This window comes from Oncorhynchus clarkii, chromosome 15 (genome assembly GCF_045791955.1).
Source record: "Oncorhynchus clarkii lewisi isolate Uvic-CL-2024 chromosome 15, UVic_Ocla_1.0, whole genome shotgun sequence".
In the NCBI taxonomy this organism is placed as follows: domain Eukaryota; kingdom Metazoa; phylum Chordata; class Actinopteri; order Salmoniformes; family Salmonidae; genus Oncorhynchus; species Oncorhynchus clarkii.
In genome coordinates this window covers 30,001,775-30,128,851 of record NC_092161.1, presented here as the reverse complement: position 1 = coordinate 30,128,851, position 127,077 = coordinate 30,001,775, and the positions used below count along the sequence as shown (strand labels likewise).

Here is a 127,077-nt window from a genome sequence, read left to right as displayed (position 1 = left end):
CATTGTAGTACTCGGGACCGGGGTGATCGCGGAACATAAGGTCTGTTAGTGGGTCCCCCGCCGGGGTTCTCGGGTCTGTGCTTGTCAGACCATGGTCTCAATACTCCATATCACAGGGGCCACAATGCATGAGCTGGGGATGATGGGCTAGGTGTTGGTGGGACAGGGCGTCTGCTTTCTTATGTTCTCATGGTCCGTCCAGATCACGAAAGGATGAGGTGCCACCTCCAACCAGTGTCTCCACCCATCACGGGCCCACTCAACTGCCAAGTGTTCCTGGATGCCTACATCATGGTTGCGTTCCGCTTGAGAGAACTGCTTGGAGAGAAAGACGCATGGGTGCAGTTTTTTGTCCTCCTCATTCCACTGTGAAAGGACCGCCCCTGCTCTGGTGTCTGAGGAGTCCACCTCCACCACAAAGGGACGAGTTGGATCAGGATGAACGAGGATGGGTCCAGAGGTGAAACGTCCCTTGATTTCCATGAATGTCCTGCCAGCCTCGCGGGTCCAGCCAAAACGGGTCTGGGACTTGCGGGTTAGGACCCTGAGAGGTGCTGCCACCACACCAAAGTTACATATAAAACGCCTGTAAAAATTGCCAAACCCGAGGAACCGCTGGACCTGCTTGAGTGAGGTGAGACTGCGCCACTCAATTTTAACGGGGTCCATTTGAATGCCTGTGGTAGAGATAATGTGACCCAAGAAGGAAACTTGGGATATGTGGAACTCACACTTCTCTATCTTGACATATAGTTGACTCTGCGGGAGGCATTTCAGGACTTGGCATATAGTTGTGTGCAGTATGTGTTCCGGAAGGATCTTGGAGAAGATCAGGAAATCATCAAGGTAAACAAAGATGAACCGATTCAACATATCCTTCAGGGTGTTATTGACCAATGCTTGAAAGACCTCCGGTGATAATCCAAAGGGTATTACTAAATATTCATAGTGGCAACCAGGGGTGTTAAAGGCAGTCTTCCGCTCATCTCCCTTCCTAATTCTCACCAGATTGTTAGCGTTGCGGAGGTCTTGTTTGCTGTATTATTGGGCCCCTTGGACCAACTGTTAGAAGTTCTATGGCACTGCCGTAAGGACGATGAGGGGGAAGGGTGGTGGCTTGCCTCTTACTGAAAGACTCCCGGAGGTTCAAGTATTCGGGAGGGAGAGAGGAAAAGTCTTGGGATGCAGGAGGACACGGCGAGGCTCTTGGTGGGGGTCTTAGATATTTCGTCTGGCAGTCTTTACTGCAGTCTAGTAGGTGTACCTTGGACCAGGAAACTAGTTTGTTGTGTACCGCTATCCAGGGGTACCCTAGGATAAGAGGGTTCTCGGATGCATCGATCAACAGAAAAGAGTCTCAGAGTGGTTAACCCCAATCTGCAGTAGAATGGGCTTGGTCTGATATTCCACCTGACCGGAGCCAATGGGACGTCCATCGAGGGCTTGAATCTCCAGAAGGATGAGACATTTTACTCAGTGGATTTGTCTTGATCAATTCAATTCTCTGTGGCCCCGGAGTCCACAAAGGCTTGAATCTGGTGCTGACAGTTGCTGACAGTCCCAGTGGAGGGTTACGGGTAGAGACAGATGGTGACTGAGTAGCCGGGGAGTAACTGCACAGCTCGTCAGGGTTAGCTCGTCCTGGCGTTTCCCGTCAGCTCTGGGCAAGTAGCAAGGAGATGGCTGAGACCTCCGCAGTAGAGGCAGCAGCCTTCACGCATGCGAAGTTTGCAGCCCTGTGGAAGTCCTTCATCCAAAGCTTGTTGAATGCATGTATTGAAACAATCAGAAAACACAAAACAAAAACATCATTAGGATATTGAAAACAATTGAATCCTACAGACGAAGAACCATATGTGACATTTAAAATAAAAAAAAGAGAGATATATAAAAAAATATTGGACACCCTATAGTGTCCAATATTTAGTGACCGGTTTCACAAGCTTTCCACGCGCTAATTAACAATCGTTTTAAATTTAAAGATAGGCTCTGGTGGAATAACCATTTATGTGCAGCACTCAGAATGGACGGACAAGCGCACAACTTTTCTGTTGCTGATGAAAATCGCCGAAATATGGAAAAGAAACTAAAAGAATGGAAAGACAGGCAAAGGAAGATCTTACGGGATGTGGGAAAACCCTATACAAATCGTAAGGGTCAAGAAAAAACTGGGAAAAGCTGTCCAAAAGAGGTATGTGGAAGAACCGTATATCAAACTAGCTAGCTATAGAGTACAGTAACTAACATGTATGTTCTGGGTTGTCTCATTTGTAACTATAGAGAAAACATATTTGCTAAAGTTCGTTGGCTACTAATTTATACATTATCGTTACAAATATTATTGCTAGATTATAGAAGAAATATAGATAGCTACTTTTTCTCCATCCACCGGATGATTCGACATGGCTACAGTAGCTAGCTAGTTATATGTAACGTTACACTGTATCCTGCAGGGATTGCACACCGAAGGTCCATTGAGGTGACAAGCTGCATGTTGAAGTGGGTGAAGACAAAATTCACACCACTCACCAAACCAGAGGTGCGCAAGTTGATCATCTTCAGGGACAGATGCTGTGGGCAGAATAACAACTGGCGGATGCTCAATCTGATCTCGATGCTCGTCTCTATGGGTTACTTTACCCAAGTTGAGCAGAAGTTCATGGTCTCTGGTCATTCTTTTCTTCCTTGTGATCGATCTTTTGCCACCATCGAGAAGAGGCGCAAGGTGCTAGTCCTTCATACACCTGATGATGTTTCAAAGTTGATACTTGAAGCACAACCAGCAAAACCATTCAAGGTGATGAGCATGCAATGTGAACACTTCAGGCACCTCCCAGACTCTGTCCTCAAGCGACCAGCTCAACTACAGATCACATCAGTGAGGTGGTTAAAAGTCCCAGGTATTGCACAGAGAATAGTTTACTAACATCCCATCAACATGCACATGTTGTTCTGTCACGATCGTCGTATTGAGGAGACCAAGGCGCAGCGTGATATGAATACATCTTCTATTTATTAATGAAGACCAACACTAAACAAACTATACAAAATAACAAGACGACCGTGACCGCTATAGAAACTGAGTGCTAACATGCAACATCACATAGACAATAACCCTCGAACCACAATACAAAACAGGCTACCTAAATGTGGTTCCCAATCAGAGACAATGACAAACACCTGCCTCTGATTGAGAACCATATCAGGCCAAAACACATAGAAACAGACTAACTAGACATGCAACATAGAATGCCCACTCATATCACACCCTGACCAAACAAAACATAGAAACAAACAACTCAAATAATGGTCAGAGTGTGACATGTTCTAACAATAAAATATCCTAATGCTTGACTGTGGAAGTTGTTTATTGATGTCAGGAACTTAAAATGTGTCTGTTCTAATTTCAGTTGAGGATCCTTGGAATCTGTACGCCAGACAGAGCCACAGTCTATTTGAGGGATGGAAATCGTGGCTGATCTCCAAACCAAAACAAGGAGCTACACCTCAACCTCCCTATTTTGCAAGCCACTACCCTAGAGCATTTGAGAGTCCTCTGCCCATCAAAAAAACAAGTACCAAGATCTGATGACCTGCTCAACTACTTGCCAGCTGATGCACGCTCTTTTTATAAATCACTGCAGAGTGAATAATTTGTTGTTAAACCAAGCTACATAATTAACCGTTTTTTCTGTGAGTTTATGATCCCCTGAACCTGTATAGTATGTTAAATCTGAATACATTTCAGAAGACATGTCACCCCTATTGTAGGAAATTAAATGTATAGTAGGTGTTTTCTATGTGAATCAATTTGTGTATGATTTGAACCAGCACAATATATTGAATGAATGTAATTTTAAGATGTTGTTCCTAGTGTAGAAAATGTATGTACAATGTGTTCTGTTGAGAATTATTTTGTGTGTGATCATTTGGACCTTTTTTAATCTGAATGAATTAAAAACAAATAAGTCATCACATACAGTATGTGAGTGTTCATTTGATCTTAATTCCCTTTTTTTATTCATTACAATATACACTGTCTCTCTGTCACCACATTTAGCATTAACTCTAAGCAGTTAATACTTATTTACTGCTGTCAGCTCAGTGCAGAAGGACATTTCTTGCCTTTAGCATGGATTTAACGCAATTCAAAACTGAATTGCTTATCATAGTGTTAAACGCAAAGAGAATGGTTTTCTGAACGTTTTGTAATGTTGACCTTAGGGACCTGCATAATGGACATGCATATTGACACATCACATTGATCCATATTTAATATGTACAAGTTGTGCTTGTTTTGATTTAATTAATTTAATTGTATTCTATTTTTGTAGTTATTCTATGGTATGTTCACATTGAGGGCTTCATTTTAAATGAGACTAAAATTTCATGACTCAACTTTTAAGAAAAGTCATCAGTGCTAAAGTTGATAGACCACCTTTAACTGAACCTCCATACAAATGAGTTAACGACATATTGCGTTTAAGTTATTTACATGAAGGGCATCTGTACTTGCAAGTACTTAAAACATCATATCAGGTGTTAAAAAAAGGACATCTTACAAGAGTCATGCAAAACGTCACATATACTGTTCTTCCACAAACTGAAACCATCACTGGAGATATACTGTCCTTCCACATTCTAAAAATTAAAACGGCAATATATATATATATTTTTTTAAATAACAAAAAAATATAAATTGTTGTTGGAAGATATGGGTATGGTGAATTATTTGTCAACCATGAAACACCTAATGTGATACACACAATTAATAATATAAAAATAACTGAATAACTGATGGAAAAATTGTCACGTATATGGTTCTTCGTCTGTAGGATTCAATTACTGAAAAGATTTTCTATTTTGACGTCTTGAAAGGTAGACTCGGGGTTGGTTTGGCTTTGGAAAAACAAGGTCTGCTGTTACAAAGTTGCCTTGATGTTGCTCTGCTTCTCACTTAAACAGGCATTCTATATATATTTTTTCAGAATTCTATATCATTTTTAGCATATAAAAACAATGCTGCTAGCATAAACTTGGTCTTAGACCTACTAAATCCACCTTTAAATGTGTGGGCAACTGTTCCTAGAGAGCCACAGTATACAATATTTTTCTCCAGCCAAGCCTCAACACAATTGATTCAAAGCAATCAACAAACAAAAACACCAGACACCTGGAGACCGTGTCAGCGTGCATTGCGCCCTGCCCGCCACAGGAGTCGCTTGTGCACGATTGGACAAAAACATCCCTGTTGGCCAAACCCTCCCCTAACCCGGACGACGCTGGGCCAATTGTGCACCGACCCATGGGTCTCCCGGTCACGGCTGGCTGCAACAGAGCCTGGACTCGAATCAGAATCTCTAGTGACACAGCTAGCACGGCAATGCAGTGTCTTTAGACCACTGCACCACTCTGGAGTCCTGAAACAAATAATTAGTAACAAAGATGTTTTTTCTACTAACAATAGAAAATGAACAGCTGTACAGAAAGACTCATGTGAAGGCCAAATTACAGAGAAACGTATTGATTCATTTAAAGCCTTTAAGTCTGGGAAAACTCCAGAGCTGGAATCCCAGTTGAGGTATACCAAACCTTTTTTGATGTACTTAGAAGACCATGTTTTAACCACTCTAAACCAAATCTATAATATTAGTAAGAATGTCTCACCCCATGGTCAAAATATATTATGGTTAGACTCAAATATACTAATTGATAAAAATAAAAATAAACATTTATATATAAAAAAATATAAAAAAACATTTAATTTTTTTAATTTTTTTTTTTTTTTTTTAAAGAATCATAAATAGGACTGGTGCAGTTATGTCACACTTGCAGCTAACCCACACTAATTGCAGCATTACCTCAGAAATTGAAGAGGAAAGTGGAAGGGGGAGAAAGTAAGGAACTTGTCTGCCGGCCCTGCATTAAAGACCATAATTGGTTGAAGAAAGTTGTGATAAATAAAAAAGTATACCAGTTTCATTTAAGGAATGTGTCAGCTGTGCCATATAGATTTTTGATGTTCCGATTCCATGGCACATGGTTAATGAACTGATGCACAAAACTACGCTGGATTCAAAACATCACAGCACTAAAATATATGGCATCTAGAAATCCAAACTGGATGATGTTCAGAGATCGATGGCAGGGGTTGAGTGGAGCTGAAGGGAGGGACCAAAAAAAACAACATAACTAATGTAAAATATACTGTGTCGGTAAAATGTATATAGTATGTATAAGCTGGGAGTAGAAGCCTAAGTGTTGTTGCCCATTAGTTTACTCCAATTAGGGGAGGGGTGTTAGGGTTAGGGGACAATAATAAAGGAAAATAGATTTATAAATATATATATATTTACAAAAAAATATATATGGGGGATTTGAAATGATGCAGACAATTACAGGACATTGATAGAAGCCACAATCTATCTGCAATATTAAAGTTGATCTACCCTCTGTGTATCATAAAGCTGAATTCATCTACCCTCTGTATCATAAACACTGTGTATCATAAAGCTGAATTCATCTACCCTCTGTATCATAAACACTGTGTATCATAAAGCTGAATTCATCTACCCTCTGTATCATAAACACTGTGTATCATAAAGCTGAATTCATCTACCCCCTGTATCATAAACACTGTGTATCATAAAGCTGAATTCATCTACCCTCTGTATCATAAACACTGTGTATCATAAAGCTGAATTCATCTACCCTCTGTATCATAAACACTGTGTATCATAAAGCTGAATTCATCTACCCTCTGTATCATAAACACTGTGTATCATAAAGCTGAATTAATCTACCCCCTGTATCATAAACACTGTGTATCATAAAGCTGAATTAATCTACCCTCTGTATCATAAACACTGTGTATCATAAAGCTGAATTAATCTACCCCCTGTATCATAAACACTGTGTATCATAAAGCTGAATTCATCTACCCTCTGTATCATAAACACTGTGTATCATAAAGCTGAATTAATCTACCCTCTGTATCATAAACACTGTGTATCATAAAGCTGAATTAATCTACCCTCTGTATCATAAACACTGTGTATCATAAAGCTGAATTAATCTACCCTCTGTATCATAAGCACTGTGTATCATAAAGCTGAATTAATCTACCCCCTGTATCATAAACACTGTGTATCATAAAGCTGAATTAATCTACCCTCTGTATCATAAACACTGTGTATCATAAAGCTGAATGAATCTACCCTCTGTATCATAAACACTGTGTATCATAAAGCTTACTTTTTGTTTCACACATGAAGTGTTCCAAAAACAAATATGATATTTGCTCAAAAACCACATTTTCAAAATTTGCAATATTATATGTGAAGTATCATGTGATTATCTACATGTGAAACTATGTAGCCTGTCTGTAAGAGCTCATTTGTAGAGCATTTGCACTCACGGGTGCAACAATTGTTGCTGCTTACAAATCAAGCCTCAAAATATGTTCATGAGCCAGAAACAACAATAGCATGAGACTAGTGGTCAAAAGGATTTTGGCGCTCCAAAGAGTACTGTATTCTGTGGGGTGGAATTCGAAATACTGCAATTCTTTCCCCGACCACAACATTTTCCCACAATGTACTATAATTGACAGCATGCTGCCCTAAAACAAGTATTTTATTGTTGATAATACCCCAAAAATTAATTTTTAAATGACAGTTTCCATTTAAGTGTACATCTCAAAACCATGTATGCAAGAAACCTTGACCTGGTGCACACATATTTCTCTTTCCTCAGTTTGATTGAAGGCCTCAATCTGTCTTTTTGCCTTGTGACTGATTCCTTCTAGAAAGAAAGAAAGAAGCCACGACACAGCTAGCTACTAGTTTAAATAAATGAAAGATCTAATTATTACAAAGGTTGAATGTATAGGCTACATTTATGAGAATAATACATGCAGCTTATCAAGCTCGAAGACGATACACTCATTTACCACTCAATAAATTGTTATGAGTGAGTGCACCACAAGTATCTTTTCAGGGTGCACCCTCTTCCCAACGCAGCCTCTTCCAACACAACGGTCAGAGATGGGCAGTATTTCTGTTACATGTATTTGAAATATATACAGTGGGGCAAAAAAGTATTTAGTCAGCCACCAATTGTGCAAGTTCTCCCACTTAAAAAGATGAGAGAGGTACACTTCAACTATGACAGACAAAATGATAAGAAAAAAAATCCAGAAAATCACATTGTAGGATTTTTAATGAATTTATTTGCAAATTATGGTGGAAAATAAGTATTTGGTCACCTACAAACAAGCAAGATTTCTGGCTCTCACAGACCTGTAACTTCTTCTTTGAGAGGCTACTCTGTCCTCCACTCGTTACCTGTATTAATGGCACCTGTTTGAACTTGTTATCAGTATAAAAGACACCTGTCCACAACCTCAAACAGTCACACTCCAAACTCCACTATGGCCAAGACCAAAGAGCTGTCAAAGGACACCAGAAACAAAATTGTAGACCTACACCAGGCTGGGAAGACTGAATCTGCAATAGGTAAGCAGCTTGGTTTGGTGAAGAAATCAACTGTGGGAGCAATTATTAGGAAATGGAAGACATACAAGACCACTGATAATCTCCCTCGATCTGGGGCTCCACGCAAGATCTCACCCCGTGGGGTCAAAATGATCACAAGAACGGTGAGCAAAAATCCCAGAACCACACGGGGGTAACTAGTGAATGACCTGCAGAGAGCTGGGACCAAAGTAACAAAGCCTACCATCAGTAACACACTATGCCGCCATGGACTCAAATCCTGCAGTGCCAGACGTGTCCCCCTGCTTAAGCCAGTACATGTCCAGGCCCGTCTGAAGTTTGCTAGAGAGCATTTGGATGATCCAGAAGAAGTTTGGGAGAATTTCATATGGTCAGATGAAACCAAAATATAACTTTTTGGTAAAAACTCAACTCGTCGTGTTTGGAGGACAAAGAATGCTGAGTTGCATCCAAAGAACACCATACCTACTGTGAAGCATGGGGGTAGAAACATCATGCTTTCGGGCTGTTTTTCTGCAAAGGGACCAGGACGACTGATCCGTGTAAAGGAAAGAATGAATGGGGCCATGTATCGTGAGATTTTGAGTGAAAACCTCCTTCCATCAGCAAGGGCATTGAAGATGAAATGTGTCTGGATCTTTCAGCATGACAATGATCCTGTAACGGTTCTCTTCTTGTGAAGTAGAGGCGGACCAAAGCGCAGCGTGGTGGTTGTTCATTGTATTTATTTACGACACTATACATGAACAAACTAACGAAAAAACAAGAAACGTGAGAACTCAAAACCTAATCCAGCCTATCTGGTGAACACTACACAAAGACAGGAACAATCACCCACAAACAAACAGTGAAACCCAGGCTACCTAAGTATGATTCTCAATCAGAGACAACTAATGACACCTGCCTCTGATTGAGAACCATACTAGGCCGAAAACATAGAACTGCCCCAAAACATAGAAAAACAAACATAGACTGCCCACCCAACTCACGCCCTGACCATACTAAATAAATACAAAAACAAAGGAAATAGAGGTCAGAACGTGACAGTACCCCCCCCCAAAGGTGCGGACTCCGGCCGCAAAACCTTGACCTATAGGGGAGGGTCTGGGTGGGCGTCTGTCCGCGGTGGCGGCTCTGGCGCGGGACGCGGACCCCACTTCACCATTGTCTCAGTCCGCCTTATTGTCCGCCTCCGTGGCTTACTCACCATGCCCACCCCTCTCAATGACCCCACTGGACAGAGGGGCTGCTTGGGACAGAGGGGCAGCTCGGGACAGAGGTGAAGCAGCTGCTCGGGACAGAGGGACAGCTGCTCGGGACAGAGGGACAGCTGCTCGGGACAGAGGGACAGCTGCTCGGGACAGAGGGGCAGCTGCTCCGGGCGGAGGGGCTCTAGCGGCCCCTGGCTGACTGGCGGCACTGGCGGACCCTGGCTGACTGGCGGCCCCTGGCTGACTGGCGGCACTGGCGGCCCCTGGCTGACGGGCGGCACTGGCGGCCCCTGGCTGACGGGCGGCACTGGCGGCCCCTGGCTGACTGGCGGCACTGGCGGCCCCTGGCTGACGGGCGGCACTGGCGGCCCCTGGCTAACGGGCGGCACTGGCGGCCCCTGGCTGACGGGCGGCACTGGCGGCTCCTGGCAGACGGGCGGCATTGGCGGCGCTGGGCAGACGGGCGGCGCTGGCGGCGCTGGGCAGACGGGCGGCGCTGGCGGCGCTGGGCAGACGGGCGGCGCTGGCGGCGTTGGGCAAACGGGCGGCGCTGGCGGCGCTGGGCAGACGGGCGGCGCTGGCGGCGCTGGGCAGACGGGCGGCGCTGGCGGCGCTGGGCAGACGGGCGGCGCTGGCGCTGGGCAGACGGGAGGCTCCGGCAGAGGCGCCGGACAGGCGGGAGGCTCCGGCAGAGGCGCCGGACAGGCGGGAGGCTCCGGCAGAGGCGCCGGACAGGCGGGAGGCTCCGGCAGAGGCGCCGGACAGGCGGGAGGCTCCGGCAGAGGCGCCGGACAGGCGGGAGGCTCCGGCAGAGGCGCCGGACAGGCGGGAGGCTCCGGCAGAGGCGCCGGACAGGCGGGAGGCTCCGGCAGAGGCGCCGGACAGGCGGGAGGCTCCGGCAGAGGCGCCGGACAGGCGGGAGGCTCCGGCAGAGGCGCCGGACAGGCGGGAGGCTCCGGCAGCGGCGCCGGACAGGCGGGAGACTCCGGCAGCGGCGCCGGACAGGCGGGAGACTCCGGCAGCGGCGCCGGACAGGCGGGAGACTCCGGCAGCGGCGCCGGACAGGCGGGAGACTCCGGCAGCGGCGCCGGACAGGCGGGAGACTCCGGCAGCGCTGGAGAGGAGGAAGGCTCTGGTAGCGCCGGAGAGGCGGGAGACTCCGGCAGCGCTGGAGAGGAGGAAGGCTCTGGACGGATGGGCCGGAGAGACAGCCTGGTACGGGGAGCTGCCACCGGAGGGCTGGGGTGTGGAGGTGGTGACGGATAGACCGGGCCGTGCAGGCGCACTGGAGCTCTTGAGCACCGAGCCTGCCCAACCTTACCCGGTTGAATGGTCCCGGTCGCCCTGCCAGTGCGGCGAGGTGGAATAGCCCGCACTGGGCTATGCAGGCGAACCGGGGACACCGTGCGCAAGGCTGGTGCCATGTAAGCCGGCCCAAGGAGACGCACTGGAGACCAGATGCGTAGAGCCGGCTTCATGGCACTTGGCTCGATGCCCACTCTAGCCCGGCCGATACGCGGAGCTGGAATGTACCGCACCGGGCTGTGCACCCGCACTGGGGACACCGTGCGCTCCACAGCATAACACGGTGCCTGCCCGGTCTCTCTAGCCCCCCGGTAACCACAGGAAGTTGGCTCAGGTCTCCTACCTGGCGTAGCCATACTCCCTGTTAGCCCCCCCCCAAGAAATTTTTGGGGCTGACTCCCGGGCTTCCATCCACGACGCCGCGCTGCCTCCTCATACCAGCGCCTCTCCGCTTTCGCCGCCTCCCGTTCTTCCTTGGGGCGGCGATATTCTCCTGGCTGAGCCCAAGGTCCTTTACCGTCTAATTCGTCCTCCCATGTCCATACCTCCTCGCGCTGCTCCTGCTGCTGCTTTCTCCTTTGCCCATTACCACACCGCTTGGTCCTGTTGTGGTGGGTGATTCTGTAACGGTTCTCTTCTTGTGAAGTAGAGGCGGACCAAAGCGCAGCGTGGTGGTTGTTCATTGTATTTATTTACGACACTATACATGAACAAACTAACGAAAAAACAAGAAACGTGAGAACTCAAAACCTAATCCAGCCTATCTGGTGAACACTACACAAAGACAGGAACAATCACCCACAAACAAACAGTGAAACCCAGGCTACCTAAGTATGATTCTCAATCAGAGACAACTAATGACACCTGCCTCTGATTGAGAACCATACTAGGCCGAAAACATAGAACTGCCCCAAAACATAGAAAAACAAACATAGACTGCCCACCCAACTCACGCCCTGACCATACTAAATAAATACAAAAACAAAGGAAATAGAGGTCAGAACGTGACAGATCCCAAACACACCGCCCGGGCAACGAAGGAGTGGCTTCGTAAGAAGCATTTCAAGGTCCTGGAGTGGCCTAGCCAGTCTCCAGAGTTGAAAGTCCGTGTTGCCCAGCAACAGCCCCAAAACATCACTGCTCTAGAGTAGCTCTGGATGGAGGAATCGGCCAAAATACCAGCAAAAGTGTGTGAAAACCTTGTGAAGACTTACAGAAAACGTTTGACCTCTGTCATTGCCAACAAAGGGTATATAACAAAGTATTGAGCAACTTTTGTTATTGACCAAATACTTATTTTCCACCATAATGTGCAAATAAATTCATTACAAATCCTACAATGTGATTTTCTGGATTTTATTTTCTCATTGTGTCTGTCATAGTTGAAATGTACCTATGATGAAAATTACAGGCCTCTCTCATCTTTTTAAGTGGGAGAACTTGCACAATTGGTGGCTGACTAAATACTTTTTTGCACCACTGTATATTGTATTACACTGGGCTGAACTACACTCAATGTTTTTTGTAACAAGGTACTTTTGAGAGCTGTAATTTGCATTTTCACAATTTTGTGGCCCCCTTTCACCCTGCATTGGTATCAGAAGTCTGATGGCACTATGGTGTGATATGGGAGTCTGCTTAATGAACTAAATATAAATGTATATGTAAAAATTGGCAATTGCAAAACATGCTGAGTATTATTCTAATGAGCTCTGTCACAAAACAAGGTTTTGTCTAGAAGGGTAACACGTTTTTCTAAATTAGCAGGTTTAGGGAATATGGTGTAATTGCAGACTGATGTGGGTGTTCCTTGATATTAGGAAATGCCCATTGATACCTGCCATTGGTCAGTTCCGGTGTGATGAGACTGATGGTTTTTTGAGACAGAAAATTAGTTTTCCTAGCAGGTTAGGTAAATTCAAGTCAAATCAAATTGTATTTGTCACATGCGCCGAACACAACACCTTACAGTGAAATGCTTCCTTACAAGCCCTTAACCTACAATGCAGTTTTAAGAAAAGAAGTGTTAAGTAAAAAATGGATAAATAAAAAATTAAAGAAACACTAAATGACTAAAATAACAGTAGCGAGGCTATATACGAGGGTACCGGTACAGAGTCAATGTGCGGGAGCACAGGTTAGTCAAGGTAATTGAGATAATATGTAGATGTAGGTAGAGTTAAAGTGACTATGCATAGATAATAAACAGAGTTGCAGCAGCGTAAAAGAGAGGGGGACAAAGCAAATAGTCTGGCCGGCCATTTGATTAGCTGTTCAGGAGTCTTATGGCTTGGGGGTAGTAGCTGTTAAGAAGCCTGTTGGACCTAGACTTGACGTTCCGGTAGCACTTGCCGTGCGGTAGCAGAGGGAACAGTCTATGACTAGTGTGGCTGGAGTCTGACACCGCCTGGTATAGAGGTCATGGATAGCAGGAAGCTTGGCCCCGGTGATGTACTGGGCCGTACTCACTACCCTCTGTAGTGCCTGGCGGTCGGAGGCCGAGCAGTTTCCATACCCGGCAGTGATGCAACCAGTCAGCTCTCGATGGTGCATCTGTAAAACATTTTGAGGATCTGAGGACCCATGCCAAAGATTTTTAGTCTTCTGAGGCGGAATAGGTTTTGTCTTGCCCGCTTCACTACTGTCTTGGTGTGCTTGGACCATGTTAGTTTGTTGGTGATGTGGACACCAAGGAACTTGAAACTCTCAACCTGCTCCACAACAGCCCCATCAATGAGAATGGGGGCGTGCTCAGTCCTCCTTTTCCTGTAGTCCACAATCATGTCCTTTGTCTTGATCACGTTGAGGGAGAGGTTGTTGTCCTTGCACCACACGGTCAGGTCTCTGACCTCCTCCCTATAGGCTGTCTCATCGTTGTTGATGATCAGGCCTACCACTGTTGTGTCATCGGCAAATTTAATGATGGTGTTGGAGTCGTGCCTGGCCATGCAGTCATGAGTGAACAGGGAGTACAGGAGGGGACTGTGCCTAATAACCTTAGTGTTCTTGGGCACAGGGACTATGGTGGTCTCCTTGAAACATGTTGGTATTCCAGACTCAGTCTGGGACAGGTTGAAAATGTCAGTGAAGACACTTTCCAGTTGGTCAGCGCATGCTCTGGGTATATGTCCTGGTAATATGTCTGGCCCTGCGGCCTTGTGAATGTTGACCTGTTTAAAGGTCTTACTCACATCGGCTACGGAGAGTGTGATCACACAGTCGTCCAGAACCGCTGATGCTCTCATACATTCTTCAGTGTTGCTTGCCTTGAAGCGAGCATAGAAGTAATTTAGTTTGTCTGGCAGGCTTGTGTCACTGGGCAGCTCGCAGCTGTGCTTCCCTTTGTAGTCTGTAATATTTTTCAAGCCCTGCCACATTCGACGAGCGTCGAATGTGGCAGGTTTTTGTAACCGTTACTGAGAATGTTGTTGCTGTTCAGGCCGGCTACTTGCAAATGTATTTTAGTATTTTAAAATACAAGCATTGTGTAGTTTATATTGATAGAATGATATTTATTGTATTTTGTAATTCAATTTTGTAATTGTGTTTGGTCATTTTTGCCCATCCCATCCCTGTAAGGGAAGGGTAAAAGTGATGTTTTACTTTGATGTCAAGTCAGTTCATATTGTTGCTACCTTAGCTGTTGTGCTAGCTAACATGCTACTGAACAGTGACACTAGCATAATGACATATTAGCACTAGCCTATTATTGATATTAGCTAAAATACAGAAATGTATTCACCAAAAAATATGTGCTTAGGCAAATCATTATCAATTGTGCAAAATATGATATCTAATGTTAGCTAGCTAAGTGCTAGCCACTAACTAACTGGCTCGCTAGCCAGTCAGTGCTGCTGACAGATTGAAACTAATCCATCAACAAAACATTTTCCGCTCTATTCCATAACACATGATATTGCTAAGCAGGCATCAATTATTTAACAAAATGTTTATTAGGATGTTAGACACTCACCGAACAACTTCAGTAGGTAGCTACATTGGTTGGTTTACAGTTTCTAACCGATTTTTCTTCACCCCCTGACTAGTCGTCAATGTTTACTGGTCTTGAAACTCATGTGTTCACCAGAAACGGTAAACTGGTAAACTGTTTGCCACTAGTGGCAATACATGTTGTCGCCACAGATTCAAATAGAATCTTGAGAGAATTGTTTGCCAGAAAAAGTTCACTAGTGGCAATACATATTATTGTCGTAGATTCACCACTAGAGGCAAAAATTTGCAAACTTCTGGAAACATTTTGTGGCACACTATTTAGTTTACAGCAAATTTGCCATAGATTTGCGGGAAGTTTATGGCACAGGAGGTGACAGCTGGTCATGAAGGTGTGTGTGTTTTCAGAGGACAATAATGCGCTGTGTGTCATATAAGGGAACATTTTCATCAGACAGGACATTTGAAAGATACTGTAGGAGGCAGTTTGCACCAAAAGTGTTTGGTGTGTGTTTTATCACACTGCCCACATCATACATCATATGTATGCCGAAAAAAGGCCCTTGAGGTAGATGATACGTGACGAGAGCAGACAAGAGAAATGTGTAAACAATGCCCAGAAGCTTGTATTTTTGGAATTGAAGTGATTTAGTGGCCAACTGTTTTGGGAAATTACACTGTAAAGATGTCAGATCAGCCAAGTGAATAAGGCCACGGTAGCCCCAAATGAAATAACTTTTGCTGACTTAGTGGCAGGGAAGGGAGAAGGATGGGAGAAGGATGGGGGAGGGATGGGGGGAGAAATGGGCAGGCTCTTCTCCTCTACCACACAGACTGCTGATGTTGTGGATTGGTGGGACAATAACCACTCAGGAGGAATTGTGAGGGCACCGCGGGGATGGATGGTTCTCCAGAAAAGAGGGGACAGAAGAAGGGAGGATATCCTGCTTCCTGCCAGGGGAAGTGAGGGGAGGCCAGAGCGTGCAGACCCATTGTGGAAAGCCCAACGTGGAGCCCTGTCACCCTGCACCATCATAGGCTGAACGAGGCTGGGGAGGGCCTGAAAAAAAAACACAATCATGCACCATCATGTACTAACATACAGAGAAATACATGAACAGAATGTAAACACACATGTAAATGTAGTCATACACAGTCCATGCTCATGTGAAATCATGTCCTGAAACAGATTTCTTTCTCTTTTTCTTTATTATTTTTTACCTCCCCAAAAATATGTTTCATTTGTACAAACTCACGCTTTATTTTTGTGGATAATATCATAACCTAGCAAAGAAAATACATCTGGGATGTATAACAACATTGATGTATATTCTTACACATTCACTGCACTTAGTAATAGAATATAAAAATCATATATTCTCTGTTATAAAATCTGTAAGAAGTGACATGACAGGTTTTTTACATTCTCAAAGTGCCATAGTTCAGGTTGGGGGCAAGGGGAATTGGAGGGTAAAAAAATCCCACTTGGAACAAGGAGGAAATAAGATAACACTGAGACATCACATAGTCCTCTGACAGTTAATGTCCTCCCTCCCCTTTACGGGAACACATTACCGAAGAGTTCCCTTTTAACTTGAAAAAAGCACCACAATGTCATCCTGTCCCTCCTTTCATCAAAATCATCATTATGAAATGGATCCATCTGTCTTGGCTGTGGTGCACACAGTAATGCTCTCCAATTCTTCTCATGTTCTCCATAACATCCTATTGTCATCGCTGTGTGAGCCTGTTCTTGTTTTTGTCTTCCTTTGGTTTGGTGACTCCTTTGTCTCGGTCATAAAGTCTATCACAGTCCATAGTTTTTTCTCATACGTGGCCGGCAGCTCACATCAGAACATCCTCTCGGTGTTGAAGACCCTCAGCTTGGTCATGAAGTTGAAGTAGATGAAGGCCAGACAAACAAGCAAGTTCTTCATCAGGTAGAGGAGTGGCGTTACAAAGCCGAAGAAGGCAATGAGGCCGATACGCACAAACAGGAAAGGCAGATCCTGCAGGGCCACGCCTAGCAACGACAGAAGGGGACTGTGGGGCATGACTACCAGCCGCAGGCACGACAGGTAGCTGAAGATGTAGATAGGGAACACCCAGCCCGAGTAGTAGACCGCCGGGTGCCCTGCCACCCTCACCATCTCCACCGTGTCCATCCAGAACAGAAAGCTGTCCACAAACACTTCGGCTCGGGCATCGCTGGCACACAAGAAGCGCAACGCGCCTGTGTAGGCATATGGTGAGACGCCGTGGTCTGCGGACATGCTGGCCGAGCGTGCAGAGCATGCCGAGCGCGAGCTCAGGCCTGACATGCTGAACTGTCGGCCTTGTATCTGGTTACCTGGCATCCCCTGGAGTGTCCAATTGGCCTCTGTTTGAGACCCCGCCCCGTTCTGGTCCTGCCCATTTGGACTACCAGGTTGCCCTGGTTGTGTAGGGTTCCTGGGCACACCTGGCATTACGGGTGCCGCAGGGTTTTCTGGGTTTACCGGTGTCACTGGGGTTACGTTCGTGAGGAGAGTGGAAGGGATCTCAGCATCTCGGGCCAATTCGTTAGCTGGATGGAAAGACAACAGCACATGGGTATGTTAGCCATGTCATAACAACCCAGATCAGAACATCTCATTATGGCACAGAACCATGGAGCACACCACGTCATTTCAACGTGGACAATTGGGTAATATTTGGTTGAGACGTTGATAGATAAGTTTACAATCTACATTCACTCCCCAAGAAAACAGCCAAAAGTTTGTTGAATACCAAATGTGTTAACACTATGCTTTCAACCGTCTAAAAGCACAGGCAAATTTTTATGGAAAAACCGTGTCTGATTTTTGGTTAAGTTGTCACTGAAATGTTTTATCACTGCACTTTCAACCATTTTTTAAACAATGTTCAAATGGGAATACGTCAGATATTTTGTTTATTTATAAAAATAAAAAAACATGAATGTGTTACCACTGCGCTTTATCTTATCGCACAACCAAATGACCTGGATTGCAGTACTTTAAAAGTACATACACTGTGCATAGTGCAAGTGATCAATGCTCTTTGAAATTCTTTATTGTAGCAATTGTGAAGATCTCCACAGAACTGCGAGCTTTGCATGCTATCTTGATTATGCACCCTTTCTATGATTACATAGGAGTACATTATAGTTACAGTAACTTCAAAATGTGGCCGTGGATGTGTTACTCTTTAGGCCATTTACTGTATTAGAAAAGTAATTGTGTTTGGTTGACAATGCAACCAAATATCAACATTTAAAAGGAGATGTATCTACTTCTTGGATAGTTTCATCTGAGCCACTGGCTTAATCCTCTTCTTTAACTTTCATTTTTTGGTAGAGTTGCAGACGTGAATCCAACATATCATTTGTTAACACGTAAACAGGCTATCGACTCTATTGCAAAAGTGATATTGAATTGTGTTTTGTTTGTCAACACAACCAAATGTCAACATTTGAAGGAGATGTGTCTTCTGCTTGGGTAGTTCTTTGCCACTGACTTAATAAATTATATGTTGGATTCGGTCTCCATCTCAACCAAAAATCTAAGTTAAAGAATAGGATAAAAATCCAATCACAACTTTGCTGAGAGAGATGGGTTTATTTGCAGAGCAATTTAGTTGAGAGATTCCTGTTGACATATCAGTGCAACGTAATGTAAAGTGTGACCTAGGTTATTCTGACTTTTTTTCATGAAGACCACATATTCTTAACCATTTGAGAGCTTTTCACACAGCCTCATCATTATTAGACTCACAATCTAACACTTGATTTTCTACAGTAGCCAACTATGGAAGGTTTGTTTGAATTTGGTAATGTTTATATATATATATATATATATATATATATATATATATATATATATATTAAACTAATCTCACTTCTGATGAAGTCTCAGTCTCACTGTGATTAGTAGATTCCCAAATGACCTCACGATTGGCCAATTCCTTATTTCTTTCCTCTGAATTGGCATGATTGTGAAACAGGGACATCCTTTTTTTCTAGTAATTATCTTTTGAGTAAGCAAAATTAGTCAGAAATGTTGTTGTAGCTTAGCTATGAATGTGTGCTTGAGAGAAATGCCTCCCTTCAGAGAGTTGTTCTGATACTCTCACTCTGAAAGTTTTTTATATATTTATACACTTTATATTAATAGTGCAAATATGAAAATATATTTTGACTCATAAACTTGTTTATACATAGAAAATTGTCTGCTATTTACTCTATTGCAAAAGTGATATAGTATTGTGTTTGATTGTCTATGCAACAACAGCTCAACATTAGAAGGTTATGTACACTACATTACCAAAAGTATGTGGACACCTGCTCGTCGAACATCTCATTCCGAAATCATGAGCATTAATATGGAGTTGTTCCCCCTTTTGCTGCCTAACAGCCTCCACTATTCTGGGAAGGCTTTCCACTAGATGTTGCAACACTGCTGGGACTTGCTTCCATTCAGCCATGAAAGCATTAGTGAGGTCGGGCACTGATGTTGGGCAATCAAGTCTGGCTTGCAGTCGGTGTTCCAATTAATCTCAAAGGTGTTTGATGGGGTTGAGGTCAGGGCCCTGTGCAGGTCAGTCAAGTTCATCCACACTGATCTCAACAAACCATTTCTGTATGGACCTCGCTTTTTGCACAAATTTGTCATTATATGTTGTACTGTTAAGATTTCCCTTTACTAGAACTAAGGGACCTAAACCAAAACATTAAAACATTGAATTGGCACTATGCATTGGGGCATCCGCCAAACCCATCCGCCTGGGAGATTCATCACTCCAGAGAACGCATTTCCACTGCTCCAGAGTCCAGTGGCGGTGAGCTTTACACCACTCCAGCCAACTCTTGGAATTGTGCATGGTGATCTTAGGCTTGTGTGTGGCTGCTTGTTCATGGAAACCCATTTCATGAAACTCCCAACGAACAGTTATTGTTCTGACATTGCTTCCAGAGGCAGTTTGGAACTTGGTAGTGAATGTTGCAACCAAGGACAGGCGATTTTTACGTGCTACGCGCTTCAGCACTCGGAGGTCTCCGAGCCGTTGTTGCGCCTAAACATTTCCACTTTACACCTTTCAGCAATGGGTGTGGGTGAAATAGCCAAATCCACTCATTTGAAGGGGTGTTCACATACTTTTGTATATACTGTATAGTGTATGTTCTGTTTGGATAGATCCATCTGTGCCACTGACTTAGACTGGCTTTAATTCCAATTTGTCTATAAATTAATCAGTTATATGTTGGATCTCAACCAAAAATCTGAAAGAATGTCACGCCCTGATCTGTTTCACCTGTCCTTGTGATTGTCTCAACCCCCTCCAGGTGTCGCTTATTTTCCCCAGTGTATTTATACCTGTGTTTCCTGTCTCTCTGTGCCAGTTCGCCTTGTCTGTTTCAAGTCAACCAGTGTGTTTTTCCCCGTGCGTTTGATATTCCCTCTTTTGCTAGTCCTCCCGGTTTTGACCCTTGCCTGTTTTCTGGACTCTGTTCCCGCCTGCCTGACCAGTCTGCCTGCCGTGACCTCGAGCCTGCCTGCCACTCTGTACCTCCTGGACTCTGATCTGGTTTTGACCTTTTGCCTGTCCATGACTATTCTCTTGCCTACCCCTTTTGAAACTAATAAATATCAATCACTCAAACCATCTGGGTCTGGCCCTGAGCCCTTATAAAGAAAGAATACGACTAAACAGCACTTAATCAAATCAAACTTTAAATGCACTTACAATCATTTTTGTTTGATTTAGTCCTATTCCTCACTTAAATTTGTTTGAGATGGAGATGTGAATCCAACATATTAATAACTCACGTGTAGATTACATTTGAAATCAACCAAAGCATGAAACTCTATATTTAGTTGAATCCTGGGTTGAATTGAAACGATACCTGTTCTATATAGGCCTGAACAGTATAATTCATGACATACAGTATGATTAATAAAGTATGGTTGCATTTAATTTCATGTCATCAAACTTACTCTTTGAAATTACTTCAATAGCAACAGTGAATCTATAAACATTTTAAGTGGAGAATTCTCAATAATCATTCTCACGATAGCACATTTGTCGTAGCCAGTGTCAAATAGCTACGCTGGGCTTGGTTGAAACCCTGGATCGAAGATCAAAGGGTAGCTATAGATCAATTCTCCAGTAGGAGGTGCTGCCCAGCCTATTGCTTTTTTTTCTGATAGTGGATATAAATAACATTGAAGATCTGACGTTGTTTCAAAAGGTACAAATTCAACGTTATTTTATTATACAAGATGTGTCTATGTTGAAAATTGGTTAGCATTACATAATCCTGGGGTTGAAATTTTTTGCAAATCCAATGTACTTTAAAAACATAGATTCCACATCAGAATACATTGACAAATGACATTGGAACAACGTTGATTTAACCAGAGTCCAACAAAGCAGAACACAGCACAAACACAGGGATTTTCTCTCTGGGCTATATAGGCACTATATTTGACCAATAGCTTTTCTGATCAGTGGAAAAGGACAAACGTTTTGGATCTGGCCATTTCTTCAAATAAAGGGATTCCAAGAAAATGACAGCCACCCTTAGAACAACGTCATGGTTTTTGCCAATTCGGCACTGTTACCAATAATCAGTTGGTGGGTCATACATAGCATTTCCTGTTCATTTCCTGAGATAGAGAACATATCCCCTGATAGTGTGAGTATTGTTGTCGTCATGAAATTACACTACTGTTGGTCCCGCTGTATGTGACAAGAGGTTGTGCTCAGTGAATCATGTATTGTTTGGTTGAGTAGATGCAACAGCTGCTCAGCCTGGCCTCAGATCCATACAAAGCATACTACACGTATTTGTGTACATCTACAAGACGTATGATATGTACTAATGGTCTAGTAACTTTAGACAGAAACAAAAGTAGGGAGGTTGGTCGGGAGGATGGACGAGCGTCTAGCAATCCAAAGGTTGCATGTTCCACTCACGTCAGGGACAACTGTAGCTTTTAGCTAATCCTTCTCCTAACCCTTTTCCTAAACTTAACCTAGTTCTCCTAAACTTTTACATAGATTATCCTAACCTTTGTCATTAGTTCTCCTAACCACCAATGTAAATTCTCCCAGTAATTCTAATTTGTTGTTACAACGCAACAAGCAACATGGTCTCAGCGAAAGACGCATAATACTATGTCATCCAATTCATATGCTACTGTACAACCGAGCAAGAAGTATTATACTATACATCCTCTAATTTGTATGATATTGTAAGACTGCTATTCTATTCACAAAGTAAAGTAATATACACTATATATACAAAAGTATGTGGACGCCCCTTCAAATTAGTGGATTGGGCTATTTCAGCCACACACGGTTCTGATAGGTGTATAAAATTGAGCAAACAGCCATGCAATCTCCATAGACAATCATTTACAGTAGAATGGCCTTACTGAAGAGCTCAGTGACTTTCAACATCGCACCGTCATGCGACAAGTCAGTTCGTCAAATTTCTGCCATGCAAGAGATGCCTCGGTCAACTTCAAGTGCTGTTATTGTGAAGTGAAAATGTCTAGGAGCAACAACAACTCAGCCGTGAAGTGGTAGGCCACACAAGCTCACAAAACGGGACCGCAGAGTGCTGAAGCACTTAACTCGTAAAAAGGCATCTTTCCTCAGTTGCAACACTCACTAGCAAGTTTAAAACTGCCTCTGGGCCTCCCGAATGGCTCAGCAGTCTAAAGCACTGCATCGCAGTGCTAGCTGTGCCACTAGAGATTCTGGGTTCGAGTCCAGGCTCTGTCCTAGCTTGCTGCGACTGGGAGACCAGGAGGCGGCGCACAATTGGCCCAATGTCATCTGGGTTAGGGAAGGGTTTGGCCGGCAGGGATGTCCTTGTCCCATCGTGCACTAGCGACTCCTGTGACGGGCCGGGCACAGTGCACGCTGACACAATGTTTCCTCCTTGGTGCAGCTGGCTTCCGGGTTAAGTGGGCATTGCGGCTGGGTTGGGTTGTGTTTTGGAGGACGCACGACTCTCGACCTTCGCCTCTCCCGAGTCCGTACGGGAGTTGTAGCGATGGGACAAGACTGTAACTACCGATTGGATACCACAAAATTGGGGCGAAAAAGGGGTAAAAAAAAACTAGCACAAGTACTGGAAATGTGTTCTCTGAAGTGATGAATCACGCTTCACCATCTGGCAGTCCAACAGACAAATCTGAGTTTGGCAGATGCCAGGTGAACCCTACCTTCCCCAATGCATAGTACCAACTGTAAAGTTTGGTGGAGGAGGAATAATGTTCTGCGGCTGTTTTTAGGCCCCTTAGTTCCGGTGAAGGGAAATCTCAATGCTATAGCATACAATTACATTCTAGACAATTATGTGCTTCAAATTTTGTGGCAACAGTTTGGGGAAGGCCCTTTCCTGTTTCAGCATGACAATGTCCCTGTGCACAAAGCGAGGTCCATTCAGAAAAGGTTTCTCGAGATCGGTGTGGAAGAACTTGACTGGCCTGCACAGAGCCCTGATCTCAAATCCATCAAACATATTTGAAATGAATTGGAATGCAGAGACATGCCTAATCGCCCAACATCAGTGCCGGATGTTCACTAATGCACTTGTGGCTGAATGGAAGCAAGTTCCCGCAGCAGTTTTCCAACATCTAGTGGAAAGCCTTCCCAGAAGAGTGGAGGCTGTTATAGCAGCAAAAGGAGGACTAACTTCATATTAATGCAGATGATTTTGGAATGAGATGTTCAAACAAGCAGGTGTCCATATACTTTTGGTCATGTAGTGTATCTTTCTAAATGGAGGGAACTCATTTACATACCAAATCCAACAAATTGCCCTTAGACCAGGTTGAGTAGCTAGCCAATGTTCAATTAAAGTGTGTGTTTAACACAGAGCTTTGTATTCTCACCGTGTCCAGTGAGTCGACTGTGGCGGATCCTCTCCACAATATCGATGCAGATGAGAGAGAAGAGCACCAACGACACGGGGAGCTCTGCAAACGTATCCTGTCTTATACTGTTATTGATCTGCACCTGAGAGAAAACAATGATCAAAACCAATCAGTGATTCAAATCAGACTACAATGCTAGCCCCGATTGTGATCTAATGAAACCGTCATGTGCCAGTCAGGTACCAGCTTGACTTCCCCTCCAAACCTTCTCCAAACACTACATACAACCCTATGAGTGCTGTACATTGAGTATACAAAACATTAGGAACGCCTGCTCTTTCCAGGACATAGACTGACCAGGTGAAAACTATGATCCCTTATTACTGTCACTTGTTAAATCTACTTCAGTCAGTGTAGATGAAGGGGCTGAGGTTAAAGGACGATTTTTGAGCCTTGAGACGATTGAGGCATGGATTGTGTATGTGTGCCATTCAGAGGGTGAATGGGCAAGACAAAATATTTAAGTGCCTTTGAAGGGGGTATGGTAGTAGGTGCCAGGTGCACTGGTTTGAGTATGTCAAGAACTGCAATGCTGATTGGGTTTTTCAGAGCTCAACAGTTTCCCGTGTGTATCAACAACAGTCCACCACCCAAAGGACATCCAGCCAACATGACTCAATTATGGGAAGCATTGGAGTCAACATGGGCCAGCATCCCTGTGGAACGTGCCCTGATGAATTGAGGCTGTTCTGAGGGGGGGGGGAGTGTGCAACTTAATATTAGGAAGGTGTTCCTAATGTTTTGTACACTCAGTGTATACCCTCTGTGACACTTGGTTAGTGAGCTAATCACTTAGCTCTGGTATGTACTCTACAGGACACGGAACAAAAGAGACTGGGCTGAATTTATGGCTCCTCTTATGTAAAAGAGAGCAGATAAACCAAGGACCTGAGTCACCCATGGACCTTTTGTAACCTTTAAAAAGTGCTTAATAGACAGCTAATCGGAGGTGGGCACATCACAGACAGGAAGTGGGAAAGTGCCAGACAGACAGCCAATGTGACCGGGATGGCTGGGGCAGGATGAGGAACTCAGCTGCTTATCAGTTGCTCCTTGGTCATAGGTCTGTAGATTGCTCCCCTGAGAACCCAACTGTTCCTCTGCTCTCATTACCTTTACCCCCTCCTCTCTCATAAGACCCCCGCTATGACACTGCACTTCAAGGAACTTTCATAATGCTGTGGTGGTGCCATAATGGTAGAATAGGTAGACTACAGTCGGCATTCTGTGTAGTAGGGTTTGATGTGCATGGAACCATCTAGACAAGGGATGGGAAACTTTATGGGGGTGGGGGCCCACAAAAAAAACTGAATTCATCATGAGGGGCCGCAGTGGCTCTTCGGTCTGCCCAGTGGCTACTGGGCCCCCCTGTGAGCAAAACATTTTAGCGGCACATCTTAAAAAGTTAATTTCCTGCAATTATGCACATTTTGTCATGGGGCAGAGAGAAAATGTTGCCGCTTTAAAGCAAGTTTGCTGCAATTCTAAACATTTTGCCATGGGGCGGAAAGAAGATTTTGCAATTTTATAACTCATTTCATGCAATTCTACACATTTTGCCAGAAGGTGGAAGCAAATGTTTGCCAATTTTAATATGATAACTGATGATCAATGGGCCCCATCCCGGTAGATAATTCAACCATGCTTTCTAAAAGTTTAGATAGCTAGCCACAAGACTAATTTACCAATAAATAAGACAAAATAGCTGACATGGGCTAATTGAGTGACTGCTGATGCACAACCAAATTTCGAAATTGCACGTTGTGTATTCTATTGTTCTAACTGGTCCGCGGGCCTACAAAATGGGGGTGGGGGGGGGGGGTGGGGGGGGGGATGCCGGTTACCCATCCCTGATCTAGACATACAGTAGAATGACATAGAAGTGGAGTAGTACAATCCAGACATTGACGTCTACTTGTTTTCATCATTCCTCGACTCCAATCAGGGACGGATTTAGACCTGGTACATCAGGTGAGTGGACTCTCGGGCTGCTCGATGGCATTAATCTATGAATCAGCTACTGGGGGGAGGAGGAACTGAAAACTAGCAGTACTGCAGACCTCAAGGCCTGGAAGTGAATACCTCTGACTTAGAAGGTAACCAACAGGTCGAGTGTCAATGGTCAAACATAGACACACTGAGATGAGAATTAACAAATGATGGATACTACTGGGGTCACATGGTTTACCTCTGAGCTGGCGATGAGAAAGGCAAAGCAGGGCAATGTGGAAAGGATCATATAGACCAGGGCCACTGGCCTCCTGAGAGAGAGAGAGAGAGAGAGAGAGAGAGAGAGAGAGAGAGAGAATGAGATAGATAAAGGAGGGATAGTTTGAGTTATAGGCTAGAGGTTTTCAAAAATAAAAATATTGATGCATTTGGAAATGTACGTATACTGCAAAAGCAATTGCAAGCCCGTCGAGAATCGGACACAGCACAGCTACCGGTCAGGTTCACGCCACAAAGACCCGACAGCCATTACTACACCCCAAGGCTCTGTTCCAGAAAACACTGTGCTGTTATATCACAGCTACAGCTCCTAGCTCCTAGCTTAGACAGTGGATTCCCAACTAGGCCACAGACCAGACAGGCCAGACAGACACTCACCACTTCTTCCTCCCGACAAGAAACTTCTTATTCGTGAACACCATGTACTTCATGGGCACCCAGACAAGCAGGGCAGCAGAGGTGACATAGGCGATGGAGGAGGCCACGGTGAGCCAGTAGGCGGTGCTTGCGTCGCCGGGTGGCTGCGCCACGCTCTTGACCCGCGCTACAATGAGGGCGAACCTCTGCATGACGATGAAGAGCGGCACGCACAGGCCTGCGAACTGCAGCACCTCGCACAGGGCGAACTTCAGCGTCCTCCCCGAGGCCATGCTGTGGCAGCCCCTGTGCTGGGGGCACTGAAAAAAAAGAGGGAGGGAGGGAGAGAGGGGGCTGTTGTCGCAGTGAAGCGACCCCTGTCCCTCTGAGGGCTGGTTAGGCCTTGGCCCGCTGCATTGTCTGTGTCCACTAGCATTTTCCACACGCTACAACCCCAGCTCACTGCTCTGCCGTTTGCTTACACTGCACTAGGCATTGTGTACCTATATCGGCGCCAGCGGGACGGTGTGATGCGGCTGCCCCTCTAACCTCTTTATGGAGGTTACAAAACAAATTGTCTCGCTCTCTCTGGCCCTTCAAGGATATTATTTTTCAGAAAGAGGCTGAAGCCTTGGAAGAGATGTGAAACCAAAAGGAAAAGGTCTATGGAGCAGAATCATATGGAATAATATAATGATAACACCATACATGTCCAGTCCCATGTTAAATTAGCAGAGAGAAAGAGAGCTCTTCATGCTTTGGCTGTCCTGTGCTTTGCACGTTCATTCATGCCATGACTACACATTCCCATCTTGTGGTACTCTGCAACACTCTGCCAGCAGTGTGACACAACACAGTGTTGGGCTGCAACCAAAAGCCATAAAAACATACATCTCAAGAAGTGTGTTCTCTGATACTGTAAAAGAGATGTAGAGATGATGTATCCCCTTCCAGGCCAGACCGAAGTGAGTGTAGGGGAGACAGGAAGAGAACAAGCACAAGGGAAGGAGGGAGTAATAGAGAGCGGGGAAGAAGAGAGAGGTGTAAGAGAGGAAAAGAGAGGGAGAGAGTCAACTTTGAAGACAAGCTCGATCAAGTGTTACTGAAGAGAAATGGAATTATGTTAGTCTTGAATTATTTGATCTTATTTGTACTGACATGTATGTACAGTTACACAGTACTTACACACAAAAAGTAGGTCACGCGGCGTTGTGCCGTGAGGTGTTGCTTTATATGTTTTTTTGAAACCAGGTTTTCTGTTCACTTACGCTATATAAGATGGAAGGGAGTTCCATGCACTCATTTGTTCTGGACCTGGGGACTGTGAATTCCGATTAGTAAATGACAAATAAAATCATAATAAAGAGTAACTCTATCTGACTGATATACAAGAAGCTATGAGAAAGATAATCAGACGGGCACTCTGTAGTCGTGAACCTAACCATGCAAGTTTACCTACAATAATGAGATGTATTTATGCGCACTGACTCCCTGCCTCCAGGGTCCTCCCCCACATATAGTCTGCTCTGGGCAGAAGTTGGGATTACCGTCTAACACAAACATCGTGCTTGGATCAAATGGCAAATATGACTAGGCTCCCAATTGCATCTACAAGCATCAGGTTACTCTCCAGTGACCCTTTACTGGTGGTGAGGTATTCGCTTGCTGTGTGACGACACACTGCTCGAAGCATGCCACAACATACCTCCTGCCAATTCAGTACTGCTAAAATACAAATACACTGTATAAATCAATAGTTAATAACCTCTCTGGTTGTATTCTGCTGAGCTTACATGCTGGCAATCAAGTTCTGATGTTAATGAGTCGTTCCACCAATTCGGTGCCTTTTGGGAAGTGTACTTGGTCCCTACAAAATGTGATTTCATCTCATTTTTACATTCTGTCATAAAGAACACAAGTTCAAGTCCATAAAAATATATATTTTCCCACCTCAAGAGGGTAGCCCTTTCCTGCAATCAAATGACCTAGTGGCCTCATGGGTAGAATATTCTAAATATTTTGGATAATTTCATAATTAATAAACATTATTTATTTAAAAAACAATTAAAATATTGTGTTTCTATGTCAAACAGTTTTGTTATATTTCAGTCTGTGATGTATATAAAGTGTACTATTGGGATGCGAACTCAAAATGTAAACTATACAGAGTATCTGACATGGTACAGGTGTCTTCTTTTATAAAGCCCATAACCGTGTGTGAGGTTTATACTTTTGTTTCAAAGTATATTTGTTTAAGACTACCAAGAAACACTCTGTGTGACCCTGATTTAGCCCGCAGTAAAATGTTGAATAAAAACATGCAGTTTGGATTAAGATATAATTTAAATAATTTAAATATAATGGAGGCTTTTAGTTTTTACCCTCCAAACTCATGTTCGCTATATAAATAAGCCTGTTTAACATTATCTGGTTTGCTATTTCAAAATAAACAATATGTTATTTTTTCACATTACTTTAAAAAAGATTCTCATGGAGCCGGTAGAGCCATTAACAGATAAGTAAACTGCGATATCACTAGGGAATAAATCAGAGTAATTTTTCCGTAGATGGACAGGTAGATTTCTGAAGATTTTCCGTCCCTGTCCACGGTTTCAAGATCCTATTTATTTTGCTAAGTTTACTATGAAAGTTAATAGTTTCAAGAGCGTTAGTCTTTTCCGGGATGTGTACACCAAGCACATCAACTTCCCCATCCACCCATTTAATCAGGAGACCACATGGCAATTTAAAGTTTGTATCTTTTGCATACCCAATCTGTAATATATAGTACACTTATCATAGTTGGGTTTTAGTCCAGAGAAACTGGAAAAATTATCCAGGTCCTCAATAAGGCCCTTCAAGGTTGAATATTTAGGACTCAAGAGAAACTTGTATCATCGGAGTATATTGATACTTTTGTCAACCATTCATTTTTATCCCCTCAATGTTGTCATTGGATCTGATTTTTACCTGTAACATTTCAATGGCCATAATAAATAGGTATGGTGACAGAGGGCAACCTTGTTTTACACCTCTATCTTTTGGTAACAGGGTTGACACGCAAGGTTTCCCACCAAAAAACACCGGTACATTTCTGAAACAAGTAGACCCAGTTCACCTGCTTTTACACTATGATTTGACTATTAGTTCAATGTTTCTTTTGTAAAAAAATATATGTTTTTAAAAGGAATAGTTTCACCAAAGAAATGAGACCTTAAAATGAGGGACAGACGTAAATTAATCCCTAATCAGATTAAACAAATAACAATATTCAGAAATGACTTTGTTAAAGCAACAAAATAACTAGGGCTTTTCAATGATGGTGAAAACTTGGAGAAATGTTGGGGTTAAGTGGGTTAAAATCTTCCTCGAAATCACAGAGGGTGCACTGAGGGACCTGTCAAAATGTAACATTTTGGCAATTTAGCAAGTTTTTATTCATACATAAAATATGATTTATTCAATTCTCCATATGGTCTACATAAAATGGCATTTAATTTAAAGAATCCACCCCTTTTTTAAAATGTTGCCTAAAATAACATACCCAAATCTAACTGTCTGTAACTCAGGACCTGAAGCAAGGATATGCATATTCTTGATACCATTTGAAATTAAACACTTTGAAATGTGTAGAAATGTGAAATGAATGTTGGAGAATATAACACATTAGTGTCACGATCGTCGTAAGAAGCGGACCAAAGCGCAGCGTGGTGTGAATGCATCATTTAATAGATGACGACAAAAAACACAAAGTAAACTGTATAAAACCAAATAAACAAATAACGATCGTGAAGCTATCCTAAGAACCTAAATATGGCTCCCAATCAGAGACAATGACTAACATCCGCCTCTGATTGAGAACCATATCAGGCCAAACACAGAAACAGACAAACTAGACATCCAACATAGAATGCCCACTCAGATCATACCCTGACCAAACAAAACATAGAAACATACAAAGCAAACTGGTCAGGGTGTGACAGTACCCCCCCCCACCCCCCCAAGGAGCGGACTCCGGCCGCAAAACCTGAACCTATTGGGGAGGGTCTGGGTGGGCATCTGTCTGCGGTGGCGGCTCTGGCACTGGACGTGGCCCCCACTTCACCATAGTCTTAGTCCACTTTAGTAGCGTCCTTTGAGCGGCGACCCTCGCCGCCAACCTAGGACTGGCAACCCTACTAAAGGACCCCACTGGACTGAGGGGCAGAAAAAAAACACGAAGTAAACTGTACAAAACCAAATAAACAAATAACGACCGTGAAGCTATCCTAAGAACTGTGCTAACACAAGCAACTAACATAGACAATCACCCACACCCACAATGACAAAACAGGCTACCTAAATATGGCTCCCAATCAGAGACAATGACTAACACCTGCCTCTGATTGAGAACCATATCAGACCAAACACAGAAACAGACAAACTACACATCCAACATAGAATGCCCACTCAGATCACACCCTGACCAAACAAAACATAGAAACATACAAAGCAAACTATGGTCAGGGTGTGACAATTAGATCATCTTTGATACGCAAGAGAAAAGTGATAATGTATTATTCCAGCCCAGTTGCAATTTAGATTTTGGCCACTAGATGACAGCAGTGTATGTGCAACGTTTTAGACTGATCCAATGAACCATTGCATTTCGGTTCAAAATATGGATCAAGACTGCCCAAATGTGCATAATTTGTTTATTAATAACTTTTCAAGTTCATAACTGTGCACTCTCCTCAAACAAGAGCATGGTATTATTTCACTGTAATAACTACTGTAAATTGGACAGTGCAGTTGGATTAACAAGAATTTAAACTTTCTGCCATTATCAGATATGGCTTTGTCCTGGGAAATGTTCTTGTCACTTACAACATCATGCTAATCGCATTAGCCTACGTTAGCTCAACCGTCCCGCAGGGGACCCACCGACCCTGTAGAAGTTTTAAGCTGCAATAGGTAACTTTTTGGGACACTGGACCAAATACACATAGAAATGTCATACTCTAACTTCCACTATTCATGCAAGGCCCTCCCCCGCCCTCCTTTTGGCAAATCGGACCACGATTCCAGTTTGCTCCTATAGGCAGAAACTCAAACAGGATGTACCCGTGACAAGGAGCCCCACAAGGGTGCGTGCCCAACCCCCTCCTGTACTTCCTGTTCACCCATGACTGCGTGGCCATGCACGCCTCCAACTCAATCATCAAGTTGGCAGATGACACAACAGTAGTAGGCTTGATCACCACCAATGACGAGACAGTCTATAGGAAGGAGGTAAGGGCACGCAGAGTGTGGTGTCAGGAAAACAACCTCTCACTCAACATCAACAAAAAAAAGGAGATGATCGTGGACTTCAGGAAACAGCAGAGGGAGCACCCCCCTATCTACATCGACGGGACAACAGTGGAGAAGGTGGAAAGCTTTAAGTTCCTAGGTGTACACATCACTGACAAACTGAAATGGTCCACCCACACAGACAGTGTTGTGAAGAAGGCGCAACAGTTCATAATTTTTATGAATATTTATTTGAATTGCGTGCCCTCCAGTTTCACCGGAAGTTGTCCCGCTAGCGAGACGCCTATCCCAGAGAGAAAAATCTTTAAAGATTCATACGGGCACAAAAGGCACTCTTTTTGTGGAACGACCCTGATGACTATCAGTTTCAGAGAGTTGATGATAGCCTACCCTCCTCATCTGGCCAGATGCCTTCTTTAAGCATAAGGACATACAGTGGGGAGAACAAGTATTTGATACACTGCCGATTTTGCAGGTTTTCCTACTTACAAAGCATGTAGAGGTCTGTAATTTTTTATCATAGGTACACTTCAACTGTGAGAGACGGAATCTAAAACAAAAATCCAGAAAATCTCATTGTATGATTTTTAAATAATTCATTTGCATTTTATTGCATGACATAAGTATTTGATCACCTACCAACCAGTAAGAATTCCGGCTCTCACAGACCTGTTAGTTTTTCTTTAAGAAGCCCCCCTGTTCTCCACTCATTACCTGTATTAACTGCACCTGTTTGAACTCGTTACCTGTATAAAAGACACCTGTCCACACACTCAATCAAACAGACTCCAACCTCTCCACAATGGCCAAGACCAAAGAGCTGTGTAAGGACATCAGGTATAAAATTGTAGACCTGCACAAGGCTGGGATGGGCTACAGGACAATAGGCAAGCAGCTTGGTGAGAAGGCAACAACTGTTGGCGCAATTATTATAAAATGGAAGAAGTTCAAGATGACGGTCAATCACCCTCGGTCTGGGGATCCATGTAAGATCTCACCTCGTGGGGCATCAATGATCATGAGGAAGGTGAGGGTTCATCCCAGAACTACACGGCAGGACCTGGTCAATGACCTGAAAAGAGCTGGGACCACAGTCTCAAAGAAAACCATTAGTAAAACACTACGCCATCATGGATTAAACTCCTGCAGCGCACGCAAGGTCCCCCTGCTCAAGCCAGCGCATGTCCAGGCCCGTCTGAAGTTTGCCAATGACCATCTGGATGATCCAGAGGAGGAATGGGAGAAGGTCATGTGGTCTGATGAGACAAAAATAGAGCTTTTTGGTCTAAACTCAACTCGCCGTGTTTGGAGGAAGAAGAAGGATGAGTACAACCCCAAGAACACCATCCCAACCGTGAAGCATGGAGGTGGAAACATCATTCTTTGGGGATGCTTTTCTGCAAAGGCGACAGGACGACTGCACCGTATTGAGGGGAGGATGGATGGGGCCATGTATCGCGAGATCTTGGCCAACAGCCTCCTTCCCTCAGTAAGAGCATTGAAGATGGGTCGTGGCTGGGTCTTCCACCATGACAACGACCCGAAACACACAGCCAGGGCAACTAAGGAGTGGCTCCGTAAGAAGCATCTCAAGGTCCTGGAGTGGCCTAGCCAGTCTCCAGACCTGAACCCAATAGAGAATCTTTGGAGGGAGCTGAAAGTCCGTATTGCCCAGCGACAGCCCCGAAACCTGAAGGATCTGGAGAAGGTCTGTATGGAGTGGGCCAAAATCCCTGCTGCAGTGTGTGCAAACCTGGTCAAGAACTACAGGAAACATATGATCTCTGTAATTGCAAACAAAGGTTTCTGTACCAAATATTAAGTTCTGCTTTTCTGATGTATCAAATACTTATGTCATGCTATAAAATGCTAATTAATTACTTAAAAATCATACAATGTGATTTTCTGGATTTTTGTTTTAGATTCCGTCTCTCACCGTTGAAGTGTATCTATGATAAAAATGACAGACCTCTACATGTTTTGTAAGTAGGAAAACCTGCAAAATCGGCAGTGTATCAAATACTTGTTCTCCCCACTGTACTTGGCAAGAGAGTACTCCAACAATGGGAGGATGTCTGTGATTCAATCACTGAGTTGTGAATGATGCCCACGATCTCCATGTCATTCACACACAGAGAGTAGTAAAGAAAGGATAGTGATATGAACACACACACACACACTCATAAGCACACACACACACACACACACACTGTGTGTGTCATTGTTGAATCCAACATTGAGACAGAAATTTGAGCACTTGTTACTGGATCAGGATTATGTGGCCTGCAATATATTTGCTGCCGTCTTTAGTTTACACAAATTTCTACTGGGCACTACGAGTGGAGCTAATTTTACATCCTGCAGTGATGCACTTTCTCAGGCTGTCTCCACTACTGAGTGCTCTAGTCCAACACTACTCCTTTAACCCAGTCCAACATTACTCCTTTAACCCAGTCCAACACTGTCCCTTTAACCCAGTCCAACACTGTCCCTTTAACCCATTCCAACACTGTCCCTTTAACCCATTCCAACACTGTCCCTTTAACCCAGTCCAACATTACTCCTTTAACCCATTCCAACACTGTCCCTTTAACCCAGTTCAACACTGTCCCTTTAACCCAGTTCAGCACTGTCCCTTTAACCCATTCCAACACTGTCCCTTTAACCCATTCCAACACTGTCCCTTTAACCCAGTCCAACACTGCACCTTTAACCCAGTCCAACATTACTCCTTTAACCCAGTCCAACACTGTCCCTTTAACCCAGTTCAACACTGTCCCTTTAACCCAGTTCAACACTGTCCCTTTAACCCAGTTAAACACTGTCCCTTTAACCCATTCCAACACTGTCCCTTTAACCCAGTTCAACACTGTCCCTTTAACCCATTTCAACACTGTCCCTTTAACCCATTCCAACACTGTCCCTTTAACCCATTCCAACACTGTCCCTTTAACCCATTCCAACACTGTCCCTTTAACCCAGTTCAACACTGTCCCTTTAACCCATTCCAACACTGTCCCTTTAACCCAGTTCAACACTGTCCCTTTAACCCATTCCAACACTGTCCCTTTAACCCAGTCCAACATTACTCCTTTAACCCAGTCCAACACTGTCCCTTTAACCCATTCCAACACTGTCCCTTTAACCCAGTTCAACACTGTCCCTTTAACCCAGTCCAACACTGTCCCTTTAACCCAGTTCAACACTGTCCCTTTAACCCAGTTCAACACTGTCCCTTTAACCCAGTTCAACACTGTCCCTTTAACCCATTCCAACACTGTCCCTTTAACCCATTCCAACACTGTCCCTTTAACCCAGTCCAACACTGCACCTTTAACCCAGTCCAACATTACTCCTTTAACCCATTCCAACACTGTCCCTTTAACCCAGTTCAACACTGTCCCTTTAACCCAGTTCAACACTGTCCCTTTAACCCAGTCCAACACTGTCCCTTTAACCCATTCCAACACTGTCCCTTTAACCCATTCCAACACTGTCCCTTTAACCCAGTCCAACACTGCACCTTTAACCCAGGCCAACACTGACTATTTTACCGTGACAACACAGCACCTTTTACTGCAGTGGGCTAAATCAGGGTCACACAGAGTGTTTCTTGGTAGTTTTACACAAATCTACAAAAGTATACACCTCAAACACATGGTTATGGGCTTATAAAAAAGAAGACACCTGTAGATATAAGGTTGAAATGTATTCAATTTTGAGTTTGCATCCCAATATTACACTTTTTAGACATCACATATTACTGAAATATAAGAACACCACTAAAACACCAGATTTTCAGTTGTAATTTAAAAAAAACATGTTTATTCATTATGAAATTATGAAAAATATTCATAACATTCGACCCATGAAGCCACTAGAGGGCGATTTTGTCCTTTGACTGCAGGGAATGAACCCAAATACATTTAAAAACTCCACAGTTAAAGCTTTAGGGTTTTGAATGCAACCCTGATCATACCAAGAGAGAATCTCAATTCCAAAACCTTGCATCCTCTCTCCTCTCCTCCTCAAAACCCATTGGATGAATAGGCCAGAACCTTCAACCTTCTCCTCCAATGGGTTTTGAGAAGGAGGCGAGGATAAAGGAGAGAGGACGTGAGGAGAATGCAATTGAGATTCTCCCCAAATCTACTTCTAGCCCCTGAAGGCAGAGGGCAGTACCCTACTGTAAATCTGAAAGAGATCAGAGATTGGGAAGAGATCTGAAAGAAAATTCAACATAAAGTGGAGATCATTTGGATTTGTGATGTTGAAGGACATTTTTTTTTTAAAAGTTGAATGCTCCAATTGCCTATCTATTTATCCACACTTAAAACAAGTTGGAGCTATATTGATTTGTATTTATAGATTTGAGAAGGACAAAATTAATGGCACAGAGGATTAGGATGACATCAAACTTCTTGTTATCAATGTAGGCCTAAACTGTTCATCAGGCTACAAATTTTTTTTATTTTATTTTTAATAATAAATGTATGTAATTACCATTTCAAACGAATGTAGTCAAGAACTAATCAACAGTTACAGTTACATTAAATTGTTATAATGAAGGCCTACTGGTAGTGTCACTATGGGTCAAATGTTTGATTGAATGACTCATCGACAGTGGGACTTTCCTTAGGGACTTGCCACCACACGCACTTGTGAAGCAATAGTCCCGCGAGAGGGGTGTCGTGGATACATGGATGCATGACCCTGCTGCTCCCAGTCCCAGTCGCGCTTGCGCAGCGTTTCTGACTTTCCCACTCTGTCCCCCGTACCATGGCGTCCACGGAGGAGGACGGCTCGGTTGAAGAGAAGGAAAACAACAACAAGAAGAGGACGAAAAGTGCCATCGCTGTCGCATGGCTTACATTTTACAACATCGCCATGACGGCCGGGTATGTCAATTATTCTGCCCTATCGCTGATTATAAAGTAGCCACTCCCTTAAAACTTCGTTATGCACCAGAGCGCTGTGAGCAAGCGCGTGTGGCTGTTTATAGGTCCGCGGTGTCTCTGACAGCGCAAGTGCCCATTCCTGTTGCCGAATTTAGTGACAGACAGCGCCCATGAAGTTTGAACAGTGAGCAAAATAAATGTAAAGGACTTGATAGGGAGGGTGTCCAAGTAGACAATTCTCAAATAATCAATATGTGGATCTTTTTTATGAAAATAACGGCGGTACAAGTGCGGCCCCCGGCGCGGGTTCAGCCTTTCCAAATACGGTCGATTACACTGTGTCAACGTCATGCCCAGCACTACCTCGACAGTTGCAGTGATAAGTATAGACAGCGCGCTGACACTGGAGCTTCGGTTTGGGCGAGTGAAATGCCCAATAAGCAGATTTTAATAACGGCAAGTTTATGCGCTACAGAGCGCGCTGTGTGCGATGACGCAATTATTTCACTGTGTTCGTATAGTCCTTGTAATGAACACACAAAACGAACTTAATTTAATAGTTGTCAAGTTTTCGATGATTTATTAAGCTGTTGATAGTGTCTTAAGTTCATTTTCATTGGTCTGGGTCACTTGAACTGAGAATGGCACTTTTTGGAGATATGCGTAAAATGCGCATTTATGGAGCTGTTGGAGCCATGTTTTCTCAACTTATACTCATTGTACTGTAGCTCCCATTCATCCATTCTCTGCTACTCACATAATGGGTATTTTGGTATTACATGAAGGTGTGAAAACTAGGTTCATTTACCTAGTTCAAGAGACATGCACATTGAGGTAGTTATAAGCCCCTGTATATGATGAGAGTAAACATATACCAATGCTGATCCAAACAGTCAAAGAGCTGTCAAAGAGCTGTCAAAATTGTGACTATTGGAATCAATGTACATTTGTCCCTTCTCTTGCACTAACCTATATTATCCAATCATCTTTATATGATAGTAACTGTTAGTAACAGAACCCTTATGCAAGTCCTAAACTATATCAATGTAATTAGCATCAACCCTAATTAATTATTGTGCTGAGACAGAGATCATATATTTGCAATACAATAGTAATGTACTCTTGGGTAATAAACTGAAGTGGTTGTATTCAGTAGGTCCTAAATTATGTTGATTTTTTCAAACAGATTGTGTCTTCAAACAGATAATACACTTGTTGCACAGCTTGAGCACCTGACCCATCGACCTAGCACCTGAGCTCAAACACTGAACAGTAGCCACTAGGCTACAGCAGTAGCTACAAACGTATCAGATCAATCTGGTTTAACAGACGCACATCCCTTTTATAACGGGCGGTGGCAGTAGTTTATGTCTCACTAATCCCTGACAAAGTTTGATTTAACTTCAAGGTACACTCTGAAACGTCACATAAACGGTGGAGATTTACTTGACACCTCGTCGGATTTAGATGATGTCGTGTAATGTCCTAGGACTAAACCTACTATGAGCCCGTTTACTCATGAATACCGAATCAAGGTGTGATTGTAGAAAATTCCCACTCACTCTCCACCAATTACCAGTCACACACATTTACAGGTTCCTGCAGATACCCTCCTCTCACCTTGTGTTCTTACACAAGCTGTTTTTCAGTGATCTAAATAAGGGACGTCAAAATGTGACAAAAAATTGTAAATTCTTATGTCGTAAACGATTGTTGGACATCTTCACTCGTTCATTATGACGGTCTAGGTCTGCCGATTTAAGAACGACTACGTGCTTAGGCTGCGACAAAGTTCAGTCAGTGTCAGAATTTGTTTGTCTTTATCGTGTGACGTTAGTGTGACAGTGTTACAAGCCGATCTCGGTGACTGACCAATAGGAACACGGCCGGCATTGAGTATGCACACAATACGATTATTGTGAATAGTCAGATTAATATAATAGTTTGATTTAAACATTTAGATGCTGTGAAAGAATAACGATTTCCCAAATAAACTTGTTTAGCCTACATGTCACATCTGAAATCAGGCTACTGATGGGATTTTTATAAATGCAAACAAAATAAACGTTCTACCACAGCGGCCATGTTATTTTGGGGAAGCTTATTTGCTTCCGAGTTCGGACATATAAAGTGTGTATGTGAAAACTATTTCTAAAATGCATATATTTTTCGGAACTCTTCTTGTGCAGAGACTGAGGCTTGTGCTGCTGGTGCTCGCACATGCGCAAGCCAATTCTTTATTATATATATATATTTTTTTTTAACCTTTTATTTAACTAGGCAAGTCAGTTAAGAACAAATTATTATTTACAATGACGGCCTACCCCTGCCAAACCCTAACATGCTGACCAGACCGGACACGTCGCGTGCGCTAGTGTCGCAAAATACATTTAGAAATCCATGTTATTCAATTATTGCACCCACACTGCTCACGCCAACGAGTGTCTGCGTTACCAAAGGCTAAAATAGAAGTAATTCCTATTTCTGACGCAGAAATAGCATGAAGTCCTGCCTCTCCCATCTCTTCATTGGATTATAGAAGCAGGTACCCACGTGCCATCTCCTCATTGGTTATACCCACGTGGGTGATTGAAAGACTAACTTTGTTGCCGGTTGTCATGGTAATACAATGAAAGTTTAGATGATAAACCATATAAATTCAAAGATGAAAACGCCTGGAAGGAGGAGACATGACTAGAAATGATTCGGTTGGCCGTTTTATGTGTGGATTAATTGTCGGAGTAGAGGTCCTTGTGCATTTCAGGTAAAATAACAACTCAATGTTTATATCCCAGGACAAATTAGCTAGCAACAGCAAGCTAGCTAAATAGGACAAATTAGTTAGCAAGTGCAAGCTAACTAGCTAAATTGCCATACATGTTTAATGCATTTTGACCTATCCCCAAATTAATGTCATTGGTTCAGAGTTTATTTTGATATTTTAAACCTGTGTGTCGTGATCGCGTTTGGTTTAGGGGGACAAAATGCATTTTTGCACGATAGCGCACGCGCGAAGCCGGTTTGGATTCCGTGTAACCTGGAATCGTAGAATGTCGCAGAATGTGACGACAGAAATTAAGCGAATTGTGCAATCTGGCCTGGTTGATATCAAGATTTTAATTTGGTAACCTCGCACAGTGTGACGGATAATCGTAAAAGACTGGATCCAACGTGCAGTCTGCAAAGACCTTTAGTGGAATAATGGATAGGGTTGAGGAAGTGATGGAATTTGGCCTCCATCATTGCTAATACTGTGTGTTTGTGATCCTATAACATTTTTGTTGTTGTGAAGTTACCTATATTAGAGGAAAAGAACAACTGTATGCCGAGACCCTTAGACACCTTCAGAAACATACCTTCAGAGAGATCCATCGCACAGCTGACCTAGTAGACTAGTGAATGTAAAGGGAGCACAGTCTGTTTCCTCTGTAGAGCTCAACAAGGGACTGTATTTATCAAGCGTCTCAGAGTAGGAGTGTTGATTTAGGATTAGTTTTGCCCTTTAGATCCCAATAATAAAGATTACATGGACAGGGAGGACCTGATCCTAGATCAGAACTCCTACTCTGAGACAAATGATACATACAGCCCCTGGTCTTCTGTGTAAGTTCTGTACAAGAACTCTCACACCTCTGTTTACCCTGATCGTTACCCATGACTAAAGCTATGGATAATTAGCTTTAAATGGTCCTCAAAATGGACCCGCAATTACATTGAACAAAAATATGAAATGCAACAATTTCAAAGATTTGAGTGAATTACAGTTCATACTGTATAAGAAAATCAGTCAATTGAAATACATTCATTGGGACCTAATCTATGAATTTCACATGAATGAAAATACAGATATGCACAGATACCTTCAAAAAAAGGTAGGAGGGTGGATCAGAAAACCAGTCAGTATCTAGTGTGACCACCATTTGTCTCATGCAGCGCTTCACATCTCCTTCGCATAGAGTTGATCAGGCTGTTGATTGTGGCCTGTGGAATGTTGTCCCACTCCTCTTCAATGGCTGTGCGAAGAGGCTGGATATTGGCGGGAACTGGAACACGCTGTCATACATGTCGATCCAAAGTATCCCAAACATGCTCAATGGGTGACATAACTGGCGAGTATGCATGCCATGGAAGAACTGGGACATTTTCAGTACAGATCCTTACAACATGGGGCCGTGCATTATCCTGCTGAAACATTAGGTGATGGCAGCGGATTAATGGCAGTACAATGGGCCTCAGGATCTCGTCGTCACGGTATCTCACAGCATTCAAATTGCCATCGATAAAATGCAATTGTGTTCGTTGTCCGTAGCTTATGCCTGCCCATACCATAACCCTACTGCCACAATTGACCACACAACGCCATACTGCCCAGTACAGTTGACACTGGGACTAATCCGCGAAGAGCACACTTTTCCAGCATGCCAGTGGCTATTTCAAAGGTGAGCATTTGTCCACTCAAGTCAGTTACGACGCCAAACTGCAGACAGGTCAGGACCCTGGTGAGCTTCCCTGAGACAGTTTCTGACAGTTTGTGCAGAAATTAATCGGTTGTGCAACCCCACAGTTTCATCTCAGACGATCCCGCAGGTGAAGAAGCCGGATGTGGAGGTCCTGGGCTGGCTTGGTTACATGTGGTCTGCGGTTGTGAGGCCAGTTGGACGTTCTGCCAAATTCTCTAAAACGACATTGCAGGCTGCTTATGGTAGAGAAATTAACATTTCATTCTCTGGCAACAGCTCTGGTGGATATTCCTGCAGTCAGCATGCCAATTGCATGCTCCCTCAACTTAAGACATCTGTGGCATTGTGTTATGTGACAAAAATGCACATTTTAGACAGGCCTTTTATTGTTCGCAGCACAAGCTGCACCTGTGTAGTGATCAGCTAATTTTACATGCCACACCTGTTAGGTGGATGGATTATCTTGGCAAAACAAACAATATCACAAACAGGAATATAAACATATTTGTGCACAACATTTGAGAGAAACAAGCTTTTTGTTTGTGTGGAACATTTTTGCAATCTTTCATTTCAGCTCAAGAAACATGGGACCAACACTTTACATGTTGCGTTTATATTTTTGCTCAGTATACAGTGGGGCAAAAAAGTATTTAGTCAGCCACCAATTGTGCAAGTTCTCCCACTTAAAAAGATGAGAGAGGCCTGTAATTTTCATCATAGGTACACTTCAACTATGACAGACAAAACGAGAAAAAAAATCCAGAAAATCACATTGTAAGATTTTTAATGAATTTATTTGCAAATTATGGTGGAAAATATTTGGTCAATAACAAAAGTTTATCTCAATACTTTGTTATATACCCTTTGTTGGCAATGACAGAGGTCAAACGTTTTCTGTAAGTCTTCACAAGGTTTTCACACACTGTTGCTGGTATTTTGGCCCATTCCTCCATGCAGATCTCCTCTAGAGCAGTGATGTTTTGGGGCTGATGCTGGGCAACACGGACGTTCAACTCCCTCCAAAGATTTTCTATGGGGTTGAGATCTGGAGACTGGCTAGGTCACTCCAGGACCTTGAAATGCTTCTTACGAAGCCACTCCTTCGTTGCCCGGGCGGTGTGTTTGGGATCATTGTCAGGCTGAAAGACCCAGCCAAGTTTCATCTTCAATGCCCTTGCTGATGGAAGGAGGTTTTCACTCAAAATCTCACGATACATGGCCCCATTCATTCTTTCCTTTACACGGATCAGTCGTCCTGGTCCCTTTGCAGAAAAACATCCTCAAAGCATGATGTTTCCATCCCCATGCTTCACAGTAGGTATGGTGTTCTTTGGATGCAACTCAGCATTCTTAGTCCTCCAAACACGACAAGTTGAGTTTTTACCAAAAAGTTATATTTTGGTTTCATCTGACCATATGACATTCTCCAAATCTTCTTCTGGATCATCCAAATGCTCTCTAGCTAACTTCAGACGGGCCTGGACATGTACTGGCTTAAGCAGGGGGACACGTCTGGCACTGCAGGATTTGAGTCCGTGGCGGCGTAGTGTGTTACTGATGGTAGGCTTTGTTACTTTGGTCCCAGCTCTCTGCAGGTCATTCACTAGGTCCCCCCCATGTGGTTCTGTGATTTTTGCTCACCGTTCTTGTGATCATTTTGGCCCCACGGGGTGAGATCTTGCGTGGAGCCCCAGATCGAGGGAGATTATCAGTGGTCTTGTATGTCTTCCATTTTCTAATAATTGCTCCCACAGTTGATTTCTTCAAACCAAGCTGCTTACCTATTGCAGATTCAGTCTTCCCAGCCTGGTGCAGGTCTACAATTTTGTTTCTGGTGTCCTTTGACAGCTCTTTGGTCTTGGCCATAGTGGAGTTTGGAGTGTGACTGTTTGAGGTTGTGGACAGGTGTCTTTTATACTGATAACAAGTTCAAAGAGGTGCCATTACTACAGGTAACGAGTGGAGGACAGAGGAGCCTCTTAAAGAAGACGTTACAGGTCTGTGAGAGACAGAAATCTTGCTTGTTTGTAGGTGACAAAATACTTATTTTCCACCATAATTTGCAAATAAAGTCATAAAAAATCCTACAATGTGATTTTCTGCATTTTTTTTCTCATTGTGTCTGTCATAGTTGAAGTGTACCTATAATGAAAATTACAGGCCTCTCTCATCTTTTTAAGTGGGAGAACTTGCACAATTGGTGGCTGACTAAATACTTTTTTGCCCCAATGTAAATACTAAAATATGTATTTTGATTCAAATATAATTTTACAGAAAGGTCACAAGGTTGGTCTTATTGGTCTTATTACTGTGACAGCAAAAACGTACATATTTGTGTTGTATCCTGATTGTAATAGACCAATAAAGATCGCATTGTATTTAGTATAGTGCTCTACATATTAAACATACTTTATTGTAGATATAAATGGTGTCTGCACCAGATTGTACAGTGATTTCCTTGAAAAATGTTCATTCATTATTCACATATACAGTACCAGCCAAAAGTTTGGACACACCATCTCATTCCAGGCTTTTTATTTATTTGTACTAATTTCTACATTGTAGAATAATAGTGAAGACATCAAAACTATGAAATAACACATATGGAATCATGTAGTAACCAAAAAAGGTGTTTTTCCAATCTGTGTTTACATTCTGTCTGGCTTATAGCTGTGCTGTAATGACTGATGTACAGTATAAATAGATTATTGTGAAGTACCAGGCTAGAGATAAAGTCTTGTTCACATTGGCAATTTGAAGTGACTAAAAAATATATATATATAATATCCAATTCAAATCTGTTATTTTTCCTGCAGTCTGAACAGCCAAAAAACACATGCAATCAGATATTTCAAGCCACATTTCAAACCACCTTCGTGATTCCTGACCATGCGACTCGTCTAAACGGTCAAATCTGATTTATTTGCCCTCAAGTGGTTTGAAATGTTTGACAAGAACATGTGGTAGCTAACTAGCTAAATGTGCTCGAACGCGAAACAGCTACTAAGTGACTGCTGTGGCTAGCCAAAAATGACTCATTTTTTAAAGCCTCAAAGGATATGATCCAACTTTCAAGTGTTCTTACACTATGATTTTTGAACATTCAAAGCAACTGGGACACGTCCATGGCAGGCATTGTTGTCACCTTAGCTTGCTTGCGTCCCAAATCGCACCTTATTCACTACATAGTGCATTACTTTTGACTAGAGCCCTGGTCAGAAGTAGTGGTCTATGTGAGGAATATGGTGCAATTTGGGATGAATCGTTGGTGATGAGGCATACAAGTTTTGCTGGTGTCAATGCTACTTCCTGACAATAGTACTGGAAAACTACATAGCTCAACACTCACACACAAGTAGGTTAGGTCATAAAAGTTGAGACCGAAAAAGCTAAAAATCCTAACCTTAACTATGGAAACAAAGTGATTGAACCAATAACTTTTGAGCTCTAACTATAAAGTGGTACACTACATCAGTGAACATGTCATTCCAAAGTCATGGGCATTAATATGCTGTAACAGCCTCCACTCTTCTGGGAAGGCTTTCCACTAGATGTTGGAACGTTGCTGCCGGGACTTGTTTCCATTCTGCCACAAGAGCATTAGTGAGATCGAGCACAAATGTTGGGCGAGTAGGTCTGGCTCGCAGTCGGCATTCCAGGTCAGTCAAGTTCTTCCACACCGACCTTGACAAACAATTTATGTATGGACCTCGCTTTGCGCATGGGGTCATTGTCATACTAAAACAGGAAATGGTATTTCCCCAAACTGTTGACGCAAAGTTGGAAGCACAGAATTGTCTAGAACATGGGTGTCAAACTCTGGCCCGTGGGCCAAATTTGGCCCGCGGGGTAATTATATTTGGCCCGCGAGACAATACCAAATTACTACTAGAGCTGCCCGCCGGTATTATACAGCGCATTCACCACTAATACTACGAATCCCATAATGCTCTGCTGTTTTCGCGCGCCAATCAGGACAGGACCCAGAAACACTCTCTCCTCTGTGACAGTAGTCATAGCAACATAGACGCTACAACTGTCAGCGAGCTAACCCTTCCCAAAAATGGCGAAAAGAAAGGCAGAAAACAGGAGCTTTCTGGACATGTTTACATATGTAAAAGACAAACCTGTTTGTCTTGTTTGTGGAGTCAACGTGGCTGTAAGTAAGGAGTACAACATTAGACGACACTATGAAACGAAACACCATGACAAATACAAGGACCTGGACATGACTCAAAGGAGCCAGAAAGTAGAGGAGATGAAAAGAAGTTTGGTTTCACAACAGAATATGTTTAAAAAAGCCACATCACAAGCGAGGCTGCTGTAAAGGCTAGTTATATAGTGGCAGCAGAGATCGCAAAATCAGCCCGGCCCTTTAATGAGGGAGAGTTCATGAAAAAGTGCATGATGAAGGTTTGTGACCTCGTATGCCCAGAGAAAAAACAAGCATTTTCAAACGTGAGCCTGAGCAGGAACACAGTAGCTGATCGCACATGTGATCTTGCCACCAATCTGTATGACCAGCTGATGGAAAAGGGAAAAGATTTTGTTGCGTTCTCCCTCGCTGTGGATGAGAGCTGCGACGCATCTGATACTGCTCAGCTGGCAGTCTTCATCCGTGGAGTGGACTCAAATCTGTGTGTTACGGAGGAGCTATTAGGATTCAAATCAATGCATGGCACAACCACAGGAAAGGAAATCTTTGAGGAGGTTTCTAAATGTGTAACTGAAATAAAGCTGCCGTGGGATAAACTCGTTGGATTAACGACAGATGGTGCGCCAGCGATGTGCGGTAAAAAGAGTGGACTGGTGGGCATGGTTCGGGAGAAGATGCGGGAAGAGAACTGTGCAGGTGAGCTAACTGTTTACCACTGCATCATACATCAGGAAGCACTGTGTGCCAAAGCCCTAAAGATGGAACATGTTATGACCACAGTAACACAGGTAGTTAACTTTATAAGAGCCAAAGGTCTAAATCACCGCCAGTTTAAATCTTTTCTGGAGGAGTGTGGTTCGGAATACGCAGACGTGCCGTATCACACAGAGGTGAGATGGCTAAGCAGAGGAAAAGTACTGAACAGATGTTTCGAGCTGCGTGAGGAAATATGTCAATTCCTGGAAACCAAAGGGAAGGATACAGCAGAGCTCCGGGAGCAAAAGTTCCTGTGTGAGCTGGCCTTTCTCTGTGACATCTCGAGCCATCTCGATGCGCTGAACCTGCAGCTTCAGGGGCGGGGGCGCATCATCACAGACATGTACGCTGCAGTGAGGGCCTTCAAAACTAAACTGTGCCTGTGGGAGAATCAGATGCTGCAAGGAAACCCTTGCCATTTTCCCTGCTGCCAATCCATAAAAGCGCAGATCTCTACCGCCGTGTTCCCATGCGCACAGTTTGCTGAAAAACTCAGTGTTCTCGCCGCTGACTTTAGCCGGCGATTTGCCGACTTCGATGCCCAGAAATGCAAGTTTGAACTGCTTAGTAATCCCTTCGCAGTTGATGTGGAAAATGCACCAACCAACATCCAAATGGAGCTGATTGAACTCCAGTGCAACGACACGCTGAAGTCAAAGTATGATGCTGTGGGCGCCGCACAGTTTCCACGGTTCATCCCTGACACAATGCCTCAGCTCCGCACCCAAGCTGCTCAGATGCTCTCCATGTTCGGCAGCACTTATCTATGCGAGCAACTTTTCTCCTCGATGAAGATGACCAAAACAACTCACAGGAGACGTCTGACTGATGAACATCTTCGCTCGATACTGAGGATTTCTTCAGCTCAGAGCTTGAGCCCAGACATTGATGAACTAGCATCCAAGAAGAGATGCCAGGTATCTGGCTTGGGCACATCAGATTAGACCAGTGTGCAATAATTAACGTTTTCTTTATGCACTTTTTCTTGCTACAAGGCATGGGCTTGAATGGTTGATTGATTTATTATCATTTTATTTGTAAAATTATTAGCCAGTGGAAAAAGTTTATTTTGGTATTTAAATCAGAAGGCTGCAAATAGAAAAGAGGCATACAATTTTTATTTAAATTTTATTTATTTAATAAATTAATGCCATTGATGTGTTTTTTCATTGGAAATTCGATTTTGCATGTCTCCACTATTAAATTATATATTGTATGGTAATAAGCGATGCTTGTTCCATATTCAATGTTAAAGCAAAACTTGTTTGGGTCCATATTAAAAGGTTAATTTGTTCAATGTTGGCCCGTGACTTTGTTCAGGTTTTACATTTTGGCCCACTGGGTATTTGAGTTTGACACCCCTGGTCTAGAATGTCATTGTATGCTGTAGCATTAAGATTTCCCTTCACTACCATGAAAACAGCCCCAGACCATTATTCCTCCTCCACCAAACTTTACAGTTGGCACTATGCATTAGGGCAGGTAGCGTTCTCCTGGCATCCGCCAAACCCAGATTCATCTGTCGGACTGCCAGATGGTAAAACATGATTCATCACTCCAGAGAGTGCATTTCCACAGCTTCAGAATCCAATGGTGGCGAACTTTACACCACTCCAACCAACGCTTGGCATTGCACATGGTGATCTTAGGCTTGTGTGAGGCTGCTCGGCCATATAAACCCATTTTATGAAGCTCCCAACGAACAGTTCTTGTGCTGACATTTCTTCCAGAGGCAGTTTGGACCGCGGTAGTGAGTGTTGCAACCGAGGACAGAACATTTTTTAGGCACTTCAGCTCTCACTGGTCCCGTTCTGTGAGCTTGTGTGGCCTACTATTTCACGGCTGAGCCGTTGTTTCTCCTAGACGTTTCCACTTCACAATAACAGTTGACCGGGGCAGCTTTAGCAGGGAAGAAATGTGACAAACTGACTTGTTGAAAAGGTAACATCCTATGATGGTGCCACATTGAATGTCACTGAGCTCTTTAGTAAGGACATTCTACTACCAATGTTTGTCTATGGAGATTGCATTGCTGTGTGCTCGATTTTATATACCAACTTTTGTATATATGTAAAAGTATAACTTTAGTCCGTCCCCTCGCCCATACCCGGGCTCGAACCAGGGACCCTCTGCACACAGACAACAGTCACCCACGAAGCATCGTTACCCATCGCTACACAAAAGCCGCGGCCCTTGCAGAGCAAGGGGAACCACTACTTCAAGGTCTCAAAGCGAGTGACGTCACCGATTGAAACGCTATTAGCGTGCACCACCGCTAACTAGCTAGCCATTTCATATCCGTTACATATATAGTGTATCTATTAAGTAATCTTTGTCCTTCTCATGTACACTTACTACTTTAATGCTAAATACAGTTTTTCAGATGTTGTAAATATTGTCTCTTTTCCAGGTGGCTGGTTTTGGCTATGGCAATGATGCGCTTCTACATCCAGAAAGGCACACACAAGGGTCTGTACAAAAGTATAGCAAGGACACTCAAGTTTTTCCAGACCATTGCGCTAGTTGAGGTGAGTTTCTGAAATGTCATCATAGTTCACTAGTAGCCACACTCACACAAACACACACTCGTCTCAAAGTATTCCATGAAAACAGATGATAAAGCAGTTAAACGTTGAAATCATTGGCAAGATCCTTCTAATGTGAGCTTGAAATACTCTGAAGCTGAGCTTTGATACTGAGATCCTTGGTTAATACTAAGAAGTGAGAAGAAAGAATTCACCTGATTCGTTTTTTTAAGTATTTTGTTTGGTAATGTGATAAAGAGTCATGGAGTTCTAAAAGTGCAGTGGGACGGATTTGAAAAAAGTGCAGTGGGACGGATTTCCTTGCTGGCAGTGGTATATCATACATGTACTTCAGAGGCAGCGGCTTAGACCGCTAGACCACCCAAGGCCACGAGTCACTGATTCTTATTTGTTGTCTTTCAGGTGGTGCATTGTGCAATCGGTATGTATGGTCTTGAATAACAACCATACAATGTGAAATAACCGGATCTCCTACTTCTGACGTTAATGTTGATTTCCATGGTTCTCGTCGTATAGGAATCGTGAGGACCTCTGTAATTGTGACTGGGGTTCAAGTATGTTCACGAATCTTCATGGTGTGGTTCATCACCAACAGCATCAAACAGGTGACTATCTCATTTATCACCAAAGAGGTGTCTTACCATCTACAGTAAGGGGCCTTGGAGTTGGGGTGAGGTGAAGTTTCCCAGAGACACTGATCTTGGATCAGTTTAGCATTTTCCCCAATAATGGTTAAGTTTAGGATTGGGGGACAAGAAGCTGATCCTAGATCTGCACCTAGGGGACCCCCCCCGGCGGTCAACATGGACCCCCTTAAGTGTTAACTATCTTCTCCCTCCTTGTTTTGTCCCATTCTTTGTTGGAAGATCCAGAACGAAGAAAGTGTAATCCTCTTCTTGGCCGTTTGGACGTTTACAGAGATTACCAGATATTCCTTCTATACATTCAATCTGCTCAACCACCTGCCATACTTCATCAAATGGGCCAGGTGGAGATGGGGATGGGAGGGCTGGGTTTTGGGTAGCTCTGGTCCAGGGCGTTTATGTGCACCTTGCTGATGGCGAGCGTTCTCAGCATCAGCAAGTCGCATGCAAACGCCCTGGACCAGCACTAGGGTTTCCGGTGCTGTCGCAGTTCTTGGAATGTTGGTCTGGTTTGATTGGTGTTTGCCGTGGCATGCTTCTCACTACAGACAGACTGGTTTCACATCAGTATTGTGATGTCACAGGGAATACAGTAGTAGCCTGGGGAAGGTATCTCCTGGCTCATAACCATACAGCATGTGATCAGCATGAGTGTGTTGTTTATTGATTAGCACCTTGTTAGCCATTCTCTATGGACGTTGGTTGACCTAATCGCTAATGCTTAGTACTCTGGCATTATCACTTTGATTTATGCGCTAGTAGACGGTTATGGGTAATCGATGGATTACATGGGAGGTGATCAGGCATTGATAAGCATACAGATCAGAGATTGGAGAAAAAGTGGTGACATATGTATCAACTATCAATCTATGCTCATTAAGGATCAGTTTTCACAATGCGTAAGATTTCTTTCTTTAAGCAATGGCTTTTTTCTGGCCACTCTTCCGTAAAGCCCAGCACTGTGGAGCGTATGGCTTAAAGTGGTCCTATGGACAGATACTCCAATCTCCGCTGTGGAGCTTTGCAGCTCCTTCAAGGTTCTTTGGTCTCTTTGTTGCCTCTCTGATTAATGCCCTCCTTGCCTGGTCCATGAGTTTTGGTGGGCGGCCCTCTCTTGGCAGGTTTGTTGTGGTGCCATATTCTTTCCATTTTATTATAATGGATTTAATGGTGCTCCGTGGGATGTTCAAAGTTTTGAATATTTTTTTATAACCCAACACTGATCTGTAATTCTCCATAACTTTGTCCCTGACCTGTTTGGAGAGCTCCTTGGTCTTCATGGTGCCACTTGCTTGGTGGTACCCCTTGCTTAGTGGTGTTGCAGACTATGGGGCCTTTCAGAACAGGTGTGTGTATATATACTGAGATCATGTGACAGATCATCTGACACTTAGTTTGCACACAGATGGACTTTATTTATTTATTTAATTTTTTTGGTTTTCTTTTCATTTCACTTCACCAATTTGCACTATTTCATGTATGTCCATTACATGAAATCCACATAAAAATCCATTTCAATTACAGGTTGTAATGCAACAAAATAGCAAAAACGCCAAGGGGGAAAAATACTTTTGCAAGGCACATGGACAGCGGGGAGCTGATCCTATATCAGCACTCCTACTCTGAGACGCTTGATACTTTGGGGTCCTGGTCAAGAGAAGAGTGACATTATCCTCAATATCATGAAGGGGCAGGGTGTAATGTATTTAAGTGATAATGCCCAAGAAGCTGGTGTTTGGAGGATATATTGGCACGGGTGTTGTTAGGCCCAAGATGAAGTCGAGTGCCGGCAAACTGTGCCAATATATCCTCCAAACACCGGCTTTGTGGGCATGATCACTTATATACAACAGATTATCAACATATTATAATAATGACTGCCATATTTTCATTCAACTTTATTCGGATTAATTTACTTATACTATTTAATCCTTCCACGAGATAAAGTCCCAACTCAAATCTAGAGTTGCTACCCAAGCTGGCCGGCGGCTAGGTTGCCAGAGACGCGATCCAGTCGTGCAGTCTTTTATTTCTATTTCTATGGATGCAACCCAGTCGTTCTTTCTAAATGTCCCATTGCCATGTTGGCTGACATCATTTTTATATCCCTTGCTTGTTAGCGAGCCAACTACGGCTAACAAAGTCGCATCCACAGTGCAGCCAGAATAACAGCAAAGTAGCTGCATTTGTTTGTTTAAGCTGTTTTCTCTTGACATTTTATTTGGTTACATCCATGACAAAGGGCAATGATGTGCGATTTTGAATGGCATAGAATACTTGCCCTTGTCACTGTTCAGAGGAGTTAGGCAACTACACCGCTAACACAATCACTTCAAACTGAAGCTGGAACGATGGCAAACTAGCTGCGTTTCGTTTAATGTAACCTGTTTGTCTATTGACATTTCTTCATATATATCCATAAAAATTATGATTCATGATTTCGACTGGCTGAGAAAATATATCTCGTCCTGACCTGTTAATCCTCAATGGGACAGTGGCGATCGAATTTCAATATTGAAATGATGTTGCAAATGTCGGAGAGACAGACAGCCAGTGTTGCCAACTCCTCAGTAAGGAAAGTAGCTATTGGTTGTCCTAAAAGTTGATAAATGACATCATTACCTAATTTGCATAATTGGACATGTGCATGTAATTGTGATGGACGCTGTAGGAGAGAGGAATAATGTCGTGGGAGAGACAAAAAGTGAGTAAAAAACACCCTAAATATGTTAAGAACTACAAAGGAACTTTCTTCTGTTGATTCTTGTTTTTTTAATGTCACAACAGGTCTCTTGGGCTTGGGACTGGCAAAAGTGACCCAAAAGAGACACTCTGGCAGAGTTACTTAGTTTTTTATTTTATTAAATGTTTTTGTTTTTTAGTTTAGTTCTTAATTTGGTTTGGTTTTTAACCTTATGGTCCACTTAGGAGCCTACAATAAGTCACAGTAAAACATGAACATTTTTAACCATAACATTTTTTACATTTTTTGGTATACAATCTTAATGGACCAAAAAGAGACCATAGAAAAACTGTCAATGGCAATGTGAGAAAATTATGGTAACTAGTCTGGCCCTAATTCAGGTAAAAAAATAATTTGAATGTAAGCCAGGGCGGGATCAGCCAGCGGAGAGGAGAACATCTCCTGCTCTGACTGCAGCTGGGAGGGACTGCTGCGCGAGGACTGGACCGCCTGTGAGTGCTTTGGGACAGGGGTGGGGCCCACCGCAGCACCCGCTGCTCATTGAGAAGAGTAAGATCGATACGTGCTTTCACGTCAGAGTCTCCAAAAGTCTCCAATAACACCAGAAAAAGTCGCTAGATTTGTCGCTAGTCGCTGAATACTCGCTAAATACAGCGTCACAGTTGCTAAGATGGCAACACTGCAGACAGCAAGGTTTATTCAAATCTCTGTTGTGGAAAACCAAATGTTAGAGGCAAGGGCAAGGGGAGATAATGTCTAGAGGCTTTTTTACAGTGGGAGATCAAGTTTCTAAATTGCCTTTCTGGGCTGGTGAGACAGTGGATTGCTCAATGAGATGGAACAGTAAATACACATTTCAACGTCATAGCTTTAGCCGGTGGGAATTTGTGGAATAGACACCGGTTGGAATACGGTTTTAACCAATCAGCATCAAGGATTAGGCCCAACCAATGTATAACTCCTCATATTCAACTCCTCCAACTGTAAGTCAAAGTGTTATTGTCTTTCCAGGTGTGAATGACATAAGGATGTTGTAATCTTTTGTCTCATACTTTCAACATTAATTCACGCCTCTTTGATGTCGGCTCACAGCTTATGTGGCCAGTAGCACCACTAGTTTTGAGTCTCACATACACTTCACCAGACCTGGGTTCAAATGCTATGTCAAATAAATTTAAATACTTTATCTGTGATTTAGCTTGAGGTTTAAAAGCTTCATGTAAGCTTCATCAACTTGTGTAAAAACCCTGAAGAAGGCCAAAAAACGAAACGCTTTGGTTCTACTTTTAACACTAAAAAAGCTTTTTTATTTAATTCCATTGTCCTCCGAGAGTTGCTGAATCTTCTCTATACTTCAGTTTGCCCCTCAATTCATTCACCTTGGTTGGAAAGCGATAGTGATCCCTTACCACTTGATTAAGCTTGCTTGCCAGCACATCTGACTCTTGAAGCAGTCTAGCGAAAATGCTCCCATAATTTGAATGATTTCAAATATACTGAACAAAAAGCGCTCGCCCACACGACGCCATACACATGGTCTGCGGTTGTGAAGCTGGTTAGATGTACTGCCAAATTCTCTAAAACAATGTTTTATAGCAACCGCTCTGGTGGACATTCCTGGAGTCAGCATGACAATTGCACGCTCCCTCAAAACATGAGACATCTGTGACATTGTGTTATGTGTCAAAACTGCACATTTTAGAGTAGCCTTTTATTGTCCCCAGCACAAGGTGCACCTGTGTAATGACCATGCTGTTTATTTTTGATATGCCACACCTATCAGGTGGATGGATTATCTTGGCAAAGGAGAAATGCTCACTTACAGGGATGTAAAATGAATTTCTGCACAGGAGTTGAGAGAAATAATATTTTTGTGCGGCTGGAACATTTCTGAGATCTTTTATTTCAGCTCATGAAACATGGGACCAACACTTTACATGTTGCGTTTATATTTTTGTTACGTGTAGTATTTGAACCCAGATCTGCGCTTCACAGTCTGACATACAGAAACAACTACACACAAAAAATGTGTGGTGGGTGATGGTTCTATGTGGAACATAATGACGTAACGTAACCCTTTTAAGCCCTTCAAAGGTTCTTTACAGTGCACAAAAGGATTCTTTGCTCTTTTAGTGATAATTCAAATGTAGCGGAGGCAGCTCACAGCTCTTTTTGTGCTACCGTGAGTGAGAGTTTCATACCAGTTGATCTAATGTAATGTGTTGTGTTATGTAATTAAATATTATATATCACTATGGCTAGTGACAGAGTTTTGTGAACGACTCATGTATGGCCTTGTGTTAATTAAGAATGGTTGACTAAATCAGTCAGTGGTTGTCAATTATTTTCTCATGGACCCCCCCCCCCCCCCCCCCCCCCCCCCACCGGCTGTTCCAAAGGTAGCTTTCTTGATTCAACTTGTCAGTTAACAAAATAATAACACATGGAATTTTAAGATTGAAAGGTTATTTTGTATGAACATTCTCCTATAAAGAGCCATTAAAAAAAGGATTCTATTGTACATAGCCCCAAAAAGGGTTGTTACCATAGTGGAACCCTTTTTTTTAGTTGCTATATAGAAGCTTTTTTCATGTTTCTTTATAGAACCTTAGGGTTATTTATAGCACCTTACAGGTTCCATTTAAAACCTTATGAGTATTTATTGAATCTCCCCCCCAAAAAAATATATAGCACTAAAGACGATTCCGCAATGGAAGCCAAAAAAACCCAATCTGGTGCTATTTTAATGTGTGTACTTTAACACATGGTACCAGCTGATGGTGACAGGGGGTCAGGTGTCTGTGTTAGACCCCAGTCCAACAGCTGTAGTAAAAATGCCAATTTCTCATGTCTGTCATTATACACGACACTCATAAAAACCTCTATTTACTGCCGCTGTCAGCAAACTGGTGACATAACGTGGGCCTATCAGGAGCAGTAGTGATGTGTAACTGTCAGCCTCGCATATCTGAGGGCCCTCATATGAAATGTGAGCACTGGTGAAGAATGCCGACTACACACGTGGGGAGCAATCCGACCGACCCATAGTTCTGGGATCCTATTGCTAAGAGCACGCTTCTTTCCGTTCAAAATATGAATGTCTAAAAATCCGATTCGAGACTTACACCGTTTATTGGCTGTGTAGTGGCTATGAATTGGGGTGACACTGAGACACCTGCTTTTTGAGTGACTTCAGCAAGTCAGGTCTTGTTAATGTGACCGCAGTATGGTTCATTCGATATTTTTCATTTACATGTGCGACAGGTCTTTTGGGTTTGCAGGTTTGCTTCCCTTGTCTTGATCAGTTAGTGTAGCCCCCGTTCTCCCCCTCTCTTGTCCTCCTCCCTTTCCCCATTCCCCTCCGAGTGTTCTAAGGGGTTCATTTACACAGGGAGGGGAGCAGCCAGGCCCACACAGGGGGGGGGGGGGCTCATATTCAGCTGCTCCTGTTTTTAAGACCATCTGTTTTGGGCATGGAATGCTCGTCCAACATTTCTCTCACATCCTCCGAAGACACTCCCCAGTGCCGCCGCCACGATCTTGAGTAAATTCAGGGTTCTTACGCACCGCCGTCTCCACATATATAGATCCCTCTCCATTGATAACCGACTGGTTTGTTTGCCCCTACATTTTTGTGCCCTTTTGGAATTTAATTCAGTGGTGTTATAAAAATAAATATTTCTGGGTTGATTATTAACCAATGCAGACGTTTTTATCTCAATATCAAATCATTTCTGGGTAACAATTAAGTACCGTACTGTGATGTGTTTTCAGTTAAAATGGTCAAAAATAGCTTCTTGGCAAAGAGTCATTTCACAAGCAACAATTTTGTTAGGACTGTCTGGGAGTGGCCTGGTGAGGAGGGGAAAACAGAACACTAGCTGTTATTGGCAGAGAGGTTTGGAACTCTCTTTCTTATTGGCCTAACTAATTTGCCGCCTGGTGACAATTCCATCCCTCCAAAACAAACAGAAATTTCAGGCAGTCTTTTCAAACAGCTCTTAGACCAAAATGTATTCACAGTATTATTCCAACCTCATGGTGTGGAAATCACGTTTTCAACTGCACTGGGACTTTAAACATCTCCATTGAAAGTGTTTTTAAGTCCGGGACTAGGCTTAATCTGTGTCCGGGAAACAGCGCCACAGTGTTTTAATACCGGTATTTTCTCATGATGTGCAGAATTTTTAAATAAGTGTTCATGATGTGCAGAAATACAATAATGTTAAAACACTTTGAAAATCATTAATGGAGCTGATCCTTTGGGGACATTCCAAATTACACACTATTCCTAGAGCCATATATGGGCCCTGAGTAATGCACTATATAGGGAATAGGGAGCCATTTGGGACACCTCCATAGTTGGCATTGCATAAAGATACACTGTAACATATTGCTGTAAATTTACAGAAAAACTTTAACAATTAGCTACTATAATTCTATAGTACAGTACTGTAATGAGCAATACATTATGGGAGCTAAATAGCATTATACTACACTATTGTAAAATTACAACACAATTTTACAGTAAAGTACTGTATTATTATATTTACAGCAGCAAACTGTGAATTGTGGAAAAATGTTGTGGGCGGCGAAAATAATCTCCGGCTCATTAACATATTTTGAGGTGTGCATTGTTGCACTAATTATTAAGAATGCGGTACCCCACAGAATACAGTACCATACCATATTTTTGGGGTATTTGTCCTGTAAATCTACAGTAACTTACTGGCTATTGTGCTGCCAGTAATTTACTGTAATTCAGTATGAGAATACACTACCATACTGTATTTTTGAAATCTAAAAACCTTTGCCTGTAAATCTACAGTAATTACTGGCTACTGTGCTACCAGTAACTTACTGTAATTCACCCCCACAGAATACAGTACAATACTGTAATTTTGGAGTGCTAAAAACCTTTAGTGAGTGCATGGTTTTGTTGTGGCTCATTAACACATTGAAGTGTGCCTTGTAAGAAGCCATACTTGTTGCACCCGTCAGTGAGAATGCTGTACCAATTTAAGTGGTATGTGGTAGTACTTCCCTAACAATTAATGTATATAGGGGACAGGTCAGAGTGAAAGTAAGTCTCAAACCTTTAATGGGTGAGTTTTTAGCCATATCCTTTTGACCTGTAGTACCTACCAGTTTAGAAGCCTTTGTTAAATCAGGCCTTTGCAAGTGATATGAGACACCAAATATTTATTGGTATGCTGTAATATGTAATTACATATTCACTGTTAGCAATTACTGTAATTGTCTTAAAATACAATTGTCTAATAAAAAGCATGAACTGGCACACTCCCAGAGAAAATAATTTAGTATAGAGGCTGACGAACGGTGATATATATATATATATACTACCGTTCAAGTGTTTGGGGTCACTTAGAAATGTCCTTGTTTTTGAAAGAAAAGCACTTTTTTTGTCCATTTAAAATAACATCAAATTGATCAGAAGACATTGTTAATGTTGTAAATGACTATTGTTGCTGGAAACTGCAGATTTTTTTGAATATCTACATAGGTGTACAGAGGCCCATTATCAGCAACCATCACTCCTGTGTTCCAATGGCACATTTTGTTAGCTAATCCAAGTTTATCATTTTAAAAGGTGAATTGATCATTAGAAAACCCTTTTGCAATTATGATAGCACAGCTGAAAAATGTTGTCCTGATTAAAGAAGCAATAAAACTGTCCTTCTTTAGACTAGTTGAGTATCTGGAGCATCAGCATTTGTGGGTTCGATTACAGGCTCAAAATGGCCAGAAACAAAGACCTTTCTTCTGAAACTCGTCAGTCTACTCGAGTTCTGAGAAATGAAGGCTATTCCATGCAAGAAATTGCCAAGAAACTGAAGATTTCGTACAATGCTGTGTACTACTCCCTTCACAGAATAGCACAAACTGTCTCTAACCAGAATAGAAAGAGGAGTGGGAGGCCCCGGTGCAGAACTGAGCAAGAGGACAAGTACATTAGAGTGTCTAGTTTGAGAAACAGATGCCTTACAAGTCCTCAACTGGCAGCTTCATTAAATAGTACCCGCAAAACACCAGTCTCAACGTCAACAGTGAAGAGGCGACTCCGGGATGCTGGCATTGTTCAGGGGCAGAACGCACGGTTTTTATCTTGTCAGCCCGGGGATTCAATCTGAGCAACCTTTCGGTTACTGGCCCAACGCTCTTATCTACTAGGCTACCTGCCGCCCCCACTCTTATCCAGAGCGGCTTACAGTCAGTGTATTAAACTAAGGTAAACAAGAATATACCACAGTCATAGTTAAGTAAAAAATGTATGTTACCATTACTGAGAATGTTGTAGTTAAACAGGCTACTTGCAAGTATATATATTTGTATTAGAAAATACAAAATACATGTATTCTAATGAAACTTTAACAAAATAGGCTGCATGAATTGTAGTTCAGGCCAGTGAATATATATATTTTTTTACATACATACATTTTTTTTTTAATACAAATTACAAAATGGGTATTGAAAGCATTGAAATACCTATATCAAATACATGTAACAGAAATACTGCCCTACATTGGCACAAGCTACCTGCACTGTAAATTTGCAACAGTTGATTAACCACTGTGCTTCCATTAATGCACTGTAAATTCTAGAAATACAGCATGTTGCTGTAGTCAGGTGTTCCAGTAATATGCTGTAAATGTGGTTACAGTAAATGTCATGTAAGTCTATAGTAATTTACTGGCTTCTGTGCTACCAGTAATTTACTGTAAGTTTACAGTAACCTACTGGCTACTTTGCTGCCAGTCATTTATTGTAAAAAATTACAATAAATGTTTTATAGTGTAAGGTGACAAATAGCCTACAGCGAGTGAGACAGCACCATGTCTAATGTTGTTCTGGTGTCGGTGTGTTAAGACAAGTGGTTCCCAACCAGGGATACTAGAACCCCTGGGGAGAAGACTTATGAAACTCATGAGAGCATAGGCTTACTGGTCAAATGTACACGAGAGTGTACTTCAGGGGTACACCGAGCAGAGCAAAATTCAATTGGCGGTACAGTGACCCGAAAAAGGTTGGGAACCACTGTGTTTAGATAATAAAAACATGTCAGCTGTCACTTTGGTAATCAGCCAATTAGTGGCCTAATTCTTCATTTTGCAGTGCAGTAATCCAACAGTGTGAATTTCTGTTTTTTAGTTGTTCTTTGCTGCACGGCCCCTGAGCTGAATAGTGTGCATGTGTGTGCATGCCTCTATGTGCGTTAATAATGACTCTCCTCTCCCTGTCAGATACAACATGTTTATCATCATGTACCCTCTCGGAGTGGCCGGAGAACTCCTGACCATTTACACTGCTCTGCCATATGTTCGCAAAACCGGAATGTTGTCCGTGAGGCTCCCCAACAAGTATAACGTCTCCTTTGACTACTACTACTTCCTCGTTATCGTCATGCTCTCCTATATCCCATGTAAGCAGCCTACGTACAACGTGTTTGTGTGTTCAGCCGATAGGTGGACGTCAGTTACTCATGGGTCTTCACTGTCTCTTGTTTTGACCAGCAGAATTGTTCAGTAGTTTGTGACCGCTGTTGTTCATTTGGAATTGTTTCGGGATGTTTTGAATAATTAGTAGGGCCTAGTGTTTGATCTAACAAAAATTAGGTTCAAGTGCATTTCTGCCTTTTATGGCTAGTTGCATACTAGATCTAGACCCAATACTTTCCTCTATCCCAGCCCTGAGAACTTCCCTGAAGGCTCTTTGTTAAAATATTGATCTGGACTGAATAAGTGTTTAGATTGGTGGGTAAATAGCTCTCGCTCTCTTCTCTCCTCTCCCCTCGTCTCTCTCTCTCTCTCTCTCCTAGTGTTCCCACAGCTCTACTTCCACATGCTCCGTCAGAGGAGAAAGGTGCTTCTTGGGGAGATCATAGTAGAGAAGGATGAGTAGAACCGTCTCACAGTCCAGCAGCTGGCGTTCGTTTTGGGACAGCGAGTCAGCACAGCTCCCCTGCCGCCACATCCATTCACCTTTGGTACCGCGCTCCACCGCACTCCACATGCAACAAAATGGACCGGGAGAGTCGGACGAATACTAACATCGCCGGAATAGCCATGTTATAATCGCGGAAAAATAATGAAACATCACAGTCACCACAATAACCCAACTGGACTAAATACAGTGCTGCAAGAGAAATCATAACCCAACAGGAATAACAGTCATCAGAATCGTCACTGAATCAGTCATCACCAAACTCATCAATCAACGAGAGGAATCATTACAGAACTGGAATAGTCATCATTGTGGAACGAATGAATAAATATCATCTCTAGCCCGGAATCATTATCATCGCAAAACTGGAATGTACTGCTGCCACTGTGTCTTCACTGTCCAGGTTTAGATATCTAGATCCCCAGAAAGAGAATGCACTGAATCCATCAGCCAGTGTGGCCACAGCATACTGCACTGAAACCTGATAGCATAATACTGCACTGATTACCTTCTACACCTGCTAAAAAAACAAAATACTGGAAGGCGCCTGCTGTGCATTGAGTCAACCACACAGCAGACACATACTGCACCCACCTTCAGTGCAAGATAGTAGAAGTTCAAGGGAACCAGGGAATGGTGATATGGAAGGCTGGAGGAGGAGAGATGATAGTTGAGTCCCCTGAGCAGTTTTTTTTTTTTCAATCGGCTATTTATTTTTGTAGAAATTTATAAGCGTTTTCCACCACAGTGATTTTATACGTAAATAGCGTGTGGCAACAATGACTAGACAGAAGCTTAAAAAAAATAGAAACAATTATGCATAGACGTATTATACCTCGACAATAAACAGACATTTGGGCAATATGCTGCTTCCTTGGTTTATGTGTGTTGTACTTTATTTGTAAACAATGTGAAACAGCAACATTAGTAGGCTATTTTATGCACAGATCGGATCATTTGAAGAATGACTTAATTTATTCACATATCACCTGGTTGGCAATATTATATGGTTTGTAAGGCAGTAATACACTTGTATTGAATGTTATTAGTACGTTCGGTGTAGCTGAGACTGCTCAAACTTCTTAACTTGTTTTCCTAATGTTCTCTCCATGTTGCTTTAATGTTTACCAAGAGCTCAGTCAAATGTATTTACAAGTGTGCATCTTAAACAAAGGTTACAACTTTACAGAAAAGCTCTTTGTTTTTTAAAAGTTCAAGCCAACTTAGAAGACAGAAGATAAGAGAGGAATGATTTCTGAGCTCTCACAGTCTTCAGTTAGTCACTGTTTTGTTCTTTATGCTTAAAAACCTGTGTTCGGGATCCCATTGTCCTGGTTGGTATTGTACTGGTAGTTAGCGTTAGATTCCCTCTACTAAAAGGTGCTACTGTGTCAGCTCGTTTCAAACTTCTGTGCAGCTGAAGGAGAAACTGGAATAGGGATGGAGGTAGGAACGGAAAAACAGAATGTGAAATGTTTTGGGGAAAAGATGTACCACTTGAAGTGTTTCTCTAATTATATGCACTGTGATATCGAGCCCCGTGCCACAGTGTACTGAATGAATTGACATAATGCTATGAATCAGGGTTAGACAAGAAAGAAAGAAACAATAAAACTCAATGTTCAAAAATCACTGGACAATTATTATTTTTTCCAGCCACAAATGTACAGTACATGTGAAGATGCAGTACAGTATCTTATAAGTACTGTAAGTACAAAAATGTGGATCCAAGGATGGAATCAACTTCCTAGCACCATAAAGGCAAATGAGACCTCTGGCAAGATCTGCAGCAGGAGAGACGTGCTGTGTTCTCGCCTGACTATATTACACTGCCAGAACTCGCAGCATCTGGATAGGTGTTCAACCGCCACGTCATATGATATAGCTTTACAGATTCCCCGACATGTAGAAATGTAAAGGTCATTTCCAATTGAGCCGACGTATGCAGTGTTTACCGTGAATGCGGTCTCCGCTAATGCAGTTGCCTTTAAATGTCAATCATGCTGAAAAGCTGAACATCCGCGATGCGGTATGAATAGAGCCCCAAAAATATAAACGCAACATGTAAAGTGTTGGTCCCATGTTTCATGAGCTGAAATAAAAGATCCCAGACATTTTTCATACACACAAAAAGCTTATTTCTCTCAAATTGTGTACACAAATATGTTTACATCCCTGTTAGTGAGCATTTCTCCAAGATAATCCATCCACCTGGCAGGTGTGGCATATCAAAAAGCTGATTGAACAGCATGATCATTACACAGGTGCACCTTGTGCTGGGAACAATAAAAGACCACTCTAAAATGTGCAGTTTAGTCACACAAGACGATGCCACAGATGTCTCAAGTTTTGAGAGAGTGCGTAATTGGCATGCTGACTACAGGAATGTCCACCAGAGCTGCTGCCAGATAATATAATGTTAATTTCTCCACTATAAACTGCCTCCAATGTCGTTTTAGAGAATTTGGAAGTACGTCCAATCGGCCTCACAACCACAGACCATCCCAGGACCTCCACATGTGGCTTCTTCACCTGCGGGATCGTCGGGGACGGGACGACGGGGTGGGGGTGGGGAGGGGGGGGGTTGCTGAGGCATATTTCTGTCTGTAACAAAGGCCTTTTGTGGGGAAAAACTATGCCCTCCCAGGCCCACCCACCTCCCGCTTTGGGCTGGATGAATCAATGTGTAGTTCCTACATGTATAATCTATGATAAGAATTACTGTCTTGCCTCAATTAGCCACAAAATATCTAGTTTGAATGCAACTGTTTTTCTAGAAGACGTTCTCCCTACATTTTCCCCCACATGGGCCAGCCCCCTAGCAATTCGAGTTCTATGAGCCAATGAACTTCAGTCCCTCGCCATTTGAGTGACAGCTAGCAAGATGCACACATAGTACAACGAGTGAGAGCAATGATGTGGCGTTCATATCTGCAAGTGTGACATGGTACGCAATTTATTTGGCTCTGAATTGTTTTGGCTCATGAGCATTACTTTCAGAATTACTGGCTAAAAAGTGACTATCAAAACCAGGGAACATGAATTCCATTTGTGCAGAAAAATGTACTTTAAATTAGATATTGTTAGGTATGAGCAAGAGGCAGCGTTCCAGGCTGACTACATTGCCGATGCCACACAACGCCTGGAAAGGTGTTTATCAAAACAGCTGCCCACATCATATGGTATAGTAATCTGATGCCCGGCAGCACTGTCAATTATTAGTCCCTCGCTCCCTCCAGGATTCTGCGATTGCACATCTTTTTGAAACGTCAACAATTCCCCGCATACTTGCAAATTTGACAAATCACTCCACTATTTCCGCATAAAACAGTAAAATCATTGCAATATTATCCCATAAAACTAAAACCGACCCATCATCGCAGCACATAAATTGGACTCAATCACCGTACATTTACCGCACAATATGGTTCAATCAAGCCACATCTCAACAACCTTTTTCCCTCGTCCCCGCATTTTAGTGACACATTGGAGGACAAACTCATTGCATATTGGCATGCAAATTGTCAGAATTGCCGCAGCAAAATCAATCATTTTTGCCCGCAGATATCCCTGCGATATCCCAGAGGGACAGGATGATGTGGCGTGCAACCATTAGTTGATGCAATTCAATGTCTGCATTGAAACCAGCCTGGAACATGACCATAGTCACTTGTTATATTGTGGAAAGTACAAACTCATACACCATACAGGCCCCATACGCAAATATACAGTACCATACATATAGAAATACTAACATGTAAACTTGTGCAGTCTTGACTTCATAACCAAGCAGACTTTCTGACTGTTATTATGTGTAAATACTTCATTTATTTAGATTAATGTGTATAATAACATACTTACATATAGCTAGACAGTTCTTGATGTTTGAGAAAGGACATATCGGCGACATTTCTTTGGTTTATTTTGCGCATCATTTTGCACCTCACATAATTAAGGAGGAACTAGACAATCAACTGTGAAAGACACTGTGGTGAGTCCCATTGGCGCCGTAAAATAATGGTCTACATTGAAAAACCGCAATATGAAAATATACATTCAGATAATCAGTTATAAATGGACTTAACGTCACACAAAAAACAGCATTTAAAAAAAAAATTTAATGAGACAAATCTATATGAGTCAATTACTTTGGTGATTATAAAAAATAAAATAAAAAACGATTGATCTTCCCCTCAACACTTGATTGTCATGTTGCTGGAATGCAAATTCTGGAAGTAGTGGTCTGGATTCACTTTGGAGGAGAGCTGAATCTGGCTATGAGTGGGGGAAATCTCAGTGAATGCAGCCACAGTCTCGATTCAGGCTTGTGAAGCTTGTCCCTCGTATCTCTCCACATAGCATGTCCATGCATAGGGTGTCAGATGGCTAGTGTCACTTGTGGGCGGGGCCTAATGATGCTCATCATACCGCCTCTGACTCAACCACGCCTCCTCTGTTTCTTCTCCTTCCACAGAGGGTGCTATAATCCTGGAGTTTTTGCTGCAGAAAACAACATTGCTTGTAGATTACCAAATTTATTTTTGCAAACAAAACAACTATGACTAGAAAAAGAACAAAAAATATACATCTTAGAAAACTTGACAAACAAGACAAACAGACACACAAAGAGACAGAGGGATACTGTAGATGGATACTCACGGATACTCCATGGCTTTCTCGCAGATGTAGCTGATGAGATCTTCACAGAAGAAATCATTCCACAGTCCCTCGTGGATGAGGCCAGCGCAGTCCTCTCCTCTCTCGTGCCCGTGGCTCCAGTTGTCTGGCTGTCCTGGCTTCCACTGCCTACAGTCACACAGCAGAGGGCACTCACACACTGAAACCTAACTTGAGACACATGCATGTAACTGCGTCTTCCCCTTTACTCTTGCATTGATATAATGGGATTATCTTGGCTGTGAAAGACTAGCATCGGCCTTGACACTGAGGTACTATACATACGAGAAGGCAGGTTCGGTTCCATCCAGCCAGCGCCATGCATTCTCCTCCTCCCTGTCTGTCAGACCCATCCAGAAGTAGCCCTTTCCAGAGGTCTGCTTTTGCAGCCATTTCTGAGAGAAAACAAGGAAACATGATGTCAGTAATGTCACTCATTTTATGACTGTTTGAACAGTTGTGCTTTTGATTTTGAAAGGCCTATGAGGATGACTCTTCTTACCTGTTCATCGTTATCGTTAATGATCACCATTGACGCAGTCTGGGCATCACAGCTTTTCTTTGCATCGTCAAAGTTGTGCAGCTCTTTGGAGAAGTGATAGCATTTGTCTCTGAAGCCAACCCACTCTTGAGGACAACCTGCAGTGAACGGTTATTGTTATACTATCACAATGAACTTATGTCCTGTCTATCATAGATGGTGTTGACAGAGTGATACAGACATATCGATGGTGTATAAAAACGAATGTGTATCACCTGGGGCCGACACAGTAGGAGCGGGGGCCTCACTCTGCATCGAGAAAGGGACCAAAGGCACCGCTGCTGCTGCTGCAGATCGGGCAGTGAGTCCTGGCAGTCCAGGTGGCCCTGGGGCCCCTATGGGCCCCACTGGTCCCCTGGGTCCCTGTGCCCCAGCCGGCCCCACCTGTCCTCGGTCTCCCGACGGACCTTGTGGCCCCTGAGGACCGGCCTGTCCATCTCTCCCAGGGAGCCCAGCAGTGCCTGGCTCACCATTCGCCCCCGGGGGTCCTGCCCTGCCCCCTGACCCTCGGGATCCCTTTGAACCTGGGTTCCCCCGTGAGCCTGGCTGACCTTTGAACCCTTGTATTCCTGGTGGTCCTGGAAATCCCTTCTCTCCACGGAGCCCCTGCACCCCAGGCCCACCCGTATCCCCTTTCTCCCCTTTCTGCCCGGGCTGACCGGCTCCTCCCTGGGGTCCTTTGTCTCCCCGCGGGCCTCTTGGACCAGGTGGACCTGAAACAAGAAACAATAAAAAAATATATAAACCTGCGTCTGATCAACTGTTCAAAGTGTGGTAGAGGAGTGTGAGTGTCACTTTACCCTGCTTTCATGTACATACTGTATCTACCTCAAATCCTCGTACCTCTGCACATTGATCTAGTACTGGAACTCCACGTATATAGCTCCATTCTGTGTCATTTATTTTACTCCTCTTGTGTTACTAAACTCAGCAAAAAAAGAAATGTCCCTTTTTCAGGACCCTGTCTTTCAAAGATAATTAAGTAAAAATCAAAATAACTTCACAGATCTTCATTGTAAAGGGTTTAAATACTGTTTCCCATGCTTGTTCAATGAACCATAAACAATTAATGAACATGCACCTGTGGAACGGTCGTTAAGACGCTAACAGCTTACAGACGGTAGGCAAGTAAGGTCACAGTTATGAAAACTTAGGACACTAAAGAGGCCTTTCTACTGACTCTGAAAAACACCAAAAGAAAGATGCCCAGGGTCCCTGCTCATCTGCGTCAACGTGCCTAAGGCATGCTGCAAGGAGGCATGAGGACTGCAGATGTGACCATGGCAATAAATTGCAATGTCCGTACTGTGAGACGCCTAAGAAAGCGCTACAGGGTGACAGGGCGGACAGCTGATCATCCTCGCAGTGGCAGACCACATGTAACAACACCTGCAAAGGATCGGTATATCTGAACATCACACCTGCGGGACAGGTACAGGATGGCAACTACAACATTTCCCAGAGTTACACCAGGAACGCACAATCCATCAGTGCTCAGACTGTTCGCAATAGGCTGAGAGAGGCTGGACTGAGGGCTTGTAGGCCTGTTGTAAGGCAGGACCTCACCAGACATCACCGGCAACAACGACGCCTATGGGCACAAACCCACCGTCGCTGGACCAGACAGGACTGGCAAAAAGTGCTCTTCACTGATGAGTCACTGTTTTGTCTCACCAGGGGTGATAGTCGGATTCGTGTTTATCGTAAAAGGAATGAGCATTACACCGAGGCCTGTACTCTGGAGCGGGATCGATTTGGAGGTGGAGGGTCCGTCATGGTCTGGGACGGTGTGTCACAGCATCATCTGACTGAGCTTGTTGTCATTGCAGGCAATCTCAATGCTGTGGGTTACAGGGAAGACATCCTCCTCCCTCGTGGTACCCTTCCTGCAGGCTCATCCTGACATGACCCTCCAGCATGACAATGCCACCAGCCATACTGCTCGTTATGTGCGTGATTTCCTGCAAGACAGGAATGTCAGTGTTCTGCCATGGCCAGCGAAGAGCCCGGATCTCAATCCCATTTAGCACGTCTGGGACCAGTTGGATTGGAGGGTGAGGGCTAGGGCCATTCCCTCCAGAAATGTCCAGGAACTTGCAGGTGCCTTGGTGGAAGAGTGGGGTAATATCTCACAGCAAGAACTGGCAAATCTGGTGCAGTCCATGAGGAGGAGATGCACTGCAGTATTTAATGCAGCTGGAGGCCACACCAGATACTGACTGTTACTTTTGATTTTGACCTCTTTGTTCAGGGACACATTATTCAATTTCTGTTAGTCATACAGTGCCTTGCGAAAGTATTCACCCCCCTTGAACTTTGCGACCTTTTGCCACATTTCAGGCTTCAAACATAAAGATATAAAACTGTATTTTTTTGTGAAGAATCAACAACAAGTGGGACACAATCATGAAGTGGAACGACATTTATTGGATATTTTAAACTTGTTTAACAAATCAAAAACTGAAAAATTGGGCGTGCAAAATTATTCAGCCCCCTTAAGTTAATACTTTGTAGCGCCACCTTTTGCTGCGATTACAGCTGTAAGTCGCTTGGGGTATGTCTCTATCAGGTTTGCACATCGAGAGACTGACATTTTTTCCCATTCCTCCTTGCAAAACAGCTCGAGCTCAGTGAGGTTGGATGGAGAGCATTTGTGAACAGCAGTTTTCAGTTCTTTCCACAGATTCTCGATTGGATTCAGGTCTGGACTTTGACTTGGCCATTTTAACACCTGGATATGTTTATTTTTGAACCATTCCATTGTAGATTTTGCTTTATGTTTTGGATCATTGTCTTGTTGGAAGACAAATCTCCGTCCCAGTCTCAGGTCTTTTGCAGACCCATCAATTTTAACCATCTTCCCTGTCCCTGCTGAAGAAAAGCAGGCCCAAACCATGATGCTGCCACCACCATGTTTGACAGTGGGGATGGTGTGTTCAGGGTGATGAGCTGTGTTGCTTTTACGCCAAACATAACATTTTGCATTGTTGCCAAAAAGTTCAATTTTGGTTTCATCTGACCAGAGCACCTTCTTCCACATGTTTGGTGTGTCTCCCAGGTGGCTTGTGGCAAACTTTAAACAACACTTTTTATGGATATCTTTAAGAAATGGCTTTCTTCTTGCCACTCTTCCATAAAGGCCAGATTTGTGCAATATACGACTGATTGTTGTCCTATGGACAGAGTCTCCCACCTCAGCTGTAGATCTCTGCAGTTCATCCAGAGTGATCATGGGCCTCTTGGCTGCATCTCTGATCAGTCTTCTCCTTGTATGAGCTGAAAGTTTAGAGGGACGGCCAGGTCTTGGTAGATTTGCAGTGGTCTGATACTCCTTCCATTTCAATATTATCGCTTGCACAGTGCTCCTTGGGATGTTTAAAGCTTGGGAAATCTTTTTGTATCCAAATCCGGCTTTAAACTTCTTCACAACAGTATCTCGGACCTGCCTGGTGTGTTCCTTGTTCTTCATGATGCTCTCTGCGCTTTTGACGGACCTCTGAGACTATCACAGTGCAGGTGCATTTATACGGAGACTTGATTACACACAGGTGGATTGTATTTATCATCATTAGTCATTTAGGTCAACATTGGATCATTCAGAGATCCTCACTGAACTTCTGGAGAGAGTTTGCTGCACTGAAAGTTAAGGGGCTGAATAATTTTGCACACCCAATTTTTCAGTTTTTGATTTGTTAAAAAAGTTTGAAATGTCCAATAAATGTTGTTCCACTTCATGATTGTGTCCCACTTGTTGTTGATTCTTCACAAAAAATTACAGTTTTATATCTTTATGTTTGAAGCCTGAAATGTGGCAAAAGGTCGCAAAGTTCAAGGGGGCCGAATACTTTCGCAAGGCACTGTATGTCTGTGGAACTTGTTCAGTTTATGTCTCAGTTGTTAAATCTGGTTATGTTCATACAAATAAACGCAGTTGACAGTGAGAGGACGTTTCTTTTTTTGCTGAGTTTATTTTATTTTTAAAGGGCTACAAAGCAAGCATTGCACGGTAAAGTCTACACCAGTTGTATAAGACACATGTAAATGTGATTTCATTTGATTTACCCTGTAGGATGGTGAAGTTGGTGATGAGCTGTGAGTGTTTGCTGTCTACCAGCTTCATCTCCTCCATGATGATGGAGAGGCTGGTGACCTCCTTGTCCAGGCGGGCCACCAGGTCGTCCTGCTGCGACCTCAGTGTGGTGGCGTCCGACCTCACGTCCGACACAGTGGCATTCAAGTCGGACAGGTAGTCGGAGTGGCGCCCCACTGTCTCAGCGCAGGTGCGCAGCTCGTTGAGGTTCAGGTTGATGGCGCCCAGGAGTTGGGTAGTAAAGCTGATGTTGCCTGTCACACGGTCGATGCTCCCCTCTGACTCGTCCAGGCGTATCTCCAGCTGGTCGAACTTAGAGGAGGTGAGGTTGTCGTGGTCGCGCTGCTGGTCCATGATCTCCCTAAGAGTCTGGTCGTGGTTCTCTGCCAGGCTGGAGGTGTTCTGGAGCTGTCCAGACAGCGAGGCCAGCTGAGATCCCACGTCCTCCAGGCTGTCGTTGTTGGACTTGGCCAGGGCAGAGGCGTTGGAGGCCAGCACCTGGAGGTTCTGCACCTTCTCCTTCAGCCAATCAGCGTCCGACTTTGTCTGCCTGGCCGTCTGCTCCAGGCTCTGGAAGTCGTTTCGGATCTTCTGGATGGCCTGGCTGGTGTCGTCCACAGATCTCTGCAAAGCCGAGATCAGGCCCCTCTGTTGGGCCTGGGTGAGGTTAAGATTCCCGATGCTCAGCAGGGCCTGGCTCTGCTGCCGAACCTGCTCCTGGAGCTCAGTTTGCAGCCGAGCCGTGTCCTCCTGAAGACCCTCCATGGTGCCACCGTAGGCCCGCAGGGTGCCATTGACCGACCTCAGCGTGGCCGTGTTGGCCTCCAGCAGACCCTGTATGGAGCCCTGGCTGCCCTGCATGTCCAGGCCAGAATCCTGCAGACGACCCAGGGCCGCCCGGTTACTGCTGCTCCTCTCTGCCACCTCAGACAGCTGCCGCTGCAGAGCCCGGATGTTGTTCTTAAAGGCCTGGATCTCTGTGGTAGTGTTCTCTGACTTCTCCCCAGTCTGGTCATCTGGGGACATGGTGTGAAAGAAATGATTACATAATGGTTGGTGTGGTTACTCTTCAATCAAAGATTAAACAGACTTCAATGAAAGACTTCAGTAAAAACAGTAACTCTTAACTGTTATTGTTCAACACAATGCACATGCTTAAGTTACAAAGGATTATGCATGGTCAACTTGCTATAGGTAGTGGGGAAACTCACCTAGCTTTTTCAAGTCTGTTTCCACAGCAATGATCTTCCCCCCATAGCTCTCGATACCTTCGGACACATTGTCAACCTTTTGCACCACTGCAACACAAACAACACAACACAGTTCAGGGTTAGCGCTTCAGCACAGTGGTGGGCTCCATACAATATTACGAGTCTGAGAAGGATGGGCAGAATAGCCTGCAATCACAGACACCATGTATAAAAGGGATCAGAAAGAATGATTATGAAACCTCACTCAGACACAATATATAATATATGTCTGGTGGGTATGTAATAATGGTCGCCTCAGCAATCACAAGCTTTAGGATTAGGAAATGGTCATGTAATAAACAATAATGTCTCAATGACTGGGTGTGTCCATGAAGACTGAGCATGAGACACTGAAGACACTGGCAGATGAGCGCAGAGTGGGTGGGTGGTCAGAGGGAGTAGGGTCTGGAGAGGAGGGGGGGGGGGGGGTAGGACAGAGACACTGGAGGGACCCTGGGGGACAGGAAACAACCTGAGGGGGGTCCTCAGTAAACAGGGGGATCAAAGGGTACCCTAAGGAGACAGACGCTGTGTCAGGGAGGGTCTTTACTCCCCCACAGGCGGCAGAACCCTTCATTTCCTCTGGAATGTGTCTGAGATTCCATGGAATCACCCCACCACCACCACCACCACCACCACCACCACTTCCACAGGCTAGGGAGCCATCTCTAACCAGCTAACTGGAGACCACAGGGGTTACAACTAAGGGAGCACGATATTTCGGTACGCATATCAGAATCGGCCGATATTAGCTAAAATGACAACATCGGCATCTAGTTTAATGCCAATGTGCAAAACCGATGTCAAAGCTGACGTGCATACCTTTATAACGTAGGTAGATGACGTAATGACGCCACTAAAAATACAGCTCTACACATGCAACACAGCATTCCTAACCTAGCCCACAATGTCTGCTGTGTGGATCTATTTAAGTTTCAAAGGAAGATAACAAAAAGGCCATCTGCAACGTTTGTGCTGCTATTATTTCCAGAGGAAGAGAGAGTGAAATCTTTCAAGACCACAAACCTAATTACTCACTTGAAAGTGCATCACCACCAGACGTTCAGCGACTACTTAGAACAAAATCTGAAAAAAACTAAGCGCACACAACTAAACAAGTTCAAGTCGAGCAGTCATATGAGAGTAAGAACATTTCAGCGAGACAACTCAAAGGCAAAATCCATTAACGTCAAGATAATGGAATTCATTGCTCTGGATAATTAATCCAATTAATCTCTCTCATGGATGATGCTGGCTTTCGTCCGACTGGTCGAGCACCTCAAGAACCGATAAACACTAACGAGTAGATGCTATTTTTCAGATGTTGCCCCACCGGAGTTACACAGTATTGTTGAAATGCACATCCATGAGCTACTTGCTATGGGCGTCAATGCTATTAGCTTCGCGACTGACATTTGGACCAGTGATGTCAGCCCCATGAGCATGCTGAGTCTGACAGCACAGTGGGTCGACGAAGATTTCATACTGAGGAAAGCCGTATTGCATGCTCAAGAATGTGCTGGTTCTCATACTGATTCTGCCATTTCAGAACATGTTTGAAACTTGGAAACATGAACACACTCCTAGCTCCATTAGAAACAACTGACTTGAGAAACAAGCTCATCAACTGCGTCTGCAGCAGACGTGATACCCTCTGTCATGGCATTGAAACTCCTGCTCAACAAAACTGCTGACACAGACCGTATGGTTAAAACTTGCAAAAGTACTCTACTAGAGGCTGTGAACAAGCGATTCAGTGGCATTTTCTCTGAGCCTCTTTACTGTGTCGCCACCCTGCTCGATGCTAGGTACAAGGACCTAAGTACAAGGATCAAACTGAGGAATAGACAGATAAAGAGGAGGCAATCAATAAAGTGAGTCCAGGTGAGACCAATGAAGCGCTGATGCGTGTAACAATGGTGACAGGTGTGCGTAATGATGAGCAGCCTGGCGCCCTCGAGCGCCAGAGAAGGGGAACGGGAGCAGGCGTGACAGAGCTGAAACTTCACTGCTTGATATGTATGATGAAATCCTGGTTTAGAATGAAAAGACTGAACAAGTTATTAAAAGAGCACAGCAAGTAAGTGAAAGAAATAGGTTTTGATTATGTTTTACTGTGTGTGTGTGTGTGTGTGTGTGTGTGTGTGTGTGTGTGTGTGTGTGTGTGTGTGTGTGTGTGTGTGTGTGTGTGTGTGTGTGTGTGTTTCAACGATTTAACTGTTCTAGAATACGTAAAAGGCCACAAAATTTCATATCGGTTATCGGTATCAGGTTTTTTGGCAAGGAAAATATTGAATATCGGCCAAAAATGTCATATAGGTGCATCCATAGTTACAACCAGTGAAAACTATACCCTAGCCGTTATTTATATCCTCCACTTAAGAAAACAGGTAAAGACCAACTAACTAATCAAGCTCAAAGACCCCACCGAGCTCAACCCTTAAATGGATATCATCATTCACTTTATTCTAGACCACCAAGGGTCGAATCATCATAAAGATCATAAAGACACAAGAGGAGAAGATGCACGAGCACCTCAATTCCTCCTTCTGACTGAGAGCACTGGAGGACATGGATAGATAGATCCCACTGTTCTGACTGAGTGTGTTTATCTGGGCAATCTGTACAGATGTAGCATCTTAATTTGAGCCAGTTTGCTACAGCAGGAAATGAATCCAGCAGCAACAGGAAATGTGAATGATTATCTGGATTATAATTAATGGACATTTTTATAGGGGTTGATCAATTTTTCTTAAAGGAAAATCAAGTCTGAAATGTCAAAGTGTAAATTACAAACATCAGGAGACTTTTTAAACCTCAAATGCGCTCTTTGGAAATGGGGATGGATACAAAAGTGATGGAGTATGCACTGCAGGTAGGCATATGTGAATAGTGCAAAAGCATGTCAGCAAACAAACAATGTCAGCAAACAAAAGCATGTTGGAAAACAAACAATTGTTACAGGAAAATAACAAATGTTTCTAAATATGAAGATAACTCATATAAGACAGGTAAATTACTAATCATGGCGCTATGGTTTGAAAATAGAAGAGTACCGGCTTTAACAGGTCGAAATTGCAAACAAGTGTGTGTTTGACAATTGTGCTGGCTTAACACCAGCCAAAAATAGAGCCCTATAAATGTAACATTTCCTGCATGGCACATTTTCCAATCTTAAGAGGCTACATTTTTAAAATGACTACAGTAAGTGCCTATTAAGTGCCAAATAAAGTAACATGGTTGACCATAACAGGGTTGTCGATTTCATCTTAAATCGGCCATAAATCAGGGGAAATGGAAGCTTGTTGTTCAAACATTTCTAGCCTGTCGATCTATGGGTAACAGGGTTGACGCGTTACGCTCAACCCGCTCAGTTGTCCAACACAAAACACCACAAAATGGTCAAAAAGAGTAGAACCAGCTCACCTGCTTTTACACTATGATTTGACTATTAGATGTTCAATGTTTCTTTTGCAAAATAATATTTGAAAAGGAATAGTTCCACCATATTAAAACGACAGTTCAGTTCACATAACAGCCCACTGACCACAGACGTCAGTTCAACGTGTATTCCACATTGGTTCAACGTCATTTCATTGAGACAACATAGATTCAACCAGTGTGTGCCAAGTGGGAGGGTCGACCTTAAAATGAGGGACAGGTTTTTGTTTTACTTTAAAATGAATCACTAATCACATGAAGTAAATAATCCATGTTCAGAAATAACTAGGGCTTTACACGGATGGTAAAAACTTTGAGAACTGTTGGAGTTAAGTGGGTTAAAATCTTCCTGGAAATCACAGAGGGTGCACAGAGGGGCATGTCAAAATGCTAATTTATTGGATTTTCCACGTGGTCTATATTAAAGGGCACTTAATTGAATATAACCAGCTTTTAAAATTCTATATTAGTGCACAATTTCTACTTAAAATATCAAAGGGAAGCAAAAGGCACTCATTTCACGGAACATCCCAATTAAGGAAGAAGTAAAGTGATGATAGAACATCTAACTAACAACGACAGAGAGGATGGAAGGCAACAGCTTGGAAATGAGAGATGAGAGACAGAAAAACAACAATGTGTCATTCTTCAAACCCGCCAAGGATGAGTGTACTTTTGTCATTGTCAACAAATGCCTTGCGGAAATAGAAACCCAGAAGTTCATGCATGCTTTTAATGACTTGCATGTGTTCGTCTGTAATTGTGCTAAGCTAAAATGGGAGTAGACTGAATCAATTGATTCATGCCATATTCACATGCATGCATAACATGGAATTCAGCCCAAAAGTAGCCTATAATTACATTTTCCCATTTAGATGGAATTTATTTCAGGTGAGTGTCTTATCAAGAGTGCTGTGGTGTTAGAAGCACTCCTACCTGATAGTGTTGACTGGGGCCCATATTCACAAGCGTCTCAGAGTAGGAGTGCTGATCTAGGATCAGGTCCCACCCCCTTCTTATTCATTAAGATTTAAGGCAAAGATCATCCTAGATCAGCACTCCTACTCTGAATCTCTTTCTGGATATGGGCCTGGTATGGGTGGTGTCATAGACATGTAGTAGTGTTTTGAAACTCAGAAGTAATTGCTTTCGCATGTTTCAGAAAGTGTTTACTACCTAAACTCTCTGAACGTATAATCCTCCCAGGATCCCACTCTTTCCATTGCAGGAAACACGAGATCAAAACAACATTTCCAACCATTCCTAGAAATGTCTCCAGAATTGAAACATAGAGAAGTCATAAAATTATGATGGAAAATGGCTTCATACAGAGTAGACATCCTAATATTTTGGGGAAATCAAGTCGCCTGCATATAGAATATCAAATGCCACTCGGGATGTAGCCTTCTCAACCTGGTGGACGGATGTACACTACGGGTCAAAGGTTTGGACACACCTACTCATTCAAGGGTTTTTCTTTATTTTTACTATTTTCTAAATTGTAGAATTATAGTGAAGACATCAAAACTATGAAATAACACATATGAAATCATGTAGTAACCAAAAAAGTTGTAAAAGATGGCGCCGGAGAAGATGGCTGCTGTTTTACGGACTCCTAACCAATTGTGCTATTGTGTGTGTTTTTTTAACGTTATTTGTAACTTATTTTGTACATAATGTTTCTGCCACCGTCTCTTATGACCGAAAAAAGCTTCTGGATATCAGGACAGCGATTACTCACCTCGTACTGGACAAAGCCTTTTTCTTTGACGCAAAGGATTTACTTCAGACACCCAACAAGGCCCAAATCCCCATCATTCGCATGAAGAAGATACAGAGATATTGTGGACGTAGGTCTGGGTGCCTTGTAAGGATCCGACGATGAGTGAGTAATCCCCCTTGGATAATAAAATGGATGAGATCTGATAAGATTATCCTACCATCGGGACATTAAAAACTGTAATATCTTATGTTTCACAGAGTCGTGACTGGACATGGATAACTTACAACATACGACATGGATAACATACAACTGTCTGGGTGTTTCGGTCCATCGGCAAGATAGAACAGCTGCTTCCAGTAAGACAAGGGGTGGCGGTCTGTGTCTATTTCTCTCAAGGTTTTGCTCGCCTGAGGTAGAGTATCACATGATAAGCTATAGACCAAGAGAGTTTTCATCTATATTTTTCGTAGCTGTCTATTTACCACCACAAACCGACGCTGGCACTAAGACAGCACTCAACGAGCTGTATAAAGCCATAAGCAAACAAGATAATGCTCATTCAGAGGCGGCGCTCCTAGTGGCAGGGGACTTTAATGCAGGGAAACTTAAATCTGTTTTACCTCATTTCTACCAGCATGTTACATGTGCAACCAGAGGGAAAAAAACTCTAGACCACCTTTACACTACACACAGAGACACTTACAAAGCTCTTCCTCGCCCTCCATTTGGCAAATCTGACTATAACAATCGTCCTGATTCCTGCTGACAAGCAAAAACGAAAGCACAAAGTACCAGTTACTCGCTTAATGAGGAAGTGGTCAGATGACGCAGATGTTAAGCTACAGGACTGTTTTGCTAGCATAGACTGGAATCTGTTCCGGGATTCTTACAATGGCATTGAGGAGTACACCACATCAGTCACTGGCTTCATCAAAAAGTGCATCGATGGCGTCGTCCCCACAGTGACCACACGTACTCCAACCAGAAGTCATGGATTACAGGCAACATCAGCACTGAGCTAAAGGGTAGAGCTGATGCTTTCAAGGAGTGGAACTCTAACCTGAACGCTTATAAGAAATCCCGCTATGCACTCCGACGAACCATCAAACAGTCAAAGCGTCAATACAGGACTAAGATTGAATAGTACTACACCGGCTTCACGCTCATCGGATGTGGCAGGGCTGGCCAACTATTACGGACTACAAAGGGAAGCACAGCTGTGAGCTGCCCAGTGACACTAGCCTACCAGACGAGCTAAATAACTTCTATGCTCGCTTCGAGGCAAGCAACACTGAAGCATGCATGAGAGCATCAGCTCTTCCAAAAGACTGTGTGATCACGCTCTCCATAGTCGATGTGAGTAAGTTCTTTAAACAGGTCAACATTCACAAGGCCGCAGGGCCAAACAAATTACCAGGATGTGTACTCTGAGCATTCGCTGACACACTGGCAAGTATCTTCACTGACATTTTCAACCTGTCCCTGACCGAGTCTGTAATACCAACATGTTTCAAGCAGACCACCATAGTCCCTGTGCCCAAGAACACCAATTTAACCTGCATATATTACTACTGACCCGTAGCACTCATGTCTGTAGCCATGAAGTGCTTTGAAAGGCTGGTCATGGCTCACATCAACACCATTATGCCAGAAACCCTAGACCCACTTCAATTTATATTCTGCCCCAACAGATCCACAAATGATGCAATCTCTATTGCACTCAAAACTGCCCTTTCCCACCTGGACAAAAGGAACACCTATGTGAGAATGCTATTCATTGACAACAGTTCAGCGTTCAACACCATGGTGCCCTCAAAGTTCACCTCTGAGCTAAGGACCCTGGGACTAAATACCTCCCTTTTCAACTGGATCCTGGACTTCCTGATGGGCCGGCCCCAGATGGTAAAGGTAGGTAACAACACATCTGCCACGATGATCCTCAACATGGGGGCCCCTCAGGAGGGAGTGCTCAGTCCCCTCCTGTACTCCCTGTTCACCCATGACTGCATGGCCAAGTACGACTCCAACAGTATGACTCCAACACCATCATTAAGTTTGCCAACGACACAACAGCCTGATCACCGACAAAGAGACAGACTATAGGGAGGAGGTCAGAATCCTGGCAGTGTGGTGCCAGGATAAGAACCTCTCCCTCAACGTGATCAAGACAAAAGAGATGATGGTGGACTACAGGAAAAGGAGGGCCGAGCACACCCCCCTTCTCATCAACAAGGCTGTAGTGGAGCAGGTCGAGAGCTTCAAATTCCTTGGTGTCCACATCACCAACAAACTATCATGTTCCAAACACACCAAGACAGTCATGAAGAGGGCACAACAATGCCTAAATCTAAAGATTTAGAATCGGTCCTCAGATCCTCAAAAAGTTATACAGCTGCACTGGGTTGCATCACCGCCTGGTATGGCAACTGCTCGGCCTCCGACCGCAAGGCACTACAGAAGGTTGTGCGTACGGCCCAGTACATCCCAGGGGCCAAGCTTCTTGCCATTCAGGACCTCTATACCAGGCGGTGTCAGAGGAATTTTGTGGAATTTCTTTCCTTCTTAATGCGTTTGAGCCAATCAGTTGTGTTGTGACATGGTAAGGGTGGTATACAGACGATAGCCCTATTTGTTAAAAGACCGGGTCCATATTATGGCAAGAACAGCTCAAATAAGCAAAGAGAAACGACAGTCCAACATTCCTTTAAGACATGAAGGTAAGTCAATTTGGAAAATTTCAAAAGCTTTGAAAGTGCAGTCACAAAAACCATCAAGCTCTATGATGAAACTGGTTCACATGTGGACCACCACAGGAAAGAAAGACCCAGAGTTTCCTTTGCTGCCGTGGATAAGTTCATCAGAGTTACCAGCCTCAGAAATTGCAGCCCAAATAAATACTTCACAGAGTTCAAGTAACAGACACCTTTTAACATCATCTGTTCAGAGAAGACTGCGTGAATCAGGCCTTCATGGTCGAATTGCTGCAAAGAAACAACTACTAATGGACACCAATAATATGAAGAGACTTGCTTGGGCCAAGAAACACAAGCAATTGACAATAGACTGGTGGACATTTGTCTTCTGGTCTGATGAGTCCAAATTTGAGATTTTTGGTTCCAACCGCCGTGTCTTTGTGAGACGCTGAGTAGGGGAACGGATGATCTCCGCATGTGTAGTTCCCAACGTGAAGTACGGAGGAGGTATGATGATGTGGGGGTCCGTTGCTGGTGACACAGTCTGTGATTTATTTAGAATTCAAGGCACCCTTAAACAACTTCTTTGGGATGGGTGTCCCGTCCACGGAAGGTTAAGCTAACGTAGGCTAATTCGATTAGCATGGAAAAGTTATTAAAAAACAAATTAGGCACATTTGAGCAGTCTTGATACCACATTTTGAACAGAAATTCAATGGTTCATTGGATCAGTCTAAACCTTTGCACATACACTGCTGCCATCTAGTGGCCAGAATTGCATCTGGGCTGGAATAATACATTATGGCCTTTCTCTTGCATTTCAAAGATGATGGTACAACAACATTTCAAAAGAACGGTTGTTTTTTTCTTTGTATTATTTTTTACCAAATCTATTGTGTTATATTTTCCTACATTCTTTCACATTTCCACAAACTTCAAAGAGTCCCTTTCAAATGGTACCAAGAATACGCATATCCTTGCTTCAAAATTTTAAAAAAGGAGTGGATCCTTAAGAGGTTTTAATGGCTACCACAGTATTTTGCAGCGATACACCATCCCATCTTGTTTGTGCTGAGTGGGACTATCATTATTTTTTTCATCAGGACAATGACCCAACACACCTTAAGGCTGTGTAAGGGCTATTTGACCAAGGAGAGTCATGGAGTACTGCATCAGATGACCTGGCCTCCACGATCACCCGACCTGAACCCAATTGAGATGGTTTGGGATTAGTTAGACCACAGAGTGAAGAAAAAGCAGCCAACAAGTACTCAGCATATGTGGGAACTCCTTCAAGACTATCGCAAAAGTATTTCAGGTGAAGCTGGTTGAGAGAATGCCAAGAGTGTGCAAACCTGTCATCAAGGCAAAGGCTAGCTACTTTGAAGAATCTCAAATCTCAAATATATTTTGATTTGTTTAACACTTTTTTGGTTACTACATGATTCCATATGTGGTATTTCATAGTGTTGATGTCTTCACTATTATTCTACAATGTAGAAAATAGTCAAATAAAGAAATTCCCTTGAATGAGTAGGTGTGTCCAAACTTTAGACTGGTACTGCATGTTTCACATTTTCACCTTCATAGATGACTAACCACCCAAAATACTTTTGAAATACAAAAACAACTATGACAGTTTTGAGAAAGCCATATGATCTATAAAAACTCCCTGTCTATTGAAAGAGTAGTTTTACCTCAGATTGGATAGGTATGGCCAGTCTGAATGAAATGTTACATTGCAAACTAAATGAGACACATTTCCAGACACCATACACTACTGTACCACACACTACTGAAAGACACACTCACATTAAACCATACATTTACTGTACATTTCTCTGCATAACACACACACACACAGACACACACACACCAACACTCACATACACACACACACACACACACACACACACACACACACACACACACACACACACACACACACACACACACACACACACACACACTGTATAATATCTGGCCAAGAGCTATGCCCTACTATGGCATGTGTAGTAGGCCAGCTGTGCTGCAGCTGTGGTTTCTGGGTGTCATCCCTTCCTCACACACAACACACACACACCCACACACTGAGCAGGCACTGAGTATGCACGCACAAAAGCATGCACACACACACACACACGTGTGCATACACACATACACACAACCTGACAACTCCGCTTATTTTGGCTAAAGCTTTGATTATAGCCCAGAATGTAGTGGCAGATCCCATGCACACAGCCTGAGCACAGAGAGAAACAGAGGAAAAGAAAGAAAGGTGAAAAATAAATGAATGCTGCAAGAGTGCTGAGTGAGGACAACGAGTGGGGAGACTCCCCCTACACCCTCTAATTCCCCTCTCTGTGTCCTCTCCTTCCTCATATTCATATTTTTCTGATCCCTACCTCATCCAAACTGGGTCGTGTCTCAAATGCCACCCTATTCCCTATATAGTGCACTACTTTTGACCAGAGCCCCCTGGTCAAAAGTAGTGGACTATATAGGGAATAGGCTGACATTTGGGATGCAGCCCTAGTCTTGCCTGCAAGGAAAGCCTATATCATGGAGGTTCTATATCTCAGTGGAGACCACATACACACCATAAAGAGATAAAGAGACAAAGCGAGGACATTGCTATGGGTGAGAGTAGAGAGCACAGGGTGAGAGATATGCTGTATTCTACAGTACAGAATACAGATGTGAGGTGAATAGAGCATTGGGATCTCACTCCACATAACCATCTGGACCTGACTGCATGTTTAGGCTGTGGAGCTGTGGTTCCCTGGACAGCCCAGTACTACAGCTCCGCCAGTAAAAACCCAATTTCAGTGGGTTCTGCTAGAGTGGCACCGAGTTCACCGCTCATCTGGTCTAAATTAGGGATGCATTCAAATGTGCAGCGGGGAGCAAGGATGAGGATTGACTGCTGACTGACTGAACCCAATTGTGAGTGTAAAGGACATTACTTTTAATGCAGTTGAGAATCCCCCAATAACCACGAGAGATGTAAACCAGTGTCATTTTGAGATGTTGTAAATAGGGAGAAAAAAAACACGTGTACACATATGGGAATGGTTTAGTGCAATTATCACCGGAACAGTCTTAAGTTTGGCCTTCGGACCGTTGCGGGACAGTTTTCCCAAAGCTGGAAAAATCAGAACGCAGGAAGTGGAGCTCAGCAAAGCCGCGGGTTGGTTCCCGGAGGTGTGATTGGGGGTGTTGGTTAAATAAACAGAGACAGGGTGAATGGGGGGACGTGTGCAGGGGTGCAGGAAGGGTGCAAGGGGGAGGACAGACAACTGCACTGAGGTTTCGTGGAAAAGCAAAAAAAAAGGGGGGCAGGCTGCGGGTGGCAGACTGTGTGTAAATGTTACTTTGGAGAGAAAAGGGCTTGTTTTAGTTTCAGAGAGTGTGATGATCTCTCAGAGTTTCCATGACTCTTCCACTTACCTTAATGAATAACAATGAAACATTGTCCGACAGCATCTATGTCATGTTTGGGCAGACCGAATGGGGTCACTGGGGGGGATGTTAGGCACACAAACACACAACACACACACAGCCTGGTCCCCCCCACACACACACTCTCCAATGTAATCTTATTTCCTGGCAGGATATGAACAAGGACCCCACGCACAGTTTGGACAATCACTTTCTCAACAAACCAAACGACTTCAGTGAAATATGTCAAGTAGCAACGTGCAGGTTTGTTTGAACGATGCTAGCCACCACGGTTGGACAATGACATACACTTTCTATTCTATGTCTCAAAAGTAGCATGCCCTTTTGACAGACACACCAGCATGAAAATATGTCTCTCCCTACCTCTTTAAGGTTGACACCTTATTCCCTATGGGTCCTGGTCCAAAGTTGTGCACTACATAGGGAATATGGTGCCATTTGGGGCGCAGACATGCATGCACTTTGACTGACAGATAGATGTGTGTCTCCGCTTACCTTTATACCCGAGGACAGCCACAGCGATGGTGAGTAGAGTGCACAGCACGTAGAGTAGTGCTATGGAGGTCTTTAACGCCCACTCATTCTTACACTTAGTGCACTGGGTCCCCTCCTGGATCCCTACACAAGGGAGAGAAATGCAGATTAATAAACATTTGGGAAAATAGTTAGCATATATCCTTTTCTTCCTACATCAATATTCACAATGTAACCATACGAAGTGAAAGGATGTTATGGTTATCATACCAAAAGATTTACTACATTGTTTGAAGGTCCTGGGTCTCTGTGCATTGCCTGTGGCGGGGTTATTCAACTCTTACCCTACGAGGTCCAGAGCCTGCTGGTTTTCTGTTCTACCTGATAATTAATTGCACCCACTTAAATCAGTCCCTGATTAGAGGGGAACAATGAAAAAACATAGTGAAACTGGTTTCGAAGTCCAGAGTTGAGTTTGAGGGGCCTAGGGGCTAGGGTGCCATTGTCATAAGTAGTGGACTATATAGGTAACAGGATGCCATTTGGAACACATGTGATCAGGTGTCTATTGTGGCTCAGATGGCTGCCGAGTCAGGCTATGTGGAGACAGCAGCGAGCGAGGTCAGAGTGGGGCCTAGCTGGCCCTATGTGGGCTGGGAATCTGGGGTCTATCCAGGTTCTGGGTCTGAATCTCCAGATCAACACATCTGGACAAACAGCCTGGAGGCCACATTAAAGGGCCCACTGGTCCCCCGAGGGCCCGGTTGGTGAGGGGGTGAGGGACACCAAACAAACACATAAGATGAAGAGATATGATACCAACCTCCTCTGATTCAAACCATGGACCTTCAAGTGGGGAAAGTCACAGAGCCACGCAAGCATTCTCCTACATTCTCTTGGAATATTTCTTTCCAAGGATATCTTTCCTGACAGATGAGTGCCGAGATCCGCAGTGCTGACGGGAACACAGCTGTATTTCATTTGAATTCAGGAAGTGGGGGAAAATGAAAGGTCTGCTTTCCATGTACCTGAAATAAAACTCCTTTGCATGTTCAGCGCAAGGAAAGCCACTTCCAAGACATGGAAATTTCCATGGTAACACAAAGGCAGCCTGTGCCAATGCAATCTTTGTGTTAACACTTCTTGGCCTATGCTTAATATATGCCTATTGAGCTTCCTGTTTTGTTTAATGTGATTATGATAATGAATTATATCCTAATAATTTCCATTAAAAGCATTGGTGTAGAAATGGTGATTTCCATTGTAGCCTAGTCTTAAAAATAAAGGTTCCAGGTGGAACCAAATAAGAACCTTAAATAGAATGGCTCTTTGAGGAAGAGCACACACCCTATTATTTTATGCAAATAAGGTGTTTAGCCTTATTTACATATTTCCCAGGGTGCCTTTCAAGTGAATTTTTAGAGTACCACCCATGACTATGTTTTCTAGTAACAGAGACATGGTTGTTTCTTTCATTCATTTTTATCCATGTCACATTTGCCGAGTGAGATCCTAATTGAATGACTCAATGTTTAAAGACAATTTTTATTTCATAAGGCCTTATTTTGAGAGTCTAGTTAAACCCTAACAAGGTCACCTGAAACTCATGGTTTACAGGCCACAGCAGGCCTGTAAGTAATGTGTTATTCTTATTAGAAACCAGACAGAGTAGGGATAACCAACATTCTGAATTTGTTTTCACCTGCAACCTATATTCAGAATGACTGCTAGGGTTGGGAGGACTAAGATACTGTATGATACTACCTAAAGCAGAGGTATTCAACTCTTACCCTACAAGATCCAGAGCCTGCTGGTTTTCTGTTCTACCTGATAATTAATTGCACACAGCTGCTGTCCCAGGTCTAAATCAGTCCCTGATTAAAGGGGGACAGTAAAAAGAATATTCATAATGCAGTGGAACTGGCTTCAAGGCCCAGAGTTGAGTTTGAGGGACCTAAAGCATTTAAACTGGAACAACTATTTCAGTAACGGGTGCAATAAGTCCAAGTAACAGATTTGATTAGTTTAGAAACATTTATGTTATTTATATTTGAGTAGCATAAGATTAGTTAATCAATCAAAAACATAGGTATTGAAACAAACAATTCTAAAAATCAATGCATGCTGTGAAATATGATAATGATGGGGGTGGTTTTGCTTCACCTATGGTTATTAACACCAACACTGAGGTTATTTTACACCACTTAGTGTTCATTTGACTCTTTACAGTGTTCATTTAAGCCTAGATTTAAGCCTAGTGTAACTAGAAATGTTACACTAGTTAACACTGCCCAATGTGCTCTGTGCTATGAAAGGGACACATCTGCAGCCTTCCATACATTTCAAGAACCTTTTAGAACTTTGAAGAACCATATATGCCACGCGAAGAACCCCACTCTTAACTAAAAAGGTTATTCTTTATCGGGAAAGAGTTCTCCAAGGAACCTTAAGAGCTGAGGAAGAACCATTTAAGAATCTTAATTTTCTTTAGTGCACTGGAACCATTTGGTGCCCGAGCACTTGAGTCACCACCCATACAGTTGAAAAGAGGTATAGCTAGCAAGGGATAGCTTTAGCCAATTAGAGCTCCTTCAGAGTGACCATTGGGTTCTTGGTCACCTCCCCGACCTTTCTCCCCCAATTGCTCAGTTTGGCTGGGCGGCCAGCTCTAGGAAGAGTCTTGGTGCTTCCAGACTTCTTCCATTTAAGAATGATGGAGGCCACTGTGTTCTTGGGGACCCGCAGATATTTTTTGGAGTACTTCCCCAGAGCTGTGCCTTTACACAATCCTGTCTCGGCGCTCTACGGACAATTCCTTCAACCTCATGGCTTGGTTTTTTTCTCTGACATGCACTGTCAACCGTAGGACCTTATATAGACAGGTGTGTGTTGTTCCAAATCATGTCCAATCAATTGAATTTACCACTGCTGGACTCCAATCAAGTTGTAGAAACATCTCAATGATGATCAATGGAAACAGGAAGTACCTGAGCTCAATTTCGAGTCTCACAGCAAAGTGTCTGAATACTTGTAAAAAATAAGATATCTGTTTTTATTTTTAATAAATATGCTAAAATGTCTTTGTCATTATGGGGTATTGTGTGTAGATTGAGGAGGAAAAATATTAATTTTATCCATTTTAGAATACGGCTGTATTGTAACAAATGTTGAAAAATGAAAAGGGTCTGAATACTTTCTGAATGCACTGTAATTACAGCTAAAGAAGGTAATCAAGAGGAAGTCAGAGAAGGAGAGTAGAGATGGACAAAGAGCGATAGCAGTTGGAAAGCAGCAAGAAAGAAGAGAGAGGAAAAAGACAGAGAGGGAAATAAAGAGAATGAGACAGAAATGAGAGCGAGAGAGAGAGAGAGAGAGAGAGAGAGAGAGAGAGAGAGAGAGAGAGAGAGAGATGAATGATAGCACCTGGTCACCTTGCTATCCTGACATCACATGTTTCCTTTTGGAGCTGAGGTACCTTGTCCAGCTCTCAGTGAGTCACGAATGGCACCCTCACATGGCTTATGATGCCCCCATCTATAACTGGCCCCTCGGTGGCCCCCTTAAAGTCTCTTAACAAGGACTAGCGCCTACCAAGAATATCTCTTACAATCACTGTGCAAGTTCTGTGTGTGCAGTCAGTTACACAGAATCACGTCAGACAGGTCCAATAGCAGCTGACAAATGTCTTGGTCAGTGACAAAGATCCGCTTCAATCTGTGGTTTGCCTCTATGCATAGATCGTTGTAGATCATAGCAATGGTCGTTGAGTATGTAGCCGCCAGGGCTAAACAAAATGGATATCAGAGCTTCCGAACATTTATAACGACTGACGTGTGTTTGGAGTACAAACCCAATGCCGGCTTCCACTTCTAAACAAGCACATGAGAACACCACTTCAAAGTCATCAAAAAGCCTTGCTCCAGAAACAGCAGTGCTATCTAAATATGTTGACAGAGTTCTTATACATCTATTGCTCTGAAAGTAAATCAAAACACTAGAAAATGAATTTCTACAATACACAGACAAGGCGTTCCAACTTTTTCGTCATTAGACAATGTTGACAGGATAAACCGAGCTCCCAGGATTAGCTGTCCAAGTATTCAACATGGAGGACAGCTGTCAAAACACAAACATGGCCGCCACAACAACAAAGCAACCTGCAACCCCCTCCATTTTCCAGCTCATTCCATCCCTACTCTTTCCAATCGATGGTCAGGTTTAGAGAGAAGGGGGCTGGAGGTATCAGATGAAGCAGCTGTGTTCTGTTGGGCTCTTGTGTTTTTCTGCACCCCAGTGAGATCCCAGTGACAGTCTCAGTCCAAGGTCGTGATCCAAAGGTCATGGCTTGGTTGTTTGTCGCCCAGTGGGTGACTTCCTGGATGGGCCCTTCAGTCTGACAACAGACACAGGCTATGTCCTAAATGGCACCTTATTCCCTTTGGTCAAAAGTAGTGCACTATATAGGGAATAAAGTGCCATTTTCCCTGGTCAAAATTAGTGCACTATATAGGGAATAGGATGCTTTTTGGGACACCGTATAGATGCTGGACTCCTGACTGCGTCACATCAAAGTTAGGTCAATAAACATTGTCACTCACTGGGAAAGCATCGTTATGTTCATGCCGTAGGCACCTGGGATAAAAGAGAGATTCCCTTGTTGAATGTTAGAAGACTAGTAATCATCTGACAGATGTACAATGGACAATTCAAACAAAATGTGAAACATAAACTTTCTGTTCTCATATCAGATCACCAAACCAAATCCACAAAACAGACGGCAACATAGAGTAGAGAACCACTGATAGCTGATGCCATTTAAACATTGAGTTTTGAATTTACCAGAGATGAAGAGGCAAAGCGAGAGGTTTTACTCCGGCCGAAATCTGTCAACGAAAGATGAGCCCACAAAGTGACTGTAGGCTACAGTGACTATACACATTTTTTGAGGAAGGATCTGAGAGAAATTAGAGCAGACTCCAGAGAAATGGAGACAAGAATGAATGCGGCGCTTCCTTCTTCACAGTTTAACAACAATGCGTTGTCTATCTGTGGAGTTTCATGGTTCCTTCAGACTGGCTGCTACTCATTCAATTGGACAGTGGGTCGTCATCACTTCCCACAGCTGCACGGTCAAACCTAGGTTAGCCTTGCCGACCACGACCACAAAACAACCAACATCCAGGATACTGAGACCATACTGAGACCACAGACTGACAAAAACACTTTTATTGCTCACAGCAAAACACAATGCTGCTCCAAACACTAAGAACGTTTTCCATAACAAGTAAAGAACACCAATCTCTTTTCCAAACTAAGTGCTGCTTGGGATGAACAGTGTAGGCTATTGTTCCTCTAATATTATTGAGTTCTGACATCCTGACAATGTCTACCTTATTCACATCGGAGTATGCTGTCATGTCCCAGAGCTTTGCCTTTGACTAACGTTTGGTCAACGTATCCTCACCAAGCCTCATCAACTTGTTCTCTTCCACAAATCGACCATTAAAGGGTCACTCTGGGATTAGAAAAACATAAAACTGCTCGAGTGGCCAATGGCTTGTGTCATTCATTTCACAGTCCGAAAACGGACGTACCAATCCCGGATTGCCCTTTAAACTCTTGGCCAGAATGTCAAACGGGACGTCCCTGGGGCAAACGGTCGAGCAGAAACATACAGCCTTGCTCATTAGAAGACAGGGTTCATTTACAGTAAATATGAGGAGAAAGCGGAGGTCAGTGAGAGGAGGTCAGTGAGCGGAGGTCAGGCTAAGAGGGATCTGGAACTGTGCCCTGCCTAACACACACTCAAACCCTTTCCAGAAATCAGCACAAAATCAGCTCCAGGAGGGCAATCATCGCATTGCTATGTGAAAGTGAACTTCTGGCATCACGGATGGTTGAGATGGTTGAGAAATAGACTAGTTAGATAGACTCCTGGTGAGAGCACATAAAGACAATGGACAGTCATGGAGAACCTTGTTGTGCCAAAAGACCAAAACGATGTATTTCGAAAAAGCAGGACAATACGGTTGGAATGGTACATTTGTTTTGTAAATCATGCTAAATTCTGGACTTTTCCTGCAGCCCATCTGTGGCTCTTTACTCCAAATAGAAATGAGAAGTTTAATAAGATCGTTTGATATACTGTAAACCAAGCCAAGAGCTCTTTTTACAATTTGGAGGGGGAGGAAGGCTCAATGACTGACTCATACGCAGCGCTGACTTCTTCAATGGCATAAAGTAGTACAAAGTATGAGACAAAGTGTGTGTGTGTGTGTGTGTGTGTGTGTGTGTGTGTGTGTGTGTGTGTGTGTGTGTGTGTGTGTGTGTGTGTGTGTGTGTGTGTGTGTGTGTGTGTGTGTGCGTGTCTACGTGTGTGCTTATGCCTATGTCTCTGTGTGAATGAATATGCATGAATAAACACATTAGGAAAGTTGAGAAATACACCTAAGGCTGTGGCGGTCATAACATTTTGTCAGCCGGTAATTGTCAAGCAAATAACTGCCTGTCTCACGGTAATTGTCACTTAATTAACATAAACACATTCAGCATCTCCTGGTTTCCACACAAGCCACTGATGCAGACCTTTGGAAAATCTTAATTTTAAAAAGTCTAATAAATCCATTTAATTAAAACATTTTTTTTTTACTTAACTTTTATTTAACTAGGCACGCCAGTTAAAGAACAAATTCTTATTTACAATGATGGCCTACCCCAGCCAAACCCGGACTACGCTGGGCGCCGTATTGTGCGCCGTAATATAGCCTACACCTTCACAATAAATCCATAATTTATTTTAGACAGGTCTAAAGAAACATGATATGAAGAAAATGTAGTCTATTTCAGATGAACAGAATAGCATACTCTGAGTTGTCCTTATGTTAGGACCTGACCTGGGCTACACTATTTCATTTAGCAGACACAATTTGGATAGAATTCCGTGGCATTATTTTATATTCTTTTATAGTATGAAGAATACAATTGAACATACTTTCTCCAAGCGATTTGAGGGAGTGCGCAAATGCGACTATTCGGTGTTGAGCAGTTAACAAAGAAACAGGTCCTCCTGTATACTTAATTTAGAGTTATTTATGCAACTTATTTGTGATACAAATGTTGGGATATATGTTTTGATTGTTAATACATTCTAAGGCTGTATGATGCGAATCTAATGATGATTTGAAAAAAGTCTCATGGCTGCACACACTTCATCAGTCTCTCATTCACAATTTGACAAGCACTTAATAATGACTCTGTCACACCAGCCTTCGCTTTGGCTCCCCATCCTGTCCAGCTCAGGTGTTCAGCGTCGCCGGCCTTCTAGCTGCTGCCGAACCTACTGCTGGCAAACGTCCTTCACTCATCAACTCCGGACTTGTCTCGTCATCATTACACACACCTGGTTCCAATCCCCAATCTATCACTGTATATATACTCCCTCTGACATTTGTCTTTGTCGGTCATTGAAAATGTTACTTGTTTTCATGACAGGAATCTTGCCTACTATTTCCTGAGTACTTTATATTTTGCACTTTGGGTTCATCCTGTGCCTTTTTGTTTATGAAGATATATTTTGAGCACAATATCTCTTGGGTTTCGTCCCGCTTTGATCTATGGTGCTTAATTAAATACAGTAGTTCTAAACCTGTGGCTGCCTCCTGCCTACTCCTTTCTACACCAGTGACAGTCTCAAATTTCCCAGCTTCATCTCCTTTGTGTGGCCGTAAAACCCTAAAAAAATCCATGCCTTTTGTGTCCAGTTTCTGTTGTGCCCTTGGACTGAATATAATCATCATAATTCCCTTCTCCTGGCTGCGTGCTCTGAAGCACCTGTCACTCACATGGCTCTCTCAGATTCTAAATTATTATTAGCCAAAGCTTGTCACGTGATCGGGTCCTTCTCAAAGGCTACTAATGAAGACATACACATCGGGGACGCAACTGCAAGCGTCCTTTCAAATTCCAAGGCGCATATTGAAGATGTTGGAAGAACTGTCCACATTTACATTTTGTCATCCAACAAGATAGTCAGCCAACAAGATGAGTAGCCCTAACGAACAGCAAAAGCACCAGCCTATGTCAATCTACTATCCCCCATAGTACAAAAGGTGGCCTATTCTATTCTGCGCGAGAAATTAATATTCCAAGCATAGTCAAGTGAAAGGTGAATATTGTCACCCATCAGACTATTCTTGATTTAATCTTGTCTTTACACATACTAAATAATATATGTGTGACATTTGTTTTGATTTAGAATGGACCAATATCATGCACCTGTTTCAAAACTTGGGAGGGGGAAAAAATACATGTCATCTATGCACTTAAATAGATAATGGAGGATGCTTTTCCCATGGTTCGTTTTCATGCCAGCCAGGTAGGCTATACTCCTGTTGTAAAGATAAGCAATGTGTTCGAAATTAGGAAAGTTGAGAAATAAATATAGTAGATCCTCCTCTTTTTAAATATGGGATCCTCCTCTTTTTAATAGAGGCCATTTACACTAGATAATTCCCATTAAAACTTTTGTGTTCTCACGCAATTGCTCACGGGCTCTCATGAAGTATTTGATTAGAATTTCGATGACATTTACAATGATGTCAGAGTGATTAGAGGGACAATAGAGTGCACCAATGTTAAATCCTGTCATTAAATGACAATGCATAAAGCCAATGTATTTGTGTGTGACTGACTAGGAGGTATCACTGTGGTTGGTACAGCAGAGCTCCAGCTCTGCTTCCCATTACCAGGATTCTGCTCTGTGGGGAGGGGGAGGTCAGCCATCGTGGCTTAGGGCTTGGTTCAACTTTACGCACAGGCTCCAAACTGGGCCTCCAAGCTCAATAAGCTAAATGTGCTCAAACAACCATTCAGTCCAGCTCTGATCCTGGCAGTAAAGCCTGCCTAATAACTGACTGTTTAACAGCTTGGATTGAATCGAATCCAAAAACATGTCCCCTGTGTTCACTTAGTTTGTACCTGTGAATGACGTAATACATAGAGAGTGGAGAAACCAAGCGGGCCAGAGGGCTCTAAGTTCATGCAATCGTTCTTGGGGGCCCCAGGAAACTGACACCATCTCTGCTGCATGTGTGGCCTGATTTAGACTCCATCTCTTGTATTACATGTGATGGAAACCATACGCCTCCACCACACGAGACAGGCGGGGGTGATGCGAGCGGTTATGAGTGAAGAGGGATGGAGGGAGGGTGGCAAGAGGAAAGGGGGATGCTGAGATTGAGATACAGAGGATGAGGGAGAGAAATGTGGAGAGGGGGGACAGAGAGGAACAGAGAGAGAGGGGGAGGATACAGAGAAACAGAGAGAGAAGAAGAGGACGAGAGAAACATGGACAGACATAGAGAAAGCAGAGCAGATGTAGTAGTGACAGTAGAGAACACAGACAGTAACTCCTGTCACACTACAGTAAAGTGTGACAAGCCAGGCAGGAAGTGTTTGACACTGTGACAGAGATCTTAGGAGAGTCTGAGACAGGGATCTGCCACGTCCCCATAGATGGAACCAGTGATCCTCCTACCAACCCACAAAGTCATTCTATCACATATCTACTGGTCTCAACTGGTCACCTACTGGTCTCTATACTCTTAGAAAAAAGGTTATTTGCAGAGGGATAGGGTTCTACCAAGAACAGTTTTGATCAGAGGAACCACTTTTAGAGGATTTTTTATTTAACCAGGCAAGTCAGTTAAGAACAAATTCTTAATTACAATGACAGCCTACCCAGACAACGCTGGGCCAATTGTGCGCCACCCTATGGGACTCCCAATCACAGCCGGTTGTGATACAGCCTGGAATCAAACCAGGGTCTGTAGTGACACCTCTAGCACTAGAGATGCAGTGCCTTAGGTCACTGCACCACTCAGGAGGATAAAGTGTTTTTGTAAGGCAAAGAGTTCTACCTAGAACCTTTAACATCCTAAGAACCGCTTTTCTTTTCCAGGCAAGAAAGATTCTTTGCAAAGCAAGAAGTGTTCAACATATAACCATATATCATATTTCCCAGCATGCTCTATTGCAGGATGTTTTTCAGAATTGTTTGTTCTAATATCTGTGTTTTTGATTGATTGATACATTTTATGCTGCACAGAGATAAATAGCATACATTTTTCTAAACTAATCCAATCTGTTAGGAGTTGGACTTATGGCACCCGTTACTGAGATATTGTTCCAGTTTAGATAATTGAGGTTGTCTCAATATTCAAACTTCCCTGCCTTGGCAGTAATTCTGAATGTAGGTTGTGGGTGATTAAAAAAATATCCACTTGTTGGCTCTCTTAACTCTGGTTTGATTCCAATAGGAATTAAACACCACTTTGCAAGTCAACATAATGTGACTTGCAGGTCTGATGTGGCCTGTAAACCAGGAGTTTCCTAACAGCATTGTGTTTAGGTTTATACAATGGGTGGGTCTAATCCTGAATGCTGATTGGTTAAAACTGCATTCCAGCCAGTGTCTATTCCACAAGTTATCACCGGCTAAATCTTTGATGTTCCATCTGACAGTGCAATCCACTGTCTCATCAGCCCAGCCAGGCAATTTATGAACTTGATCTCCACTATAAAAAGCATCTAGACATTACCTCACATTTCTTTTAGACTAGCATTTCATTTTCAACAGCAGAGATTTGTATAAACCATGCTGTCTTTCTCTCTGACATTTGCAACATTGTTTCAATATTCAAATTCGATCTCCAGCTGTTATCAACGGGTCGGGAGTCGGGACCAGACAGACAGGCAGGCAGCGTTTCTCCTCTGAACAACAGCATCCTGACAAGAGAGCAAATTTTAATGAGGCAAAATTGCATCTCATTAGTTCATTGTTATGGATGTGTTCAAATAAATTTCACTAGAAAACAGCTTAAACAATTGCAAATATTGCTACTGTTGTTATTCTGGCTGCACTGTTTGACATGACACAAGTTAGCCATAGTTGGCTAGCTAGCAGGCAAGAGATAAGCCAGTATGGCAATGGAACATTTAGAATGAATGACCGAGTAGAGTCCATAGATACAGAACAAAAAGACTGAACGACTGCCCGAAACGATAGAACGAATGACCAGCCAGCTTGGATAGCAACCCTAGATTTGTGTCGGGACTATATCTAGTGGAAGGATGAAATAGTATGAATAAATTCATTTAAAAAAAACGTTTTTAATGAAAATATGTAAATCATTATTTGAATATGTTGGTAACCAGCTGTATAAAAGTGATAATTTCCTCGATGCCGACTTTGTCTGGGGCCTAACAACACCAGTGCCAACATATCCTCCAAACACCGTCTTCTCTGGCATTATCACTTAAATAACTAGGCCCTCAAAGAAAGATATTTTGATATATGTAATGTATTGTCATAAATAATTACATTTTAAAGGCAAATAAGGCTGGTGGAATCATTCATAGAGGGTTCTAGGAATAACCCTCCGAAGATACTGTTCTCTACTGGTCTCTACTGGTGTCTAATACCTACTGGTCTCTACTGGTCTATAACTGGCCTTTACTGGTCACCTAAGAGAATCCTCAATAGTAGAACACTACCATGTAAAACACACAGCTCACAATCATTCAAATTCTTTCAAATTCCCATAATGCATGCTTATATTTCCCCATGGTATTTCCCTGATTCTGTACTCATAAAGGGAGCCGGGTACATGTATTTTACATGGTGTAAAAACCTCTCTAAATCTCCCAGACACCCCCTCTGATCTATTGAGTAATGTCAGACAGATAAAAGGAGTGTATTGCGCTTGATATAAAGATAAATGGTGCCTCTACAGTGGATATGAAGGTGGCCAAATTCCTCACTCTTCACCATGGATAAGGATCAAGTAGAGGTAAATAAATAAACACCTCCAGAATTGTTCTCAAATGAGTTGCGGTTCAACTTTAAGGCATGCAGGCAAAGAGGCGGACAGGCAGGCACGGATGCAGGCAGGGAGTCAGGCAGGGAGGCAGATAGGGAGGGAGGCAGGCAGGGAGTCAGGCAGGGAGGCAGATAGGGAGGGAGGCAGGGAGGAAGGAAGGCAGGGAGGGAGGGAGGCAGATAGGGAGGGAGGCAGGGAGGCAGATTGAGAGGGAGGCAGGGAAGAAGGAAGGCAGGGAGGGAGGCAGGCAGGGAGGCAGATAGGGAGGGAGGCAGGGAAGAAGGAAGGCAGGGAGGGAGGCAGGCAGGGAGGCAGATAGGGAGGGAGGCAGGGAAGAAGGAAGGCAGGGAGAGAGGCAGGCAGGGAGGCAGATAGGGAGGGAGGCAGGGAGGCAGATAGGGAGGGAGGCAGGGAGGCAGATAGGGAGGGAGGCAGGGAGGAAGGCAGCAGTATATGCTGTGTTCCTGCTTAGCCAACTAGCTCCCCACCCCAACCCCGATCAGAGGCCCTCCCTGTGTCTGTACAGACTCAGCTTTTTGCAGCAGTTCCACAAACAGGCCATCTTTCCAGAAAACTACATCAACAATGGTGTGGAGTGAGGGGGTGGAAAGGCCCCTTTTAGTGTGGTGATTTGAGGCCCAAGAAATGACTTGGGTTTTGGTTACAAAGCAAAACAAGGATTTTAAGCTGCAGCTAACCCCCCCCCCCCCCCCTTCAAGCAGTCTGTCAGTGTGTGTGTGTGTGTGTGTGTGTGTGTGTGTGTGTGTGTGTGTGTGTGTGTGTGTGTGTGTGTGTGTGTGTGTGCGTGTGTGTGTGTATGTGTAGCCTATTTGCGTGTGGTCCAAAGGTTGCTGACCACCATCAGTGACAGGAGTTTAATATAATACTTTCCAAAAAAGGAAAATAAATAACAGTAATTGGAAGGAGTGTTGATGACTATAACAATACATAGCCAGATACAACAGCGACTGAAGCACAGAACATGCATTTCAACAGAAAAGAAGTCAAGAAGCCCTTGGCTTAGCCTACAAAAAACTGTGGAGGTCTAAAAAATGTACAGTACCAGTCAAAAGTTTGGACACACCTACTCATTCAAGGGTTTTTCTTTATTTGTACTATTTTGTACATTGTAGAATAATAGTGAAGACATCAAAACTATGAAATAACACATATGGAATCATGTAGAAACCAAAAAAGTGTTAAACAAATCAAAATATATTTTATATATGAGATTCTTCAAAGTAGACACCTTTGCCTTGATGACAGCTTGGCACACTCTTGGCATTCTCTCAACCAGCTTCACCTGGAATGCTTTTCCATCAGTCTTGAAGGAGTTCCCACATATGCTGAGCACTGTTGGTTGCTTTTCCTTCACTCTGTGGTCCAACTCATCACAAACCACCTCAATTGGGTTGAGATCGGGTGATTGTGGAGGCCGGGTCATCTGATGCAGTACTCCATCACTCTCCTTTCTGGTCAAATAGCCCTTACACAGCCTGGATGTGTGTTGGGTCATTGTCCTGTTGAAAAACAAATGATAGTCCCACTAAGCACAAACCAGATGGGATGGCATACTGCTGCAGAATGCTGTGTGCCTTGAACTCGAATTAATAATAATAATAATAATAAGTGTGCCTTGAATTCTAAATAATAAATAAATCACTGATAGTGTCAACGGCAAAGCACCCCCACACCATCACACCTCCTCCTCAATGCTTCACAGTGGGAACCACACATGCAGAGATCATCCGTTCTCCTACTCTGCGTCTCACAAAGACACAGCGGTTGGAACTAAAAATCTCAAATTTGGACTCATCATACCAAAGGATACATTTCCACCGGTCTAATGTTGATTGCTTGTGTTTCTTGGCCCAAGCAAGTCTTTTCTTCTTATTGATGTCCTTTAGTAGTGGTTAACTTTGCAGCAATTCGACCATGAAGGCCTGATTCACGCAGTCTCCGATTAACAGTTGATGTTGAGATGTGTCTGTTACTTGAACTCTGTGAAGCATTTATTTAGGCTGCAATCTGAGGTGCAGTTAACTCTAATGAACTTATCCTCCGCAGCAGAGGTAACTCTGGGTCTTCCTTTCTTGTGGCGGTCCTCATCAGAGCCAGTGTCATCACAGCGCTTGATGGTTTTTGCAACTGCACTTGAAGAAACTTTCAAAGTTCTTGAAATGTTCCACATTGACTGACCTTCATGTCTTAAAGTAATGATGGACTGTCATTTCTGTTTGCTTATTTGAGCTGTTCTTGTCATAATATGGACTCGGTCTTTTACCAAATAGGGCTATCTTCTGTATACCACCCATACCTTTTCTTTTACCAAGTAGGGCTATCTTCTGTATACCAACCCTACCTTGTCACAACACAACTGATTGGCTCAAACGCATTAAGGAAAGAAATTCCACAAATGAACTTTTAACAAGACACACCTGTTAATTGAAATGCATTTCAGGTGACTACCTCATGAAGCTGGTTGAGAGAATGCCAAGAGTGTGCAAAGCTGTCATCAAGGCAAAGGGTGTCTACTTTGAAGAATCTCCAATATAAAATATATTTAGATTTTTTAAACACTTTTATGGTTAGTACATGATTCCATGTGTTATTTCATGGTTTTGATGTCTTCACTACTAAAACAGTAAAAAATAAAATAAAAATAAAAACCTTGAATGAGTAGTGTCCAAATGTTTGACTGGTACAGTATATTTTTAAATATAATATGTGCACACTCAACTCAAAAGGTCTAGAGAAAAAGCTCCATCAGAGAAAGTTAGAATCAGTTATTTACGAAAGGTCAGCATTTTCAACAGTAATGCAGTATTTTGGCAGAGATGTGTCTCTCTTTCCCCTTTCTTTCATAACCATCCCGCTGAGTTCCAGAACCTTCCATGCAATTTCTCTACACTCTGCTTAGTGTTTTTGTAATGTTTGGATCTGGGCCTATGTAGCCGCCCCTTTAAAAATCGACTCATCTCATTGGTCTCCGTCCCCCTGGGTCTCATCTCCTACTGGATCATTCAGGTGGCAATCAAAATTAAGCCAGATGCCACAAAGACCCCCAGTGACGATAGAGCCAAGGGAGAATGTCAAACAGAAACAAACAAGTTACATTTAACTATTTCGGGGAAAGGAAAGAAAACAAACAAGAGGTAATTTATCCTCTGATGCAAACAGCTGGAAAAATAAACCATGAGCTGGTATTTGAGGCATGACATTTTCTGTCTGGTTCCTTTTGTTGCCATTGCTAGACCATCTGTAATGGCTACACTGGGAATAGCATCTTCCAGTGATTTCTTTCTTTCTTTCGCTCTCTCTCTCTGTCTCTCTCTATTAATCCCTTTCTCTTTCTCTCCCTCCTCCTCTCCTAACTTCCTAACCGGGGTAGTATCCAGAGCCCTTGTTAGCCTGAGCATTGCGCTCCGTGTCCAAAAGTTTGCGTTTAAACAAAATGCCGGTGGATGTGAAGCCTACTTTATTGACAGTGGTGGGAAAAGTACCCAATTGTTATATTTGAGTAAAGGTAAAAATACCTTAATAGAAAAGGACTCAAGTAAAAGTGAAAGTCATCCAGTAAAATAATACTTGAGTAAAAGTCTAAAAACATTTGGTTTAAAATATACATACGTTTCAAAAGTAAATGTAATTGCTAAAATGTACCTAAGTATCAAAAGTTAAAGTTTAAATCATTTCAAATTCCTCATATTAATTAATTACATTTTAAAGTTTTTATTTATTTACGGAGAGCCAGGGGCACACTCCAACACTCAGACATATTTACAAACAAAGCATTTATGTTTAGTGAGTTCACCAGAGTAGGGATGACCAGGGATGTTCTCTTGATAAGTGCGTTTTCCTGTCCTGCTAAGCATTCAAAATGTAATGGATTACTTTTCCATGTCAGGGAAAATGTATGGAGTAAAAAGTACATTGTTTTCCTTAGGAATGTAGTGAAGTAAAACAAAAGAAATTATATAAACAGTAAAGTACAGATATCCCAAAAAACGACTTAAGTAGTACTTTAAAGTATTTTTACTTGAGTACTTTACACCACTGTTTATTGAGCAGTGCAAATGAACTCCCCCCTGTGCAACATGACAACACTCGCATGTCCAGACTGAGTTCATTTCTCATAAAGAGGAGATGTATACTACTCTCTCCCCGCACACCTCATGTATCCTAGCCCATAGGCCGATAAGTTTCAATAAGGTTTGTATCACAACTAAAGTGGCCAAATAACTTCTTAAAATGAAGCACATTAATCTGCTTCACAAGAGGTGTAGAGCCTAACTGGCATACATAAGCAGCGAGTGAGTTTCAAGTTTGGGGATGATCATTTTCACCATAAAAATGCACCTTTTATAATAAAAGCATTACATGCATAATTGCATTTGCGGTCACTTTTGATAATGGTGTTTTCCGCTAATGGAACATTGGCACTTATAACCTACTGCCATGTGTGCATTGCTGCGCGTATAATGTGAAGAAATAGCCTAATAGTTCATCAACATTTGAAGTTAAATGTTCTGATCTGTTGCGTCAGCAAAATTGCATAAAAACATTTTTATGATTATATTCATCTGGGATCTATCGCATCCCACAACTGTCCCAGACTATGTTTGGAATATTTATTTCTCGCACAGCATAGGTCTACTTTTGTACTATGGGAGATAGTAGATTGACATAGGCTAGTGCTTTTGCTGTTCATTTTTTTTTTTACCCCCAATTGTCAGTAGTTACAGTCTTGTCTCATTGCAACAACTCCCACACAGACTCAGGAGAGGCGAAGATCGAGAGCCATGCGTCCTCTGAAACACAACCCAACCAAGCCACACTGCTTCTTAACACAGCACACATCCAACCCAGAAGCCAGCCACACCAATGTGCCGGAGGAAACACCATACACCTAGCAACCTGGTCAGCGTGCACTGCGCCCAGCCCACTACAGGAGTCACTAGTGTGCAATGAGACAAGGATATCCCTGCCGGCCAAACCCTCCCTAACCCAGACGACACAAGGCCAATTGAGCCTGGGCTCAAACCCAGAGTCTCTGGTGGCACAGCTAGTACTGCGATGCAGTGTCTTAGGCCACTGCGCCACCAGGGAGGCCACTCTTTTGCTGTTTGTTAGCCCTACTCATATTGTTAGCTGATGAAATGTAAATGTGAACAGTTCTTCCAATATCTTCAATATGCACCTCGGAATTTGATAAGGATGTGCGCAGTTGCGTCCCTGATGTGTCTGTCTTCACTTGTAGCCTGTGAGAAAGACCCAATCACGTGATGGCGCAAGCAGCACTCAGCGAGAAGGGCACACCGGCCACTGGCCGCAAAAGGCATGGATTTTTTTAGGGTGCATTACGGCCACACAAAGGGGATGCCGCCTTGAATTTTTTGGGCTTGTCAAATTGTGAATGTGTGACTGATGAAGTGTGTACTGCTAAATTAACTAGTGTAGCCCACAACCATTCGGCATAGCCAGATTAGGACCTAACATAAGGACAACTCAGAGTATGCTATTCTGTTCTTCTGAAATAGACTACATTTTCTTCATATCATAATAAATAATGGATTTATTGTGAAGGTGTAGGCTATATTACATGGATTTATTAGACTTTTTAAAATGTAGCTGTTCCAAAGGTCAGCATCAGTGGCTTGTTGGCTATGTGTGGAAGCCAGAAGATACTAAATGTGTTTATGTTAATTAACGGTCAATTACAGTGAGACCGATAGTTATTTGTTGACAATCACCGGCTGACGAAATTTCGTGACCGCCACAGCCCTACCTGCAACCTAAAAAATATGTTCACATTTAAACGTTAAAAAAACATTCTGTTTTACCAGTCAGGAAACGTATGGCTTCGTTCCCACAACCAATGTGAAACCAAAAAAAGACGTTCCCACAACTTCCAAGGAACAAAATGTGCTAGCTGGGTATCTATCATGGAGCAAGCTCAACTGTGTTCCACCATGGCTGCACCCTATTCCCTATTTAGTGTACTACTGTACTTTTGACCAGGACCATTTAGGACACATACCCGTGACAACTGATAACAGTATCTTACAGTGCCCCAGTCAAACCCAAGACCCATTACGTGTTTGGTTATGTTATAAGGTGATAAAGTGTGTGAGTGTTTGATTTTAAGACAGGTATGTGCGTGACCCATTGATTGCATGGTGTGTATAACTGAGTTTGTGTGCGTGAGTGTTAAACGCAGTGGTACAGAGAGATGGGTGGAGAATAAACTCCTAACACAGCTCCTCTGCCAGAAGTGATTTAACTTCAGAAGGAGCCATGAGGTTCTACTCAAATCACCCCAGTCACACACATGCACGTGTGCGCACGCACACAGTGAGTGACTACACTGTTGGGGCTAAAAGCTTGTTACACTCCGACCAAAACAGCTCCGACAATGTAATGTCATCATTTACAGGCACTGTGTACTGTACAGTTGATGTATTTGTTCTGTAAGACCAAAAACACAGCAGGTCTGCTTCAGTGTTGCAGATGTGGAGTCCAGATAAAACCATGAGGAACCATGAGGCCATAAAAGTGTTGAACAGATTCTTGGGCTAGTTCACAGGAAGCAGGTTGAGAGAGTCACAATGGGCCAACTCTTTTACTGCCTAGGCTAACACACATCAGCCAAACTCATCACTGTCTTGGTCACATCGCTCAGTAACGCTCAGAAACAGGACCATATGGAGAGCTGACCTAACATACCTCTTTCCCACATGAAAAAATACTACTATAATATACTACAGTACGTACTATACAAGTCTGTAGAAAACTGTAGTATACTTTAAAATAGTATACTACACATTGTAATATACCTTGATACTACGGTATACTATAGATCGCAAAAGCACTACAGTAAATACTAGAGTAATGTCTGCAAAAATACTACAGTAAATACTGAAGGGGTTAGGGTCCCAAAGACCCTCCCAATTATTGATTAAGGGGACTATAAGATTTATATGTTTTGCTCCAGGCCTTATAATAGATACGGTTACTATGTGTCTAAAAACTCTCCCACTATACGTTGCACAAGCAATCTCTATTGGCCTTTGTGGTCAAGCCCTAGCTGTTACAAGAGTGTGCTTGCAGGCTAGGTCTGAGTCAGACCGAAACTAGATAAAAAGAAGAAACCACTGTCTGGTTTTGACATTTTGATCTTGTGTGACAGTGGACAATGCTAATGAATTCAGAGAAGCTACTGTACTAGGTTGCCTTATAAGGTAACCTCAGCATATTGCTGCATACATACATTGACGTAGGTGATCATACCACTAGGGAGTGACCACATGTATAAAATCAGCTGCGCCCTCGGGTGGGGTTGCAGAATTTACTCTGAGACATACATACTGTGTTTCCATTGTCAACTTCTGTCTGCAATTGCATTAATAAAGGTTTGATTGATTTGCTTAAAGATATTGTCTGACTGCTGATTTCACCAATAAGCCAATGATGTCCGCAAAAACACTACAGTCAGCAAAAACACAACTGTAATTACTATAGTACAGTATATACTACAGTATTTAATTTACATATACCCTGCCCATTCCCATCCCCCATATTCCAATTTGTGCCACTCGTAAGTGAGAAACCTACATGCCAAGTACAGACCATACATTGTATTCCTTTCATGTTATAGAAAAGAGCACAAGTGCTGAACTGCCTGTTCAGTCCTCAGTCCTCAGTCCTACCTACAGGTTATGGAAAATAGATAATAAAACACTATAGAAAATACTACAGTATACTACAGTCTGCAAAAACACTACAGTAAATACTATAGTACTCAGATATAGAGTATTCAGTCACTGTAGTCATGTCCTCACAGCTGAGCCAATTAGAGAAGACTTCCTGCTTCTGGAAGTCTCCCAAATGGCACCCTATTCCCTTTATAGTGCACTACTTTTGACCAGGGGCTGAGCCTGGTCAAAAGTAGTGTATTATATAGGGAATAAGGTGCTATTTGAGACACAGGCAGAGGCATGCATTCCAATGGGACCCCATGTTCTGTTACGTTACTCTACCCCCTCACCTCACTATGGTGTTGGTTGTGGTTTGGTTTTCATTGTTTCTGGTCAATCTGGAAGAAGCCACTCTCTGATTTGGGGGTTTTAGGTTAGGTTGTAATAAGTAACTCTGCCATTCAGAGGAATAATAGCTTTTACAGAGCCTTATGTTAAGATGGTTTGCATAGGATTGCATAGTGAAACTAAAAACCAGTGTGGACTTGTTTTTGTTGGATCTATAGCTTCTCAAGTGGTCTATGTCATTCTTAGTAAAATGTCTCTTCGTGACTCACTTGAGGACTGGTGAGCATTTTAGGATGCGTAAGGACTGGGTTGGTCAAGTCTTCCACTCTAACTTTCATAGTAAATCAAGAGGTGCTGCCATTTTGGTTGATAAATCTACTCCCTTTGTAGCTTCTGAGGTTATTGCTGATCCTAAGGGACGATACGTCATAGTAACCGGTAAACTGTTTTCTACCCCTCTTGTTTTGGCTAGTGTTTATGCTCCCAATTGGGATGACACAAGTTTAATTTCTTCCTTTTTGTCTGCTATACCCAATTTAGATTCTTATTTGTTGATTTTAGGGGGTGATTTCAACTATAAAATGTCCCCAGTTCTTGACAAGTCCTCACGAACAACTTCAGGCCCATCTAAATGTGCCCTACTTATTCAATCCTTTCTTCAGAAATATGCTATGTTTGAGGCCTGGCGTTTCCTACATCCTACAGATAGACAGTATTCCTTTTATTCTCATGTTCATCAAACATACTCCCGGATTGATTACTTCTTTTTGGACAAAAAACTTCTGCCTAACCTTCAGCAGTGTACTTACGAGAGTATTGTTATCTCTGACCATTCACCATTAGTGCTTGAACTAGAGTTTCCACAGCGACCTCCTATGTGTTATCAATGGCGCCTCACCCCATTTTACTCTCAGATAAGGAGTTCTTCTGAAATCACCTTATTCCTAGAAACTAATTCAACACCAGGTATGTCCTGCTCTACCATATGGGAGTCTCTCAAAGCATACCTACGTGGCCAAATTATTTCTTATACAGCCAACCAAAACAGAGTTCGCTCTCAGCGACTTTGGGACCTGAGCGAGTCCATAGCCACATTGGATGAGAAGTATGCTACGGATCCTTCCTCTGATTTGCATAAAGAACGCCAACTACTCCAATCTGAATTTGATGAGCTTTCTACATGGCAAGCTGAACAGTTACTCTTGCGAGCTCGATGCAAAGTGTATGAACAAGGCGACAAGGCCAGTAAACTCCTTGCACATCAGATCCGTAAATCTGAGGCCTCACATTTAATCCCACAGATAAGGACCCCCGTCTGGTGCCACCAGTTATACATAAATAGATCAATGATCAATTCAAACAATTTTACTCTGCTCTATACACCTCTGAATCCCCTCAAGACCCTGCTGATTGATTCCTTCTTTAATGGCTTGAATATGCCTTCAATTGATACAGACTCCCATGACTGTCTAGAAGAAGAATTTACACCTGAGGAGATTGCAACAGCAGTGTCCGCAATGAAAAGTGGTAAATCACCAGGTCCAGACGGTTTTCCAACCGAATTTTACAGGACATTTTCTGGTCTGCTTTGCCCATTCTTGTCTCGACTATTTGCAGAGTGCCTTAATACCTCAAAGCTACCGCCTAGTCTTTATCAGGCTTCAATTTCATTACTATTAAAGAAAAACAAAGACCCCCTGGAATGTGGATCCTATCGCCCAATCTCGCTTTTAAACTGTGATTACAAAATCCTAGCCAAGCTTTTAGCCATCCGTATGGAAGGCTCGCTGCACCAAGTAATACACTCTGACCAGACTGGCTTTGTGAGAAATAGGCATTTGTTTTTCAATATTAGGCGCCTTATGAATATACTGTACTCCCCAGCGTCGGAGGACCCGGAGGTGGTGGTCTCACTAGATGCGGAAAAAGCGTTTGACCGTGTTGAGTTTGAGTACATAACAGCTGCCCTTTATAGATTTGGCTTTGGCCCCAAATTCATTGCGTGGATAAAGATTCTTTATTTTTCCCCCATGGCTTCGGTACGGACTAATAACTTGTCCTCTGACTATTTTCCCTTGCGCTGCGGATCCAGACAGGGTTGTTCACTCTCCCCCTTGTTGTTTGCTTTGGCAATCGAGCCTCTCGCCATTACACTACGCTCTAATGATGCCATTCAAGGTATAATCAGGATGGGCTTAGAGCAGAAAGTCTCGCTATATGCTGACGCCCTTCTTTTGTTTATCTCTAACCCTGATACCTCATTGCCACGTGCCTATCTGTTCTTAAAAAGTTTGGATCAATCTCAGGGTACAAGCTGAATATAGGCAAGAGTGAGCTTTTTCTTGTAAACAAGGCTGCCTCAAAGTGCTCTTTTACAAGTTCTCAGTTTAGGATTGTCCGGGATCAATTCATCTACTTGGGAGTTACAATGTGTGACAATGAAATATTAAAATTTGTTTCAGGAAAACTTTGTTGCTCTAGCAGACAGTTTGAAACAATCTTTTACTTTTTGGAATTCACTACCTCTTTCTCTTATCAGAATGATTAATGTAATTAAAATGAGTGTGTTGCCCAAATTTTTATATTTATTTCAATGTTTACCCAATTTTAGTCCAAAATCTTGTTTTATTTCACTGGATCAAACATTCATGCATTTTATTTGGGATGGAAAGGTACTGTACCACGGATTGGTAGAAAACATTTACAGAAGCCTAAGTCATTGGGGGGTTTAGCTCTACCAAATTTTCAGACATACTATTGGGCTGCAAATTTCAGAGCCCTTCTGTACAGGCTGCAGACTGATCCTACTGGCCCCTAGACCACTCTGGGTCCAGATGGAGTCTGAATCGTGTAAACCTGCTGCACTTTGGCAAAAGGTGTGTCAACCCAATTGTAAAGCAGTTCCTTAAAATGTGGAATCAGTTCCGTTTAGCCTTCAGCCTTCGAGACTTTTCTCTATCAGGCCCCATCAATCAGAACATTTTATTTCCTTTCAATGATGGGACTTTTGGCATCTGGCACTCACTAGGCCTCTCCTCACTAGCCCAATTATTATTTGACGATACATTTGCCTCTTTTGCTCAGCTGCAGGAAAAGTTCAACCTCCCCCAATCCCACTTTTTCTCCAGACTAGGAACTTTGTCAGAGCTAACACACCTGCATTTCCCCATAGGCCTGCGAATACAGCTATAGAGAGCATCTTGGAGCTGAACAAGCTTAGGGGCGCCTAGGGGCGCCTCATTCAATTCAAGGTGGTTCACCGTATCCACTGGTCGGGGGCCAAACTTGGAAGAATATTCTCTGATTTTGATCCTACCTGTGTCAGATGTAAAGTGGAACCAGACACACCATTGCATATGTTTTGGGGCTGTCATACACTGTCAGGTTTCTGGGAATTAATATTTAAATGTTTCTCTGATATATATGACACTGTTATAGATCCGTCTCCCCTTACAGACCTTTTTGGAGTACTGCCCATAGGTACCCCCCCTGTCAAGAATCCAGTCGGACACTGTTGCTTATACAACTCTTTTAGATAGACGGCTAATGCTACAGAACTGGAAGATGGCAGCTCCCCCATCTTATAAATATTGGGTGAGAGATGTGTTGTGCTCTCTGAAACTAGAAAAAATTCAATTCAATTCACGGGGGAACCCCAAACTGTTTAATGAGGCTTGGGCTCCATTCCTGTCTTACTTCAAACAGTCCATCCTCTGATGGCACTCTTATTAAAACCAAAATAAGTCTGTATTTGACCCCCCTGTGACTTAAGGGTTGGATGAGCTTTTCTTTGTGTTTTGTCTGGGGGGGCATTAAGGTTGATGTGTTTATTGATTGTGACGGATGCCTTGTTCATCTTGCCCGGGCAGAGACTGAAGTGTGAGCTTGTTTTTCACAGTTATTTTTATTTTTACATTTTGTTCACGCCTACATAAAATGATTATTATTTTATTTTTTATTTTAAAGCATTGCAAACTTTTTATTTTTGATCCAGTGGATGGTCGGTCTGTGGCCATGACTGTCTGTGAGTGGTTGCATTTCTCCACCCCTATCCCTTGACTGTTTACAGCAACAATGGTGAGGTGTTTGCACTGACCCTGTACTATAGATTGCCCTTTAACCTTTGTAGCCTTCTGCCTGGTGTGTTTAAATTGTCTAAAGTATGGTATCTTTAATTATTTGTATTTTTTCTGTTGAGTATATTATTTATATTGCTTTGTCTTGTCTTGCATGTCTCTGTGTGTGTGTGTAAAACGTAATAAACAGAGTAAAAAAGAAAATTGTCTCTTCGTTACAGTCAGTACACAAAGCAGAGAGAAGTTGTGTGTCAGTCTCGAAGTTAAAGTAAGGAAGGAAGATTCACTCAATGGAACGTTAGTGGTATTAAACTGTTACTAAAGAGACAAAAAAACTATCCATTTGAAGGCCAGCTTTCAGTTGGACAAAAACTACAAGTGAAATATAAAAATAAAAATAAAAGTGAGATTAGGAGAACTTCTGTGAGTTGAAAGCAGGAGCACAATTCCACATGGACACATTTGAATGAGAGAAAACCACATGGACGATGATATTTAACCAAAATATATGTTTTCCTTCCAAAATCTTAGAAACGTCCAACATCAACAGATCAACATGCAAAAGAAAACAGGCGCAGCCATGAAAGTCATGGGTTGTATTCTGAGGGCTGTAACAATAGAAGCCATCTCCTGTCTGCGTTGGTGCATCGTGGGTGATGGAGTTTGATGGAGTTCTCTCTGGGTGGCCTACCACATCTGTGGCTGGATGTGGGGGAGTGGCCTGTCAGTCGCCATGACAGTGAGCCATCGGCTGCAGCTAGTTGGACTGGAAGGGACACACGCCAGACTAGAGAGTGGCACGCTCTCCGCCTGAAAACCTTGGTTTAGCCTATTAGAGATGAGGGAACCAGTGCAGACATCTGACTGTCAGACATCTGGGCTTGCGATTCATGCCAAGTAAATACCACTTACTGGAACACACGCTAATCAACAACAGACAAAATTGTGTTCAAATTAGATCACTTACTATGGAGTAGTCTGGTAGTTTAGTATTCGTGAGGACAAGTTGAAGGATGAGCTGAAGAGAACACTCCTCACTCTAAACTCTCTGAACAAATATTTTCAGTGATAAAAACAATGTCCAAGCCTTATGTATACAGGTCAGGGCACTGACCTTTTAGGATAACATTTTTGGAGAAATAAGTAACAGAAGTGACCTCCCAAGTCTGTGAAGTTGAGAGCTCAACAAGGCGAGTTCAACAAGGCCTCTGTTTGCAGCGAACATGTTGCGCCAGAGTAACAATTTCAGTTGAGCGACTTTAATGAACATTCCAAAATGTTACGGTGAAACAGCAAACAGCTACTTTTTGTAACGTTTACTGTGGCTTTTTTAGAGAATAGTCCAACTGAAAGCGATTTGGCTATTCCTACTAAATATAGAAAGTTTACATGGCCACTTGATTGTATTTAGCGGCAGTTTGGACACGCACATTCGCCACACACTATCTTCTTAGACTGTTAGCTAACGTTAGCGAACGGTCGCGGCTAACACAAAACAAATGGAATATGTTAGCTTTTCTTTTGTCAACATGATTATTTTACCTTTATTTAACTAGGCAAGTCAGTTAAGAACACATTCTTATTTACAACGTCGGCCTAACAGCTAACGCTAACAAACTATTTCCCTTGTTGAATGCACCTCTGTTCTACATGCATAAGTGGTATTTTTCAGCCAATGACAGAGCTGACGAGGCCTGGCCGGATGTTTATCTGACTAAGATGAGGACACAATACTATAAAATAAGTGATTTTGGAAAAATGCCAACTCACTAGGCAACTCACGTAAAAAAAAAATTGGCTCATGCCGACTGTCATTCTGAAAATTGTGTTTCCTAGTGTCATTGTCGTAAACCCACCCCTTTGCATTTGCAGTGGTGGAATATGCAGAGCAAGCAAAAACAGGTATACTGGGTTTAGAAAAAGGAAATATAACTGCAAAATTCTCTCCGTCTCAGTCTTGGCCACGTCTGAGAATGTGATAGTCATTATGGGTTTGACTGGGATTTGGACCAGAATATACATCATCTTCTCCACTTCAGCTGTTTTTCTAAACCAGGAAGCAGTAAGTTGATCTTGGCATCTGGCTGAGTCAATTTCTTTCTTTCATTAATGTTTCAAACTTCCCAAAACAGATTTAGGATTTGTATTGGTAGTTTCTACTAAACCAGTAGAAATTAGAATCCCCAAATTCATCATCGCGCACGCACACACACACACACACACACACACGCGCGCGCGCGCGCACCCGCACACACGCACACACACACACACACACACACACACACACACACACACACACACACACACACACACACACACACACACACACACACACACACAGCATTACATAATTTTAAAGACAGAGTATGTAGGCTTCCAGCATAGTAGGCAGGTAGTAGTACAAAGGACTGCCTGCTTGCCAAGTGTAATAGGCTTCTATACTGAACAAAAACATGCAACAATTTCAAAGATTTTACTGAGTTACAGTTCATATAAGGAAATCAGCCAACTGAAATTAATTCATTAGGACCTAATCTATGGATTTCACCTGACTGGGAATACAGATATGCATCTGTTGGTCAGAGATACCTTAAAAAATTAGGGGTGTGGATCAGAAAACCAGTCAGTATCTGGTGTAACCACCATTTGCCTCATGCAGCGCGACACATCTCCTTCGCATACAGTCGATCAGGCTGTTGATTATCGCCTGTGGAATGTTGTCCCACTCCTCTTCAATGACTGTGCAAAGTTGCTGGATATGGGCGAGAACACGCTGTCGTACACATCAATACAGAGCATCCCAAACATGCTCAATGGGTGACATGTCTGGTGAGTATGCAGGCCATGGAAGAACTTGGACATTTTCAGCTTCCAGGAACTGTGTACAGATCCTTGCGACATGGGGCCGTGCATTATCATGCTGAAACATGAGGTGATGGTGGCGGATAAATGGCACGACAGTGGGCCTCAGGAACTCGTCACGGTTTCTATGTGCATTCAAATTGCCATCGATAAATAGCAATTGTGTTCATTGTCCATAGCTTATGCCTGCCCATACCATAATCTCACCACCACCATGGGGCACTCTGTTCACAACATTGAGATCAACAAACCGCTCGCCCACACAATGCCATCCATGTGGTCTGCGGTTGTGAGGCCGGTTGGACGTACTGCCAAATTCTCTAAAATGATGTTCGAGGCGGCTTATGGTAGAGAAATTACCATTAAATTCTCTGGCAACAGCTCTGGTGGACATTCCTGCAGTCAGCATGCCAATTGCACGCTGCCTCAAAACTTGAGACATCTGTGGCATTGTGTTGTGTGTGGCCTTTTATTGTCCCTGGGATCTTTCATTTCAGCTCATGAAACATGGGACCAACACTTCACATGTTGCCTTTATATTTTTGTTGAGTGTACTTGTTATTTTAAAATACATTTTGGGATATACAGATCCGCTGCATGGAAAACTTCTAAAATGGTTCTCAAAAGGAGGTAATATTGAACCTAATTCAAAAAGAAGAAAATTGATGTACATGGGTCAGTCCAAGGACACGATGGGGATATTATGGTGTGTGTTCTTGCATTTGTGCGTGTGTGTCTGTGTGCGTGCATTCATGCATGTGTGCATGTGCCTGTGTCTCGCTGTGTGTCTGTGTGCGTGTGTTCGTCAGTGCGTGCATGAATGTGTGTGTCTGTGTGTCTCTGTGTGTGTATTTGTGTGTGTGTGTGTGTGTGTGTGTGTGTGTGTGTGTGTGTGCGTGTGTAGGGGGAAGCTGCTTTTCCTCACAGACAGGTGAGCCAGAGTCACTGACACTCTGGATTACCAAATTAAATTTAAATCAGGTTTAAGCATCAGCTTAATGTGTTACTCTGGCAAAAACATCACTGTTCTGCCTGAATTTCAAATCTTTACTTCGACGCCTCAATTAACACCACCTACTCCTTAATTCTGCTGAAGGAGCAGAATCTTTTATAAGCTTATTCTAATGCTTTTGGTTGCCATTTTGGTTGTACAGGAGACAAAGAGTGCCAAATCTATGAAAACCTTTCAACCTTGTTTTTGCCAAAATTGATAGTCTCTGGACCCAAGAAATCTGTTTTTCTACTCACTGTTGTCTTCTACCTAAAATATTTTGATCGCTGTTTTGGTATGAAGGCTCAGTCCCAAGTGGCACACTATTTCGTGTGTAGTGCACGACTTTTGACCAGGGCACCTAGGGCTGTGGTCAAAAGAAGTGCACTATATAGGGAATAGGGAACTCTTTCAGATGCAGCCTCTGATTTGGTGATGAGCCCATGAGTGGAGGTCTCTCTGGAAAGAAAAGATTCATGTCCTTTATGATATTAGGCCATTTCTCAATTGGCACTCGTGCCTGGTTCCGATCGTTCTGGGAGATTCCAAATCGATAGGAGCAAGTTATGACTGTCTGGAGAGCGTGTCTGTCTGAGGGAGAACGTGAACGCGTGAGAAAGAAAGCCAAAGTATGTAATGAAAAATAATAAAAAGGATGATAAAGACATTATAAACATAAGTCGCTTTAATGCTACTTCGCCATTGAAGGGAAATCGTCAGCACATCTCTGTCCATATCAATGTAGCTACACATCACAGCTTAGCATTAGAAATGTAAGAACGGTGTATGAGAGTTTTCAACATGTGACTGGACAAATGATCTGCAGGTCATTGCTTCATATCAACATAAACACCATGTTTGGCTGAATCTCCCCAAGTAGGGAAGAACACTCACTCCTTCACACACATACACACACGCACACACGCACACGCACACACACACACACACAAATTCACACGCACACACACACACGCACACACACACACACACACACACACACACACACACACACACACACACACACACACACACACACACACACACACACACACACACACACACACACACACACACAGAGTGTAACTAGATATTGGACATTCTTATCTCCCCACAAAGAGCTCCCTTTTCCCTTCCTGCTCCTGCCTATCATCAGCCCTGTTTTCCTTCAACTTGTTTTCACTCCCTTCCTCTCTCCCGGGTTGAGCCCCCCACTCCCTCTCAACACCTCTTGTTCTTCTTGCTCATACTCCCCATCAATGTTATCTCTCTCCCCATCCCTCTGTCATTCCCCCCATGCTTCTTTCTCTCTCCCATCCCTCTGTCTCTCTACGGGTGTAGGATTCTCCTTTACCAGAGCAGATACGTCCTTGTATACATTCTGACAGTGGCTCCATGAGGGCCTCAGCCTCAGCTTCTTACTCGTATTGGTTTATTCTCTCAGTGTGACCAGTCTGTTCCCTGGACAGAGAAAGGAATACGTAGGACAACCTTTAATATTTTTGCACTGAGCCGGAGATGTGGAATTAAGAACTTGTCCTGTTCTCTTTAACGACTGGTTTTACATTTTATGCTTCAGTCTTTCAGCTAGAGATTTATGGTTTTCCACCCCCCTCCGCTAACTAAACATTCCCTCTGTTTCTCTTTCTCTCTCCTTCCTTCTCTCTTTCTTGCTCATTCTTCATCCACTGGCACTCTCTCTCCTCTTTCTCTTTTTTTTCTCTCCTTCTTTCTTCTGTTCTCTCATTCTCTTCTCCCTCTCTTTTCTCTCTGGCCTGCAGGAAGGTTTTACAAGGTTGAGCCTCAGGTTTGTAGCCGTGTCCCTGGGTGACTTCCATAAGTACTTTCCCTTCCCATCTCTCCCTGCTTTCACCACGACTTAGCAGGAGGTGCACCGGTGGATGACCGTACGTACACAGTCACGTGGTCACCCGGTCAGGTCAGGTTAAGTGTGTAGTTTTGGCCTCTCAGGTCAAACCTGTGTCTTAGTTTTCTGGTTTCAGAGACTCAGTCTGACTATGCAAAATGTATGCATTGTGAAGCGGTTGGTTTAAAACGTCTTTTAAGATGTGTGTAATTACTAGTAGGGTTTGACCACGAGCTAGCCAATCGAAACATTGGCCTGGCTCTCGTTCATCTCTTTCGCTCTGTTGGTTCTCGCTATGTCAAAGAGTTATCCTCATCATTGTTTTTACTTCATTCTAGAAGAGTATTGCCCCCCCCCCCCCCGCCTCCACGCTGCTCCTACTCTCTGTTATTATCTATACATAGCCACTTTAATAACTCTACCTACATTTCCTCAACACCGGTCGCCCCGCACATTGACACATTGACTCTGTGCCGGTACCCCCTGTATATAGACCCGCTATTGTTATTTACTGCTGCTCTTTATTTGTTATTCTTATCTCTTACTTTTTTGTTGTGGTATTTTCTTAAAACTGCATGGTTGGTTAGGGCTTGTAAGTAAGAATTTCACTGCCAGGTCTACACCTGTTGTATTCGACGCATGTGACAAATACAATTTGATTGGATTTGATTTGACATTCACTGAGAATTTAAAATATTCCTCATAGGAAAAGTGTCAATGAGGGCATAGCCATGGAATATTTTACTTATGCAATGAGCGTAAATGTAATTAAGCCATCTCCAAACTGTCTGAACACAACCAAAGGACAATCAAAATGTATTATGGGCCAAAAGCATGCACATTAAAAGAGAGGGAAAAACAGAGACGAAGAGAGATGTGAACATGTTGAAAGAGTAACAACCTAAGAGTCTGGGGGACTCCCTCTGCCCCCTATGGCACAAATGAACCCCTTGAAGGCAGAGGGCGTGGCAAGAACATTTATGGCATTCCTTCAACAATAAAGGGTCATCAAAACCAACCATAGGCTTTCAACAGAGAGAGCAATATGGGGACAGGGGAGTTATACTGCAACGCCACAACTTCTGATGTGAAAAGGGCTTTAGAAATACATTTGATTGATTGATTGATTGAACTTCAGTAAGAGACGAAAACCACATAAAAGTGCATTCCACCCCTTCATAGTGCTGCCTAACACTGCATAGCACCGGCAGATTGATGACGCAGCTTAATCCATAGGGGTCAGTGGGAAAGATTCAGTGGTACGCTACGCCTCATTCCACGTCAATATCCTTCGCTATTGACTAACTCATTTTCCCACTACACCAAGCGTGGGGCAGGGACACTCGTGAGATGGTGAGGATAGGAAGAGGGGGAGTCAGAGAAGGGGTGAGGTTGGGTAGGGGAGGGTTGCGTGTGGTGCGTCCCGTTGGAGTGAAACCACCAGTACGGCTGGTGTACTGCTGCTGCTGACACAGCTGGGCCCGGGCACTGACTCCAGCACCACCGCCGCACCGCACTCCTGGAATGTACCAGGCTGTGCCGACGGGGAGTGAAACCATAACAAGTGCAGGAAACTGATCAGCACACTCTGGATTTCACGCCGTCCGCAGGACGCCTGGCGAGGACTCCAGAAACCCAGATGTGTGGTAGAAGAAGAAGTCTTCATCCCAAATGGCACCCTATTTCCTTCACGGTGCACTAGGGGATAGGGTGCCATTTGGGACTTGTTTCAAGAGAAACCCTCAAACCTAGACCTCAGACCTCTAGCCCCAGATCCCAGGAGTCCACCCACCGGGACAGCTGCTTACAATAATTACTTATCTACGTGTTCTTCTCTGGCTGTTCCCAGCCTTTACTCTCCTGTACCTGGAAACTCACACATGAAAGCCCACCAATAAAAAGTCACACTGAGCTGACTCATCCACATCAGTAGCTGGCAGCAGAAGATCTGAAGGTATTGATGCCCAGGTTGGTGATTGAAGTCCAAGATGGCCCATGACAAATCCTCCTTTATCCACAGATTTAAAAGGAGATGTGGGGGTTCGGCCCGAAAAGCTAATGGCCTTCCTATGTCAACCACCCACAGAAAAATAAATATGTCCGAAACCTTGAGGACTAGGGAGGCAATCTTGAGCTGGCTTCAATTTGGCAGAGGAGAGACTGATGGGAATACCATATGAATTCACTCAGCCCATGCGTGTGTGTGAGAGGGAGAAGTGGAAAAGACAGACGGCAAAAGGAGAAACAGTAAAAAGAATATCTGTTGAATATGTATCTTTGCATAAACCCAAGGTCATATCCGCTCAGCTTCTTCGAACACTCAGAGAAAAAAAGAGAAAGACAGTTCAATGGTTATCTGGGTGACTCCGCACATATGTCAGTACTTGTGTCAAGACTCCACCAAAAGCACATATACACATTTCAACATGTGGTCACAAAATGTTAGTGGGACATGTGTGTTGATATTACACCTTCTAGCTTTTTATATGACGATCCCAAGGTCTTTGTGCTGGAAAGAATGCCCGAGCTAAGCTTGAGTTCACTCCGCTCGCTCTCACTCTGAAATTCAGCCATCTTGTCCTGAGAGAGTTTGGATATGCTGAGAAAAGGTGGAAAAGGGTGGTTGGCTCAATGCTCTGCGAATACCTGTACCTGCCTTACGGATCAGCCTGCATTTCATGAGAACACTGGGACTACTACTGCCAGCTGTAGTTCCAAAATGACTGGAATTCCCCAAAAGAGGTTAAACGGAAGGACATACTCGAGGAGGAGGAAGTCTGATAAACAACTTGAGAGAGACAAGGTAAACAAAAGGGACAAAAAAACTTTCACAATCATCCCTTTCACTTTCAGTGAGACATCGTATTGTAAAATCACCCCCGTCCCAGACTATACCATTTGAGGACAATGTCCTTAGTATAACACCAGGACAACACCAGTGCCACAGTGGAAGAGGTATTTTTGGGAGGCCAGGACATACCACACAATATATACAAAAGTAAGTGGACACCCCTTCAAATTAGTGGATTTGGCTATTTCAGCTATGCCCGTTGCTGACAGGTGTATAAATTCGAGCACTCAGCCATAGACAAACATTGGCAGTAGAATGGCCTTACTGAAGAGTTCAGAGACTTTCAACGTGGCACTGTCATAGGATGTCACCTTTGTAAAGTGGAAACACCTAGGAGCAACAACGGCTCAGCCGCGAAGTGGTAGGCCACGCAAGCTTACAGAACGGGACCGCGAGGTCCATATAGAAATGGTTTGTCGAGATTGGGGTGGAAGAACTTGACTGGCCTGCACAGAGCCCTGACCTTAACCCCATCGAACATCTTTAGGATTAATTGGAACGCCAACTGCGAGCGAGGCCTAATCGTCCAACATCAGTGCCCGACCTCACTAATACTCTTGTGGCTGAAAGGAAGCAAGTCCCCGCAACAATGTTCCAACATCTACTGTAAACCCTTCCCAAAAGAGTGGAGGCTGGTATAGTAGCAAAGGGGGGACCAACTCCATATTTAAGGTAATGTTCGACGAGAACACATAGTTGGAATCACCAAAGTCTATGTCTTTAGGCCAAACTCCGGGGTAAAGTCATACAATGTTGGTTGAGAGTCTCCCCTATGCAGTTTAGAAGACACCCCTCTCCATCGAACCTGGTGGCTTCAGGGGTTTAATACTCAAGCTAGGCATTGAGAAATATAAATGGTTCATTTACACTATAGTTTAAAAGTTACAAGCACTGCACTTAATGATCATCATGCAAATAGTTATTTTGTACAATAACAGCTTCAGAGTGAGGAGACGGGCCTATAAGAGCATGGTAGGCCAGGCCAACAGCTGCCATTGCCTGTGTCCCAAATAGAAACCCTATTCCCTATATAGTGCACTACTTTTAGCATAGTCCTCCCAGGGCCAAGAGCAGAATCCCCTCCCTGGTTGGGTTGCACAGAGTTCAGCAGCTACTCTCCTCAGCCTGGCTCTTCTCTGCTCCTACGAGGCCTTACACATGTCCAGAGTTCATTTAAATAAATGTAAAAGCGAAACTGGCCTTTGCTATTTGGCCTCGTTCCCTGAGAGCTCTCGTCTAGTCCGGATGCTTCCAAATTGGCACCCTTTAATCTTCCATAGGGCTCTGGCCAAGAGTAGTGCACTACATAGGGAATAGGGTGCCATTTTGGACATATCCAATGAGTGGAGGGCTGGCGTCTCTCGATGCAGCCCGCTCACACAAACACAAACAGGATGCTTCCTCTCAGGTGACACCTTGATGAGAGAGATTGTGTTTTAGCACAGTTTGAGTTTGTCTCCACTGGTGCCGGGATAAACATGGGGGACCATTCCTCCCTCTATCGCTTCATCACTCCATCCTCCCTGATGGACCTGAGTCACACTATGTGTGGATGACTAATTCTGGACTGAAGCATCATCCTCCAGACTTTTTGGATCAACAGAACAATGGCAGAGTACTCTCTCTCTCTCTCTCTCTCTCTCTGTCCCTCAATTAAGTTCAATTCAAGGGGCTTTATTAGCATTGTAAACATATGTTTACATTGCCAAAGCAAGTGAAATAGATACTAAACAAAAGTGAAATAAACAATAAAACATTAACGGTAAACATTACAAACATTCCAAAAGAATAAAGACATTTCAAATGTCATACTATGTCTACATACAGTGTTGTAACAATATGCAAATAGTTAAAGTAAAAAAGGGAAAATAAATAAGCATAAATATGAGTTGTATTTACAATGGTGTTTGTTCTTCACTGGTTGACCTTTTCTTGTGGCAACAGGTCACAAATCTTGCTGCTGTGATTGCACAATGTGTCACGCCCTGATCTGTTTCACCTGTTCCTGTGATTGTCTCCACCCCCTCCAGGTGTCGCTTATTTTCCCCAGTGTATTTATCCCTGTGTTTCCTGGCTCTCTGTGCCAGTTTGTCTTGTATGTTAATCAAGTCAACCGGTGTGTCACTAAGTCTGTACATAGTCAAAGCTTTCCTAAAGTTTGGTTCAGGTACAGTGGTCAGGTATTCTGCCACTGTACTCTCTGTTAAACAGCTTGGAAAATTCCAGAAAATGATGTCATGTGTTTAGAGGCTTCTGATAGGCTAATTGACATAATTTGAGTCAACTGGAAGTGTACCTGTGGATGTATTTCAAGGCCTACCTTCAAACTCAGTGCCTCTTTGCTTGACATCATGGGAAAATCAAAAGAAATCAGCCAAGACTTCAGAAAAACAATTGTAGACCTCCACAAGTCTGGCTCATCCTTGGGATCAATTTCCAAATGCCTGAAGGTACCACGTTCATCTGTACAAACAATAGTACTCAAGCATAAACACTATAGGACCACGCAGCCGTCATACCGCTCAGGAAGGAGACATGTTCTATCTCCTAGAGATGAACGTACTTTGGTGTGAAAAGTGCAAATCAATCCCAGAACAACAGCAAAGGACCTTGTGAAGATGCTGGAGGAAACAGGTACAAAAGTATCTATATCCACAGTAAAATGAGTCCTATATCGACATAACCGTAAAGGCCGCTCAACAAGGAAGATGCCACTGCTCCATAACCATCATAAAAAAGCCAGACTAAGGTTTGCAACTGCACATAGGGACAAAGATCATACTTTTTTGGAGAAGTCCTCTGGTCTGATGAAACAAAAATAGAACTGTTTGGCCATAATGACCATCGTTATGTTTGGAGGGAAAGGGGAGGCTTGCAAGCCGAAGAACACCATCCCAACCGTGAAGCACGATGGTGGCAGCATCATGTTGTGGGGGTGCTTTGCTGCAGGAGGGACTAGTGCACTTCACAAAATAGATGGCATCATGAGCCTAGGAAAATTGTGGATATATCGAAGCAACGTCTCAAGACATCAGTCAGGAATTTAAAGCTTGGTCGCAAATGGGTCTTTCAAATGGACAATGACCCCAAGCAAACTTCCAAAGTTGTTGCAAAATGGCTTAAGGACAACAAAGTCAAGGTATTGGAGTGGCCATCACAAAGCCCTGACCTCAAACCCATAGAAAATTTGTTGGCAGAACTGAAACTGTGTGTGAACAAGGAGGCCTAGAAACCTGACTTAGTTACAGTACACCAGCTCTGTCAGGAGAAATGGGCCAAAATTCACCCAACTTATTGTGGGACGCTTGTGGAAGGCTACCCGAAACGGTTGACCCAAGTTAAACAATTTAATGGCAATGCTACCAAATACTAATTGAGTGTATGTAAACTTCTGACCCACTGGGAATGTGATCAAAGAAATTAAAGCTGAAATAAATAATTATTTCTACTATTATTCTGACATTTCACATTAAAATAAAGTGGTGATCCTAACTGACCTAAGACAGGGAATTTTTACTTGGATTAAATGTCAGGAATTGTGAAAAACTGAGTTTAAATGTATTTGGCTAAGGCGTATGTAAACTTCTGACTTCAATTGTATATGTTGAAAAATGTGGGGCTTAAGCTGCATCCCTGTCTCACCCCTGTGGAAAGAAATGTGTGTTTTTTGCCAATTTTAACCGCACACTTGTTTCTTTACATGGATTTTATAATGTCGTGTGTTTTTTCCCAACACCATTTTCCATCAATTTGTATAGTAGACTCTCATGGCAAATGTAATTTCTGAAATCAAAGCACGAGAAGACTTTGCCTTTGTTTTGGTTTGTTTGTTGGTCAATTAGGGTGTGCATGGTGAATATGGTAATTTGGTAAAAAGCCAATTTGACATTTGCTCAGTACATTGTTTTCACTGAAGAAATGTACAAGTCTGCTGTTAATGATAATGCCGAGGATTTTCCCAAGGTTGCTATTGACGCATATCAAACGGGAGTTACTGGAGTCAAACGTGTCTCCACTTTTGTGCATTGGGGTTATCAGTCCTTGGTTCTGAATATTGGGGAAGATGCCAGAGCTGAGGATGATGTTAAAGAGCTTAAGTATAGCCAATTGGAATTTGTGATCTGTATATTTTATCATTTCATGTAGGATACCACAGGCCTTTTTGGGTTGGAGGGTTTGTATTTTGTCCTGTAGTTCATTCAATGTAATTGGAGAATACAGTGGGTTCTAGTAGTCTTTAAAAGCTGATTCTAAGATTTGCAATTGATAATGTATATGTATGTTTTTGTTTTTTGTTCTTTGTTATAGAGCCAAAAAGATTGGAGAAGTGGTTTATCCACACATCTTTGTTTTGGATAGATAACTCTTCATGTTGTTTGTTTAGTGTGTTCCAATCTTCCCAGAAGTGGTTAGATTCTATGAACTCTTCAATTACATTGAGCTGATTTCTGACGTGCTGTTGCTTCTTTTTCCGTACTGTATTTCTTTATTGTTTTAGTGATTCACCATAGTGAAGGTGTAGACTCAGGTTTTCTGGGTATCTATGTTTTTGGTTAGTGTCACGTATTCACAAGGTAGGTGGAATCAAGCGCAGAGAGCAGGTGCAGTGAGTCGATAGTTTTTATTCTCCGGAACAAACACTGAAAACCCGAAAACACGGGTGAAATAATCCAACACAGGATTAAGAGATATCGGAGCAAAATAGCACAATACGTAATAACTAAAATACATGAAACCAAAACAATCCCGCACGAAACAAGGGCGGGACAACCTACTATAAATAAGGACGTCAATAAACTAAAATACACACAGGTGAAACTAATAAGACAAAACCAACAGACAAACGAAAAAGGGATCGATGGTGGCTAGTAGGACGGTGACGACGACCGCCGAGCACCGCTCGAACAGGCAGGGGAGCCAAACTCGGCGGAAGTCGTGACAGTTAGAATGGTTTCTCAATTTCTTTCTTAGATTTTTCATTCTTCATCAAACCATTTGTCATTGTTTTTCATTTTCTTAGATTGTCTACTTATTTGATAGGGAAGCTGAAAGGTCAAATATACTGTTTACACTTTCTAACGGCAAGTTTACATCTTCACTATTAGAGTGAAATATTTTGTCCAGGAAGTCAACTAAAAGGGATTGAATTTGTTTTTGGTAGATTTCTACACTACATTCCTTCCATCTATAGCATTTCCTCGATGTCTCATGATTGAGGATTGCTCTGTTCAGTTAGACTCTCTCTCCCTCGAGGGGTGTTTCTGTCTCCCTCTTCTCTCTTTTACTTTGTATGTATGTTTGAGAGTGTGAGTGTGCACGGTGTGTGTCTATCAGTGACTGAGTGTATGTGTATTTATGAAGTTGTGACATCCTGACCCAAGCAGGCTGTGATTGCTGCTTTTGGACCAGTGGCGAGGTTGGATCGCACACGCTGTCAGCCAGAATGAGCTGTTGTGTTTAACCCTGCGCGGTCCAGACAGGAACGCATCACTGACCCCCTGACCCAAAGGCAGTGGGGAGACAGACTGCCTTGTGTGATGCATTCCTTTTCACCATAGCCCTATGGGTAGTGCACTTCATAGGGAATGAGTTGTCATGTGAGACGCATGCAAAGTATCACACGATGGTGATAAGGGAGATTGATATTTATCTCAGTGGGGAATTGAGTAAAGACAGTAAGGAGAGTTGTGCTCTACTCACCGAACCTCTTGTATCCAAAAGACTGTACTTCCTCCTCGTCTGCAAAATCGTCTGTGGGCATGACAACAGAGACATGTGTGTTACCATGAGGTCTGAGAGAGAAATCACACAAGGCAACGAATGGACCGTGTAGCCTATACTCCATTGGTTCCAGAACAAAAACACCATATAGATCAAGAAGATGGTACAGTCACATCACACACTGAAATCAACTGCGTGGGTTGACTACATTTACCACAATGGAAATACGTTTGGACTTTTTTTGTGTCATCCTCAATGATTTTAAATGCGTTAGGATGTGGTTGTATTGTGTATTGAATGATCAACTAAATATATCTCTCTATAAACCTTCATATACACTGCATTATTGCATCCCAAATGGCACCCTACTTACTGTATAGGGTCCTATACTACTATAGTATATGGCCCTGGTCAAAAAACATTTGACACTCTGAATATATCAACTCCCCAGAGGAATGAGTACCCCACCCCACCTCAGCAAAGGTCAGGACAGAATGTTCTCCCCGGAACTGTTCTGTTACCATGGTTCTCTCTGGTTGAGAGACCTTGTGATATAACCTTAGCATTTTCAGCCTTTAACTATCACAACAAAAATGGCAAGATCCTGGAGGGACTGTTATATGTACACACGTTAGCACTCCACGTTTCACAGGGAATCCAGTGTATGTGATAAAAGTACAACTGACACAGACTGTTTATAATATGATACTTCCGGCATGTCCGAAGAATTATGCAGCACCGGGGATGTGTCCACAATGGCACCCTTTCCCCTGTCGTGCACTACTTTTAACCAGGGCTTACATGGCTGTAGTCAAATGTAGTGCACTATAAAGGGAATAGGGTGCCATTTGAGACGTAACCCTAGGTAACCAAATGGATGCAGGACACCAACAGGCATTTGCTGCAGCCCAGGACACTACACAAATGTCTTTCTCTCTGGGGGCGAATGTATAGGCCTTACTCAGCACATAGCTTTATCATCGTGGTATGTTATAGAGGCTATAACTCCCCATCAAGAGCCTCTTTCTATGTGGAAAGGAGACAGGAGGACTCAGGCCTGTAAAAGCCACAAGCTGCGGTTTCTCTGGGTTGTTGACTTTAAACCCTAATTACACTTTGCCACACTACACTGCACTCCACTTACACTAGAAGCCAGCGCAGGGAGGCTGCAGAAAGATAAGAACATCACTGACAATGGCTAGCAGATGTAGGAGAGGGAGAGATGCAGTTTTGACTGGGGGCAGTGTGAGGGGGAGGGGAGAAGGAGGTTGAGGAGGGCGGAAGTACACTACATAGAGAATAGGGCGCCATTTGGGATGCAACCTGTGTGACAGAGAGGTCCAAAATGGACATATGAGATGTTCTACACTAAGACATTTCCTGTATTTTGTTTTACAATAAATTACTGGCAGCACAGTAGCTAGTAGGTTACTGTAAATGTACAGTAAATTACTAGCAGCACAGAAACCAGTAAATTACTGTAGATTTATATGACCTTTACTGAAACACAAATTTACAGCATATTACTGGACCACCTGACTACAGCAACATGCTGTATTTCTCGAATTTACGGTGCATTACTGGAAGCACAGTGGTTAGTCAACTGTTGCAGATTTACAGCCCAGGCAGCTAGTTCCAACGATCTGCAGTATTTCTGTTACATGTATTCAATATAGGTATTTCCATATTTTCAATACCTATATTGAATACCTGTATTTTCTAATACAAAAAAAAAACTTACAAGGTGCTCGCTTAACGACAACATTTTCGGTAATGGTAACATCATCTTTTTACTTGCCATGATTGTGATATGTTCTTGTTGATCTTCCTTAGTTCAATGCACTGACTGTAAGTCACTCTGGATAAGAGTGTCTGCTAAATGACGTTGATGAAATAAAAAACCTATCACAATAATAGCAAGTAAAAAGTTACTGAGAATGTTGTTGTAGTTAAGGATACATTGGTCTTCAAGGTATTTTGTATTTGTAACAAGGTACCTTTTGATGTATCTTTGCCCATCTCTGGCTAGTGCAAAATACGTTACTGTAATATTCACAGTAACTTGAAGTTACTGTAATGTCCGAGCAACTGTAATATCCGAGCAACGATACAGTACAATACTTAAAAATGTACCTACTATTGTCACGCCCTGACCTTAGAGAGACTTTTTTATGCCTCTTTTTGGTTTGGTCAGGGTGTGATTTGGGTGGGCATTTTCTGTCCTTTATTTCTATGATTTGTGTTTCTATGTGTTGGCAGGGACAGCTGTCTATCGTTGTCTCTGATTGGGAATCATACTTAGGTAGCCCTTTTTCCCCCCTCCTTTCAGTGTGGGTAGTTAACTTTGTTTGTGGCATTAAAGCCCTGTTAAGCTTCACGATTGTTTCTTTCGTTTGTTGTTTTGTTGGCGACATTTTAAAATACAAATCAAATGTACGCTCACCACGCTGCACCTTGGTCTACTTCCAACGACACCCGTGACAACTATACTGTATGAGAGTAAATGCTACTGTAATCGTAATACTGGTATTTTACTGTAATTACACGGGACTGGTGCAAACAGGTTGACTGCTAGGCATTTGTATAGTACAGAATATTTATGAATATTTGGTGTTTTATGTTGCTTGCAAAGACTTCCAAAGTGGCTGCCAAGCAGACCAAAAGGACTTGGCAAAAAACTCAACCAGTAAAGGTTTAAGACTTGTTGCCACTCTGATCTGTCCCCTAAACACATGAAATGATTAGGGAACTTCAACCACATATCAGTTCAATTGCTACAGCATTCTCACTAACGGATGCACCAAATACCGTAGAGCCACTTACAAGTCACGCCAAAATATGTTGAGCTAGCGATTCTTTCCCCTCCCACAACATTTATCCCAAAACTTTGCCATAATTTAAAGAATGCTGCAATAAATATACAACAACACAACAATATAGTACTTTATGGTTAAAGCTGCAATATGTAACTTTTTTGGGGGTGACCTGACTGAATTCAAATACAAATGTGAGTTATAGATATGTAATTTGCATTAAAAGCAAGTCTAAGAAGTGGTAGATCTGTTCTATGTGCACTATTTATTTGCTTCCCGTTCTTAAGTTACTTTCGGTTTAGTACCTCAGCTTCAAACAGCTAAAAATACAATATTTTTAGTTATGTAAAATATATCCCAAAGCGGTTTAGATGGTACAACGATTCTCCACACTATACTTGTTTTGTCACATAAATTGAAATTAACCAAATTTTAGCAACAAAGAAATGGCGGAGCAATTTTAGCATATTGCACAAATGTAGCCCCCATAATGCATTGCTCTTTACAGTACTGTACTGTAATATAGATTTACAGTAGGTCTATGTACATCTTTCGCTGGAAACTTACAGCAATTGTTACAGTGATATTGTTCCCTGATCACTTTTGAATTTGAGAGACACATCTATCTGAGTACTACCATCTATGGTGTTACGTTTTTATTTCGCACAGGTAAGATAACAAAACGGTGTTTCGCAGGGGAGTTAACATAACTATATAATGGAATACATCGATTTATAAGGAGAAAATGACAGATCCGTGTAAAACACAAAAAAAATAATCAAATACGCAATATACTTCCATGCATAAAATATGGTTCAAATGTCACTTGAGTAATATTACTGCAGCCTAGACCAAAGATATCACTGCTATCATACATGTAGGGCATATCACCAACAACCAAATTATCAAACAAAGACAGCCACTCTCTCATTGTCCAACTATAGAGAATGATGCGACTGGCGGAGAAAGGCCAAGTCATTTCCCAACGCAGCTGAACTCCACACCACAGGCTCTTAATCTCATCCAGATGTGCACAGCCCAACGCACAAATAAGCACGCACGCACACATATACAGAAAACCGTGAATTCATCGAAATCATAGTTTAGCTACGACTTCAAACTTCTCAAAACTCAATTTTAAGATGAACATAACTGTGCATAACACATACTGTACCTTTCATGGCGTTATATAAATCTGTTAGGAGTGTAGAAGAGATGAGAGTCTCTATGTCACTTTTAGCGCATCTCAAAGTTCCGTCCAACCGGGCAGAGTTGAATCAGTTGCTTTGAGAACAGAAAACTAAACGTGTACACAAAAAGTTCAGCTCCCCCAAATGCAAAATGTAATGATTGCGCACGAACCGCTCCGTTAGGCTATTTGTTCATCCCGAACACCACGTTAGAATGTCATTGTTCCGTTATTTGCATACATAGTTGAATAAAATATGTAGCTTGCGTTGGAGAGAAATTTAAAAGTTCACGTATTCGTAATATTTTGTGTAGCTCTGTAAAATGCACCCGTGGCAATAGTGTTAGGTTGTTGATGTCTTCTTTCCAGTACGCTGCGCCTGCCACAATCACAAACCCACAAAAATGTCAAAGCCAAAGGAAGTCCCGCGTCTGGAGCCCCGTTCTAGCAGCAAACCACGTGTGTTCTACATCTGTCGGATTCCCCCCCACTCCTCGCACTCCTTAAAGGGGAAAAGGTGAGGATGCCTTTCAGCGCGAACTCTGGGACCCTTGTGGAGCTGCTAGCAGGAGATGAGATTAGATTACTGGCTTGATGGCGATCGCGTCCTCTGGGTGAAAAATCTGGTACTCATTAAAGACCATTTCAAAGGGGTTGCGGAGGGGGCTCAACCAACATCACTGGACCAACCTGGGACATTAGACAGTGCACTGCATTTTTTTTGTGTGCATTCTTTCTCACTTCAAGTAGTATTTATAGGATATTAGACAAAACAGTTGGAATGTTCAATATCCATCCACTCTTTTATAAAGTTGTAAGTTTGCACTACCACCAATAACTATTATCACCCTTGAGAGAAGTTACTACTCTCACAGCTGGGAATGTTGCTAGGAATGCCAGACCATTTTATTCAGCCTAATGGGAACCCAAACACAGACCTTACCCTCTTTGGTTTGTGGCCCCTGAAATGTCATTGCCCTGCAGATGCAGTTCGCTGATCAAATACACAGGGTCTTCTCAGGCTAATTAGGACATCAAGGCAATTAGTATCTTTTATCTTATCTTAAAGCCACATGTTTTACTGAGTGTCAATGGGATACGAGTACACACGGCGTTTCTGTTTTGTCTAAAACGGCCCAAAGTAATATAGAGTCACCTACGTTTGGCGCTTATGTCCACATTGAACAAAGCATTAATTGTGTACGTGTGTGTGCGCGTGCTTATGTGCGTGTGTGTGTGGGGGGGTGTTTGTGTGCGGGTGCATGCATGTGTTTTGCGGCACACTCCCTTGGTGTTCGCACTCAAGCTGATCCTCTGGCACGCGTTCAGTCACAATCTGATTCTACAAACAGATCGATTTCAGGGAAAAACTGAAAATCCCCCAAGCTTTAAAGAGCAGCCACAGATCACCTCGTAAAGCTTCCGGTGCATTCCAAATGGCACAATATCCTGTTTGACAGGGGCCCATAGCGCATTATATAGGGAATATGGTGCCATTTGGGACTCAATTTTCTTATTTATGGACAAGAGCCCATACATAACCAAGCCTAACCCAGGCTCAGTGTTAAGGGCTTGGGTTATGACACAGTCCGGCTATCGGCTATCGGCTTCTAGACCTGAAATAATTTGAGGGGTCATCCAGTGTTTTCCATAGGGCTGCAAAACTGTTTTTTAAATTTATTTTTTTAACGTTTTATTTTTATTTTTTTTACTGTTGGCTATAATTGGAGCAGCATGTTGGTATTAGTGCCCAGGTAGAGATCAGGGCTTGCTGATAGAAAGCAGTTGAGTGGCAGCTAGTCTATATACCAGACTCCTGCTGGGCCTCATTTAGAGGTTGGGACCTCATTTGCTGTGTCAGGGCTCTGTGCAGTACAGAGGGTTCATATTAACCAGGCAAGAAATACAGTGCCTTCAGTAAGTATTCACACCCCTTGACTTTTTCCACATTTTGTTGTCTTACAGCCTAAATTTAAAATGTATTCAAATTTGATTTTGTGTCACTGGCCAACACACAATATTCCATAATGTCAAAGTGGAATTATGTTTTTCGAAATGTTTCAGAAATTAATTAAAATAGAAAAACTTAAATGTCTTGAGTCAATAAGTATTCAACCCCTTTGTTATGGCAAGCCCTAATAAGTTAAGGAGTAAAAATGTGCTAAAGAAGTCACTTAAAATGTTGCATGGACTCTGTCTACAATGATGTTTACATGATTTTGAATGACTACCTCATCTATGTATCCCACACATCTGTAAGGTCCCTCAGTTGAGCAGTGAATTTAAAAAACAGATTCAACCACAAAGACCAGGGAGGTTTTCAAATGCCTCGCAAAGAAGGGCACCTATTGGTAGATTGGTAAAATAAAAAACAGACATTGAATATCCCTTTGAGCCTGGTGAAGTTATTAATTACACTTTGGATGGTGTATCAATACACCAAGTCACTACAAAGATACAATAATAATATTCCAAAATATGCATTCTGTTTGCTATTTGG

At 42.9% G+C, this 127,077-nt stretch overlaps 3 protein-coding genes across 4 annotated transcripts; 1 reads left to right on the top strand and 2 right to left on the bottom strand.

The window, feature by feature from the left end:
- Positions 1-16,833: 16,833 nt before the first annotated feature.
- LOC139366770 (transmembrane protein 236-like) lies at positions 16,834-26,810 on the bottom strand. The gene is made up of 4 exons (XM_071104473.1): positions 26,539-26,810; positions 26,120-26,192; positions 23,890-24,013; positions 16,834-17,549 (listed from the first exon to the last, which is right to left on the bottom strand). Exons 1-4 carry the CDS (start codon positions 26,808-26,810, stop codon positions 16,834-16,836), a joined length of 1,185 nt encoding a protein of 394 aa, XP_070960574.1.
- A 9,682-nt stretch (positions 26,811-36,492) lies between these two features.
- LOC139367190 (very-long-chain (3R)-3-hydroxyacyl-CoA dehydratase 1-like) lies at positions 36,493-61,563 on the top strand. The gene is made up of 7 exons (XM_071105344.1): positions 36,493-36,707; positions 48,490-48,607; positions 49,028-49,046; positions 49,142-49,230; positions 49,492-49,613; positions 59,236-59,414; positions 59,811-61,563. The coding sequence occupies exons 1-7, from the start codon at positions 36,589-36,591 to the stop codon at positions 59,891-59,893; spliced, it is 729 nt and encodes a 242-aa protein (XP_070961445.1). The 5' UTR covers positions 36,493-36,588; the 3' UTR covers positions 59,894-61,563.
- Positions 61,564-63,743: 2,180 nt separating this feature from the next.
- LOC139367189 (collectin-12-like) lies at positions 63,744-125,052 on the bottom strand. 2 transcript variants are annotated; one of them, XM_071105343.1, is made up of 10 exons: positions 124,563-125,052; positions 120,555-120,605; positions 82,308-82,430; positions 70,455-70,541; positions 69,216-70,259; positions 65,369-65,866; positions 65,115-65,251; positions 64,898-65,007; positions 64,595-64,741; positions 63,744-64,435 (listed from the first exon to the last, which is right to left on the bottom strand). In XM_071105343.1, the coding sequence occupies exons 1-10, from the start codon at positions 124,567-124,569 to the stop codon at positions 64,345-64,347; spliced, it is 2,295 nt and encodes a 764-aa protein (XP_070961444.1). In that variant the 5' UTR covers positions 124,570-125,052; the 3' UTR covers positions 63,744-64,344. The 2 variants fall into 2 exon arrangements, with proteins under 2 accessions (XP_070961444.1, XP_070961443.1); XM_071105342.1 differs by lacking the exon at positions 124,563-125,052 and having other exon boundaries at positions 120,555-120,615.
- Between the last annotated feature and the right edge of the window lie 2,025 nt (positions 125,053-127,077).

Excerpts from the sequence above, each read along its gene's own strand:
- LOC139367190 (XM_071105344.1), top strand. The coding sequence starts at position 36,589 with ATGGCGTCCACGGAGGAGGACGGCTCGGTTGAAGAGAAGGAAAACAAC. Across the intron at positions 36,708-48,489 it reads AACATCGCCATGACGGCCGG|GTGGCTGGTTTTGGCTATGG; the intron begins GTATGTCAATTA and ends TCTCTTTTCCAG. Across the intron at positions 59,415-59,810 it reads CATGCTCTCCTATATCCCAT|TGTTCCCACAGCTCTACTTC; the intron begins GTAAGCAGCCTA and ends TCTCTCTCCTAG.
- LOC139367189 (XM_071105342.1), bottom strand. The coding sequence starts at position 120,615 with ATGCCCACAGACGATTTTGCAGACGAGGAGGAAGTACAGTCTTTTGGA. Across the intron at positions 65,867-69,215 it reads CAACTTCACCATCCTACAGG|GTCCACCTGGTCCAAGAGGC; the intron begins GTAAATCAAATG and ends TTCTTGTTTCAG. Across the intron at positions 64,742-64,897 it reads GGAACCGAACCTGCCTTCTC|GCAGTGGAAGCCAGGACAGC; the intron begins GTATGTATAGTA and ends GTGTGACTGTAG.
- LOC139366770 (XM_071104473.1), bottom strand. The coding sequence starts at position 26,810 with ATGGCCTCGGGGAGGACGCTGAAGTTCGCCCTGTGCGAGGTGCTGCAG. Across the intron at positions 24,014-26,119 it reads TTCTCATCGCCAGCTCAGAG|GTGCAGATCAATAACAGTAT; the intron begins GTAAACCATGTG and ends GTTTTCTCTCAG. Across the intron at positions 17,550-23,889 it reads CAGTCGACTCACTGGACACG|CTAACGAATTGGCCCGAGAT; the intron begins GTGAGAATACAA and ends CTTTCCATCCAG.